Below are 139,294 nucleotides of genomic sequence, written 5' to 3' on the forward strand. Positions count from 1 at the left end.
TCGCCTCCAGGGCGGACGCTGCCGGCGCCTCAAACGCCCCAAAGCCACGGCGGGGAGCAGCCGCCTCCTGCCCGCGGCTCGCCCCGCTGATCCATCCCTCTAACCCGAGCAGTGCAGGGGATCGCCGCCGGCCTGGCATCTCCCACCCGTACAAAAAAAAAAAAACCCGCAGCCGCCCCAAGTGGCTTTGCAAGCGAATTAATCTGCTTTCCGTAAAGGCACTTCGCTATAATTCTGGGAACCAGCGGGCCGAGAGCCCGCCTAAAGGTTGCCACGGAGGGAAACCGCCGTGGGGGCTGAGCTTGCCCGCAGGGCATGTTTGTGACGGGGAAAAGTGGCTCCCGAGCAGCCGCAGCAGCAGGAGGAAAATGCCGAAATAGCAGCGCTGAGGGCGCTCAGCCACAGCCGTGCCCTCCCGAGGGGACCGCCCGCGACCCCCGGCTCCCGCGGGCTGCGCTGGGAATGTCCCCGCACTGACCCTCGGCTCCCCGTCCCTGCGGCAGCACAGTCGCTGCTCCTGCCCCTCCACAGCCTGCGGTGTCCCTTGGGCTGCGGGATCGCCGCAGCCGCCCCCGCGTGTGCGGGCGGCGGGGCGCGGGGGGCAGCGGGCACGGGCTCCGTCTGCTCCCGCCTTCTGCGATTCGCGCAGCCTCGAGCAGCACCAGCCTGGAGTTTCCAGCGCCTCGTCCGCAGCTTCAGCTTGTTTTCCTTCCTAATTATTTTTTTAAAGACTCGATGACTTCTCTGTGTGGGTTGTGCCTTTTTTTTTTTTTTTTTTCTCTGGGTGATTTTTTTCTGGTTGCTGGGGTTTTTTCCCTCTGGTTTTGTCTGCTCTGCGCTGCAATGGGGATTTTTTAGCTGTAGAACCCAAAACCGGGAACCGTGACTAATTTAGGGGTGTATTTCTTCGGTGCATTCATTTTAAGACAGTAAAACTTCAAAGATGGAGTGGAGGGGCTGTGAAGGGGAGAGGGAGGCGGGGGGAAGGCGGTGCTGCGGCTCTGGTGGAGTTTCGGACACCGACGGTCGGTGCGCGGGGCTGGGGGCGCGGGGGGTGGGCAGCAGCGGGGACGAGCAGATTGCCGTATGATTTAGAGCGATGATGAGGTTTATCATTCGAACGCTGATGAATTCAGGGAACATGAGAGCCGCAATTGACATTCCTAAAAACAATTAAATCGGTGGGGAGTACTGCAGGAAAATCGATACGGCCCAAGGTAATACGGTTTGACTATAAACAGATTCCTCCCGTAGTAATAAACCACGAAGTGAGTGCGAAGTACCGCGATTCCCTGGCTGAAAGGAGCTCTTCTCCCTTCAAAACACATCCCCCCTCGCCCTCGGCAATGCTCCCCGGCTCCCGCCGTGCGCCCCGGTGAGCCGGGGCGACGGTACCAAACACCTTTGTGAAATTCTCCAGCAGCAAAAGCTCATAACCCCGAGGGGAGGTCGGGGGAGGTATTTAAATAGCTTCCCGAATAAGCAGCGAGCGCCTTTGGTCTTGGACGAAAATAAACTGGGAGTTAAGCTTTAAATATCCAGGCTTGATTTAAGAGCACGATGCACTTGGCTGAGCGCGCCCTCGGGGTGGCCCCCCGGGAGGAGGCCAAGGAAAGGAAGGGGAAAGGGAACTGTGAGGGAAGGGAAGGAAAAGAGGAAGAATGAGGAATGGAAGGGAAAGGAGGCCTCGGGGCCCCGCTCGGGCTGTGCCGCCCCCGCTGCTCGCCGCTGAGCGCGGGGCCGACGTTTCCTGCGTCCCCTCGGTCGGGTTTAGGGGGGTGTGGGGGACCTCGCCGGCGCCACGGCCCCGCACCGCACGGAGGTTTCCAACAGAGGGCGAGGGAAGCTCGGCTGCGCTCCGAGTCCGCGCGGGGACCGGGATCGACACGGGGCCCCAGGGGACACCTCGGCCCCCCGGGACCCCCCCGGGCCACCGGCGGCTCCCACTGGAGAGAGGCTGCGGGGAAGAAAAGGGGAAAGCGGCGCCAGGCGAACCCCGGGGGCGTTTGCGGAGCTGGCTTTCATTTCGGCTTTGGCCGGCGAGCGGAGCGGCCGCCGAGCCCCGCCGTGCCCGCGGCTTGGCACGGGCGGGCAGCGCCGGTGCCAGCGCCGCCTTCCGCGGGCACAGAGCGGTCCGCAGAGCAGCGGCCGCACGCCGGGAGCCCCCGGCCCGGGAGGGAGCCGGGCCGAGGCCAAGCCCCGCAGGGGACGCCTGGCAGCGCCCGGGGCCGCGGGCGGGGGCGGAAAGCGCCCGCTTCCCGCGGGAGCGCCGGCTGCGAGGGAAACAGGATCCCGCCGCCGTGCGCTGCACGGGAGCCTGTTCCTGGCAGCCGCCGGCTTCCCGGTGCCTCCAAGGAAGAGGATACAAGTTGAATATTGTTTGTGCGGCCGGGACAAAATATCCAGGGCTGACGGGGATGGGGGGAGGGGGGAGGGATTGTGTTCGTCCGCCCATGATGAATAATCCGGGCCGGCCTCCCGGCTGTGGCGGCCAAATCGCTCTCGGATCTGCCAAGAGATCAGCCGCTACCTCTGCCCGCGCCTCGGGCGCCGTTGGCCTTTCCCCGGCTGGCTCTGGCAGCGCGCACATCGCAGCCGCCGAGCGCACGGCGCTGCCGCCGCCGGGGCCACCGGGGTCCGGGCCGCGGCCGCGGCATCAGCCCGGGACGGAGAACGGGGGGCGGGCGTGGAAAGCGCGGCAGCGCAGTCTGGGGAGGAGGGGGGGTTTCCCCGGCCCGGGGATGCCCGGCAGCAGGTGGAGGCTGCGCCCTGCTCCGCGCAGCCCGGGGCGGGGGCGCCGCGGGGAGCGGAGCCCGGGGCTGCGCCGTGCGGGACCTGCTGACCCTTCCTCCCCCCGCCCGCCCCGCCGTCTGGTGGGAACAAACACAAGCTGTTCCGGACCGGGGCCGCGCAGCTGGCCCGGCGGTGGCGGCGGAGCGCTGCCAAAGAGGCCGCAGGGAAGCTCCTCGGGTTTCCCGCAAGCGCACACGCGGGACCGCTCCCAGCGGCCGGGAGCGGCGGGGCCCCGCGGGCGTGTGCCCCGGGGGGCAGCCGGGGACGGCGGGCGGCTCCGCGCGTGTGGAAGTCTGAGGCGGAGAGTGGCTGCGAGACGATGTGCGTGGGGAGCGGGAGCGCGTGTGCCTGCGTGGGAAACCCTGCGCTGGTGCGATCGCGTGTGCGGGGCAGCGTGACAGCCCGGGGGGGAGAGCGGGAACGGGAGAGGCCCCCGGCGTATGTCCCAGCGGAGAGATGCAGCGAGTGTGCGAGAGCTGCAGTGCCCGTGCGAGAGGGCCAGCGAGTGTGCGTGGGGATAAACGCGCGTGTGACACGGAACGTGAGCGTGACACGGCACGATGGAGAAGCGGCACCGCGTGTGCCACACGGAGCGTGTGCGTGACACGGTGTACGACAGGCGGCGTGCCCGTGTGACTCAGCGTGCCACCGTGTGAGTGCACGCGTGGGCGAGAGCTGCCGAGCCGCTCGGGGGGCGGACGCGCTGCGGGGCCGAGGAAGCCGGGCAGAAATGCTCCTCTGCCGCGCTGGCGCCCTGCCCAAGCCCTGCCCGGGCGGCCCCCGGTGCCGGGAGCCACCGGCGGTCCCGTCGCTTCGCCGGCCGGAGCCGCGGGCCCCTCCGCCCCCGCGCAGCGCAGCGCGGCCCGCGCCCGCCGGAGGAGGGAGCTCCCGGGGCAAGAGCCGTGGCTGGGCGGGCAGCGGGCCATGGAGGAGGGACCCCACGCCCCTCCCCTCCCGCTCAGCGCCGAGGGCCCTTCTGCCCGTCCCCACCTTGTTTATGTGCGGCAGGAACTGGGATTTTCCATCTGCCTGCTCCGCCGGTCGTGACCTCCGCGCAGAGCTCGCAGGCACCGGCGCTCGGGAGCTGGCCCGGGCCGCTCATCCTCACACGGGCTCCCGGTGTGAAAAGGGGACGGTGGCAGCGGCGGGGGGAAGGGATGGAACTGGCGGTGGGAGGCCCTGGAGACCTGCCCTTCCCGGGGAGCCCTGCCAGTCCTGTCCTGCCTCTGCACGTCCAACCGCTTCGGCACAAGTCTGCGTTTTCCCGCCCGGCCCGATCCCTCCTGCCAGGGACAACACAGGCCCTTAGAGGGGTTTGGGGAGAGGGAATCCCCAGCTTACTCACACCACAGGGAGCAGGCAACCCCGCTGTGGCTGCTGAAGCGCTGACGAGAGCAAGGCCCTCAGCTCGGCGCGGAAATCTGCTCCCGCTCCGAGGATCCCAGAAACACGGGCAGCCGCCTGGGAAAGATGCTGCGCCTGTTCCCACTTGCTGTGGTGCGACTCTCGCCCGGAGGGGCTGGCGGGAGGGTGGGATGGGAACACCGCTCCTGCCTGCTCTGGCACGGAGGGACAGGGAACGCCGAGTAGCCGCGTAGCCCCGGCCGTGCCCGGGTCTGGGATCCGCTGGTCCTCGCCCGCTCCCCGCCGCTGGGCTCGCCCCGGAGGGACGGGGGATGCCGGAGGGCTCCGCATGGAGGCGGCAGGGAAGCAGCGCTGCGAGGGAGCAGTGGCTCTTCTCCTGCGCTATAGAGCAGAGGCTGGCTCTGTCTGAGCAGCCAGCAGTGATAAGAGCTGATTTACAGGTAGGGGTGAAACGTGCTCTGAAAATCTCGTGACACTTTCCTCCGGTGGATTCAAATAATATATAAAGACCGTGAGGTGGCGATCTCCCGGGTAGCTCCTAGGATGCGTGGCGTTGTTGTTAACACATGTTTCAATTTTGGATTGAGACTGTCAATTACCCGCTGAGCTGTGAGTCTTAGCCTCAGGCGGGCTGGGAAGAGGGGACGGGTGTGTTTATTAACCTCTCAAGCCTGGCGAAGATGCGCTTCCAGCCTCTCACTCGGCCTTTCTCGCACCTTCCCTCCGACCCTGCAGGTGCCGCCCGGGCTGCCCCGGCCGTACTTTGCCTGCTCCGGCCCTGCGGAGGCTCTCAGTCCTCACACGGGCACGGGCACAGCCCCGCGATGAGCCCCACAGCTGCGGGGGAGGAGGCGGTTCGCCCCTGCCGAGCCTGGTGGCTGTCTTGGCCGAAACGACCCCGGACGGAGCGGGGAAATGCACGGGCATCGTTTCCCCTTGTTTCCCAAACACATTCTCTTGCTCGGTCGGAAAAACAGGCCAGCTCTCCTCTATTGCGTTTAGGAAGAGACCCCCATCTCCCCGGGAGCATAAGCACACAGCTCCGAGAGCCCGCTCCAGAGGCTGAAGCGGAAGGGCTGACAATTAACATTTCCTCTGGTAGCAGAGATCTGCAGGCAGATCGCTCGGGAAGCGCATCGCCCCCTCCCGCGGCGTGCCCTCGCCGCATCGCGCGGTGCCTGCTAAGCGCTGCGCGCTCTTTGCACAGGAGATTTCCTTCTGCGAGAGCCCGCCCGCTGCCCCGCACCCTGCCCCGCACCGCCCCGGGCACGCTCGGCTAGAGCAGCCCGGGGAGCGCCCCAGCACCGCGGTTTGCCCTTTTTGTGCCTCCACCGTTCCCCTGCAACCACCTGAAAACAAGCCGCCCTAACTCAGCGCAGCCTCTGCCGCTCGCTTTCCCTTTCCCTTTCCCTTCTTCCTCCCCTCCCTGACCTCCCAAACTTGGCCGGTCGGGGCCGAGCCGGGCCCGGCGACCCCCGCACGGCCCGCCCGCCTCTCTGTGCTGCGAGCCGCGAGCGCGCCTCTCCGCACCAAGCCTCCGTGACGAGAAAGGCATCGTAGGCAGCCTATAAATAATTTCCATTATGTTCAGCTGACAGCGCGAGGCGATTAATTTTAATAGCTGTATATTTGCCTGTTTCTCCTAATGCTCTGTAATGAGATGAGAAGCCATCCAACCCCAGATGGCTCCAGCCGCCTCGTTATTTATTTATTTTGTGTGTGCGTGTGTGCAAAAGAGGGGCGAAGGGGAGGGGGGGCGGCGGTCCCTGCGGGACCGGCAGCCACCCCCGGAGCTGCCCCTGTCCCCGCCGCTCCCGGTATCGCCCCCGGGCCGTAGGAGCCATCATGACACTGCACATTCGGCCGCCGGGGCTCTGCCACTCGTGCGCGGGGCCGTGGCAGGCAGGACCGGGGGCCAGCACCGGCTGGGTGTTTCGGGAATATTTATTTATTCTCTCCGGTCGCGGGCGCGCCGGGGGCCGATCGGCGCGGGAGTAAATGCGGCGGATCGATGTCGTTCGGGGTGAGGGGCGGGCGAAGGGGACCACGGATCAAAGCCCATCCTATTAACCTAAATTTCGGCTCTGCGTGGCCTGCGGTCCGGGGGCCGGCGGGAGGGGAGCGCTTTGTGGGAGCCGGGAAAGCGAGCACGCCGCCCGCCGCCGGCAGCAGGCAGCGCCGTGGCGGCGGTGTGTGTGTGTGTGGCGGTGTGACAAAGCCTCGCCGCGCTGAGCAAGCTGTCCCTCAGCCCAGGCGGCGGGCGGGGGAAGGGAGGAGGGCGAAGGGAGGTTTCGACATGCAGGAACGGCGGAGCGAGTCCCAGATTTGGGGACTCCGAAGCGGGGGAGGGGGAGACGGGGGCATTCCCTGGTAGGACGGGGCTGCTTAACCAGGTGGAACAGTACCGAGGCGAGCACCTGTGTCTTTTTCTAAAAGGCGTGTACTGATAATTACGAGAGTTAATTGCATTGCTTTGAAGGTCATTTGAAGTTACGGGGCTGTGTTGGTTTCTTTTTTTTTTTTTTTTTTTTTTTCAGGCTAGCAGACAATGCCCGTGCACTGTTTTAAATGTAAATCAGAGGGTATCCGCATAAACCTGTATTGTAGGATCGAGGCGTAATGGATTCACTCCGGCTGTGCCTGAGCTCGCCACAATACAGCTGAGCAGCCGAGCTGCGAGCGCGCCGGGGTTTCTCTGCGGAAACGCAGTTGCCGAAGAACATGAAAAGCATTAAATCGTGACGGGAAGGGGGCGACGGGAAGGGGGCGGCGGGGGCGGGGGGGATGCATTTACGCTGGGTGGGGGGGAATCTCGGGACCGAAAGATGCGTAGCAGCGGCGCAGCCACCCGTCGCTAGCAGCCAGGAAGTTTCTCACCCCGGAGAGACACGGGGCTGGCGTGTCACGCACCGTGGCACCGCCGGGGAGGGCCCTGGCATCGCTCCTCCCGCGGGCGTGGAGAGGCATCGTCTCCCGTTCCCTGGCATGCCCCACCTGGGGCACGGCCCTTCCCAAAGGCGGCTCGCTCATGCGGAGGGCCGGGGGAGAAGGGCTGGTCCCCCCCGGGCCCGGAGGACCTTGTTCCCGCCGCCCCCTCCCCGGTGTGGGGCACGTTCCGGCCCGGCCCGATCCAGAGGAATGTGGCATAAGGGAGACTGGCCCTTAGCCCATCCCCACTGCCTGTGAGCCTTCATTAATCGCACCGCCCGGGGCCGCGGCGCACCGCCGAGCTGGCCTGCCGTGCGATTAGCCCGGCGCCCCGGGGTACGGCTCTTCCCGGCGGCGCTGCCAGCCAGCCCGGCCCCCGCTGCCCCCGCTCCGGCACCTGCGAGCAGCTCCGCCGGAGGCGAGGACGTGCGCAGGGGTCCGCAGAGAGCCTTTCTCCCCTCCCCTCTCCCCGCTAATAACAGCGCACCGCTCGCAAGACGGCCGCGCCGCGCGGAACAAACGCTCTTTGATTTGCACCGCGGGGCTGCGGGAGGGACGCGGGCGCCGTGCCCGCAACTGCGGGGGCGAGGGGGGCACGGAGCGGGCAGGGACCCCGCCGCAGCCCCGAGGGGAGGGCGTGTGCACACCCGCGGGGCCGCCTGTGAGGGAAGACGTTCCCAAGGGAAGACGTTCCCAAGGGACGACGTCCCTCTCCCCGAGGATGTGCCGGTGGTTCGCGGCTGCCTCCCGGAGGAGCGGAGGGGCCGCCAGGCGAGCGGCGGCCGCGGAAGGTGCGGTCTGTCCCTGCCCGCGATGCCGGGCCACCCTCATGCAGATCGCGCCGTGTCACCTCCCTGATGGCAACCACCACCCGCCTCTCCAGAAAAGTCGTCAGCCCGGTACCGCCGCTTCCCCCGTTGTCCACGGCAACCGGCGTATCTGATTGAACCTCGTTGTAGGCAGTGACACCCGCGTAATGGATCATCCTGTCAGTGCTTTTTTATCACAGGCATTTATTTTGGTCACGGCTGGTGATAACTTTGGTGTTTATCCCTGGTGTCGTTACGGGCCCTGCCGCGATCTCCCTTCCGCCCTCCCTGCCCGGCGGGCGGGCTGGGCTGCCCTGGGACGGCGGCTCCCCCCGCCCGCCCGGGAGCTGCTGCGAGGGGTGCCCCGATACCCCCCGCTACCGCCCCGGGCTCCCGTGGCCTCGGCTGGGGCCGGATCGATCTGTTTGGTTGGGTTTGGTTTGGTTAAGCGCCCTCCCCCGATCGGCCTGGCCTCTCCGGGGCCGGGTTATCTTGGGTCACGCTGGCGCGGAGCGCCGGGTGCGGTGAGAGGCTCCGGCGGAGCCCTGGTGCAGGAGGGAGCCGGGGGAAGAAAGTGCCGTTCGCAGTTCTCCATCAATCCAGACACTTCAAAAGTAAATAAAGCAGGGCAGGGAAGGGCCTCCAGGGAGGGGAGAGAAGAGGCCTCTGACAGGCGATTGTCCAGGGCGGGGCCAGGGCTATTTCCAGCCGGGAATAACAACACTTGGGCTGCGGTGGCTCCGACCCGCGTGTCCAGGAAAGACCGGATCGGGGTGTTTGTTTTGCTTTTAATTATTATTTTGACGGCGGGCTGACGCAGCGCAGGCAGACAATAACCCCGAGCTGTCCGAGAGGGGCACCGGGGAGCAGCGCCGCCCCAGCCGGGAGGGAACGCGCCCGGCGCGGGGCCAGGCTCGCTGCCTCCCGCGGAGGTCGGGGCCGGAGCCACGGGCCCGGGAGGAGCCCGCGGGGGCTGGGGCGGCCGGCGGAGGGCAGGGGGGCCGGTGGGAAGCAGGAGCGGGGCCCCCGGCGCGCTTGCGGGCGGGGGTGTGGGGGGAGGCCGCCGCTCTTATCTGGGTCACTGGGGTTAGAGGGAGCAGCTGATAGAAACAGAGGAGCTGAGCTCCCGCTGCTGCAGAGATAGAGCCGCGATATGGGCCAGGCAGGCACCGAGCTGGAGGAAGGGCGGGAGGGAGGGAAAGAGGGAGGAGGAGGCGGCGGCTCGTTCCGGCTCCCGAGCCGAGCCCAGGTGCGCTGTGGTTTCCCTGCGCTCAGCGCTGTGCTCGGCGGCCCCCCTTCCCTCGCTCCCCATCCCCCGTCCTCCTCCCCGTCTCCCTCCAACGTTTAACCCTTTCCCACCTCCGCGGGGCTGGAGGCTGAGGCGTGCGCTGGCCCGGCCGCGTCCCCTGCGGTTCCCCACTCCCTCCGTGGCAGAGACTGATCGCGGTGGGGGAGAAGCGGGGGGGCCCGGGGGGTTTGGCCTTGTGCTGCCGAGCACCGCCCTCGGGCAGCTCCCGGGACCCGGCTTTGTACACACACACATACACACACTCACGCACGCACACACCCAGCTGCGCTGAGCCGAGCCGAGCCGAGCCGGGCCAGCCCCCGCCTGCCGCTGCCGCTGCCCGTGCGGCCGATCTCGGTTACAGCCAGCCACCCAGCGGGGTTGGCTGCTGCAGCCGCCGCCTTCCTCCTCCTCCCCGGTCCCCGCCGCCCTTTTCCTTCCTGCTCGGGCTGAGCTGCCCCGGAGCTCCCCCGGCTCGCCGGCGGCGGCCAGTCCCCGCTGCCGGGCCGCTGCCGGCGGGGAGGCGGATGCGGAGCGACCGGGGAGGGGAAGGGCTCTCCGAGCGCCCCCATCTCGCGCCCAGCCCTTTAATCAATTTCACCCTATTAATTATTAATTTTACGCCAGTCAAGCTTGCCCAGGAGGAGCGGGGAGGGGGAGGGGAGGCTGATGTCAGTCGGAGGCGGCGGCGGGGCCGTGTGCCAGGCTCCGCGCTCAGCCCCGGCCCAGCAAGTTTCGGCTCCGCTGGCTCGGGCAGCTCCGTTCGCCGGGAACCGGGGGAGGCGGCGATTCCCATTCCGGTGAATGATGCGGTCCCCCCCTCGCACACACATCCACACACGCTCTCCCTCTCTCTTCTCCGCTCCCTCCCCTTCTCTCCCCGCCCGCCCCCCGTGTAGACACATCCATACAAGGGCCCATTGCATCGTAGCGATGATGGATCGTGCCTAGCGGGGGTGATTTGGTGTTGATCGCATATTATCACGGGCAGGTTGGACTGGTTGCTGATGGACGGCTTTCTAGCAAGCCGCTCCTTCCGACGCTCGGGGAAGCAGCTCGATCGAAAAAGCAGCTTGCTTTTAACTCCTTCTCTCACCAGCACGCGTAGGGCAAAGCTTAGCATCTGTCACAACAGCTCTCCGGATAGCACTTTTCCCTCCTCCCGCTCCATTTTCGCCGCCGGCTGCTTCTCCCGGCACCGGACGAGCACCGGGCGGCTCGGGGCGGCTGGCGAGGAGGGCTACCCCGGCTCTTCCGCGGGCGAGCCGCCCTGGCCGAGAGAGCTGAACCTGGGGGTCCCCACACCCACCCGGGGGGAGCCCCCGGCCCGCCGCCCGGGCTCGCTCCCCGCCTGGAGAGAGCTGCTCTGTCTCCCTCTCCTCCTTCTCGCCTGTTTTTTTTGTGTAAGTTCCTGCAGATACAAAGGCAGTTTCGTAATGCCTCCCGTCTGCGAGGAGCGGGGACCTTGGCTAACCTTTGGAAAAACTGATTGCAAGTGCCTGGTGGCGGCAGGAGAGGGGCAGCGCGGGGGTGACAAGCCCCGAGGTAGCCATGGATCCCCTGCCACGGGCCTGCTCGCCGCCTGCCTCCTCAGAAACGCTTCGTGCGATCGCTTATTCTCTGGCGAGAGAGGAGGGCGGTGGAGGGGAGGCTTAACCCTTTCGCTTCCCAGCCGCCCGCCCGCTCCGAGCCGCGCCGTGCCGTGCCGTGCCGGTCAGCCCGGGGCTCGGGGCATCCCCGCCAGGACCAGGTCGGGCAATGCCCCGGGATAAATTGCCTCTTCTCCCCGTGATGGTGCAGGACAGGGAGCCACGATTCGTATTTTTATTTGTTTATTATTTATTTGAATTTCATTTTAATTTAATTTATTTTTTTTAAACACAGGACTCGAAAGCGATGGTGCAGCGAGCTGCCTCCTTATCTCGCTCCTCGCTGCTAGTTTAACTCCTTCCGCCAGGCCCAGCGCAGGTTCCTCGGGCCGGGGATTGTTTTCTGTTTGGAAACTGGAGAAGGGGGGAGGCTATCGGCAGGAAAGCAATAGCTCGCTCTCTCTGGAGAGCTGCTCTCCAACAGGCAGCGCCTTGAAATCTATTTAAAGAGAGGGAAAGGCGGGGGGGGGGGGGGGGGAAGAACAAAGGGGGAGGAGGAGGAGGCCGAACCAGAGCCAGCCAGAGAGGGAGAAAGCGATGGATCAGCCGGTTTGCAGCGTACATCAAGCTATCACATCTGTATATGCTCCGATCGATGAAAAGGATGGATAATATTTGTCAGCTGCAGACCTTTTTCTTCTCACTTCCCAAAGAAAGGACGGGGGTTGGGGAAAGAGAAGTAATAGGGAGTTTCAAGGCCAGAGGCACTTCCTGGTACAGCCAAATAGAAAAAAAAAAAGGGCTAGGGATTATTATTAATTATTTTTATTATTCTTCAGCTGTCAAAAGGACGATCAGGGGACCGTGCAGCCCTCTCTGCCCTCTTCTTCAAGCTCTCACTCCTTTTCCCCCCGCCTTTTTTTCCCCTTTTTCTTTCTTTCTTTTTTTTTTTTTTTTAACTCTGGTTCCATGCAGGGCTCCAAAGATTTAACCCTTTGCTTGAGGCTTGAGGTGGGTGAGGCACAAAAGCAGACCGTAAAAGCCTTGGACTGAAAAAAGAAAAAAAAAAGACAACAAGAAAACGCACCCCAACGCAAGCTGAGGGAGAAGTCAGTAAAACGCACCGTTACACACACAGCGACGTGGTTTGGCTTTGGGGAAGACAAGGAGGGGGGGAAGCACGAGAGAGAGACGTAGCCTCGCTCTCCACCGCCCCCTCGGCTCTGCCAGCCCCTCGCCTGGTGCCTGCAGTTGCACTCTGAGTAAATAGTTCCCACACATGGTCCACATTTTGCACAGCAGCAGCGTGTTTCCTCTCGGTCTCTCATTGCTGCTCTCGGAGCAAAGGAAATAAAAGAGAGGGAGAGAGCTTTAGAGGAAGTTCAAAATGAGACGAGCTGAGAGAAGACTCTGTGTTACACACATCCTGAACGAAAGCGAAAGCCCAGCACTTCGGCCCTGTGAGCGCCAAGCTCTCACCTCCTTAGTGAAGTCACCAGCACACGCGTTGGCCACAGCACAGTTAATGCTGGCCACAGCACAGTTAATGCTGGCCACAGCACAGTTAATCGCTTGCACCCGGCCAGACGGGCGCTCACAATAGCCGGGCTGGCTGCGGAGCCCTCCGGAGGGGGCCGGCTGCCCGCTCACCTCCTGCTCGCTTGCCGGAGCGGCTGCGGGGTCGCAGCTGCACGCAGGGAGCACCCCGGGTGAGCCGCGCTCCTTCCTCGCCACCAGGGGATTCTTCTTCCCTGGAAATGGGGGTGCCCGGCAGCCAAGCCGTGTGTGCAGAAATGGCCATGTCCTACACTACTTTCCTAGGACATCAAGCATCCCTGGAGGTGGGACGGGTGGACGGGTTTGGGATGGGGATGCTTGGTGAGCTCTTAGGAAGGTCACCACCGTTCCCTGCACTGGTTCACCTCAGCCCTGCGAGCCGCTGCTCTCCCCTCGCCTGGGGAGCTGGAAGACAGGGTGCCAGAGCGGAGTGTGCTGCTGGGAAACCATTATCCGGCCTTCTCCTTTTCTCCTCCCTGCAGGCCCCGGCTCCGTCCCCGCCCGCCCCTGAGCCGGGATCAGCCAGATGCTCCTCCGGCCGCGGCTGAGTGGCAGCCGCTCCGTGGGTAGCGTTCGGGCTCGGCCACTCCGCGCTCCCGTGACCCCGCCGTGTCTCTCTGCCTCCATCGCAGCCTCCCCGAAGCCCGGTACCCCATCAGCTCTCGCTGTGTGATATTTAAAAGAAGGGTTGCATTCTCCCCAATAGAAGCCCACTCGTTTCCTTGTTGCCAGGAACAAAGCGTACATTCAGAGGGGTGGCTGTTGACGGCTCCCTCTGTATAGCACTGGAAAGCGGGTGGCCTTTGGTTACTGGCAAGGAAAATTCTAATCAGGGTGCTTGTAAGCGGGGCTTTATAGAAGCTTAGTTACAAAAGGCTTACACCAGAGTAATGCAATAACTATAATAACAGCCAGGGAGCCCTAAAGAGGGTGGAATGTGCTTGTGTCTGGATGATTTTCCCCGCTCGCACAGAGAGGGACTGTTTACCGCGAGTGCCATTAAGTATCGCTGGAAACTCACCAACCGCAGACTTATTTCAATATACTTTATTGTTGTATCTGCTCTAAAAGCAACTTGCTTTGGACGACTTCTAGATCGTCCTAGAGGAGAGGAGAGGCCGCCCTCGGGTATTGGAGGAGGCTCTGGGCGCAGGGGTAGTGTCAAGGGTGAGGGAGCTGCGGGTCGGGCTGGCCGGAGCGCGTTCCGGCGGGCAGAGCCGCCGCCGAACAAAGTGGCGAGGAGAACAGGCCCCCTGAGCCCTGCGGCACAAAGCTGCCGGGCTCCTGCCCCCGCAGGAGGTGGGTACGCAGCAGCGACTCCTCCGCGGGCCTCCTCGGCTGTCTCGGCCGATAAGGGCGTGGGGACCCCGAGGGACACGGGGGGAAGGAGGGGAGGAAGCCAGCATCGCCTCCCGCCACTCCGTCGGGCGCCCCGGGGCGCGCCCCGGCAGCGGTGACCCCGCTGTTCCGGCTCAGCCGCTCCGGCTTGGCGAGGCTAATGGGATCAGCCGCTGCCCTCCGCCACCGCTGCCGCGTGTTGATTTTTCCACCCTCTCCGCCCAGCCCCGATGCCCGCCGTCCCCTAGCCAGACCCAGCTACCGCTTGGCCGCCGGCGAGGGGCCGCGGCTGCGGAGGGCAGGAAATGGCTTGGCCGGGGAGCCGGGGCGGTCACCCCGCCCCGCCGCGGTCCCAGCGCACGGCGGCGGAGCGGGCTGCGCCGGGAGGCGCCCCGGGGACCGCGGTGCCCCCGGGAGGGACGCGGGAAGCGGGCAGAGCTCCACCACCACCCCCCCTCCATTGCCAGCCTCCCCCGGCACCCCCGAGCAGACTTTGCAGCGCTTTATTTTAGCGAAAAAACAGAGCGCGGCGAGCAAACTGCTGCTCCGCGCAGGGCAAGAGAAATGGGTTTTTAATAGGCAAGGTCGGCGTGCTTGGCAGCCGGCCACCGCGGCCGGGGAAATAAACAAACAGAGGAGCTGCAACTTCAGGTCGGAGCAGAAGTTGCGCTCCCGGCGGGACGAGCCCGCGGGGCGGGGGAGCGGCCCCGCACGGAGCGGCCGCCGAGAGCATCTCCGGCCCCCTGACCCCTCACCCCGCCCCGCGGCCCCGGGACAGCAGCGGGGCCGGGGCAAGCAACCCCCTGCGCTGCCAGGAGCGGTGCCGGCGGGCGGGCAGCGGGCGGAGGGCAGATGGCCACCCTTGTTTATCGCGTTCCGGCGCTGCCGCACGCCCGAGCGCTGCGGTGCGGCACGGCCGGCCCCGGGGAGGCAGGAAGGGAGAGGGGGAGGCAGCGGGAGCGGAGCCTTCCGATGGCGAAGCGTCTGCCGGAGGGTTTGCAGGCGTGCCCGGGGGTTCCGCTGCCTGCACCGGCGGGGCTCGGCCGTGTCGGCCCCGCTGGCCGCACCGCGGGGGCGCCGCGCTCCCGCTCTGGCGGCGCGTTCCGGGCTCGGTGCCGAGCGCTCTCGGCTGCCGCGCATCAGCCTCCCCGCTGCCTCCCGCCGCCGCCTCGCTGCTCCCGGCTCTGCAGGCGGCAGGGCAGAGCTGACCCCGCAGCTCCTCCAGGGGCACGGACCCCCGAGCGGCCTTCAGGTCTTCCCGCAGGAACGAGCCCGGGCAGGGACTGGGGAAGGAGGGGGCAGGGGTCCGCTGCTCCGATCGCTCTTCCCAAGCCTTTCTGCAGCTCGGCCGCTGCAGGCCCGCACGGGGGGAGAGGCCTTCCCCGCCTGAGCAGGGCTTGTGCAGCCCCTCTGCTCGCGGAGGGCTCGGAGGGGACATCACTTTTGCAGCCAGCTGCTAACAGGGCCAGAAAAGCCTCAACGCTCTCGGGGTGAGGAAGGGACTCCGCCTGCCCTCAGAAAGGAGCTGTGTCAGGAGAGCCGGGAGCGAAGTCCAAGCCTGGGGAAGCTGGACGAGGGCTCGAGAAGAGGCCGGCAACACTCGCCCCAGCGGTCACAGACCTTTCTTTCCCGGCTCGGCGGTGGCAGGAGACGACCTCTTGCCGCTGCCATGGCTCCCACCGCAGCACGGCCCGAGCTGGGGCCTCGGTACGCCGGGAGGAGGAACGGGAGCGAGCTGCGGCCTGGGCTCCGGGGGTGCTGCAAGGCCACCATCATCCCTCAGCCACATCACGGCAGAGGGGAGAACCCCCCCGGGGCCGGCACCCCACGCACTCCTGGCAGCTGGAGACAACGGGGGCTGCGGCCGCTGCCAGGGCGCTCCCGCTGCTCTCCGCCCGGGCAGCCGCCAGCTTTGGCAGAGCGCTCTGCAGGCGGCTCCCAAGGACTCCTGCAAGGGCTGAGAGGGGTCCCGGGGAACAGCTGAATAGTGCCATGGGCCGGGCTAAAGCGCGACAGATTCGAGCCAGGGTGGAGAGCGCGGACCGGCCAGGGTGAGGAAAGGGAGAGGTGCAAAGGCCCGGGGGATGGGGGAGACAGGCAAAGCCACCAGCCCGCAAAATGCTGAGCTGGCAGCATGCCGAGGAGCTGGGGAGCTCTGCAGTCCCGACAGCCAGAGGAAGGGAACATGAAGAAGCAGCGTGAACGGGGTAAAGACTGCTTCTTACAGACCCGGAGTGACCTATCGTTTAAAAAATCTGGCTTCCCCTTCTAGTGCCAGGGTGTACCTGCAGGGCAGTCTCTGCCTTTCTGTGTCTCGTCCCATTATTCCACTACAGTCGAATCCTTCTGTTGTGACCTACAGCAGCGCTCTGATTTATTTTTAATGCGTTCCGATTCCTGTTCTGTTGTCAAGAGATGCATTGAGATTCATTTTCCATCCCCTGTTTTTCATACTTCTGTTCTGCTGGAGGGACCCGCCAATAGAGTTTAATTCGATTTGATATGATTTAATGAACACCTTTATCTTTTGTTTTTAGCAGAAGGATAAATAATACAACTGCATTCAGCTTTTGCTAAATCAGACATGTTTCCCACCAAAATCCTATCTGGTGACACACACTCACTGTAACATTTCATTAACAACCTCCCTGATTTATTGATTTTTAATATTTGTATTAAATGTTGTGTAAAATTGAACTCAGGCGTTAGAAGAGATTGTGCACGTCACAAGACATGACTCCTACTTAATTGTTATTTTTTTTTCTCTCGGTCCTGGAACAACAGTTGGAAAGAGGCCAGCAGGAGGGGAAAAAAAAATTAAAAATAAATTATAAAGGGCAGTGCCCGGGAGAGTGTGGGGGAGCTGGAGAGAAAGTGCAGCCCTGAGGGAGGGAAGGAGGGAGGGCAGCAGGGCCTGGCTGACGCTCCACCGAGCCCCCCAGGCCCCTCGGGGGCCGCCCCCTCCCGCCCCAGCGCCCTGGGCCGGAGCGGCCACCCGGCCTCCCTCTGCCTCCCCTGCTCTCCCAGCTCGCTCGTTCCGTGTCGCCTCCCTCCCTCCCGCTCCATATGGTTTCTCCCCTCCTCCTCCTCTCGCCCCTCCATGCTGTCTCCGTGACGCTCCCCACTCCACGCTACTTCTCCATTTCCCGGGGGAGCGTTTCCCCGCAGAGCGGCCCGGCCCGGCCCGGCTCAGTGTCTGAGGGGCTCATGCAGCGTGGAGGGGCGAGCGGGAACAGCGGGGGATGGCTGGGGGTCAGGAGAGGGCCGTGAGGAGGGGTGGCAGCCAAAACTCCCGGCCAAGATGTTTCCCGGGTGTGCGGTAGAGCAGCTTGAAGAAGTTCATCTCCCCCACACTCCCCTTGTTCTTGTTTTCTTTTTCTCTCCTCCCCTTCTCCCCCCAACCCCCCCGGCCGCCACCAGGAATACGAGGCATTCAGAGATCAACATAATTCACCTGCATCAAAAAAAACCTCGCGAGCTATAAACTAGCGGCTGATCCTCCGCTTAGACTGGTGTTTAGCCGTTCATGCATCATGAGTGTCAAATAAATGCCTGATTGAGGCCCTCAGCGGAGGAATTAGCTTTCCTTGTGCTGGAAATGCATAATAGAGAAAGTGCTGAGGCATCCTCCCCGGAGTTAGCTCGGGCTCCGCTCCCTGCTCTCCTCGTTTCGGGAGTTTTTCCCTCCCTCATTCCGGGTCCGTCCCCCTCCCCACCCTCCAGCCGCCCTTATCAGCACGCCCAGCTGGCCAGGGGCGAGGGAAGCCCTCCGGTGCGTCCCGGACCGAGGGGGCCGGCTGAGGGCACAAGGAGCAGCCGAGCATCGCAGCCGTGCCCCGGGGCCCCGCTCTGCCCCGCGGGGAGCGCTGCCTCGCCCGCCCCAGGCCGGGGGGACCCCAGCGAGCTCCTTGTCGCTTGGCCGCCCTTCCGCGCCGGGGGCCTCATCCTGCCGCCGGGCACGACCCAGCCCCGACGTTTGGTGGCGAAGAGGGCGGGGAGGGAGGCTGGCGAAGCGCTCTGCTCCGCAGCTCGTCCCCCCGGCGGGGCTGGGCAGGCGGCCGAGGCACACAGGGGTTAAACCGCGCCGCGGCCGGGAGGAGCAGTTAAAGAGCACGGGCTCGCAGATGCTTTTCAGGCCTCGATGTCTACCGTTTTAAATTAAAAAAATGCACCCGGCCCGACCATGCACCAGTGACCTGCAATTTCCCCTTCTTTTCAAACTGAAATACGGCCAAACTATCTTCAAGTTAACTTAGGGGCTGGGGACGGGGGTGGGGGAGGTGGGGATGGTGGGGGGGGGGAGGAGGAAATCGCTCTGGGTTGAGATCTCTGTGTCAAGTTTCATCCCCTCCTGACATGTCTGGCTCCGTGCCAAAGTCCTGAAAATGGAAAATTGGGGAAGGGCGGGCTGCGAGGGGTGGGTGGAGGAGCGGGGGGGGTGGGGGAGCGGGCCGGAGCTCTCGGCGGAGCGGCAGTAGCGAGAGGCTCCGGCCGAGAGGGATGCATGAACGAGCCCGTGTGAGCGGAGCGGCATCTTCCGCCATCCGTTCCGCCGCCCAGGCGCGTGGAGAGCCGCGGCCGCTGCCATTGTTACCGGCGGGCGATGCGGGGACCGGAGCCGCCGCTCCGGCGAGAGATCGATAGCCCCTGACAGCGCCTCTTCGCAGCCACAGCTCGGCACACTGGATTCGGCGGACGGCCGCAGGTCTGTGTCGCTCCCTTTCGCGGGAGTTCCTTTAAATCACGGCTCCACTCCCCCCTCGCCTCTCCCGGGGGATGTTCCCGGCCGTCCCCCACACAGCAGCCCTGCTCGCTCCCCCTCCCGCCGCCGGCTGCGGCCCCGGCTCGGCCCGGCGCGGAGCTCCGCCGGGGGAGGGGGAAAACTCCCCGCTGAAATACTTTCGGCACGCTGCGACTTTGCCAGGAGGGGTCTTGGCGTCGGATCTTTTGTCTTGGGGACTTCGGCTTCGTGCCGCGGAGTGGCTGGCGGCTCTCCCGGGAAGAGACTCCGGGCAGAGCGCCGGGGAGTCCCGGGCTGCCGCCGCGGCCAGCCGTGCCTCGGTGCCCCGCTGCCAGCGCCCGGCCCGCACTTCTGCGGGCTCGCCCGCCCCCCGATCCCCTTTCCCGCCGCAGGAACCGAGCGGCTGGGGCTGGGACCTGCCCTCCGGAGCCCCGTTCCCCCTCCCCGCGATGCCCACGGGTGGTGACCGTGACAGTGTCCCCACGCGGGGGCTTGGGGGGGCGTGTGTCCCTCGCCAGCCGCGGTGCGCCCCTCCAGGGGCCATCCCGGGAAGAGGAGCAGGGGACAACTCCGGGAGCCCAGGCGCTACTTTCCAGCTGCTGCCCTCCCCTGCGGCCGGGAGCGTGCGTGCGGAGCCCCTGGCGCTCTGGGGCCGCCTTCCCCGGGGACACCGGGCAGTGCCACATCGTCCGCGGGCGCCTGCGAGCCCGCACTTTATTATTTTCCATCACCACTTTCCTCCCCCCGCCGCCCCAGGCAGAGACGAGCCGGTGTGCGTGTGTGCAGGACGAGGTTATCGCCAGCTCGAGTCATTATTTCCAGGCCGGCTGCGGCGGGAGAGTCTCTCCCAGGTGGAGCCGGTGCCCGGGGAGACAAAGGCCGGAGTCCGGGGTGCGAGCGACAAGTGCGGGCTCGGCCGGTGCCGGGGCGCTGCCGCCGCCCCGGGGAGCGCGGAGCAGGTCTTTCCGAGTTACATTTGTTGCATTTCCGAGTTGTATTTTCAGTTATACGGAATCTACTTTTAGGCGATTGTTTTTCCCTTTCCACTTGTTTGTCTCCTGCTAGCCTCGTAAACTGCCTCATGATTTATTACCTAGGCTAAGTGCTTAATTTGTGAATATGAAACAGATTAAAAGGAGATCGGCGTATTTTAGCAGTCAGGCCAGAGCAGAGCCCGGCAGCTGTTTCGAGTTTGTAGGCATCTCCAGCCCGGTCTGCAGTGATCAGGGGGGTATCCCCGGGCTCTCTCCGAGAGGCCCACCGCCCGTGCGAGCTGCTGGAGCGGAGACCGCCGCGGGATGGCCGCTCTGGGCTGCTTCGGGGGGGGACAAACATGCGACTGATGCCGTCCGTCAAAGGGAAAGCCGTGGCTCTGGGCTCCAGCAGCGGTCCTGCCGGCGGAGGGCCCAGCAGGCACGCAGGGGGTTAACGACGGCTCTGCCCTCTCCTTCAAAGGACTCACTCGAGATAGAGTAAATACGGTCGGGGCGGGGGGGATGTGTGTGTGTGTGTGCCGCTCGGGCCACATGATGCAAAAGTAAGACAAGCACACTCCGGAGAACAAAGGCTTCCTACCCCCTTCCTCCCCCTCCCCCCCCAAATCTGTCTTAATTCTGCAAGTAAACTTGAGCAGCTATAAAACAAAGGCGAACGATGAAAGTTATAGCCAAGGGACAATCAAAATAAATACCTTTGATGCAGTCCAAGCACGCACTTGGTATTTTCTGGAGCTCCCTGCTACCCCCAGGCAGCCAGGACATGGAAGGCTCTCCCTAGGACGGGGGTGACTCGCACGCCCGGGGTTTTGGCTCGGGCTGGTGCAGGCCACGTTCTTCAGCCCAGACAACTGCCCGGGGCCAGCAGCGGGACAGGGCTCCTCCGGGTGTCCCCCGGGCTAAGCCAGCAGGGGCGAGAGAGGTCCCGGTGAGACGTGGCCGGCGCCCCGAGGAGGATGTGCGGCACGGCGAGGGGCTGGGAGCGGTGTCTGAGCCGTGCTCCTGCCTCCCGGGAGCCGGCCAGGGAGGTTTGTCCCCCAGCTCGGTGATGGCCCCGGCCCCAGGTCACTCAAGTGACACCTCCCAGCCCTCGCCCCCCTGCTCCGAACTGCCTTGTGCTTGCAGAGCTGGCCAGCTGCCTTCATGCTGGTCACCAGCACCCTGGAGCGATTCCCATCCCACGGACCCCTGCCTTGTCCCTCTGCTCCCTTCCACCCCTGGCCTTTCCTTTCATGCATCAGGGATGGCAGAGGAAGCCAAGGGGCACAGCAGCAAGCCAGCTGCCTGTGCAGCCCCACAGGCAGAGGTACTGCTGCTGAGCCCACAAGCCAGAGAGAGACAAAAATCTATAACCTGCCCTGTACCTCTGAGCACCACTATAGGAGCAGGAGCAAGAGCACGGTGCTGCTCCTGCTGGGGCACAGCACAGAGCACTGCCTGGGAGCTAAATGATTCCTGTGCCCTTGCTGCTGTGGTCCTCCAGAGGTGGCTGGTGTTGGCACAGTGGAAGGTGCAGGAAATGGGGACGGACTCTGGGCAGACCAGGGGGAAGAGGTGTGGTGTGGCACATGCCTGGGCAGGCTGAGCCCTGGCCTGCCTGGGAGCAGGAGGGCAAAAGATGATGCATATGGCATTCAGAGAGATCCCTGTGTGTGTATGTGGAGATGTCAGAGTAACTTATCTGGGGAAAACTGAATATAAACTGTGGTTGGGAAGCAGTCCTGTGGGTACATGGGAATGATGGCCTGGGGATACCCTCTCCCATGGCAAGGAAGCACCTGAAAGAAGAGTGCAAGAATGAGACAACAGCACATACATGTGTGTGAATACAACTCTTTCAGGCTGGGCTTGAGACAAGGTTCTTCTTCTGTATTTGGGACAAAGTTTGTGGCAAACCAGCACTAAAACTCATTTCCCAGGGGCCTGATGGGGTTTGTGTGTAGTTGATTGGTCTCCCCTGCCTTGTGAGGGGAGATATTGCACAGGTATTACATACCACCACTTTGCTAGCCCTGAGCCTTGCTGTTCACTGTCTGAAGGCAGGACTGAAACTTCTGAGCAACCTGAAGAGCAGTAGGCACAAATGGCCCCAGGGTCTCTACACCTCCCTGTAGGTTCTGCATGGAGCTGCTCTCTGACTAGGTACATCCAGCATTTTAGAGGGGAGAGAAAACACAGGCCTGTGTCATGATGGTAACATACATCCCTTTTCAAGCAGTATGCTTGGATCGAGAAGCTGGAAAACCAGACAGCAGCAATGAAAAAGGAAAACAATCCTTTCCAACTTGTTGGCTTGGCCTTTGCAGTCATCCCTACCTCAGGGAGGGCTGTGGTCACAGTGTTAAGCCTTGGTTATGCAGCTGAAATTCACCATGCTTAAAGTCACCTGGTCCCTGGAGTGCTCCTGTGAAGCACTCCAAGGTCCCACAGAAAATGGTTTGTGTGCACTTGAAACTGTGTGGGTTTGCTCCCAACAGCACATTATGCCACTTTCTGCCTGATCCTGTCTGGCTTTCACTGAATGAATGCCTGGATGGATCTAAGCCCCAGCATCTCAGGCCAAGGTGGCTCTGACAAGTCTTCCCACCGCTGTCCCCTTGCAGCTCCAAAGGCATTTGAAAATCCCCTTGGAAGTGCTGTTACATGGTGATGGCTACGCCTCAGAGGCACAGCAGTGGAGAGCATTACTAAAGCAGAATGGGCAAACCCCAGTGGCTTGGAGCAGTTGGCTGGCACACCAAAAAATATGAAAGCTTCTTCAGTTTGGAACAGGTGTACCCCAGGCCCTCCCTCCAAGCTCAGCCCTTTGCTGCCTGTGTGAATCCTGCAAGGAGCAGGCTGCAGGCACCCAGTCCCCACCAGCCTGCAGGCCTTCTTGCAGCCAGGCTTACAGCTTTGGTGCTCTCCCAGTTACAGTTTGTCAAGTCTTGTCTCTCTTTTTCACTGTTTTGACATCTCACCACCTTCACAACACTTGTGAGAAGGGGAAAAACAATTTCAAAAGTCCTGTCACTAAAAGTTCTTAAAGATCACTACATGACCACCTAAATGATACCTTTATATTCTTAGAAACTCTGTTTATGCTGCCTGGTTTTTTTTGTTGTTGTTTTTTCTTCTTTAGGGTAGACTCTGCCTTGCATCATCTAATATACTGTTTCTATTATCAAAATATAACACAGTAAGGAGAGTTTTTGTACGAGGGTAAGGCTCAGGACACACAGAGATAAATAGGGGGATTGACAGATGCTAAATTTGAGTAGCATTTTATCTTTCCAGGTTCAGAAATGTTGTGTTATGTGCCAGGAACTTTAGGGTGCTGCACACTCTGTAGACACAGAAGACAGATTGCTCCTGCCTGCCCTAAAAATAGAAAGAAAAATGTAAAGTCTGTAGAGGCAGATGACCACGAGTGCTGTGCTGGTGGTACAGGGAGGCAGGTGAGCTCCTGGACTGAGTCATGGGCTCCTTTGCCATGTCTCACCAAGGCCACCACTCCCAAAGTCTGTGTCCTGTGGTTAGAAGGGAACAGTGCGTGTTTGTGTGTGTGTGCTCATGTGAATGTAATTGTGTTTCCACATAATGTGGATTATCTTTCTTTTGGCAGCAAATCTGTTCAGGGGGTTAGATAAAAAGATAAATCCTGCAGCCGTTGCCTCCCTGGGAAAGGGCATGTCTTCCATCACTTTCTCTGCTCCTTCTTCTGAGCGATCCCCAGACACACTTTTTCCTAGCTCAGCCTTTGATATCACCCTGACAGCCCCTGCTCACTCTCAGCACGACACTCCCACATCAGGAATGGGGGAAGATGCAGGGAATAAGGCACAGCAGGTGAGGTGTTGCTTGGATGAACGGGAAGAGAGAGCAACAAGGGTACAGGGTGCAGAAGGATCCCCCAGCAGCATTGCCCCATGTGGTGCTGATGTGAGCTTCCACAGCTTCCCAGGAAACTCTCCTGGCAGGGAGATCAGGTGTGCTGTGGGTGCAGGACACCTAATGATCTCCCTTCTTTGGAACCTGGGTAGAGCTGCTTGGCTCAGTGTGAAGACAGCCTTGTCAGGAAAGAGAGCTCCATTGATTTAAATGCAAAATTACCCTCCTGCAGTTCTAATTTCCCAGGCGAGGGCCATACGGGCTCTGAAAACATGAAAGTTGTTGATGTATTGGTTCAATTAATTTTTAAAATAAGTTTAAATGCCATTTGTTTCAAATTTGATAGGAAAGCACTGTAGATTTTTGCAAGCAAAGAGTGAGGTGAGCGTGGATGGGGTGTGCGTTTTGCATGGCCTTGAAAACAGGGCTTAAACGATGCATTCATTTAGTAGCAGACCTCTGCACGGGGATAAGTGAGGCCCGTGGTGAAAGAAAAAGACCTGAACATCTGTATTTGCTAAGTGGCACCGGCAGCAGTCAGCCAGCTCACAGAGAAGGGCAGACAAATGGGTGTGAGGCCCAGCTGAGACTGCTGGGTCCCTGGTGCTTTTAAAAGGAAATAATAGCTTGTGGGGGAACCCTTTCTGGTGGCCTTGGCTCCCGTGACCCCCCTCTGATGTATGATATTTAAACAAGAAAATGTCAACATTGGTTTTTACACAGACAGCCTCCTTCTGCTCTCCACGAAAACCACTGGCAAAGCCCTAAGAGAGTTGGAGGGGAGCAGACCCCAAAAGAGTCTCTCAGACCCAAATACTGTTGGGTGCAGCAAGAAGCAAGTGCAGGTTGTCATGAGTGGCTGGGTGACACGTGCTTGCAGGTAGATTAGAGAGAAGAGAAGCAATCCCATCCTGCAGTATGCAGTGCCTCAAAGCTGCAGCCCCGATGGTTTGAACGATTATTGCTTTTTAAAATTATAAACTGCATTTTTGTACAGCGAGCGAGGATAATGTGCTGCTTACTAGAATTAAGAGCAACTCGAGGGTGTTTTTGTTATAACAAAGGTGACTTCTCTGTGCTCCCTTTTTCGTAGCTGGGTCTAATGGAGAGGTTGATTTGAACCCGATGGCTATCTAGCAGTGGTTCTGGAAAGGAGTAATGCCCATTGTATCAGAGGATATCCATAAACTGGGCCATCAGATGTGTCTTCTGATATATGTGTCCTCTGAGGTAGGAAAGTGTAAGTCATAGGAAGAGAGGGCAAGTGTGTCTGACTCACAGTAAAACGAGGGCACGTGGAAAGTGTAAACGAGGGGAGGGCTGCTACTAGTAGGATTTGAAGGCTGTGCTATGTGTCATGGGAAAAATAATTTAAGCTCATGGATAATTTATGATTAAAGGGGCAGATGTGGTGCAACTGCATGGTGCAAATTGTGAGATGGGGCATAAGCATAAAAGAAACGTAACCCTTGTTCCTGAGCTGAGCCTGTCTTGGTGCTGGTTTATGCAGGCTGGGCTTGGACAGGTATTGCAGCAGCAGCCTCTAGGTTCAATAATGTAATGTGAACTTCATCACAGATCACCTCGGCACAAAAAGTGTAGTTACACTGGCTTTATGCTCTGCCACCACATTCCCAGAGGTAGTGGCAGAATAAGTGGCATGCAAGTGCCCTGAGCAGCTCTGTGCCAATGGAGACTCATTCCTCCATGGGGACCAGCTTTTCTGGGCAGGTCACAGCTGCTTTCCCACTGGGAGGTGACCAAGGTGCAGGACCACTAAGCTCACCCAGTCTCCAGCACGTGCCACAACCTCTGCTAAGGCACAGATCTCAGGAAGGACAGCCTGGCAAACCAAGGGAGCTGGAAGAAGCCAGTCTGATTGCCCTTGGTAGGAAAAGCACCTTTGCTCTGATGTGTGACCATGACCAACCTGAATCTCCAATCAGAGCCATGAAAAAATACCTATAATTTGGGAGGAAAATAAGTAAAGGAGTGTTGCTGTGGTGTGACTCCTGCTAGGAAGCACAGAGATAGAGTATGAAGCTGGGGCTCAGCCATGTCCTAGAATGTGCCTATCCTACATGATATTCTGCTTTTGAGGATACAAATAATATGAAAAGAGATTGCTGGGTCAGAATATTTCATCCTTGCTGTACAGAGCCCAGCACAAAGCAATCCCCACTACTGCTGAGGCTTTTGGGAGCCTGTCTCACCCAAATAATCCAGGGCATTTTGGCTCCAACTCAGGCCACCTCTTGTGCAGGAGTCTGGGCTTGCAGCACCCGATGCAACGTCACTCACAGTCTCACCATGCTCAGTGTCCATCTTTTGGAGCAGATGCCCATGAGAAGGTGGATGGGCTGAGGTGTGAGAGCAGACCCTTGACATGGTTGAAAAAGCCTTCAAGGAATGGCTCTGTGAGCTACCTGGGGAGGAGTGTCCCAAAACTGAGCCCCATCACTGGGACACTGAAAGGACTGAATTTTGAGTTCTCAGACTACCCTGAGTCTTGGAGCAACTTAATGAAGGCTTTGGTACCTCAAGAGAGGAATAGGGAAAAGAGGGAATGGTGTAGTGAAGCTCTGCCCTTGCTTCTGTACTGCTGTACATCCAGGGCCAGTGCCATTGTGAGAATATGCAGCAGTTGCTTCTTACAGACAAAAGAAAAAAATATGAAGCCCTACTGAAGGCCAGGGCTGATGGAGCACTGAAAAAGCCCCAGCCAGAAAAACTAAGCTAGCTCTGCACTTTGGTCAAGCTATGCTCAGCACTGTGATTTTGATGAACAACACTAGTCTGCATGAAGACAGGTGACTTTTTAAATGGGGTTTTAATAAAGTCAGTATTGCTGAAGCTATCTATAAAAGTAATCTGCATAGGGTTTTAAACAAGTAAACTTAATTATGCCATTAGTGCTTCCGACAGGAATGAGGCTGTTGCTGCAATGCTGTGTCCGGCTCTGTTGTGGTGTTTGCGTGTTAAAAGTGCATTGGCAAATTAATATGGGATCAGAAGAGAGCTGGGAGAGTGATTCAAGGTCTGGGAATCGCATCTTATTGCAAAAGACTAAAGAAATCCCATCTATTAATTTATCCAAGAGGAGGCTATGACTTGGTTTGATCATAGTCTTTAAGTGCCCTAAGTGTCTCTATGGGGAGATTTCTGATAGTCAAGATCTCTTTAATGTGGCAGACAAAGGCATAATGAGATCCTATGTTGGAAAATGAAGCTCTATGAATTCTGAGCAGAAATAGGTACTTTAAAAAAAAAAAAAAAAACAGTGAGGGGACATAACCACTGGAACAACTGTGGCAAGCAGTGGTTTTTCCTCTTACTTAAAAGTCTTCAGAGCAAGATTGGATGCCAAGCTAAAAGCTCAGGCAGAATTTATGGGTCTGATACAAGAACGTCTGGCTGAAATTCACTGGCCCATGATATGTGGCAGGTCAGACCAGCTGATCATAACAGTCCGTTCTTGGTTTAAAAAATCTATGAATTAGGTATTTCCAGTCCCCTGAGTCCTGATATTACTGGAGGTCTCAAAGGAATGCATTATAAGCTGTCATCATTTAATTGTAAGCAAGCGGGGGCATTGCCTTTTTCTTTTTTTTATTAATAAACTTATTTTCCAAGAGCTTGTTAGACACTGGAGTTAAGCAGCTGTTAACAAACATGACAACATTTTAGAAACAGTTCAAATAATTCTCCTTCTCCCGCTTGCTCAGCTTTGTTTTGCAGCAGCAGAATTTCATTCACACCACATCTACCAGTGCTTCTCTAGACGAAATAGCAAATTCCAGCCAAATGAAAAAGGCAACCTCCATACTTAGGGTGGGCTCCTTACACTGTGTCTGTTCCATGTGCATCTCTTAGCCTCACAGATACACTGCAGGTTTTCCCTCAGCACCGTGTGTGAGCAGAGCAGGGAAGAAGTCCATCTGTTTTCTGGGGCAGGCCCCTCAGACAGGGGGATTCAGGTAGGAATCCATTGTCTGCCTCGGGAGTGCCTGGCCTCCAGAGCTCCCGGTTTGTCTGAGTAAATGGCAGAGAATGAGAAGGAGGTAATAAGGAGAGACCTGGTATTCCTGAAATTATGCAAGCTATTAACCTCCTTGAGGTTTCATAAAATGGCCTCCAGCAAATGGTCAGAATGTTTTTCTTACAGAGGAGTAGTTTTCAAGACAGCATAAACTTTCTCAATATCCTTTCAAAGGGGAAGAAAAAAAAAAGAAAAATAGAGAAGAGAGAAAATAAGATAAGAGCAAATCCCAGCCGTGGCTCCTGGGAGTCTTGAAAACCATCCCCACGGCCGCGTAGACATTCTAAACCTCTGATACACCCTCGTTAGCCTCGGTTATCAGAACTGGAGCAAGAGGCGGCGAGGGGCGCAGCAGAAGATGGAGTTTAAAGTCGCTCGAGCACTGCTCTCCCGTCGAGGGGAGCCCTGAGCCGCCTCCCTCCGCCCTAAGCCCGCGGTGCAGGCAGTGAGTCACAGCGGCGGGGGAAAGGTGAACCCGGAGCCGAGCGGGGCACAGACCCATTAGTCGCACATAACTCGGGAAGACGCTCGGCCTCGCCATGACAACCGGCGGCCCGGGCTGCTCCCACGTCCCGCCGCCTCCCCCGGGAGCCCCTTTCCGTCCTCATTCCCGGCGCTTGGGGAATGCGGGGCTGGAGAGACGAGCCCGGTGCGGGTAACAAAAGGGAATGAAAGGAGCTCTGTAGCTCACTTTACACGTCCGAGAGGCATTTTCATGCCCCGTAATGAGAAGGGATCATTCCGAGGAAGTTCAGATCAAAGGGGAGAGCGTCCCGGGCATTTGCATAATTGCCGGATTTCGGAGCACGGGCTGCAACCTGGGCACCCCACCGGGGGCTGCTCCTCGCCCGCCCGGGAGCTCCGGGCAGAGGGGAGGCTGCAGACCGTGCTCCCGGGGGTCAGAAGAGAGGCCTGCCCCGGGAAGGAGACACGGAGGTGTCCGGGCCCCGAGCGGGGTGCTGGGGCATGGCTGCGGTGCCCGACGGCAGGGAGCCCTCGGGGGCTGCGGACCCTCCGGTGCGCGGCCAGGCGGTGCCCGGGTTCCCGGAGCTGGTGCCGCTGGGGATCGGCTCCTGCTCCCACCCGGCGACATCTGCGGCGCCGAGCCAGCACGCTGCCTCCCCGGTGGCTCCGGGCCCGGCGGCTCGCACCGCCACCAGCGAGCGGGGATAAAGGGATTAAACGGCACGCTCGTTCCTCCGGGCGGGGGAGGGAGGGCACTTGGCCGGCTCCAGCCTCCCGTTCCCCCCGAACGCCTCCCCGGCCCCGCGGCGCTGCCCGGGCAGCGGGGAGGCACCGGGAGCGCCCGCGGAGCTTCATTGTTCCCGGAGCCGACCGCGCTGCTCGGGGCCACGGGGCTGGCCGCCGCTGCTCCCGGGAAGGGGATGCCCGGGGACACCCTTTTCAGCCATTTTAAAACAGCAAGGCTGGCGTCTCGCCGCGGGTGCCCCGTTCCCCCCAGCTCTCCTGGGAGTCCGTTCTGCGCCCGGACGATCCTGAAGGAGATGCGGGGGTTCCCCGCATCCTGGAGTCAGCAGCACCCGCATATTCCCCGCACCTGCGGGCCCCGGGCGGAACTCCACCCTGCGGGGACACCGCGCTCTTCCTGAGCCCTGTCCTGGCGATGTGGCCACTCCTGGCCCCTGCTCCCGCCCCCGTGCAGCCAACTCCCGTTTCAGCCCCATCCCGGGATGCAGCCGGGCGCTTCCCCAGCTCCGGCTTGGGCTGCTGCCAGCCCCAGGACGGGCTGCAACCTCCCCACGGGAGTCGCGGCTTCTCCCGGCACGGCCGGGCCGGGGCGGGCTGGCCGGGCGCCAGGGAGGTGAGGTTAGCCCCGGAGCTGGCTGGCGGATGGCGTGTTATTGTGAGAAGCGAAAAGCGAGCGGGGAAAGCAAATAGGAGCATGGCACCGTATAGGCTCGCCACGTGACCGAAATGTGTTTGTCTCGCCCCGGAGAAGCCGGGCTGCCTGCGGAGGCCAGCCCTGTCTTCATGGCACAGGCACAACTCCCGTGGCCGGCTCTGGGCCCTGCGAGAGACCACTTCTGTTTGCTTTTGCTGTCGCTTCGGCTCTTATCATTTGCCTTGTCATTCATCATCAACCTCTCCCGGGCTCCCTCCCCCTTGCTCCCCCCCACCGCCTCCCCCAGGGTCAGTCGGGAAAAAAGCTGAGAATCCATCTGAGGAGTGAGACGCGGGAAGAAGGGTTGGATGGTGATGTGGCTGGGTGGAGGGTGTGTGTGTGTTTGTGTGTGTGTGTGTAAAAGCAGCTGCATGCAGAACAAAGGTGCTGGAGGGTGGCTTTTGGTGCTGGAGCAGAACCTCGTAAATGGGAGATTTCCGTTCACAAGACTCCGCTTGCACAGTTTCTGTCCTGCCCTTGAACTGACAAGTGTATATCTGCATTGCAACCAGAAAGTAAATCACACCGAGCCTGGCTCGGGGAGGGCGCGCACGACGCCTCAGTCTGTTGCTAAGTGCGAAAAAGTGGAAGATCCCAGCCTCCCAGCGCAGCCCCGACACAGTATTTACTTTGGGCGCCCAGCGAAACGCGCTCAGTGTTTATTACGGAGAGCGCCGGGGCAAGCTCGCATTTGCGTGATCAGGAGCAAGCGGAGGAGCGGCCGTGGCGCGGAATATCAAAGCGAGCCCGCCTTGGCAGGGCTCCCAGGCAGGGCTTTGCTGGCACCCGCGGGATTCCGCGGGGCAGGGCGAGCGCGGCCCGGGCGGCGGCGGCTGCCGCTCCCCGCTCGCCGCCGCCGGGGCACGGGGGGAGCCGGCGGCGCTTCGCGGGAGGCCACGAGCGAACGCAGTTCCTGCCCTAACGAGGCTCAGGGGCCGGGCTGGGCCGGGCTCTCCCCGGCTCGGCGCTTGCCGGCCCCAGCCGCGGCCAGCCGGCCGGTAATCTCATTAGTGCCGTGGCGTTCGGGGAGAAAAGCGCCCCGCGTCCCCGCCCGGCCTCGGGAGAGCAGACAAAGGTCTGCGAGCGAGGCCCTGCGGCCGTGGCACGCCGGCCGGCCCTGTTAATGTTCAATCCAGAGCGCTGCCTGTCCGTGCCGGGGGGCGCCGACCCCCGCCCGGCGCTGCCGGGCTGCCCGCGACGAGGCCGGGCCAACGCGGCACGCCTGGCCGCCTTGCACCGCCGGGGTATTTTCTCCCTGGAAGTTATGCTAAAATAACATTTGTGTGCACGTTAATGATTTATTTATGTGGCTAATAACGCTCACATTCTCGCTGATATTTGTCTAGGCGAAGGACCAGCTGCGAAATGCCCCGCAGCTGTAGCCAGAGCTAGAACAGAGTGCCTTGGAACCAGAAATCAATGCTCCTGAAATGAACAAGTGGACAACTTATTAGGCTCAGTCACTCCACGCGCCGTCCCCTGATAACGAATAGATGAAGTAGACGCCGGAGAAGGGACATGCCGGGGAAGGCTGCACATGCCTGCTCCTTCCCGGAGTGGCTGGGTAACACCGCGGGGCACAGCCAGCCGCACGGACATCCCCGGGCAGAGCAGGGGCCGTGACACGGCCCTCGCCGGCTGCCTAGGGTTAGACGGCGATAAATACAGCGAACGCCCGGGAGAACGGCTTCGGGGGTCACTGATAAAGGTGTCCGGTTTCCCTGCTGCTCCAGAGAGCACAACCGACAGGTTCAGCGAGATCACGTAGTCGTGGCTTCTCTGCCTGGAAACAGTCACGCTAATTTTGCATTTTTACCATCCACAGGGAGGAAAAATACCTGTCGTCCCGCAATGCAAATCCTTACGCAAATAGATCTGCGGGTGCACAGGGAGCTGCTGGCAGCCTGACCTGCCAGCCCCGAGTTTAGAGGTGCCGGCCAGCAGCGGCACGCCCCGAAAGCACATGGGATCTTGAAGACTCCCTCTTAGTCCCTCGGAACTTGCTGCTGCCTCAGAAAAGTCCGAGAAAGAGTCTGCGGTTAATCTCCGAGGCCTTCATACATCCCTGGCGAGCAGCGCCCCAGCGCTAAGTGCAATTAACATAACAGACACTAAAATAGGAGAGCGGCGCTGAATTTAATTTGCAGGCTTAGGGGGGAAAAAAAAAAAAAGAAAAAAAAAAGGAGAAAAAACTTAGCACTTAGAGCGGTCTGGTGATGAGCGCAGTAAGTGATGTGGAAGGCGGCAGGGTGGCCCTCCTGCCTCGGAGCGGGCCCGCGGCCAGTTCCGTGGACCCTCTCCGGGATCCGGGACCACCTTGGTGCTCGCAGGTTTCCAGACAGGTAAACTGCTGGGACGGAGCCTCCTGCCGCCGCATCGCTCCGGCGCGGCTCGCCCCGCGGCCAGCGCTCCCGCGGCCACCGGGTCAACCGCAGCGCGACCGGGTCGCCGGCACGGGCAGGCACCTCCCTGCTGCCCGCCCCGACAGCCACGCACCTCGATCCGCCTCGCTTTCCTGCCCCCGCTGCCCCTCGGGAGAGGGAGGACATGGATGGGGGGCAGGAGCGACGGGATAACCCCCTCCCCGCTTTTCCTTCCCCCCCTCCCCCCCGCCTCCTGCAAACTGCCGCTGAAGTTCACAAAAGAGCGAGACATAAAGAGATCGAGGTTTCCGAGAAAAGGGAGAGGCGAAAATAGCGAGGTAAAGAAAAAAGGAAAAAAAAAAAAAAATCGTCGTAACAGAGGGACCCACCGACCGGCTGGGAAGCTGGTGGTATCCGGCCGGGGGAGAGGGGGGGAAGGAAGGAGCAAAGAGGGCTTTAAAAAACTGGAAGGCAAAAGCTGTTGGGGAGGAAGTGTAAACCGAGAGGGAGGCTGGGGGAGGGGAGAGAGCGCCATCTTTTCATGTCACAGTCACAGAGACAGCGCTGGGCTCGGCCACAGTGTCTCGGTTTCTTTTTAACAGCGGAAAACGTGCGATTAGCAGGCAGACGGGCGGAGACTAGCAGCCCTGCGCGCACACACAGCCCGCAGCTCTGTCTCCGCGCCGTGTAATCCCAGCGCTCAGCCCTTCTGCACCCCCTCATTAAAAACCCGGAGATTTCCTCCTCCTCCGCTCTCCGAGGAAAACAACGCCTGCCACCGCCTGAACCCTGGCAGCGCCGCCCGCCCCGCACCGTCCGCCCGGAGGCCGCCCGGGGGCCCCGCGCCCCGCACGGCGAGCTGCGCGCTCCCCGGCACTCGGCCCCTGCTTCCTCTCGGGAGGCTGAATCTCGCCCCCCCATCGCAAAGGGCCGCCCCCGATGGGACGCGCAGCAGGAGCTGGGGGGGGTGTGGGGAAAGCTGGCTACAGTCCCCTCTACCCCCCGTTTCCCGTCCCCAGGGGCTGCTGCTCCCCCGCTGCCAGGGCGGCTGCTCGTTTCCCCCCCACGCCCTCCCTTTATCCATCCCGAGGGCGAGGGTGGGGTGCGCCGAGCCGGAGCTCCCCGCACTGGGGCCGGCGGCGGGGAGCAGCGCCGAGATCGCCCGGGAGCCGGCGATCCCGCGGTGGAGCCGGGCACGGCCGCCCACGGCCCCATGAACAGCGCTTTATTCCGCAGCGCTCAAACCCCTCATTGTGTTTGGCAGAATCACCTGCCTCCTCCGGAGCCGAGCGATTAATTTAATGCGATACAGAGTGCGCTCCCTCCCGGCCCCTCCTCAGCGGGGAGATCTCCGCTGGGCGCTCCGCGCCGCGGAGGAGGGGCACGGCACGGCACGGCACAGCACGGCGAAGCGGGCTGGCATCCTCCGAGCACCGGCTCTCCCGGCGGCGCCCGGGGAAACATTCCCCGCCCGGTAGCGGCGGAGCGTCAGCTCCAATCGGAGTCGCACACAAGCATCCGCCGCGCAGACCTGCTCGGTGCCCGGGGGGGCTGCGAGGCGGGCGGGGGCCGAGCCGAGCCGTGCCTGGCCAGGGGATTTGATGGGTCGTTGGCTGCGCCTGGGGAAAGGCGGGCGGGCGGGGGGGGCTTGGCTGCGCCTAGCGATGGGGGATTTGAGAGGAAAGGGGAGGGGGGCTGAGCTCGGTGGAGGGGGTGCTGACTGCCGCGACTGCTGGGGACGGCGGCTGTTATTATTGTTATTACTGTTATTGTTATTTTTAGGGGGCGGTGGTGGTGGGAGCGGGGGGGGTGGGGCGGTCCGCGCTCGGCGGGGGGCGACGTGGTAGGGGGGCCGCCGGCTGCGCCCGCGGAGGGGGCATGAGGTGAGGGCGGTGGGAGGGAGAAGCGTCTCCTCTGTTTCTAATAAAGGAAACGACTTTTATTGAACGATAAATGCAGGGGAACGAAAGTCGTGTGGGTGCGCCTGGTGGGGGCGATTGATTTGGCAGGGGAGGGGTGGCGGCTGCCCGTGCCGGCGCGGGCTGTTTGGGGCGGGAGGGGCCGGCTGGCCTCGGCTGCTCCTGCTCCAGAGGGATCTCGGGGAGGGGGCGTTGGCCGCCCCGCTGGAAGGGGACGAGGGCTGCCCCTGTTCCTGGGGGGGGAGTGCGGGATGCTCGCGGTGGGGGGTCCGGCGGGAAGGGGACGGGGGCCATGGGGTGGTGCCGCCTGCCTCCCTCGGGCAGGGGGGGCTGAGGGGGAGGTGTCGGCTGCGCCTTGCCAGTTGGGATTTGATAGGGGCGGTAGGAGACACGTCTCCTGTTTCTAATAAAGGAATCGGCTTTTATTGAAGGATAAATGCAGAGAACCAAAGTCGTGTGGGCTGCAGCCGCCGAGCTTCGTTAGCTGCCGATGTGACTGTGAAGATAAAACGCTCCACAATAACTCGAGCGCGAACAGCGCCGAGGATGGGGACGCGCATTCCCCGATGGCCTTGGCCTCCCGGCCCCCTCGGCCCCGGCCCGGCGGCGGAAGGTGCCCGGGGAGCCTCAGACCGTGTTAACGGCTCGGCCTTGGGACTTGGCCAAGTTTCTCTGACTTAGGGGAACTCTGGGGATGAGTAATCGCGCCAGGCTAGGGTTTGGGAGGGAGTTTTTTTTTTCGCTCGCTCGCTCTCTCGCTCTCTTCTTTTTTCCCCTTGTCATCAGCTGCTGACCCACTCACTTCGAGAGCGCGGCACCGACGGGTTTCTGAGAACGGCGGCAGGAGGAGATGGGAGGTGTGGCGAGCCTGGGGAAGCCCCCCCACCGTCTTGGCTCTCCGCCGAGCCCCCCCTGCTCCGCTCGGGCCCCGAGCACGCTGGGGCAGCGCGGGGTCGCTGCTATCACGTTTCCCGTGCGCTGCCCTCGATGTGTCTTTGCCGGGGGACAAGGGGACACACACACACACCCCCACTCCACACACACCTCGCTGCCTCGCGTGGAGGTTTCCCAGGGCAACGAGGACGCGGCGCTGCCGCTCCTTGCCCTCGGGAAGGGGTCGGGAAGCCTTTTCTACTCGACATCTCCATTTATCGCAAGTGGCGACGGCTCGAGGACGGGAGGGGGAAACTCCGGGCCCAGGGGGAGGCCCGCGGGGAGTGGGAAGCAGCGCGTAACCCCGGCCGTGGCAGGCGGAACAGCGCCCGCATCCTGCCCGCGGGGCCTTGCCCGGTGCCGCAGAGGGCAGGGGCACCGGGCACCGGGCAGCCTGCCCGCACACGGCCTCCGCCTGTGCCCGCCGGGCGCGGGGCGCGGGGGCGGCCCGGAGTCGGAACCGACTCGACGCCGAGCACGGCCCGCCCAGCCCACGGCGGAGCCCGCAGCTCGGCCGGGGAGTGTCGCCGTCGGGGGTGCTGCGGGGAAGCGAACGGGGCCAGGCTGCCCGGCTCTCTGGGCGGCGCGGGGCTTTCCCAGCGCGGGTCTGTGCCCGCTCTACGGGCAGCGAGGGGCCGGGTCCCCCGCCTGCCACGGGGACAGCCAGCGGGCACGGCCGGGGAGCGGCGGGGAGCCACTAATCTCGGCGCCTGCCAGGTTTCGGTCCTCTGATTACCTGCGTGATTTGGCTTCCGAGAGGCGCTCCGTGAAGCGGCTGCTGCCCTTGTTTGGGTACCGTGATGGCGTGGGGGGGGCGCGGGGGAACGACGATGTAGAGGGATGAAGTGAGGACGGGGTTTTAAATGGCACTCGTGAACGGAAAATACTTTTATTTTCCCTTGGATTTTTGAAGCTGTTTTCGAAATGAACATTTTCCGAGATAAGAGGTGACCGATCAGAATCGCTGGGGGGAGGTTGTAAGCAGACGTTTTGCCCCAGCTTACTGTTATCTTATCTTTCACACTTGCAGGGCGAAAAAGTGGCTTATCTTTATACCCACCCCCCTCTCGCCTTAATTGCTAAAAACACTGTGAAGTGTTAAGTACAGGACTAAAGAATCTCTCCGCGTGTCTGCCATGCGAGTGAAGGGGCGGGAGAGGGGAGGGTGTCCGATTTTAAAAATTAGGGGCTTTTCTCTGGAAAGGTACACACATGCACGCACCGAGAGCCCCTCCCTGCCTCCGCTCTGCTGCTGCTTTGATGTTGCAGGCTCTCATTTCATATGTATGCACCCCAACGAGCTACTCGCCGCTGCCGGGCTTCCAGCCGGGGCGCAAATCCCGCTCGGCAGCCCGGGGGCCGCGCCGCGGGGCGCGGGCGCGGAGGGCGGCGGAGGCCTCCGCTGTCACCTCTGGGGCGGAGTGAATAACCCCAGTGTTTATGAACCCGGGCTCGGAATTGGTATTCAGCGCCGAGCCACCGTCTCCTCGCTTTCTCTCCCCACCCCCTTCGAAACAAAACACAACACAAAAACAAAACCAGAAGGAGGACGGAGGTGATTCATCGACTGTATCCAATTATTAACATACAAGCTGTAGTCTGCACAAACACACCTTCAAACCATGGCGGTTCCCCCGGCCGCCGTATTATGTTTAAACTCGGGAGCACGGTGGCTTCTGTTCCTCCGCCAAGTCACCGCTCGCTACCGCTCCTCCCCGGGCCGCCGGGGGACGGTGACGGGCCGCAGCCCGCGCCTCCCGGGGCTCGGGGACCCCCACCGCGAAAAGGGCTGTAGCCTCCAGCTCCCGCGCATCGCCTTCAAAGGCGAAGGCTCAACCTCGTCCGCGTCGCTTTCCGCCGGGCCGGGGTTTTGTCTGGCTCCCGTTCCCGTTCGCCCCCCGAGCCCCGCACGCCGCCCTCCCGCCGAGCCCCACCGCTGCTCCCGCTGGGCCGGGGGGAGGCGAGCAGAGCCACAACCTCGCCGCCGCTATTTTTGCTCCTCTCCAGACTTGTGCGGCGCACGCCCCCTCCCCTGCAGGGCCTTGCCTAGCGGCTGCATCTCTCCGCTCCCAGGAGCGGCCGGGGCCGCCCGCCTTTCACCTCCGCCTGCCCCGGCGGCCCCAGCGCCGGCCCGGCCCGGCCCCGCGCCCGGGGCAGCGCCCGCAGCAGCCCGAGGGGACAGGGCGGGGGCGGGGGACACGCACACGGGCGCGCCGCAAGCAGACAAAATGGCCGTGGTATGCAAGTGGGAGAGGTGGAGGGGGCAGCTCGCAGCCAGCCTGCCCTCCCCTTGCAGCTGGGCTGCCGCCCGCCTTCCCCAGAGCGGGGCCGGGCCGCGCACCGAGCCCCGGTGGGCTCGGCGCTGCGAGCTCCGAGCTCGGCCCGGGCCCGGCGAGAGCTTCCCCCGGCCGCGGCGCGGCAGGCCGAGCTCCCCGGCTGGGGGCAGGCGATGGAGCACAGCGAGTGTTTGTCTGCCTGGCCCTGCCGGGCTGTCCCCTCCGGGGACCGGACGATCGCGGGCATCTCCGCTGTTCCGTGGAGCGGGGACGGGGCGCGGAGCGAAGCAAACGCAACCGGAGCGATTTGTCATTCGCCTTTGTAAGAAAGATAGCGGCACTTAGTCCGTGAACCGAGCGCGTTTCGGGCTCTTCTGGAAAGAAAATTAATGGATCTCCTGTCAACGGAGTAGCCCTGAACTACGAAGTAAAATTACAGTACTTCTGCTATGCAAAACCCTTTTGATTGCACGGGAGTTTGCATGGCGGTGTTACAATGTGCTGACGCCGTGTCAGGTCTGAAAGCGCTGCAGACCCTGTATAACGCCAATTGAGGCTTGTCTTGTTTTGTTATTCAGATTTCTACACTTCCATTAAAAACAGCCTTACAATAACCAATGATAAAGGTCTGATTTAAGACACACTCAACCAGGGCAATTCAGAGCTTAGGACAGTGATCTGTTATTTATAGGCTTTTCCTAGCACTCATCACCAGGCTGTCTGAGCACCTCGCTCGCATTAATTCATTTTACCTTCGCAGCGCCCATCTCCCCTCTGTCTCATTTCCCGTGCCCGCAGGACTGGCGTGCTCCGGTTGGTGTTTGGTGAGCAGGGCAGCGGGCCGTGGAAGGGCCAGGGCCCGGCCTCGCCACTCCTGCGCTTTAACCCTCAACTTTCTGAGGTGCGCGGGCCGGGGGCGCGGGGAAGCTTCCAATTAGAGGCGGCGCTGGAGGTAAATGAGAGCCGGCATAAAGCCATCCCACTTGGAAGCCTCCTGCGAGAAGCCTATTCTGCCATTAACAATGGATTTGTCTTTACGAGGAGGTTAAGTACTTAGCATTATCGGAGCAGCCGTTTCTGCGAGCGCATCCTCGCCCCGCTCCTCGGCGGCCGCAGCAGCAGCAGCGCCAGAGCGGAGCCCCCCTCCCCTCCCGGGGAGAGAGCAGTGTGCAGCGGCCTGACCCGGGGGTCAGCTCCCTCCGGGGCGTGTGGGAGGGGGGGAGGCCGCCCGGTAATCCGCAAGGCAAGAGCATGCTTTGAATTTTCCGGGGTTAGCTCGGCGGTGCCCGGCGGAGCCGCGCTGGGGAAGGCGGCGGGGCGCGCAGCCGGCCGGGGCAGGCCGCGGCAGGAGCGAACTGAAGCCCCAATGTCCTCGCCGGGAGCCGCCAGCCTCCCGCTGCAAAGCTCGGGGACCCAGGGAACAAAAAGGGCACAGAGGCGAACAAGCGTGGGTCTGTTCCTCCCCGCCACGAAGGAAGCTGCGTTCACAAAGAAAGTTTACGGTTAAAAATAAAAGCGGAGCGAGTTTACCCCGAGATAACTTTTAAGTCATTAGCGAAAAACGAAAAAAAAAAAAAACCCCAACCACCCGTGCCCCAAGCATCCAGCCCCACGCTGTAGGCACACAGTTGTGATCCGGACTTCGCAGCCAGGGGGAAGGGAAGGGGGCGACTTTTGTGATGCAAGTGCGGGCCGCCGGCACCGCAGATCCAGACCTGTGGGGAGAGACAAAGCCCAGATCAATGAAGCCGGGAAGCTGCGGCCACCTCGCCAGGAAACGGGCTAGTTCTGCTTTCATATAGAAAGAAGCAATTTTAATGAGGTTTTCCTAGGAAAAAAAAAAAATCCAACAGAGGCCTCCCCTCCAGCTGTGTGCCTGTAACTCACGTGTGTTCAATCTAATAACTTTTAATGTCTAGCCCTAAAACATCTTTATAAAAAATAGCTTTACAGCGTAATAGGCCAGGTGTCCTTCTGCTTGTTATGGGAGATTAAAAAAACGTGTGGGAGCCCTTTCAGATGCGTGGCCCGCCGCACCGGGATCAAACCCGGCTGCTGCTCGGGGCAGTGCTCCCCGCCGGCCAGCACGGCGGGACCGCTGCCCGTTCCCCATGCTCGGCGGCTTCCAGGGCTCCCCTGCGAGGAAGCCGAGCGGTGCGGCTGCCGTTTCGGGTTTCAGATGGTGGATATTTCACTTCTGCTTTGAGACGGGCGAGTTTTTTTTAAGAGACGCAGTGAAACTCCACAGCCCGTGATGGCAGTTTCATGAAATGCCAACCCTCTGGCCATGACCCGCTGCGTGTGTGTATGTGTGGCGTGTGTGTGCTTTTCTCTGAACTCTGTGTCCTTTCTGCGTGCATTGGGCGACCCCACTTATTTTTTCTTTTTTTTTTTCCCCTAGACGTAGTATATCTTCTCTATTAAACCCTTCTAGATTTGGGAAGGGGGAGCTTTAGTAGGGACAACTTCGGAGAACTCTCATTTTTCCGCCTTCAGAGATAAGCAGCGGCGCAGAGCATGCAGGCAGCCCCGGCCGTCCTGCTCCGCCGTTCAATTCCCATCGCCCTCGGTGAGGGAAGCATTTGCAGCTCATAGCGTCTCTTCAGCCTTTTCGCGCAGGGTCCTGAACGAAGCGATTAAAAATCCCCCCTGGGGCAAACTGTCCGCGTTAATCGCCTGGCGTTTGGCTGGCAGTCGCTCCCACACGGAGCGGCGGCGAGAAGGGCTCGGTGCGGCGCCGGCGGCGCTGAGGTGGCAGAACTCCCGCTTCCCGGGAAGGCGCCGGGAGGTGCGGGGGAGCGGAGGGGCCGGGAGCCCGCCTGGCCCTGAGGCCGGGGCCGCCCCGGGAGCTTCCACGCCGCGGGCTCTGCGGGACCAAACCTGGCAGTATCAGCGGGGATGGGCGTTATGAACGTGAAATTTACGAGTCGAGCTCGCCGAGCCAAAAGTTGCCTTGCCAAAGTAAATAGATGCAGCCGATAACTACCAGCCCGGAGATTAAAGGGCTCCACGATCCGGGCAGAAATCTTAAAGCAGCCCTAAGAAATGCCAGCGAGGGAAACGGCGCTTCAGTCGTGACCCCACCCCGGGTTGCCACACTGCTCACACCGGGTAAAAAGCGCGTTAAGGGCTGCCAAAGCCGGATCAGGCGAAAACGCGCTTTATAATAAGGTCCCCCTCGGCCCCCCCGCCCCCCGCAATGCAGACGTTGACAAACGAGTGGCTTTTTTCCCATCCCGATTCAGAGCTCGGAGAAGCGGACCGGGGGGAAGCGCGAAAATCAGCGCGGCCGAGCCGCGGACCACGCGAAGTTGGGGGCACGGGTGGGACCCAGAGAGGGGCCCCGGCGTCGGGGGGCGACACAGCGCCCTCGGGTTGCGAGAGGCTGCGGCCGAAAGGGTCCGCTCGCGGCGTGACCCCTGCGGGGGGTTACGACGGCTGCGAGCCCTCGGCAGGTCCTGGGGGAGCGGGGATGCCTTTGCGCGACGGGGGAAACCCGGAGCCGGCGGGCGTGACTGTGGGCGCGGGTTGCATCGCCGCGGGGTGTTCCAGGCGCCGCTGGGATCACGGGGGAAGCGGGGTGGGGGGCCCGGGGGCGAGCGGGGTGACGGGGGGTGGCAGCGCGGCGCGACCCGCCGCGGAGGCTCGCAGCGATGTCTGGCAGCGCCGCCGCCGCCGGGGTTTTGACAGCTTGGCGGAGCGGAGTGAACGGAGCTTTATGGTAATTGCGGTTCTCCACTGGCCTTCTGGGTAGCGAGAGAGGGGAGTATCGGCGGGGCGGGGGGGGCGGCTTTCCCCTCCTGCCTGCCGGGGAGCGCGGGAGCGCGGAGTCCCCCCCCGGGGCGCCGCAGCTTGGCAGCGACCTGTGCCAGCCGGGGGGAGCGAGCGGGGCGAGGGGCTGGCGGCGCGGCGAGGGGGGGCAAATCAATTAGTCAGGGCAAGGGGGGGAGCGGGCGAGCGGCCGGGCGAGCCCTGCCTGAGCAGGGAAACGCAGCCAGGGGAGGGGGAAACTTGCTGAGGGAAAAAGCGGTGGCGGCGCTGCTGCCGCTGCTGCTGCTGCTGCTGCTGGCGGCGGCTCCCTCGGTGCAGCGCCTGCCCGGGGGGAGGGGAAGGGAGGGGAGGCGACGGCTGGAGGAGGAGGAGGAGGAGGAGGAGGAGGGAGAGAGGGAGGGGGGATGCGAGGGGAGCGCAGCGTGCAGCAGACGGAGCCCGGTCTCCCAGCGGCAAGGTGAGGAAGAGCGGCTTTCCCGGCGGACTAAAGAGGGGAGGGGGGGGGAGAGGAAGAAAAAGAGAGAGAGAGAGAGGAGGAGAAGAGGAGGAGGAGGAGAATTAAATCCCCAGCCACACACACACAAAGCCGCGGCGGCCAGGGCACGGGAGACGGCGGCGCGGGCGAGATGTGGGGAGCGCCGCGCTCGCCAGCGCAGGAACTTCGCCCGGAGCAAGCCAGCAACATGGCGCTGCCAAACCAGAGCCGGCAGCCGGAATGAGCATCGCGGGCTGCCGCTCCCACTCCCGCTGCTGAGCCCAGTCGAGCCGAGGAGCAAAGCCCTTCCCGCGGGCACCTGCCCCGTCGGCGCAGAGGGCGGCCACGCTCCCGCTCCCCGCAGCTCCCTGGTCTTTCCCCTTCCCCGACCCGCCCGCGCTGGGGCAAGCCGCGACACACGCACCCACGGAGAGGGGGAGTCGGATCGTGAAACTTTTCTCGCCTCTTCTAACCACCCCCGACGGGGCTGCCCTTCAGGGAGAGCAGCAGGGCCAGCCGACGGTGTGGGGACCCGCGTCTCGGACCGCGCACGCCGCAGCCCCGCGGCGCGGCAGGAAGGTCAGTGTTGCGCTCCGCGAACAGCTCCCGTGCGGAAGCGCCGCCGCCGAGTCCCGCGGTGACGGCGCGGCTGCGGGGCTCCCCTCGGCCGGCCGCGGGGAAGGCAGAGCGGCGGCGTGGCGGAAAGTTACGGCGCGGGGCAGCGGGGCTCGGGCGGGAGTGGCGGGCGGGCGGCGGCGGGGGCAGGAGGGTCTAGCGGAGCGCCTCCGGGGCTGCGGTGTCGGAGGGGAAGTTTGGAGGCAGTTGCTTGTGAAGATGCCTGTTCGGGGCAGCGGAGGCGGGGGGAAGCACCCGATCGCGTTGTCGGCTCCGGTGCGCCCGTGTGGGGAGTGGTGGCGGTGTTCCCGTCGTCTCGCACTTTGTGACTGGGAAGGCGCCGGAGCAGCGGCGTTACGGGGGCTCCCGTGGGACGGGGCGAGCGAGGAGCGGCGCTGCCGGCTCGCGGAGCGGGGAGAGCTCCCGCGCCGGGCGGGCCGGGCTCCGCGCTCCCCGCCCGGAGCAACGCGCGGTCCGGCGGCCGCGGGCAGGTGAGCGGCGGGGAGAGCCCGCTGCCGGCTGCCTTGCTCCCGCCGGGAGAGCCCGCTGCCGGCTGCCTTGCCCCCGCCGGGAGAGCCCGCTGCCGGCTGCCTTGCCCCCGCCGGGAGAGCCCGCTGCCGGCTGCCTTGCCCCCGCCGGGAGAGCCCGAGGCGCTGCTCCCCCCTGTCCCTCCGCCCCGGCGGGGCGGGCGCCGCGGCGCACGTGGGACGGGGCGGCCCGGGGCTTTCCCGTGCGCGGAGCTGTGCTGGCGTGAGGTCCGGCGTGACACGGAAGTTTAGTCAGCCCGAAAATGTAGTTTGGAGTTGGGAGAGCGAGCCGGAGGGAGGCTCGGGGCTTGCCATCAATGGGGCAGCCGGAGGGGGACGGCCAGGCGGGGAGGCAGCGGAGGCTGCTTTGTGAAGGCAGGGCCAAGTGGGGCGGCTCTGCGCAGCATATGAGGCATGCATTTGATGTTCGCGGAGCGAGTCCGGGGGCGAGGGCTGCGCAGCGTTCACGTTCCTCTTTCTTTCTCGATGTGTGTATGTTGGGTGGTTTGTTTGTTGGTTTTTTGTTGTTGGGTGTTTTTTTTTTCTTTCCCCTTCCTCCCTCCCTCCCTCTCATTTCCGCGATGTCTGTCGGATCCCGGGTTTGGCGATCGCAGAGGGGACGAGGGGAAGGCGAAGAGCACCTCCCCCATTTACCCCAACAAGAAAAAAAAAGCCCCGACCATAGCGAGCGGTGTAAAACTGACAAAGTGTGGGGACTGACTTTAATGGTATCGCCTCGGAGCTCCTCGCAGCATTAATTCCCACTAATGAATCTTTTCCAGAAACTCCGTTCATTGCTTTCATCTGCTCTTTAGAGCCCGCAGCTTTTGTATTCGTGTTTGCATTAAAAGGGGGGGGGCAGGGGGGAGCCCAGTCCGCACCACGTAGCCAAGCCCGGATTTTCCAAAGGTTTCTATTAACTTTTTTTTTTTTCCCCCGCCCCCTCCCCGTGGCCCTACCGCGGGGGGCGGCCGGGAAGAGCAATGCCCCGCCAGAGCCACTTGGGAACAAAGCTGGGGGCGAGAGCGGGCGGGCGGCGCGGGGTCCGGTGCCCCGGGCACGCCGCAGCCCCGCCGGTGACTCCGCCGCTCCCGGGTCACCGCCGCCCGCGCTGCTCCCGCAGCTCCGTGCGCGCCGCTGCCCGCCCGGACCGGCGTTCCGCTTCCTCCTCGCCGACTTTCCCGAGGTGCTGAGGCTTGCCTGTCTGTCTGGAGCCCGGTGCTGTCGCCCTTGCGACACACCGATTCATTTCCTTTCGGTTCTGCTGTTGGAGCCGCTGGGTGTTTTTTTTTTTCTTTTTTTTTTCCCCCTTCCCGAGAGGTAGCCAGCGCAGCGCTCACCCTAATTGCTTTTAGGAGGATTAGGAGCAAATTCCTCCTCCCCCAGCGCCCCCCCCGCCGCCTCTTCCCTCCCCGCCCCCCCCGCCGGGTTGCCTTCGCACGCCGGGGTTGCAGTTTATCCCTGGTGCAGTTCTTTGAATTGCTGTCACAAATAGGTGACTCAGAGTTAATTAGGAAGTATGCACCGGATCAATGGGCTGCACAGCTCATTAGTTATTCCCCAGCCTTTTGCAGCGTTGGACCTCCGGCTCCTCGCCCCATATACCTCTTTAATACGCAACCTGGAGGGCTGGCAGGGCCCGGGGAGTACTCCGGGTGAGGGGGGCCGGGTGCGAAGGGGCGTGATGAATACGGACATTGAAGCTTCCAGGATGGGAGGTTGCATGTGGACGAGTGACCGGGACCCCTACAGCTCCCCCCGGTCATTCCTGCCCCCGCTATCAAACCTGCCGTCCCTCACGGGCGTGGTGGGCCCTCGCCCGCCCCGAGATCGGAGGGACGAGCCCGGAATGTTACCAAAAACAAACAGACACACACACACAAAAAAAAAAGAAAAAAAAAAGTGTGTGTGTTTATTGGAGCGTACGTTGCGAGAGCAGACAAAATCTCATTTGTCAGGCATGAAGGTGGGCTGTGTGGAAGGCTATAAATATACCGGGGAGGATTGTATCGCGGTCACTTTTCTGTTCTTCGCCATTTCTAAGGTGAGTGGCGGAGGCTGAGGGACCGGGCAGGGGCTTCTCCTGGTATTGTTTGTCCGTCTGTGATAGATCGGTCTAGACAGCCGCTCAGGCTCCCTGCGAGCTCAGGAACCGGAGCCTGAAAGGGAGAGTGGGGGAGACGGAAAAGGTCACCGCGATATTTTTTCTTTTTTTTTTCCCTCCCTCTTTTCTTCCTTCCTTTTTTTTTTTGTGTTGGTGGTGATGGTTGTTAACCCTTCACGCCGGAGCGGATCGGGGCTGGCTATCCCGGCCTGGAAAGATGCGGCAGCGATCGCAGGGATGATGTCGGAGAGGGGGGGGACGGGGTAGCGCGCCTCCGGCCCCGGCACTGCCCCGTCCATCTAATGGCTTTACACGAGATGTTTCCCACAACAGGAAAAGAGTTCACGAGGCGAGTGCCAGATGATTTCGTTCCCAGGAGTTTCCTCTCTGGAAACTCCGAGGAGCTCTTGGAGCCGGAGTCAGGGCAGCCACAGGGCCGGGGCTGCCGGGGTGTCCCCGGGGCTCTCCGCCCCTCCTAGCCCTGCCCTGCCCCCCTCTTCCCGCGGGCCGCGGTGGAAATCCCGAGATGGAGGGGAGCGAGTTTCCGTGGCCGCCTTCGGGTTCCGTCAACTTCTCCCCCAGCAGCTCGGCGCCCTTGGCCCCGCGGGGCCGCATCTGTGCTCGCAGCGTGGGGCAGCGCTGGGCTCGTGTCTGGGCAGCAGGAGCCGGGTGTTCGGGAGTGCCTCGGGGTGCTCGGGAGCCCACGGGAGCCAACACACCCCGTGGAACGCCAGGGCAGGCGGAGAGCGGGGTCTGCCTTGCAGCTCGGGTGGGTCGGGGGTTGTTTGCAGCTCCTCCGAGCGTGTGTGCTTCCTTTTGTTGCTTGAGACGTCCTCGGTGGATGAGATGCGATCCTGGCGTGCAAGCCTGGGCGGTACAGATTAAAAGCAGTTAAGGCTTTAGAGCGATAGATAAAAAGCTGGTTTTGTTGGATTCGCCTGCAGCGCAGACCATTCCCATCCCTCTTTGTCTGAGCCCTGGTTCCGGGCGCTACAGCCTTATTGGAAATGCTCCCGAGCAGTCCACGCAGCCAGGGCAGCAGGCAGCTCAGCGCTTATTTACACGTCACATCTAAATACATCTCTAATTAGATAGAAGCAGCGCCGGAAATGGCAGATTTGTTGCATATCTAATACAGACCAGTGCAAACAGACTCAGCAGGGTTTCCCTCTCTTCTCCCCCCACAAAAAACCCCCGCACCACCAAGACCAAGCCAGTAATCTGAGAGCGAGCAGAAATGACTTCTCCCATTTGGGTGCGTTATGAACCACATTGGCGAATGTCTCTAATATTTAAAGCAATACTTGGGATGTGTGAGCTGAATGCCCAAATATGGACTGGGTCTTGAAACAATACTGGTGCCTTGGCTTTATTCCTGTGCTGGTGGACAATCCAGGCTCCGTGTCACACGCTGTATTTGCCTTTACCAGAATGTGCCAAGAGCTGTAGCTTCTCGGGCAGTTCAAAATTGTCATTCCTCTTCCCTCCTCTTCCTTCACCCCGTGGTAATACACTTTTTTGAAGACTGATGAGGAAGCCAAGGTCCCCTAACAGTGACTGAGCTGCAGGGGTGCCTGTACAAAGCAAACTTTCTGGATCTGTGCAGCTGTGAGAGTGCACAAAGTTGTTGACATGTTTTCATGTCTCCGTTTGTGGAGAAAACGGACCCAGGTCACCACGGCCCAAAATAATGAGTGCTGCACATACCAGAGTAGTTTTGGCAATGTGTGGCTGTCGTTTACAAGGTCTCTCAACTTTGACCGATGAGTGGCCCCTGCAAAGACAGGCAGAAGGCCTGCTGCAGTTCAGGCCGTAGCTAAGCAGCCACGTTGCCCTCAGATTAAATATGGCTTGGAGTAATTCAGTGCTTAGTGTGGAGGACAAGTGATCTCCAATTTCTGCGTGCCTCGACAGAGGTCTGTGCTCTTGCTGGGACCCTGCAGCGTAGTTGGGATGCACAGGTGATGTGCGATGCGCTGTCTTTCCCCCGAACGCCGCAATACATCACATTTTAGTGTGGGCTTAAAGCAGCATGAAGCCAAGTTTAATACTTCCTCCTTAGGCTGGTGTTGCTTTAGGAATAATTGATGGCTAGAGCGGGCCTGCTCCCCTCTTTCTGGGCTTTGCAGTGGCACGGAGAGCCGGGCTTAGCCCTGTGAGATGCTCGAGCAGCGCTGGCTGCAGGGCTGTGCGAGCCGGAGGGAGCGCCGAGGCCCGGGCTGCAGGCAGGGGGAGTTCCCCTGGCTGTGAGCAGATCCCGTTAATCCTCTGGCCTTTCAGGGAACCGGCTTACAGCAGTCGCTGCTCCCGAGCGACCTTTCCCTCCGAGCTGACCTGCTGAGGTCCCCGGGCTGCGGCGGCAGGGCGGTCTCTGCCAGGAGAGCGCATCCTTCTCCGCGTTTCTGCGGGGCAGGATGCCAGCGCTCCGGCAGAATGAGGTGGGGACGGAAAGGAGGAGGCCAAGAACTCCTTGCAAATGTGGCTTTAGGAAAGTTCTGCTGCTTTCCAGCAGGGAATTCATTTTTCCTTGTTTGCTGGACAGCAGTTCTTGGCTAAGGGGAGATTTTTTTCCCCTCCTCTCTTCCGCTGCTGGAAAAGTTAGCGAGTGAGAGCATCCCTCTGTACCTGCCTGCCTGTTTTCCAGAATTGTTGTCTGCATTATTTGAGACTCTTCCTTCACTCTTTGCACCCCAAAACTACCTCATGAGCTGATAGATTCGGTGCCATGTGATTAAACATGCAAGGAAGTCCTCTTGGAGAAGATCCTGACAGCATGAAATATAATTTGTGATCTGAAAGACAGTTTCCAGTATAATCTCATTATGCACCACAGACTCCCGGTGTTATTTTGTAGAAGGCGGACAATGATCAATTTACATTGACCTAGGGCTGGGTGAGCTTTTAGATGGTAATTGCCATATTGATTTGCATGCAAAAAGACGACCTGCTAAAATTAAAGACCGGAAGCTAAATTAAACTAAATTTATTGTCTAGGTGCAAACTAAAAGACTTGTTAAAGTCTAGGATAGACTTGGAAAGCTATGAAATTGAGAGAAACATGATTCTCACCCTGATAACTCTGTAAAATGAATCTACATGATGGGACAAGGGGCTGCAAAGCGCCCATTGTGAGTGGAGGCACACAAGCCGGGGCTGTTCCGTGTAAGCCGTGGCTCCCTAAACACAATCAGAGAATAAAATATCTCCTCTGTCCAATGAAAATCTCGGTCTGAATGTTGGGATTGTCGTGCTAAGGAAAACAAAGCTTTATTTGGATAAGACAATTAAAGTGGAAAGCGCAGAATCCACCAGCCACACTGGGAACAGCTCGTATAAAGAGCTGTGTGTGTTCAGAGGAGCACAGGGGAAAGGGGAGGCTCGGGGCTGTGCTCAGTGGCCGAGCAGATCAGGAAAGCCTGTTGTTGTGCTTCCTCTGCCTGCTCCTTGGCCAGGAGGGCTGAGAGTGCTCCCAGCCTTGGTGCTCTCCTTTCCGTGGCTCCTGCTGCCCTTGGAGTCATCTCCCACATCCAGGAGCTGCAGTGGCTTGGCTCCTTCCCCGTGCACCTCTAGATAGCCCACGGTGGGTTGCAGTCTGCCAGCTCATTCTTACTCACAGCGTGGTTTGCTTTTCGTTTTCAGCTGGAGCAGCTCTTGGTCTTACCCTGGTACCTCACCTGGGGGCCATGTATGCCTTTCAGTATTTGCGTATTACAAAACATTTGGGCCTGTATGTTCAGTTATAAAAGTGAGAATTCCACATTCTATTGGAGTAGCTGGCGCTTGGCACAGTTGATAGCAGAGGGAAGTACACTTGTACTTGCACAGAGAGCAGACTGCACGCTTGGGGCAGCCTGATGGGTGTCCTTGTCCCTGTGGGAGCAGGTGCCTGTCCCTCACCCACCGCTGTGTTTCCCCTGTGTTCCCCTGGGGTGGGGTGGCATTGCGTCTGGGAGTCTCCTGGAGGGCTGAGAGAGCTTTGTGGGGCTGCTTTAGTCATGGTTTGAGTATGGCATTTGTGTATGGTGACAGCTAGGGACAGAGAAGTGAAATCAAAGCTGGAGGGGCGTATTCTCAGCTCTCCTTGAAATTCACAGAGAACTTGTTAATGGCACAAGAAGGGATGGGCTGGGCTCCTCTTTCTAAGTGCAAATTCCCTCCCTGAGCCAAACTTTCTCCATGTGAAAGCTCCTGGCTATGGAGAGATCCTACAGGGATCTCTGATCCTCGGGCAATCCCCTTTGCTCCCACGCCCTGGTGCGCTGGGTTGTGCTTTAAGCTTCTCCGACTTGCCCGCAGCAGTAGGAGGCTGAGCTGGGTGTTGAGGAAAGCCCTTCCCACAGGCTGCAGTCCCCTAGGCTCACCTTGCTCTGGCCTGGCCGTGCTCCTCCGTGCAGTGTTTTCCTTTCCTCCCGTTCCAGTAGTCAAGCACAAAGTGGATTAGCAAAGCCCCGTGCAGAATTAAGCAGCCCGGTGTGGAGTTATGTGGAGCTCCAAGGACTGGCCTGCCTTCCCCTGCAGAGCTCCTGTGCTGTGCCATGCCGTGCCGTGCCAGGGCAGCCCAGGAGCAGTGTGGGCAGGGGTGGATGCCTCGATGGGTCTCCAGGCCTCGCTGGGCGAGGAGAGGAATACCTCTGGCTAAAGTTGGGAGCAGCAGGGGAAGCTGGAGCAGTACTTTGGCAAGCAGGAAGTGATCTCCCAGGGTAAACGTTTTAATGGAAGTGTAACCTGGCATTGCACAAAACGCCGTCCCAGGGCGGGCGCTGCCAGCTGGGAGGATGCAGGGCTGGAGGAGATGCGTGGGAGGCTGTGCCCTGCGGTGCCAGGGACGCCCACAGCGAGCCCTGCGTGCGGAGCTGGAGGCGGCTGTGGCAGGGCCTGCCCCGAGCAGGTGGCTGAAGGTTGTCTTATTTTAGCTACAGAAGTATCTCTCTAGATCCATTACTGCGAGATCTCGTTTGCAATAAACTATATTGGCTCCCCTCTTTATACAAATTGCTGGTATGAAAGAAAACCCAGCCTATATGCATGGAGGCAGGCATGAGCTAGTGAGATCAGGTTTCCTACTGAGCTCCCAGAGGAGAAGTCAGCATTTGATTGAAGCTACACTTGGTTCTTGGTTCCCAGGGGACAGCAGCCCTGAAACACGAGAGCCCTCCCTCCTTTTTTCCCCCCTTCTCTCTCTTCTTCCTCTAAAAGCCTTTGTGCTGAAAGAGCCTCAGTAGGCACGAATCGCCTGTCTCTCACAAGACTGTGTTGCAGCCTTTGCTGACATTGTTCTGTTAGCAGTGGTTTTTACCAGGCCAGCAGATTTCTAGCTCTACGTATAGGCAATGAATAGTCGATGATACTGACCTGTGAATGTGTACTGGTGTCTTTGGGTGGTGAATCTGATTCGGAAGTCGATTGGAGACTTACCACATCAGTGTGAAGCACCATACCTGCCGGGGTAGTACTGCCCTTTGGCAGGGTTTAGGCCAAGATGGAAACGTGCTTCCAATAAAGCCAGCTATTTTTCCTTACTGGTGCCGTCTCCCAAGCTGCATATAGATACATAGAAAGTGTTATTTGGCCTCGTAAAGAGTTTGTGCAGGACACAAATTTCAGAGAAAGTTGCTGTCTTGGTTTTCCCTTAAGAGATGTGCAATTTGGGTAATGCCAGGACTCAGAATGGCAAGGAAAGGTTTCCTCGAACAGATTTATTTTCCCCATGCTTCTTTAAAGTAAATTCCATGTCTCCTCCAACTTTGCTGCTGATGTAAAAATAAGTAAGGGCAGGGAAGGAGCTATGAGGATTTACACTCAAATTACAGCTGTGCCCAGCAAAAGGCCCTCTGAGAGAGTGCAGCGCACTCCTTTGCTTCCAGGTGGTTGTATCGTGAACGAAGCTGGACTCGTGCTTTAGGTTCTTGGCATTTTTCTTTTCTCCTTATTTGTGTGTTTCCTCCTTACGGTGGAAACGAGAAGGTGGAAGCGCGTCGCTGCCGCCCGGCTGAGCGGAGGGGCCGGTGCCGCCGCGGGTTGCGGGGTCACCGCCCCGGGCAGGGGTGGCGGAGGGGCCCCTCGGCGGGAGGTTCGCTGCCACAGCAGCTCGGACGCTGCCGTGCGAGGCGGCCGGGCAGGGAGCGGGGGAAGCCCGGCTTTCCCGGGGAAGGGCTGCTCGGAGGCGCGCCGCGCCGCGGGGGCGAGCTCGCCGTGTGCCGCGGGGCGCTGCGCAGCTGCAGGCGCGGCTTTCCCCGCCACAGCGGGGTTCCCCCTCGCCTTTCCCAAAAGCCAGACCGAGAGCGGAGCTCAACTTGTGATTGTGCGGGCGTTTCGTCGGGCGTGAGTGCTGACTGGAAACCCCTCGGCGCTGCTGGGGGAGAGCCCCGCGGCGCTTGGCACCCACCGACATCGGGTGGCGGAGCAGCACCCGCAGCCCCGGCCCGCAGAGCCCCCGGGCAGCGCGGCTCCGCCCGGCCGACCTCCGGGAACAAGCACGTTTCTGGCCCCGGGGCGGGGGGAGGTGGGTAGAGGGTGTTCCTTGTTTCGAGTAAACCAGCTGCAGTGGTTGATGGTAAAGCAATGAAGGCAGACACAATGCTGCTGTTGTTGGTTTGATCTCTAACTGGGGATTGTTAGTCTGGATTTAACTCTGTGGCAAGGGGGGCGGGGGTTTGGGGAGGGGGGGGGAAGACGAAGGCTGTTTACAGCCAGTGCAAATAATGTGACAGCTGTTGGAGCGCGAAAAGCCCGCGCCTCGCTGGCACTCGCACACAAAAGCTCTCGCTGCGGCCGGAGTGGCCCCGGGGCCGCCCCGCCGCTCCCGGAGGCACCGCCCGCCGCTGCGGGGCCCGGCGGGGCGCCCCGGGGCCCGGCGGCATCCCGGGCGGCGGCGGGGCGCCCAGCCGCGCTGCCCTGCCGCCCGCAGCAAACGCCGCTGGCCGGGGAGAAGCGTTCCGCCCCCTCCCCCCGGCCCCTCTTTCCGCCTCCGCTTCATTTACAAGCGCACGGAGGCAGCCGGGGGAGCGGCCGGCTCCGTGCCCGGCCCCGGCGCTGGGAAATCCCTCCTGGCGGCAGGTTCGCGCCGGCCCCGGTGGCTTCGCGGGAGCGGTGTCCCGGTGTCTCCCTCGGCAGGAGAGGGCAGCGCGGCTGCGAGCCTCGGCCGGCCCGGGGCACGGCACGGCGCGGCGGCTGGCAGCAGTTTCCTTCACAAACACGTGTTGGCAGCGAAAGTTGCCGCTTGAGATGGCAGCGGACGACCCCTGATAACCTGGATGTGCAGGGATCCCTGGAGTAGGTCTTCAGTGAAAAACTCCTCGTGCATAAATCTCCCGAGTGGCTATTTTCTGCTCAAAGCCTCTGCATCTAAGGCCCTCGGTTTGTCTTCTGAGAGTAGGATGTCTGTTCTTGAAGTTTGCTCCAGTACCCAGAGTGATCTCCTGGCCCTTTCAGAAGAGCCTCTGGAAAGTCGAGGAAACTTGGAGAACTGGGTCCCAGCCTATATTTGTACTTGACATAATTTCGCTACCTACGAGAACCGCTGTGTTTTATATAGTAAGTGACCTCCACGTACTATTGTCTTTTTGACACGGCGTCTCTGGGGTGGAAAGCAGGTAAGAAGGGGAGATGCTCATTTCATCCCTCACCCCCCTTTTAGTCGTTTTGGTCGATGGGTTGTCTTTATCTATTTCTCTCCAGTCAATCTATTATGTTTTTTTTTTTTCTGTTTTGGCCTTGACTGTCCCCTTGGTCCTTTATGGATTACACTGTGCTATTAGTGGCAAAAGTACACCAGTAGTCATTCAACAATTTTAGCATCAATTCCTATAAACTGGTGTTTTATGTGACATGTGCCATTTTTCTGCAAGAATACTGCTTGCGAAACTAGTTTCGCCTTGGAGCAAAGGCGGAAAGATAAACAAGCCTGCATAGCCAAAACACTTGCATAGCCAAAACACTGGCAATTGCTGCCTCCTTCCAAATCTTTTAAAGTCACGGAGCAATATTTTAAGGATTATGCTGCTGCCTCTGAGGAGGGAATGTCGGCGGCGTTAAAAAAAAAAAAGAAGCTAATGCAAATTAGAGAAAAATAATTTTCTTTCAGCGATATGCAATGTATTAGTCACTTGTTATCATGCTTAGAGGCAGACCTCATTTGCGCGTCTGCCAACTCGTTCACATCTGCTCAGAGCTGTTCAGGGCATTTTAACCTTGGCGGTGTCGTGTCGTAGTCCCACGGATCAAGAACGAGTAATTAAAGCTCTAAGCAGCAGCAAAAAATTCATAGCCGCCCATCTGCATCGCAGTTGATTCGCTGCTTTGTTCGGTGCGGAGCGCCGGGATGGGAAGGGAAGGCAGGGCCTGCACGCTGCCTCCTCTGCACCGGGGCACCGCCGCTGCCGGCAACTTTATGTCCTTTTTATTTCCTTTTTCTTCTTTTTTTTTTCTTTCTTTGTAATTTTTTGTATTTTCCACGTGGTTTAGTTTCCTTTTTTTTTTTTTTCCCCCCCGGTGCCTTCCTCACACCGAGTCGGGTGGTGTTTGGCACTGGCTGTGCCCACCCTGGACTGGCCTTTCCTCTGAAGGTGTGGAAAGGTGCTGGATGTGAGGTCGGGACACGTTTTGGAGGCGTTTAGTCGAGGTGCTCGTCATGCAGCTTTCGTAACCGAGGGCTCGCCAGCGCTTTCCAGAAGTGCTCGGGAAAGCGTTTCCCATTAAGGAGGAGCGTTAGCGCCATAAACCCGACATAAACTTTGGGGCGAGGCTAATTTTTATGCATTGTTTAGCAGAAACCAGGCTGTTTATTTGTTTGTTGGTGGGAGGAGGAGGGAATTAAAAAAAAAAAAAAGGAAAACCCCCCAACTTCCCAAGCACTTTTTCTTGCATGTAGCCGCCGAAGGTCCCCGGCCCTGGCGTGGCTGTGCAGACAAAGCCCTGCGGGAAGCGAGAGGCTTCCATGCTGGCCGCGCTAGGTAAGACAGAGACGGAGGCACCTAAGTTTAATGTTCGCCTGTTGTGCGCGGCCATTTGCTGCGCGAGGCGCGGAGCCGCTCCCCCCGGAGCGGGGCCTGGGGGAGCGCAGGGAGCCGCTCCCCATCCATCAGCCCCGCGAAGCTGTTGCTCCGCAAACGAGGGAACCACAGGCCCTGTCAGCCGCAGTTATGCAAAATGAAGTCGTCCGTGATCAATATCTCCCAGCGTCCCCGACGGATGTGTGGGGGGGCCGCCCCCGCCCAGCGTGCCGCGGCGGCTCCGCGCCGGGGAGCGCTGCGTGCCGGGCTGGCCGGAGGGAAACCAAGGGCGTATGGCCCATTAATCACTCCCCGCCCCGGGGGTGCGGCGGGGGCCGGGGGAAGGAAACGGGGGCCGTGCTCCGGTATTTCTGCAAGGATAACGTTGCGGAAGTGAGCGCAGGCCTTCGCCCAACTCTCGCAGGAGCGCTGGGACTTTTGTATTCAGTGTTGGGGGGGGTTCCCCCCACCCTGCCTCCTAAGTTTCCCGAGCTGTTGGGGGCAGGGGAGTGCTCGCCGGAGCCCGGCTCGTAGCGAGCCCGTGGCGCTGCGCTCTCCCAGCCTCCCGCGGACGAACAATGGGGGACGAGCGGGGGGAAGGGGCTGGCTCGGTGGTATTTTTCCTTTTTTCCCCTTCCTCCCCCCCCCCCTTTTCTTTTTCCTTTTCTATCCCCCTCCTGGAAAGCAAAAGCCATAGGGAATAAAGGCAACAATGAAGGGTTCCCGGGATGCCGATTACGCGGCGGGTTAATGGGCTGGTGGGGCGCAGGCCTGCGCTTTTCCTTCCCTGCGCCGGGAATGCGGCCTTAAATTACCTGAAATGCACAATTCTGCCTGGCTCGCGGTGCGTGGGTGTGTGTGTGCGTGTGTGTGTGTGTGTGTCCCTCTCTCCCACTGCTGCCGCTGCTCCGCCTGCGCAGCCCGGGCTCGGCTGCTGCCTGTTGTCTCTGGCAGCGGCAGCGGAAACCTCGCTGCCGTGCGCGCGCGCGGTGTGTGTCTGTGTGTGTGTGTCTGTGTGTCTGTCTGTGTGTGTGTCTGTCTGTGTGTGTGTGTCTAAAATGGCGCGGCCGGCCTGGGTCGGGAGATGCCGCGGCGGGTGGGCGAAGGGAGGAAGGGAGCCCGGGCTGTCTCCGTGGGCCCCCGTCTGCGCGGGGGGCCCGGGGTTCCTGCGGCTGAGCCGGTTTGTGGCTCCCTCCTCCGCCACCGCCTCCTCCAGTAGCCTCGTTTCCCGGAGCGGCGGCAGGAATCCCCCGGCTCCCCCGGAGTGTGCCTGGGGGACTGAGGCATCGCCCGCGCCGGGGGAGGGACGGGGGGCCCCGGTGGCGGCGGTGCGGGGCTGCCCGTGCGGCGGACGGGGTCGGTGTTTCCCGCGAATCTCCGGGAAATCCTTCGTGCGGTGATGCCTCAAAGTTGGGTACCAGCCGCCCCACCTCCCCCCGCTGTGTGTGTGTGTGTGGGGGAGCCTTTGCAGCTTCTCTGTCGCACCCCCGCGGTGTGGTTCAACCGGGGGGACGATGTGAGTGCCCCCGGCATACGAATGTCCCGTAACCTCCAGGTGTGGGCACCGCGGTGTGCCGAGGCAGCCTGGGCCGCCCGAGGCAGCCTTGGCCTAAAGGAGCCTGTGTGTGCCTAGGTGTCCGGGTCTTCCCCCGGGGCTCCAGGGGAAGGCAGCCAGGGTTATTTGAAGGATCGCCAGCCATTTTAACTTTCCCTCACTGGCCTCCTCCCCCTCCCCCCTCCCCAGTTCCTAGGCTTATCATTAATTGAAAACTTTTTTTTTTTCCTCCCCCCTTTTGGCCGCCGCCGGCAGCTGAGAGCGATGCAATGATTCGCCTCGCAGCATATGGGAAAGGGGAACGCGGCGCTGCCGCTGCGCTCTGTGCAGGGTCCGAGGCGTGACAGGCGGCGGGGGGGACGCGGGGCCGCCGCTGCCTCGGGCGCCCCGGAGCCCCGCCGCCCTGGGGGTGTCCCCGTGGGGCCGGAGCAGGGAGGATGCCCCGCTGGCGCTCGGCAGCCCCGGGTGCCCCCGGTCGGCTCCGCCGCGCCGTGTTTACACGGCAGAAAGTCCCGGTCGCTGCTCGACACGTGACGGTGTGGGAGCCGCGGGAGGGGGGGACACGGGGGACACGGGAGCGATGGGGGGTGGCTGCGGCAAGAGCCTTAAAATAGTCGCCGACCCCCTCGTGGTGCCTGCCCGGTGCCTAAACCGAGATGCACTACTGTCGTGCGTGGCTCTATATGTATTTTAAATCGGTTTAGCGATCTCGCTGGCGCATTGTGCTTAGCTTTATGGTTAAATGAAATGCCACACGTCCCGGGTAAAGGTCAAACTTCTTCTCTAATCCGCGGATCCGTGCGGCGGCTACTTAGTCTGCAGCTTCCTCCTCTGGTTTACAAAACGTGTCACTAGCGGTGATGTCGTGTGGAGATTGCATAAAAAACCCCCACAGTATATTTTATTTTTTCATACATATATATATAAAAAGCGCAGCCAAGCCTATTCTTTTAACACTTGTCTAATATTAGATCGCTGGCTGCTGCCAGAGCTTTATACGGCGCATTGTAAACGGTGCAGCAATACGGCGTCTCTGAAGTCTCCTTTCTAGCCGTGGCACAGGTCGTTGTTCCTATAAGTCGTAAATATATAAGTCGGAGGTACAAGATAAACGAGGTACCTAAACACATTCATAAACATCAGCCCGCATTTAAGCTTATAAATACCGTGCGAGCGCTGCCCTTTAAATCAAGCTCCAGATGAACGGGGCTGAGGGCTAATCGAAGTAGATCGCTACGAGCCCCCGATTGCTTTTCACTTCTTAGGGATTTTCACAAATCTAGAAATGATCCTTCCAGTGGCCTGGAACTGGGAGGAAAGGGGGCCCGGGGGGGTGGGGGGGCGATGTGGGGGAGGGATCAGAGGCCGGTAATTTATTGCATCGCTTTTAATATCCGAAAGGCTGGCTTGTTTGCCGAAGCTCCCGGCGCTCCGTCAGTGCCATCGGCTCTCGCAGAGTTTTTTTTTTTTTTTAAACCCCGCGTAGCCCTCCCCGCTGGCTGCCGCTGCGCTGCCGCTGCTGCCGGCTCCGTGGCTTGTGCAGTGGAAACTGGCAGGCTGCCAGGCGGAGCTCGGAGGTGGAAAAGAGTAAAGGCGCCAAAAGGGAACTCGTGCGCCGCTGCAGTTCTCCTCCCGGCCCGCTTCCTGGCTCGCTGCAGCCGCCGGCCCCGCCGGGCTTCCTCCGGGCGCCCCCCACGCCCCTCGCCGAGGCTTTCCCTCGCAAACCCGCCGGCAGGCACCCCGGGGCCATGGGGGTGGAGAGGGAGGGGGGAGAGCAGGCTGCCCCGTCCCGGGTGGCGCTGCCATCGCCTCCTCTTTCCCCCGGAGGCACGGAGAAGTGGAGTCTTCCTCTTCCTCCTTCTCCCCCTCCCCGCGGGCATCGGGTTTTTCTCGTTTCCACGCCAGCAGCGTGTTAACAAAACTTTGCTGCTGCTGGCGTCAATGGCTGCCAAAAGTCTGTTGACGTTGCGAGGGAGACCCAAACGTTTCCCTTTTTAATCAGCTGCCCGAGCAGTGCGGTGTGTGCCTGTGCCTGCCTCTGCGGCGCGGGGCCGGCGGGGCGCGGGCAGCGCGGGAGGTGGGTGGGTGGGTGTTCCCGGCACGGCACGGCACGGCTCGGCTCGGCTCGGCTCGGCACGCCGGGGCCCCGCTGGGCAGCACGCCGGGAGGCAGGTTAGTGCTTGCAGGCGCTTTTCACAACTGGTTTCACACGGCGGCATCGCTGCGGAACCGCGTGTGCGTTGCGCGTCTCACTCTCTTCCACCCACCCCGCGCCTCCCTCCCTCCCTCCCTCCCTCCCTCCCTCCCTCCCTCCTCCGTGCATCACCGTCTATATTTAGCCGCAAATGGCTTTATCGGCCAGACACCTCCCGGAGGAAATGCCGTGCGCGCTCCGGCTGCCGAGCCCCGCTCCGCGCCCCGCCGCGCAGCGCAGCGGGGGCGGCCGGGGGGGCTGCGGCGCCCTGGGGCGCGCTGGCGGTGGCCCGGTGGGTGACAGGAGGAGGGAGGGAGGGAGGGAGAGACGTGTCCTCGGTTTCCTCCGTGCGCTGGGGCGCTCAGCCCGCCGTCGGGGTTGCATAACGGGAGCGGCTGCGCCCACCCCCGCGGAAGCCGGGTGTATAAATAGGTGCGGTGCCCCCCACGCCCCCTCCGCTGTCCCCCCCGTCCGCGCAGCGCAGAGCGCTTGTGGCGCTGCCGGCGTTTGGCCGAGCCTCTGTGAGCCGGTATCCCCGACCGGCAGCTGCTCGTGGGGAGGGAGAGGAGTGGGGGGAGGGAGAGGGTGTGCGAAGAGTTAAAAGTCTGCTGCTTGTTGCAATGAAATTATGGCTGGCAGTGGCGCCGCTGCTCGTTCAGCAGACCTCCACTTTTAAACAGTTCACAAGAAGTTCATCAGGGCGGCGATGATTATAGCTGCACACACGCGCGCACCCAGCGGCGAGGGGTGGCTTCGGGGAAGGGGCTGGCAGCCCTCGGGGGCGAGGGCTCTGACCTGCCTGGTGGCCCTGGGACATCCCACCACATCCCTGCGGCCGGGCGGGTTTTGCCCTTGCTCGGGTGGTGGTGGCTGTGGGACATGGGGCCTCCAGATTACCCGCTGTTGGCTGGGGAAGCTCTCACTCCCCCCATGCAACTTCAGCGTTTCGCTATCTGCACGTGTCAGGGGATTGATGGGCTCTGGTTCAGGCACCTCGCCTTATCTTAATGATACATTTCCAGCGCAGGCAGCCCCTCTGAGGAGCCGTGGCCCCAAAGGGAAGCTGGGCACAGAGAGCGGGACTGTGCCGTCGAGGCTGAGCCGGTGTCTGTCCCTTACGGATGAGGCGGCGCACGGGGTGGCTGCTAACCTTACGTAAAACCCTAAATCACTCTCTCCATGCTGCTGCTGCCTCTATTGAAAACATTACGAGCGGCGCATCTGGAAACCAGTAAATCTGTCCAGAAAACGTCTTTCCAGTGAAATAACTCCTTTTGAATGATAGCGCGGTAACTAACCTCCGTGGATTTTTGTTTCCTCGCGGCGATTTGTGCGGACTTCATTAGGAAAAGCTAACCGTTGTGGAGAAAGGAGGGTCAACGCGCTGTTTCATTAATATACATTTGTTCCAGACGTGGAGTTTTGCACAAAAGGCCTCTCTGAGGGGAGAAAAAAGTGTTGGGGAACAAGGCTTTCCTGCCGTTTCAGTTCTTAAACCTCTCTGAACGTGTGTGAAGTATTGTGTTAAAGGCCCAATCTGGGCTTCTTCCCTATTAAATGCCAAAGTGATCATTTGCATATTTTGTAGCCTGACAAAGGAAATGAGTTTGCTGGGGAAGCATGGATGCTTTGGGAGACGTTAGGCATTAAACTCCCAGTGGTCAATCGCCCGTTACTGGCTTGTGTGTGTGTAAAAGGAGTATCATGCCTCCCGCTTAAAGGCTTCTATTTTTGTGAGAGAGGAAGAGCTGAGGGATATCCTGTGCATTAAAGGCTCCCCCTACTTATTAACCCAGCATTTAGCAGCAGGATGCAGGCTGAAGCTCAGTCAAAAGAAACGACTCAACCTCCGAAGAGCAATTAAAATCTTGCACTGGAATAAATCATGCGCCGCGATAATCCTGTTAATAAAACGCAGCTTGTCCTGACACTTCGCTCATGCAGCAAACTAGAATTTAATGCCAGCGGAGGTGGCATTAGGCAAGGTAGAGGGGAGGAAAAGCCTTTCCCTCTCTGCCACTGGACGTGAAAACGTGGTTACCTTTCACCTGCCTCTCTGGCTGCACACGGCGCCGATCCTCTTGGACTGCTAATACTTCTCCAGTGAGCCCGCTAATGATTTCTTTCCCTGGAGTGAGCAGGCATCATTGAATTACTGAAAGCACTCGCAGCAGCAGCAGCAGCAGCAGCAGCAGTAGCAGCAGCAGCACAGCAGCTCCAATGCAGAAGTCACCAGGGCTCCTCGCTTAATCAAATCAAGGGGTGGGGAGCTCGCCAACCCACTTACTATTTTTAACCCCTTTCTCCAAGTTAGTCGTGTGCAGACGCTAAAAGGGAGGGTTTTATTTAGATGCCTTCTGTAGCAGCGTCTCTTCAGTTTTAAGTCCTCGTGTAAAAGCCTTATCAGCAATCAGCGTAGCTAATACACGCGGTATGTGGTTGTTCTTGCCATGCTCTCCTGCTCCCGTGTGTTCATAATGCTTTTGTGAGTGCCTGTGGGCTGTTTGAATGTCCCCCCACGCTCACGGGGTCTCCCTCCTTGGTTCAGTCTATGTGAGATGAAGATTTGGGGACTGGTGTGGACTTGGCTGAGTCATTTCTTGTGGAAATGAAATGCTGTGGAGAAACTTTTATTTGTCGATAGTCTGGAATGATTCTTAATTTTCTGGATGTGCGCTGGGGAAAAGATCCATCTCCTCTGACCTATAAATGCCCTCAATTTGCTCCTTTATTGCCGGGTATCTCCCTTAGCGGTTAACGTAGGCAGCTCACTCCCCGCACCAATCCTGCATTCATTATTAATTACCCGGAGGGAGGCTGGCTGCTCCGCTGTGATGTTTGCACTTCCTCCTAGACAAATCTCCTCAACTTTTTTTTTTCTTTTTTTTCCTTCTTCTTTTCTTTTTCTTAATAGAATATAAAACCGTGAAGAAAGGCGTTGATTTTTAAGAAGACGTCATGCTTTCTGCAACTCCCCTGTATGGCAACGTTCATAGCTGGATGAGCAATGAAAGGGTCCGCATGTGTGGAATTAATGAAGACAGGTAAATATTTAAGCTTCTGGCAAGTTAAACCACACTGTAATTCTGCAGAGCGAGGTCTCGGAGTTTGCTCGCTTCCCTAATACTGGAGCAGAAAGCTGCCACCTTGAATTGAGATCAGCCCAGCTTGGAGGGAGGGCAAAGGGAGAGAGCCAAGACGTGCCTGAGAGCAGTAGAGCAGATGCTGATTTACTATGGAACAGGCAACCTGGGTCAGTGAAGTGGGGACGCACCCAAAGCAACCTTTGAATGTTCTTTTACAATTAATTTATTATTTTGCATTCGTGAAGGGGAATTAAACCAAATAGCGCATGTTTTCTTGGGGTGATTCTCTGCAGCAGAGGCGCTTGTGCCTGCAATTTGGTGTTCCCTGCCTTTGGACCAACAGCTTGTTATGTGAAATAGGATCAGTAGTGTCTGTCTCCCACAAGTGAATTTCTCCTCCTCCCCACCTTTTTTTCCTGCTGAATATAATTCAATTGATTATCAAAATTACAGTGTTTGATGGGATGACATAGGGACTGGCAGGTGTCCCCTTCCCTTAAATCCCAGCTCTTTAAGAAGCAAAATGATGCTGGACAGAAGCTGCAGATGCGCCTCCAGTTCTCTGTGCCAGATTTGTGTGGTTTTAGTGCTTTTCTCTCTTCTCATTCTCTGTTCTCACAGTTGTGTGAAAAGCCTCCAAAAAGCTGGTGGAAGTTTTTGCTCTTTACAGGGAATACTATTTGCAAACATCAGCTGAAGGAAAACAGCCAAGCATCTCACTTTGCTTTCTCACCCTCCCTCCCCACTTCCTCCCAGTTGTTCAGGAATAATAACTGTATGTGCTACTAGCAGGGACGGTGAATCTTTTAAAAACAAATGGGTTAAAATCACATTTCTGCTTTATGGTGATGATATGCCTTTAAGCACTTCGATTGAAAGGAGTTCTTTTGGGTAATGCTGAAACTTTCCTTCTGCTGCATGTCAGTGATTTTTATCCCTGGGATTTGAAATTTGGCACTAAGGTATATTCTTTATTGGTGATTTCTGTGATAACAAGTCCCAGAGCTGCAACACTGGTATGGCACAGATGTGCAGCTCCCTCTTAAGCATGGAAGAGCTGATGTTCATATGATATTAGTGTGTGTGTTTTAATTTTATCTTCAGCAGTGTTTATGGATGGTATATGAGCAGCGTATGTTTAAAATGGGGTATTCTCCCCCTGGAAAAAGGAAAGGGCAAGGAGCAAAAGAGAAGACCTTGACAAAAACTGCTTGATTTGGAAGAGGTTGCTCTGAGATGTACTTGGTGTGTTCTTGTTGTCAAAATCCTTTATGCTTATTTTCAAATGGTCCTTGCTTTTCAAAGTAGTCAGCATGTATGTGTACAAAGAAGGATAAATATATTATCTCATGGGACTTCTCTAGGGGAATCAAAATATGGAGGTGATATGATACTGCACTGATCCGAGTTGCACAGGATGTTTTCAGATAGTAAGCTTCTGTTTTTCAATAGGAAAATTCCCGTTAATGATGGTGATGCACCGAAAAGCAGACTGGAGTTGAGGGAGGAAAATCACCTGAATCACAGTGTGGTAAGAAGTTACAAGCTTCGTGCTGCAGATGAATTTGTGCCTGTCCTCCCCACTGTGACTCCTGCCCCTGGCTGTTATTACATGATCCATTTGGAGAAATAATTAAAACACCTTCCTGTTGCAGCCCTAGTGGGCTTGGGCACATTCAGGTTGTTTGTGTGGAACAGTGAAGTTTGGGCTCTGTTTATTTATCTTGTTAATATCTTGATTCTTTGTGATATGTGTTGTTGTATGACAGATTCTTAGTTTTGCTGTTACGAGTAATGCAGAATACCAGCATGTGTGACAAAAATAGCTCGTGTAATCATTAAGAGCACCAACGTTCCGGCAAAGTTGGTGGGGTTTTCTTTCCTTAGAGTCCACAGGGGGAGCAGCAGTGGGAAGGAAATTTGATGGCAGACCTTTCTTCATGCTGCATCCTCAGATTCCTTGCCCCATGAATCATGTGGCTGTGATGAGCAGAGCTGCGGTGGAGGGAGAGGTCCTGGAGGAGGATGAGGATGAGGAGGAGAGGCATTCAATCCTTCTCTTTCTGGTCTCCATGCCACAGCCCATGTCCTCTTGCTCTGGGAGGGCTGGGACTGAAAAGCCAGTTGCACAGGAGCAGTGTCTCAGCATTGTCTCTGGGCCACTCCTGGCTACTTGAGTCCTCACACCTTTGTTCCTGGCTGTGTTTGAATTTTGGGTTTGGAGAGATTGGTGTTGATGTTTGTGGTGTTATACGTATTACTCTCTAGGTTCCCGTTCTCCCATTTTCCAGTGTAATCACCCTCTGTACGTTTTCACAACAAACAGCATGTTTGCATTGTTACTGTTTCTCGTCCAAAATGCTGATCTATCTGTAGCTTGAATGGTAGTTGTGTTAGTGAGATGTGAGAGTAACATGCTTCTTGTTCTGTAAAGGTGGATGCAACTACAGCACATCGCATCGACAGTCTTGCAGCCCTGAGTATGGACAGGTCTGGGCTCATGCGAGAAGGACTCAGAGTGCCCAGTAGCATTGTCTATTCCAGTTTGTGTGGACTTGGCTCGGAAAAATCGCGGGATGCTACGGGTTCGATAGCCAGCCTGGGATTTACTCCTGAAAGAAATCCAGAGATACAGTTCAAGTCTAATCCCCCCGAAGCAGTGGAAAGCGCAGCTGTCTCTGGAAAAGCCCCGAACGGCTTCAGCGCTATATACAAAACACCACCTGGAATACAAAAAAACTCTGTCCCAACAGGGGAGACACTGGGTTTGGACCGAGCTGCAGGTGACAGGCAGAGTCCCCTCGGTGTCAATGGTGCTAGTTACCTAAGGCTCCCCTGGGTAAACCCCTACATGGAGGGTGCAACGCCCACCATATACCCTTTCCTTGACTCACCAAATAAGTATTCGTTGAACATGTACAAGGCATTGCTACCTCAGCAGTCCACCTACAGCTTACCGCAGCACCTGGCTTACTCTCCCGTATGTACGAACGGTGAACGTTTTTTATACCTGCCTCCCTCCCACTACGTTGCCCCTCACATCCCTTCGTCGCTGGCGTCGCCCATGAGGCTCTCGACTGCTTCAGCTTCTCCAGCAATCCCACCTTTGGTGCACTGTCCGGATAAGAGCTTGTCGTGGAAGATGGGTGTGAGCCCGGGCACCCCGGTCGACACGCACGCCTACCCTCACATCCAGAGCAGCAAGCAGCCCCGGGTCCCCACCGCCAAGCCAGCCCCTGCCAACTTGCCAGGAGATCCTGCTCTCCTGCTGCCACACTCGCCCCGGCCATCTCCCCGCCTCCCCCTGCCTGCCCAGGTTGGGGATGCCTATGCTGATTTCCACAAACATTTCCCCAGGATCACCACCTCTCCCTCTTCTGCTGTTACGCTCCCAAAGCCCTACGTGAACATCGGCAGTGAATTTCCACCTGCTCGCCTCTCCAATGGGAAGCTTCCCAAAGGCAGTGATGCTGGGGAGGCACCCCTGCCATCTGCCCCCCATGCACGGAAAGCTGGCCATGACCGGAAGGACAGCAGGTCTCCCCCACTCCTGGAAAAGCAGACCCCAACCAAAGATGTCACCGACAAACCACTGGACTTGTCAGCGAAAGTGGTTGATGCGGAAACCGCTGGCAAGTCGGACCATGGTAAGAAAATTATGCCAACAGTGCTGGTGCATGGAAGGGCAGGAGGGGGGACACACTTGCCAGGCGGTGACATCGTTCAGAAAGAAACCATTTCTCCCGGGAACAGCTGCCCCATCTACAGACCCGAAATCATCAGCACGGCGCCGTCCTCCTGGATCGTTCCTGGTCCCAGCCCCAGTGAGGAGGCTGGGAAGAATGTCCAACTGAAAAACAAGGCACTGGACTGGGTTATGCCACAGCCGCGGAGTTCCTCCTGCCCCAGGATGGGTGGCACGGAAGCAGTGGTTGGCAGCGTGTCAGGGACAGTTTCAGCAGGGGGACGGCCAGCGTCAGCATCACCCGCTCCCAATGCCAACGCGGATTGCGCCAAGACGGCCCGGAGCTCTGCGGAGAGCACCGCCTCAGTCATACAGCACGTGGGGCAGCCCGTCGCCACCCCTGCGAAACACAGCAGTAAGGTGGCCAAGTCCTGCGGTCAGGAAGCCAACTTCAAGGCGGCCGAGACTGCCCTGGCCTCCAGCCCCATCTTCCTGCCGCCCAACGAGGCGTTTCGCTCCCCGCCTCTGCCCTACCCCAGGAGCTACCTCCCGTATCCAGTGCCGGAGGGGATCGCCATCAGCCCTCTCACCCTCCATGGGAAGGGACATGTCTACCCTCACCCTGTCTTGCTGCCCAACGGCAGCCTCTACCCCACCCACCTGGCTCCCAAACCCGGCCTCCCTTACAGCCTGCCAGCCGGGAGGGGGGAGTTCATGACCTACCAGGATGCGCTGGGGGTGGGGATGGTGCACCCCATGCTGTTGCAGCATTCAGCTCTGGAGATCAGTAAGGAGGAGAAGACAGAGCGGAGGTCACGGTCTCACGAGAGGGTCCGCTATGAGGACCCGGCTCTGCGGGGCCGACTGCCGGAGCTCCTGGAGAGCGGTGGGAAGATGCATTTTGAAATGCCCAGTGACAAGGGCGTGAAATTGCACCAGAACTCTGGCCATAGTAAAAACTCTGCAAAAAGCGACAAACACCTTTTCCCGGATCTTCTGCGAGACGAGCAAGAAGCTAAAAGTGAAGCAAATGTAACGAAAGCCAGCTTTGCTACAGAGAGCAGTAATCAGACTAATGACCCTACAAAGCACAAGGTAGAGCAGGCGTCTCAGCACAGAGATTTTATTGTAATGAGAGAGGAGTTTGGAAGAAATAATGATGTTCACGAAACCTATAATTTCAAGCAAGCCCAGAGTTCATCAGTGTTCGGCTTAAGGAAAGAAGATTTATCTGTGAGCCAGCCTAAAGAGAGAGTGGCGGTCCAGCCATCTCCTGTTTTCTTGGAAAGCGCGCACGAGAGCGATGCTCCGGCTCTGGCTTTTGGCAAGGTGCAGGAGGACGCGAAGCCATTCTGCATGGGGACCGCGCCGCCGAGCATCGATGCCAGCCAGACCTATACCAAAGACGGGGCCGACGACGCGGAGTCTGCTGATGGCAAAACACTGAAACCCAAGCCGTCCAAATTGGCCAAGAGGATCGCAAACTCTGCCGGTTATGTAGGTGACCGATTCAAGTGTGTGACGACCGAGCTCTACGCCGACTCCAGCCAGCTCAGCCGCGAGCAGCGGGCGCTGCAGGTGAGTCCAACAACCGCCGCGCTTCGTGTCGTTATTTCTCTGTTGCAAGTCACAGTTGAGTTTTTAAAGTTGAAAGAAGAGACACAGGTGGGGAGACCAGAAAATTTTTTTTTGTTGGGGCGTACTCGCCATAAATGGTTTTAAATAGCAAAGTAAGTTTATTAATGAGAGCGAGGCGATGTAAAGAATAGTATGTGTGGCTTGTAGGAATGTATGGGCTAGCCAGCTTTAAAGGGCTTTTACTAAGATCTGATACAAATGTTGTTAATGCATGTTAATGCAATGTTTGTGCAGTTTCGAGGGGAGTCGGACAGGCATGCATGTTACCCTGGCGCTGGCTGTAATTTCTGAGCTGGCCTGCAGTGCCAGCCAGCACAGCCTACCCAGAAGTTTTGATTAGTATGCCAAACGTGCCGTTGGATGCTGAGGAGTTGCAGTCATGCATTAGTGGGTCTCAGGCAACGTTGGTTCCAAGTGAGCGCCTAGCGAAGAGTAGGAGTGGTATTGAGGTTGATGCTAAGGGATGATAGACAGATATTGTGTAGGAATATTCTTAGGGTGTTTTACTTTTAATGAAGGGATGAGTTAAGCCAAATTGTTTTGCATTGTTAAGAAAAGAATTGGTTTATGCTTATAAAAATGGATGAAATTATCTAAATGATCCATTGAGTGCCCATTTTAATTACATAGATGGAAGGATTACAAGAGGACAGTATTTTATGTCTACCTGCTGCTTACTGTGAGGTCAGTTCTTCAAATTTTTATTACTAGACTCTTACATAAACCTTTGAGTTAAATTTCATTTCCAAATACACAAAGGGAAGTTTGTGGGCCATGGTCGTCTTTTATTCATTGTACGGTTTTGTGTTGTTGTTTTTTTTTTTTTTCTTTATAATTCTATTTTATTTTGTTTCTTTTTGTTTTTGTCTCTTTTTACCTCCAAAATGGAATGTTTTTGTTATATATATAATATACATTTATATATAATCTTTTATATATATATATACTTATATATGAAAGAATTGTGTGGCTATTTGCTTATAAGATGCTAGAACACTGTTTTAAAAGTCAGGTGTGTTAAAATCCTACCCTTAGCTGTTTATCTGGTTTTGAATCAATTTTTTTTTGGAAATGCTTTCATATAAGGTAAGGTAAATGAAGTAGTTTTTATTGCAAGACTTTTTTTTTTATATCAATTCTCTTTCTAGCGTGCAATGATGCGCTTCTCAGAGTTGGAGATGAAAGAGAGAGAAGGCCAAACAGCTACCAAAGACTCAGAGGTCTGCAGATTCAGCCAGGCAGATTGGGAAAACTTGAAAGGAAACAGTGAAAAGAAGCCAAAGTCTGTTGCTCTGGAAGATGCCATTGCTGACCAAAATGACAATGACAGATGTAAGCGAATTTAGATGGCTTTCTGAAGCGTGTATGTATCTCTTTGCCATGGCAGCTTGCAGCAAAGCAAGCAAAGCTCCGTGTTCTCGCTGTGTTGCTGGTGAAAGTCACTGACCTCATCCTCTGCAGGTGCTGAGTTGCCGTGGCTGGTACCCTCTGTGCTTGTTTTGGGGCTTGCAAGTTCCTTGTTGCCATTGCACCTGCTTTTCAGGAGATAGTTACTGTCTGTCACTGCCTTAGAGAGATCCTCCTTTTAACTGATGGGGTGCTACCTCAGCCAGTGAAAGCAAAGGTCCAAGGTTCTATTTTAAATACAGAAAGGATGTGGGGGAAGACAGAAAAGCAAGAAGGAGTTCAGCTTCCTGGGGTTGCAGCAGCACTGAGATACGCCAATATTGCAGACTTCAGAGCAAGGATGGAGGACAGAAGAGTGAAAGGAAGTGGGGAGGGATGTGATCTGCCAGGCTTATCCATAAAAGCTGGCAGTAACAACTCCAGATGACAAGAAGTTACTTTTCCTGTGACTTCTGCTGCGGTGGCTGGGAGGTTTGTGAGGCACAGGTTCTTGCAGGCAGAGTCTGTGAAACTCCCTGTGGGGCTGTCTGTTCCCTCTAGGCTGTTACAGGGTGTCAGAGGGCTATGGAAATGCAGCGTCCTAAAAGCAAGATAAAAATTTAAAAATGGTATTAGGGGATTTTTTACTATATGCAAGAAAGATGACTTCTTTTTTGTTTGCACTCTTGGTAAGCATATGGCTTCTGTCATATGCTTCCACCTTTTTTTTGTTTGTTTTGTTTTACCTAGGTATTTAAAGAATGGATCAGTTCCTTCTGTTGCTACTTTGTTTTGAACAACTCAGAAAAAAAGATTATGCTGAAAGCATTGCAAAACAAGGGGAATTGTACTGCAGACTGCACTGTGTGTATGTGTGGCTGTGTAACTCAGTGGTTAAGTGTGCTCTTTGGTAGGTGGAGATTCATGAGTAGGGCTAGTAGAAAATTTCATTCAGACAATTTAATAACTTTGAATGATTGTTCTGGTCTTTGGTTAATGCTTTTGGCAGACAGCATGCTGATCAATTGTACTTGCTCAGTTACTCACCTAAATTCAAGTTACTGTGGCACTGCTATCACTGAAATGACAGCCTCAACAAAAATTGGCAGGGCAAAATTGCAAGGGAAAGTTTTAATTGTGGAAGTGGAGAGGGTAGCAGGGTGGGGAGAGGCAGGCTGAGCCTCTGGAAGCTGGGCAGCCTTTTCCTTCTCCAGGCTGTATCGAGGTGGCTGCGGGGAGGAAGGCACAGCTGCCTTTGCAGTCCCTGTGCTAAAGCTGAGAGCTGGGCAGGCTGCTGCCCTGGCTGTCCCCTTTGCAGCCTTCCCTGCTCCTCAGGGATGCCCTGGTGATGGCCTCTATTAAATTCCACCCTGGGTGTGCAGGGGAGCCAGAAGAGCAGCAGCAGTCCTGCTGGCTGGTTCTGGCTGCAGAGAGTTCAGCAGAGGGGGGATGATGGGCTCTGGAGTTGAGAGGGGGCACAGGGGATTAACAGGGAGGGAAGGCAGGCTTGCTCAGGGACATGGGGCTGCTTGTGGGGGGTGTGGAGACGATGAGTGTAGAGCATAATTGTATGCTGAAACCCCTCTTCCCATCCTTGCAAAAGGCTGATGATATGGTTTGTCTGTAAATTCACCATTTAGCGAGATCTCTGGCACTTGAATCTGCTGGCTAAAATTTGTTTGAGACTGTTAAATAACTGTTGGAAGCAGGGAAAGTGTGTTCAGTCTTATGTTAGTTCATTCCTTTCCTCTGCTAATTAGCTCTGACTTAACAGGCTATTTCAGACTTTGGCCAAATGTCTAAACTCCTAAAAGCACGGATCTGTTCTGCTGAGGGAGCTCCTTTTTTTTGTACGCCCGCCTGGGCAGCAGCAAATACTTACCAGTACAGATTCAGGTCTCAGTAAAAGTTTTTTATCGTGGTGGTTCACCTCCTGCCCCTCGGGATAGCAGCTGATAAATCAGGAAACCGAGTTTCACACCTCTTGAATGCCTCTACTGTGGTGGCTCAGCTCTCTGCTGGGGCTTGAGCCACCAGCAGCCTTAATGCATCTCTCACTGAGCGACGGGCAAAGGGGTGATGAGCTCTGCCTTCTCTCCCCCTTCGCTGGGAGCCAGGGCTGCTGATCTTTCGCCTTCCTTTGCCTCCAGTTTCTGACCACGCTGTTGGTGTGTTTGGCTTTAAAGCTCCTGAACGGGAATGAGCTGATGGTTTGCAGCCTCTTGTGTTTCCTTTCTGCCTCCTGCGAGCGATGTTGCTGCTGGAAAAGTTGTTTCCCCGTGTTTCATGTTTGTCTGGCGCTAGCTTGGAAATGAAACAGCCCTGCCTTTACCTGTGTGAGGAGGGAGTTTGGGAGTGAAACCGGCAGGCTGTTCTGCCTGCACTGCCAGCACTTCACCTGCCTGATGTCGGCGGGGAAGGAGGAAACTGCATCCAAAACTGTGATTGTGGCACGGAGCCAGCTCCCAGGGCTCCCCTGCTGCCGCCTCGGCCGCGCTTGGCACGGAGCACCAGCGCCGATCGGGCCCTGGCAGCTGCCTGCCCCCTTGGCTCCTCTAAACCTGCCAGTGCAACAAAAGGCTAAATAACACCGGCAGGTGATGCTTACAGAGGCATTTGGTGGGATGGAAACTGCTTTTTTTTTCAGCTTGTCCTAGGACTTGCTGTTTTTCCTAGCTGCATTGCACATGTATAGACTCCTTTGGAAGCACACAATATCCGGTTCCTTAAACTTTTCCTCTGACTTGGCAGTGCGTGATTTTCTGTACTGGGAGTCTCTTAAGTTTGAGCATCGAACCTCCTGGAGAAGGGTGGAAGAGATGGGCTTTTGTTTTGTTTAGCTTTTTGTTTTGCCCTTTTTTTTTTTTTTAAGGCCCAATTTAAGGCAGGTAGCCGTGTTAGCTAATTAATGAGCAATTAAAGCCGATCAGTAAATTAGAAGTGCTTCAGTTCTCCCATCTCATCTAGGTTTTGCTGGGCATCTGAGACCGGGCATCTGAGAGCAGCCGCAAAGCTGCTTTGTTGCCAAGGTGACTTGTAAATGTTGCTGAGGCAATGCTGCTCCAGTGCATTTTCATAGCACAAACATGATAAATTATGGGATGCATATGTCATGAGTCATAGGATTGTTCAGAGATCAAGTGATTTAAGCTATTGGCACACACGCATCAATATGGGCATGTGATGATCGCATGTCGGTTCATAACAAAGCTCTTCCAGAGGTTCTGAAAATCACACCCGAGTGTGAAAGACTGAATGAATTCTACAAACTGAATTTCTTGACTGGGGAGCATGACTTCACCTGTTTATTTAATTTTTTAGGATGGAAGACACTGCTTGTTTAAGCCTTAGCTGGGCAAAATTACCCTAATATATTAGAAGCCTGATCTTAAGGCATGAGGTCATAAGGAAGAAGTTAAGGCAGTTGATATGTGTGAAGGTAAATGTGCAAAACACATTGCACAACTGATCTTAGCGTTGTAGTGAGGTGCCAGTGTCCCTTTGCATGGTGATGTCCTGCTTTTCTTTTTTCTTGCTGGGCTGTGTGTACACTGGGACAAATGAAAGATGGGGGCAGTAAACATGTCCTTTGCCCTGGTCAGTTATTACCTTCCTGCCACAGGACACAGTGGAAGAAAAAAAAAAGTCTGTGCACTGAAAGTGGTGGTTGCTTGTTTGTGCAGTGTGGTAGGCTTGGGCTGAATGAAAAAATGAGGAAAGCTCACAAGAAGAAGAGGTACTTGGAGGGGAAAAATGAAATCAGCTGGGTTTCCTCTGCCCCATGGGATACTCAGCTGAATTCTGAGGATATCTTAGGGAATTTCTTACTGTTGTTGGGATCTCCTTGCTTAATACTGGGTTTTAGCTTTTGGATAGTCATTACTGTTCTTGGATGAATAAAAGGTGCGTTGCATATAAGTGAGCGCAATGAGAGGTTGCTCCAGGGAAGAGGAAAGGCTGTTTTTAGATGCCATGTTATTTGAACAAAGGAATCTACAGCTTAAACACTAAGATGTGTTTCCTTGTTTGCATCGAATGGGAGGGTCTGGTCTTGTTGACAGCAGTTGACAGCAACAGGAAGATGAAAAAACGAAAGAAAGTTTTTTGGGTAGCGTGTTTGTGCGTGTCTGTAACTGTTCCTTGTGAGATTGTAACCCATGCACTAAGAAGATACTGCTTCAGACAGAAACCAGCTGTGAAGAAGCATCTTCTTAATTCCTCCTTTTTTCTAGATTGGTGGGACAGTGAGAAATGGTTTGAATTGTTGGTGCTGGTTGTCACAGCTGGTGTGAGACTGGCAAATACTGGAGGCTTGAGGAAGGAACACGTTTAAGAGTTTAATCTCCTTACTCATAGAGGTGTGTTGCTATGAGAACTCAGCATTTATCCTGTGTTTCTGGCTACCTCGCCACTGTTTGAATAATGATGAAATGAGAACTCCCAAGTATTTTGTTGTTGTTTTCTTCCTCAGGCAGAGAAAAGGATGTTGTAGATACATGGCACGGGAGGGGGGTGGTGGGAACAAAAGCAAATAAATTCTCCTCATCCTTGTTGGGCACGCACATTATGCTTATGTTGCTGTGCTTCTTGTTGACATTTGTATCTTAATTTGGGGAGACATTGCGTCTGATCCCGGTTGCTTGCAAAACAGTTTGAGGACGGAGCGGAATCCGGTGGTAAAATATTAATAGAGCCTGCTCTCCGTGAGGCAGCCGCAGCTGTGCCAGGGGGAAAGAACCTCTGGGCTTGCGACGTGTCCGTGCAGGCTGCGAGGAGAGCCTGGCAGCCCGTGTCCCCAGCAGCCAGTGACCTTTGTTCCTTGGCGCTGAAAATCCGGCTGCGGGAGCGCCGGAGCGCGCAGGCGAGGACACGTCCCGCGGCTCCGGGCTGCGCTCCCGCCTCGGTGCAGGCTGATTACACAACCGGGATTAGCGGGCGGAGATGCCGCTTCCCTAATGGTCTTAGTGCAGCCAGCGGGACGGATCGGGACGGATCGCAGCGCCGCGCGTGCAGCGGGCGGTCCTTGAGAGGGATAGAGGGATTTCTGCCTCGGAGCTGCGGAGATGGAGCTCTGCTCCCCGAGGGTCCCTCTGGGATGTCACCGGAGATGGAGCTCTGCTTCCCCGAGGGTCCCTCTGGGATGTCACTGGAGATGGAGCTCTGCTCCCCCGAGGGTCCCTCTGGGATGTCACTGGAGATGGAGCTCTGCTCCCCCAAGGGTCCCTCTGGGATGTCACCGGAGATGGAGCTCTGCTCCCCTGAGGGTCCCTCTGGGATGTCGCCGGAGATGGAGCTCTGCTCCCCGAGGGTCCCTCTGGGATGTCACTGGAGATGGAGCTCTGCTCCCCGAGGGTCCCTCTGGGATGTCACCGGAGATGGAGCTCTGCTCCCCCCAGGGTCCCTCTGGGATGTCACCGGAGATGGAGCTCTGCTCCCCGAGGGTCCCTGTGGGATGTCACTGGAGATGGAGCTCTGCTCCCCCGAGGGTCCCTCTGGGATGTCACTGGAGATGGAGCTCTGCTCCCCCGAGGGTCCCTCTGGGATGTCACCGGAGATGGAGCTCTGCTCCCCGAGGGTCCCTGTGGGATGTCACTGGAGATGGAGCTCTGCTCTCCCGAGGGTCCCTCTGGGATGTCACTGGAGATGGAGCTCTGCTCCCCCGAGGGTCCCCCTGGGATGTCACCGGAGATGGAGCTCTGCTTCCCCGAGGGTCCCTCTGGGATGTCACTGGAGATGGAGCTCTGCTCCCCGAGGGTCCCTCTGGGATGTCACTGGAGATGGAGCTCTGCTCCCCCGAGGGTCCCTCTGGGATGTCACTGGAGATGGAGCTCTGCTCCCCAAGGGTCCCTCTGGGATGTCACCGGAGATGGAGCTCTGCTCCCCTGAGGGTCCCTCTGGGATGTCGCCGGAGATGGAGCTCTGCTCCCCGAGGGTCCCTCTGGGATGTCACCGGAGATGGAGCTCTGCTCCCCCCAGGGTCCCTCTGGGATGTCACCGGAGATGGAGCTCTGCTCCCCGAGGGTCCCCCTGGGATGTCACCGGAGATGGAGCTCTGCTCCCCCGAGGGTCCCTGTGGGATGTCACTGGAGATGGAGCTCTGCTCCCCGAGGGTCCCTCTGGGATGTCACTGGAGATGGAGCTCTGCTCCCCGAGGGTCCCTCTGGGATGTCACTGGAGATGGAGCTCTGCTCCCCCGAGGGTCCCTCTGGGATGTCACTGGAGATGGAGCTCTGCTCCCCTGAGGGTCCCTCTGGGATGTCGCCGGAGATGGAGCTCTGCTCCCCGAGGGTCCCTGTGGGATGTCACTGGAGATGGAGCTCTGCTCCCCGAGGGTCCCTCTGGGATGTCACCGGAGATGGAGCTCTGCTCCCCCCAGGGTCCCTCTGGGATGTCACCGGAGATGGAGCTCTGCTCCCCGAGGGTCCCCCTGGGATGTCACCGGAGATGGAGCTCTGCTCCCCCGAGGGTCCCTCTGGGATGTCACTGGAGATGGAGCTCTGCTCCCCCGAGGGTCCCTCTGGGATGTCACCGGAGATGGAGCTCTGCTCCCCGAGGGTCCCTGTGGGATGTCACTGGAGATGGAGCTCTGCTCCCCCGAGGGTCCCTCTGGGATGTCACCGGGCAGCAGAGTGTCACAGAGCTGCTGGCAGCCAGGGCTTTTTGGATGAACCACAATAGGTGTGTGCTGTTGTTCCCAGCCCCGGAGGAAGGCTGGCAGTGACAAGCTGTTAGCGAGGTCTCTCCCCTCTTTATTTTTCAGCGCTCGACATCCCCGTGCCAAGTCCTCTTGCAGATAGAGAGGGAATTAATCTGCAGCAGGTTGCTTTCGGTGGTGGCAGGCTGGAATTAGCTTGCTGTTTCCTGCAAGCCGTAAAGATTAAGACCATCACCCCCCTGCCCCCCCCTACAGCCTGCTACTTCCTTTGACCCTGCAGGAGCTTCTCTGGGAATTGGTCAGGATGTGCCTGCCTTTTCTCAGGCCAGACAGTGTTAGGAGCAGGATAGCTATCCCAGTGTAGTGACTCTCAGCAGGAACCATGGCGGGTAGCTGCTGGTGCTGCTGGAGATGAGAAGGCTCTGAGGCAGCAGGGGCTGAGGGTGCCCTTACCTGATCTCTTCAGGGAAACTGACCACAGAAGTATAATGTTTCCTTATGAAAGGAGAAAAATAGCAGATTGCATTAAAAATGTAAAATGAAATCCGATAGACGCATTTATTTCTATTGTGATACTTAAAACGTGGCTGGGCCAGCTGCTTTTGAGCTGTGTGAAACAGGACTGCTGGTGCTTTTGGTGTGGTTATGGGGTACAGCTGTGGGGCGGTGTCCTCGTGCCAGATGTGCGAGCGCAGGGTGCTGCCAGATTCATTCTGATCCGGGGGGACTCTGCGATGCAGAGGCACGGCCGTAGTAAGCTGAGATACCTGTTCTCTGGAACATCTCAGCGCTGTTGGCTGGAAGAAGTGTGACAAAGTGCATTTTAAAGTCTTGGAAGGAGCATGTGTTGGCCAGACGGCCTTGTGGAGAGAGAGGAGCATCGCTGAGCAGCGGAACAGCCCGCGCCTCCCGCTCGCCTGCAGAAAATCAGCTTTTGTTTTGATTTTTCTTGGCCGATATCTTGTGCTGTTTTACAAGCAGCCCTGCAGGCAGCTTCCCAAGCAGTGTAAAAATTATGCTGGGGTGTCTTCTGGTGCCGACAAACATTTCCAGAGCCCTTGGTGCTACTTGGAGCCATTTCCAGATTGTGGTGAGGAGAAAACTCATCAGGGAAATTTCCTCTTGCCATTCCCCCAGCCTTCCTTTGCTGACAACAGGTATTTCGAGGATGGTCTTGAAACCAGGAGGGGTTGGCAGAGCTGTAGGAAGGGGAGGTCAAGATAAAGTGGGATAGAGTTGGCCTGCCTCCAGATGCTGCCAATGGTGGGTCTTGGAGGGCACAGGAAGGGAGAAGGGATTGCAGGGGCGCAGTGTCAGCCCTGATAAGGGGAAGAGAAGTTGAAGGCCAGGCTGGACAAGGGCAACCTGTAAAAATCTGGGTAAAAGGGAGAGAGGATCCACAGGAGGGAAGGGCAGCAGAGCTGTCTGGAGTCCAGGTAGGAAAGTAACAAATGTGTTTGCAGGAAGGGAAGTGGGAGAAGGAGGAAGGGCGAGAAGGAGGAAGAGGAAAAGGGACAGTGAGCCATGGGGAAGCAGGATGGAATATAGAGTGTGCCAAACAGTGGCAGAGGTGTGGAGTGTTGGTCAGACAGAGGGCTAAAACATGTGAGAACCCCAACTTGTTTGTGGGAATTGTAAATAGGAGCTGATTATCTGTGTTGAAGTCTGTACTGCATCTCTGCCTAACCTTGCCTTTGCTGGTTTGGTTAAACCCAAGAAAATAGCGTTATTCAAGATGGTGATTAAGTGTAATTTTAAATCAAGCATCCATTTAAAATTGCATAGGCTGTCTCTGAATTTGGGCAAACAGTATTGGAGGGAAGCTGGAGTTAGTGTGGGCGAGGCAACCTGGGTGTTTTTGTGGCTAATTTGTCAGACTAGTTTCTAGTAAGCTTTTCAGAGCTCACCCTCTTGCTATTGCTGGAAATACTCCTTGAAAAAAGTGAGGTCTGTTTTAAAAGGAGGTGACAGAGATCATGTGAGGTACAGTGACTGGTTGGTTCCTTGAAGTGAGGAAGCCTTTTTATAACCTTGGATTCAAGTAGTGCTTTTTTGCAAAATATCACAGCTATTCTTAGTGGTATTTCTGTGTCCGTGTGTGCGTGTTCTGTATCCCATTTATATCTCCAGAAGAAGGCATGAATGCTTTTAAGTCAGACTCTGCAATTTGATGGGAGAAGTTAGTGAAAGATTAGGAATTAAGGGAGGACTAATACTTGGCTGTCATCAGAAGGTATTTTTGAACTGGATTGTTACTTGCCACAGTTTAGGGGGGTGAGGTTGCTTTCTGAAAAGGGTTTGTGAAGATGATCTGTAAAGATGTTTCTTTATTTAAAAAAGCATATTGTGATGTTTCTATGGATACAAGTGTAGTGAATATTGTGCTTGTTAAATTAATGTAAAAACAACACAGAGTAATGTGCATTTGGGAGTTTTGTGCTTAGCTGTTGAGAAAACTGCTGCCTTGGGCTGGGCAGAGGAGACTTGTTCCCAAGTACAATTTTGTGTTTATTTGCATGCCTCATGAGCCGTAATTCGTGATGGAGATGACATTGAAGAGATCAGAGAGCAAAGCCTTCTCACAATGAATTGTATGGTATTTATTAGGTCTTGTGGTGTTTGTTTTTTATTTTTAGGTAACTTTTCTAGTACAGAAAACAACCGAGGTCACTTTCTTGAAACTCCAGAGGAAAAAGATCTCTCAAATGAGAAATGTTATTTAGAGAGACATTCTGTATATGAAAAGGCAGAAGACCAGCCAACAGAAGATTTTGGCCAACATTCATGTCCACGTCTGGACAGGAAACGTAAACACTCTGGTGAGAGAGTGCAAAATGATGGCAGCCAAAATGAAAGCTTTGTGGATGAGCTGCAGGATGAAGTTATATCAAAAGCAAAAAAGAAAAAGAACTCCAAAGGTAAGCCAGCATTTTGCTTTGGTTTCTCTCAAGGAATGTCTTGTGAAAGGAACGTCCCTTTGGCTTAATGTGTTTCCATTTTTGAACTTGCTAGTTACTAATGTGAGCACTGTCATTTCACTTTAAATTATATATATGTATATATATGTATGTATATATATGTGTATATATATATGTATATATAAAAAAACTTGGTATGTAAGGATAAAGCACTAGTCATTGGCCACTGTAGCCACAGCAGTGCAAGTTACTGTAGTGCATGTAACCCGTAATGAGCGAAGCTTTAAAATGCATAGTGTGGTGGTAAAGCTGAGACTATATGCCCCGAAAGTGAAATGTAGCTTTTGTTTTAAGTTGAGGGGGCTTTTTGATTAATTTTTAGTTATTTTTCCATTAGATGACTGGCCTGAGAGGGAAATGACAAACAATTCCTCTAACCACTTAGAAGAGCCCAATTGTAATGAGGTGACCAACCTGAAGGTGTGCATTGAATTAACAGGGCTCCATCCCAAAAAGCAGCGTCACCTGCAGCATCTTAGGGAACTATGGGAGCAGCAGGTGTCACCAGAGAGATCCCCGTCCGGCAAGTTGGGCCGGCAAAGCAGGAAAGATTTAGCTGAGGCTGTTCAGCCAGAGGCCACTGCAAAGGTCAAAGACTTCACAGAAGAAAGGCACACCAAGAAAAGGTCAGAGGCCAAAAGCAATAGAAGTTGGTCTGAAGAGTCCCTCAAAACAAGTGACAATGAACAAGGTATGCAGAGACTACTAGGGAAACCAGCTGGCTTTAGCATTTACAGTGACGCATGCTGCCACCGATGCGAAGGAACTGTCGAGAGTTCTTTTTCTTCTTTCTTTTTTTTTTTAACTCTATATATATTTCTGTAGATGTCCATTTTTATAAGGACTGACACCTCCTCTTTAAGAATTGCACTTTAGCTGATATTTGTCAGACAAGAAAACGTGTTTGTGTATGTGTGTGTAACTATGTGTTTGTGTGTGTGTGTGCGTGTGTGTTTTGGCTTAAAATATTTTCATAGATGATGTGAAGATGAAGTTTATCTCTAGAGGAGAGCTGGGGAGGGCATAAAATGCAGGCATGCTTTTGGGTGAGAGAGGGAGCAAATGGGCTGCTAGTTGGTGTGAGGGTGTTTAACCACACCTAGGGTTTGAAGGGCTGTGAGCTTCTAAAAGAGCATCAGCACAGCTGTAGCAGCTCTGGATCTCGGGAACCCAACGCCTCCAGCACCCTCAGCACTGCTGGCTTCCCCTGCCTTTCGCAGGCCATATGCTCAAGAGCAGAGCTCATCCTCCTCCTGGCAAGGCTGCTTTGCTGGTTTGTCCTGAGCACATCCTGCAAACCCCTTGCACCCCACTTCCCAGCCCCCTGGCAGAGGTCTTCCAGCAGCTCTCTCCTAAGGGGTTGCCTCCTCAAAGCATATCAGATATCCTTGACTTGTTTTTGGCTTCTTCTTTACCTCTCCACTTCCTCCTTTCCCCATCCTCCCTCCCGTTTCTGTCGATTCCCTGTCCTGGGGGAAAGCCTGTGGATGCAATCTGCCAAATTTTCATTGGAATGGACGGGTCACTCTCCTGTCCTCACTGTCCTCAGCCCCTGGGCACATTTTCTGCTCTGGTGCTTTTCTCCTTCCCTGCAACATTTTGCTGCTGGAGAACTGATGGGGAATGGAATCCCACAGTGCACAGGGCACATAGTTCAGCTGAGATCCCCTTGAAAGAGAGAAGCATGAGGAAAGTGCATCCTCTTGTCCCACACCATGGAAAGGACTGAGTCCAGGTCATCCTGTGCCAGTGAAGATTTTCCTTGGTAGTGTCTGAAACAGTCACAGGCAGAAATATCAGCTTCCCTTTGGTCCTAAAGCTCCTCATCTGTCCTTCTCCTTGGTAGGATTATCTGAGGGCAGAAACCCCCAAACTGATGCTTACTGATGGGGAAGGATCCATCCAAAAGGATTTTAGCTGTAGGAGAACAAAACTTAGTTTGACAAATCAAGGACAAAAAGGAGCTTTGACTCTTACTTCCTTGCTTTATGTGCTGCCTTGGTGAGCATGGTATTGGCTCAAACACCCCTGTACACCTTAGTACTTCCAGAGAGAGATGCCTTGTAGAGTTCAAATGAGGGTCACTAACAAGAAGCTGTATTGTGTAAGGATGCTCTCACTTTCCCCTGGAATCCCTCCTGTGGCAGTGACAAGCTCATGGCCTTGGGAAAGAAAAAGAGGTGGCTCCCAATTTGTGCACCATTCCCAAAGGCATTCAGATTCAGTTGCCCTATGGCTATGAAAAAACTGTTGGGTTTGGAAGCTGCTATAAAACCATAAACTTGATTAAATTGTGCCTTGCTGTTCATTGTACAAAAACACTGGATATCATTCAGATAATTTTGCTGGTGCTTCTCCAGCCCTGTTGAAGTGTAAACTTTTGAATCTCCTCAGTTGATTGGGATGGGGACATTTTTCCCCATTGTGTGACAGAGCATCCTCTGCATGACAGTCTCATGGGGACAGAAACTTGCAGCTTGTCTGTCTTGCTCAGGACTAGTCCTCAAACTTTCCTTAAACAAGCAGAGACTGTCAGTATGAGAATGCACATTGTCACTTGCAACTTTTTTTTTAGTTTGGGGCTGGGAGCAGCTGTTCTCTGTGCTCAAGCACTGCCTGCAGTTGTGGCAGTCTCTGCTGCTGGGCAGCTGGTTGTGTCCCAAGGATCTGGCTGTAACAGGACATGAGGGTTGCCTCTGTGCCTCTGAAGCCACAGTCTGACATTAGCAGGATAATCTGCCACTCCTGCCTGAAAATCTCTGGGAATGTGGAGATTTCTGACTTCTTGTTGCTTCAGTTGTGTTCATGCAGAGCAGTGTGGGCAGCAGGTTGAGGGGGTGATTCTGTCTCTGCTCTGCTCCTCTGAGACCCTGCCTGCAGTGCTGTGTCCAGTTGTTGGGCCCCCAGCATGGGAAACATGCTGGAGCAAGTCCAGAGGAGGCTGCAAAGATAATCAGGGGGCTGGGTCACCTCTGCTGTAAAGGCAGGCTGAGGGGTTGGGGTTGTTCAGGCTAGAGAAGAGAAAGCTCTGGGGAGACTTATAGCACCTTCCAGTACCTGAGAGAGCTGGAGAGAGAGTTTTGACAAGGACATAAAGTGATAGGACAAGTGGTAATGAATTTAAGATGGGATAGGCTTAGATTAGGTTTTTAGGAAGAAATTATTGACTGTGAGAGTGGTGAGGCACTGGAACAGGCTGCACAGAGAAATTGTGGCTGCCACATTTATGGAAGTGTTTAGGGCCAGGGTGGATGGGACTCTGAGCTACCTGGTCTGGTGGAATGAGTCCCTGCCAATGGCAGAAGGGTTAGAACTGGATGATCTTTAAGGGATGATCTCCCTTCCACAGCCCTAAACCATTCCCCAATTCTGTGATCCTGTTGCAAAGGGACATTGCCGTGCTGGGTCTCTGGGGTGCAGCAGGTCCGTGTGACCTTGGGGACACGGCTGCCTCAGGGCATCACTGCTCAGCCAGCCCCATGGCCAAGGCAGCAGCCACGGCCTCTGCTGGGGTCCCAGCTGAGCAATAACCCTGCACTGCTGGAGCATCTCCTGATGCTCCCCTGGGCAGCCGCAGCCGCTCACCCGGGGCGAGGAGAAAGCCGGAACAGTGCGGAAACAAAAGCCCCGAGGAGAGGAGCCAGGAGGATCTCACCCACCGGGAAGCATGTGCCAGCCCCTGGGAGCTGCCTTGGCTGCAGGCAGCACGGCAGCCATGGGCTTGGCAGGCAGGAGGAGGCAGCTGCTGGGGGGAGCTGAACAAGCGAGCATTCAGGTGACGCGGCAGCAGCTGCTTTTCCGCGCGGACCTCTCAGCAGCCGCTCCTGCGGGAAGGGAGACAGGTCCTGCTCTGAGTCAGGCTTGCCACAACCCACATCAGTCAGAGGCCTGAGCTTTTTGGGGTTTTTGGTTTGGGTTTTCTTTTTTCTTTTTTTTTTTTTTTTTTCCATGGATATTTAGGTACATTCCTGCTCACTCTTGTTTTTCTTCTCTCTTCACGTGGTCAGAAAGATGGGGTGGGATTCCGGGATCAGTCGCTTGCTGCTTTTCTGCCCCTGTTGTCTTGCGTTTCCCAAGCTCATGCTTGGCTTTCCCTGTGTAGTGCTGGCATTTTGCAGTGTTATTGATCCTGATGCTCCCGGGTGCACAGCGTAGCTGCTCTCCATCTCTCAGCTCCGGTGCACATTTAGCCTGGTGCCTGCTGTCACCACTGTGGAGGGGCAAAGTGAAGCACAGAGTTGATGTGGAGTTTGCAGGCAGGAGCACACATTTTTTGTGGTGATTAAACTTCTGCTTTCAATGCCTCGGCATGTCTGCATGGGAAAGCCTGCAGTTCTTTGAGATAAGCTTCCTGTGTTTTTTTTTTTTTTTTTCTCCATCCTTTCAGTATTTCTGTTCTTCTCCAGACCTGTGAGTTTTTCATTCTATTGTATTTTTTCAGCATGCAGCTGTTTGTTCCATTTGCACTCACCAGAGCTTCTCGCTGTTGTTTTCCATCCTTTCCATCTTTTTTTTTCTTTAGTAAGTGATTAAGTAGGTAATGATGGTACTTCTGTATTGGAATTGGGCTTTTCACACGCTACTCAATTAGGTTAGTTGGGAACATGAGAATTAAACACTCCTTACTTTGTGCTGTCTACAGAGTTGGAAAGACAGCCTTGCATCCACAGGCTCAGCCTACGACTAGGTGCCTTCCTTCAGTATTGCAAAGCCTGAAAAACTTACATGATTTTTGCTGAACAATCTGCACATCATGTGTCCCATAAATTCCCTGACATCTGCTTGGCAAGCCGTGGTATGTGTCTTTTTCTAGAAAGTGGCTCAAAAGAACTGAGGGATTTCTGTTTTCATCCTTAATCTAGAAAGCCTTCTGTGAGTTGCTTTCACAGATCTATTTAAAGGAAGACTAAAGTGTGAACTGCCCACCAAGAGGATTCTAGATTTTATTTTCTTTTTTACCAACTGGTTCTGGACCGAATCTCTTTTAAGTAAGGGAGTTTCTCCTCTGAGCACCTGCTTATTTGGTCCTGCCATCTCTTCTATTCTGAAAGTAGCATCACTTCAGAGACTTCTCAGAGCAAGGGAGCCTCTTTCAAGTTCTCAAAGTTTTTTCCACACCTTCCCTTGGTGGTGTGGTATTGTTTGGCTGAAGTGTCCCTTCCTTTCTAGCAGCCTTTAATTTTTCTGCAGAGGAGTTGGTTCTGAGGTCACCTCAATTCTCTTCCCAAGGGAAATTCAGACTATAAAAAGTCAACTTTCCTGTCCTTGTTTTGTTGTAAGCCTGCTTGCACTCGGAAAAAAACCCCAAAACTAACCATGCTTTTTGCATGTGGCCCAGATTGTGGGATCCAGCTTGTTGGAGCTAACCCCCAGAGAAAACCCAGCCCTGCTGTATCCTGCCACAGGCAGCAGAGCACTGGCCTCACTGTCCCAGTGTCCCAGAAAAACTCACTTCTGAGTGGAGTTCTTGGGGGAAAAAAACCATCTGCTTGCTTTTCCTGCAAAATCCCTGTGCTTTCCGATAGAGAGCTTGCACAGAGCTTCTGAAGGGACAGCTCCTTGAGTAGTCTTTCTTCTCTTGGCTTGTTTTTGAAGTTAAAATGCTGCCGAGGAGGTGTTCCCCGTCTTAGGGCTGTCTTGGGACTAAGCTCAACATTCCCACCTCTCCCAAAACATCACTTCCATGATGCAAAACCAGGACACTGTCCCGTTAAAATCTGATCTGTGCTCCCACCTTTCTTCCTGTCCCCTCTTCCCTCGCCATCCCTGCGTCTGCCCTTGCACCCCACTGAGACAAGCCGGGCTGGGCCCAGGCTGCTGGAGGAGTTGGTTCCCTTCAGATCAGGCAGTCCTAGGTAAGGAGGAGAGTTTTTCCCTGCAGCTGCTCCACTCTGCCCGTGGTGGCCGGGCTGTGGCACTGCCAGGCTGGCCTGGCATGCATCCCCACGGCACCTGCGTGGGGCATTTCATTCAGGGGTTTTTATTAGAGCCCGATAACCGCTAGTGTAGCGTCAACGGGCGAGATGCTATTTACAGTTTGGATGTGGAGCGCTTAAAATATTAACGATTTGGAAATGTAATTGTGAATCTCTTAAGCAGTCGAGGAGCTTGTGTTAAGTGCTAGCGATGCATTTTCCTTTTAACGCACCATGCGATGTGTAATGCCTTTCCTTCCCATTTAGGCTTGCCCGTATTCCCGGTGTCTCCGCACATGAAGAGCCTTTCATCCACCAATGCAAACAGCAAAAGGCAGGCTCAGCCAAGCTGTACTCCAGCCTCGAGGTTGGCTGCCAAACAGCAGAAAATTAAAGAAAGCCGGAAGACAGATGGGCTGTACACAGACGAAGAGGAGGATTTCCAACATGCATCTCTGATGCCGAAATACAGCGAGTGTGAGAAGCCATCAGGGAAACGTCAGTGTAAAACAAAACACTTGGCACTGCAGGAGAGGAGAAGGAGGTCATCTCTGACAGGGGATGACACCACAGATATCGAAAATGCTGAAGATAAGGTATCTTTATTTAGACTTAATTGTCCACCGGCCTCTGAGAAGGCAGAGCCAGCGTGCTTAAAACTAACGCACTGTCGTGCATGCAGGGTAGCGGGGATTGCGTTCGGATTTGTCTGTGGATGCTTTGCACATTTTGTGTTTGCTTTTCTTAACCTTAGTTGAAGGCACTGTTGCAGGGGTGAAGCACTTTAAGTTTAAAAGCTGTAGCGGGTCTTCCTTTAAAAATTAAATACGAGTAGAAAAGTGCAATTCCTTGCTGACAAAATCACAGTACTGTGCAAACAAAGATTAAACCCCCCCCCACCACGGTTTTGACAGGTAACGGTAACGAGGAAAGTCAGGAAGCGGCCGGAGCCGAGTTCAGACTGCGACTCCTCCTCGCCGGCCAAGGCGCTGGAGCAGAAGCCGTACGAGCGGCTGCCGCCGGCGCCCGCGCTGCTCCCGCTGCCGCAGCCCGCGCCGCTGCCCCTGGCCTGCCCCACCCCGGAGAGCACCCCGAGCCGCCCCATGCCGCCCGAGGCGCGGCGCCTGATCGTCAACAAGAACGCGGGGGAGACGCTGCTGCAGCGGGCGGCACGCCTGGGCTATGAGGTAAGGCTCCCGCGGGATGGTGTTTTCTTTCTGATTTCAGAAGTTCAAATCCTCTTCCCGGTTCTGTAGGTGGAGATTTTGTGAGCTAGCAGCTTGCGGTTGGGTCGCTGGAAGTTGTAGCCCCCATTTCCCTGCAGATTTCCCTTTCCTGGTGTGGGGGGTTTGGGGGCAGGTTGCTGTGGGAATGACTCCCCACCGCTGCTGGGTCAGCTGGCAGGGATGCAGGGTGAGCAGCATCCTGTGGGAATGAGCAAGGGTAAAGTTTTATTGGTAACCCTCGCTTCCCTTTAGATATAAACCATCTGCAAACAGAACAAATTTTTTTTTTCTTTTTTCCTCTTAAGTAATCTTTATGGTGATCTTTAATGAGCTGTGTGTTTTCTGCTTTTGTTGTTTGTGAAGAGCGTGTAGTTTAGGAGAAGGGTTTTATTTTTGTACTTCTCTCCAAGGAGTATCTGGTATGTGACACAGGATGTAGCGCTTAGAGTGTCCTCTTGCATGATCAGACACATCATAGGAGCACTCTGCATGCTTTATACTCGGCGTCTGGAGCTGCTTGGTGTAGCTGGAACAATGTTGTCTAATGAAAGGGGCCCCCTGTTGCTACAAAAATCAGAAACCGATGAATCCCTTAGCTGGGCCGTTTTGAAGCGCGCTTTTATTGGGGAAGTATGGGCATGTAGGTATGAGCGTCGTTGCTGCTCGGTTTCAGATCTGGTGCAGAGGTGTTTCATTGCAGAGGCTGCCTGCTGCCCTTGGCTGTGCTGCTGAGAGGGCTGCTTGGACCCTGCAGCTGGGCTTGAGCCCCACGTGGGAAGGTGGCATCAGCCCAGGTCCGGGCGGGGCCTGCCCAGCCTTGGGGATTTGCTGAAACCTTGAAATGTCCTTTGTATAGCTGGAGAGAGCTTTGTGTGGAGCAAGGCCGTGTCCAGCTCTGGAAGGCAGGGTTTCTTGGAAAGGTTTTGTTTACCTTAGACAAAGACGACTTCTAACCCAGGGCACTTCAGCTCTAGCTCAGGGCAGAGCTGGTTGTTACAACATTGCTATTGTATTCTCCGTAATTTAAATGGTTTCAATTTCTGTGGGTCCAAAATCAAAATGTGCTGTAGCATGTGCTCCAAGCTATTGGTGTGTATTTTCTTCCTGCATGGGGTCTGTCAGGGTGAGCATGCTAGAACACTTGGCTTTCTGTGCCCAGCACCTCTCCTGAGCACAGCTCCATGAGAGCAGCTCCCAAACTTAGTGATGGGCTGATGTCCTGCTCAAGCAGGGGCCCAGGGCTCTCCATTTGCTTTGGTAGCAGGAGCTCTCTGCTATCAAATTGGCTGGTTGCAGAAAGCTGGGGATACCCAGGCTCACCAAGGTATCATTGTGAGTAACATTGTGTGCCACCACGCCTTCCCATTATCAGCTGGTTGGGGATTTTCGTTTTCTGACTTGAATTCACCCAAAAGTTCAAGTGAACACCGTGTTTTTAATAGGCTTAAATATTCAGCTCGTTTGGTTTGATGGTTCAGGTGGTGTTGCATGTTGGTTCTGTTGCTGGTGGAATGCAGGGCAGGGGAAGAGCCCAGGCCATGCACCCAAACTGCTGCCAGAATCTGATGTTGTCTGTGTTTTTTGAGGCTCAGTGGTGGGTGGCTGTGCCACCCTGTCGGGGCTGTGTTTGGCCCATGATGAGCTGTGATAGTTGGATCATCCATAGAAGCTCCATAGCTGAGAGGTTTTTCTTGATAGTGGTGAGACTACTGCAGTCAGTAGAAAGTTGAATTGAGCTTCCTCAGTCTGCACAAAGAATGAGAATGGGCAAGAAGTAAGAAATTCCTCTATGTTAAAAAAAAAAAAAAAGGAAAAAAAATGCGGATGAGTCAAGGTAACATGCTGGTCTGTGACCTGTGGCAAGTACACAGGTCAGTTTTCTGCCACCCCTGTTATGTTAGCAAGGCAGCAACCTCTGGTGGGCACATGGGGGTTCCCTGGCTGCTGCCGTGGCATCCCTTTGCCAGCTGGGTGGCAGGGAGGCAGCAGTTTGCATCATCAGGGCCACAGCTTGCCGAGGGAGCGAGTGCTGATTCAGGAGTCGAGCTGGAAGCGGCTGGCACCGCAGGGCACCGGGAGCCCTGGCGGGAATGCTGTGTTGCCCTGAGACCGGATGAGCTCGTGCCTGCCCTTGGCAGCCTGCCTGCCTTTGCAGCAGGGATGCCCCGAGGCTGTGCAGGGATCCCACTCCAAGCCCTTCAGCAGGCAGAGGTGCTGGCAGGCTGTGTGGATCCTGCTGGACCCGTGGGGAGCCCGAATGCTGCGAGGCCACGAGCGCCGTGCTGCTGTCAGTGCCGCGGTGCGGATGTGCCCCGGGTCACCGCGCAGGCAGGACACGATTCTGTGCGCAGAGCTGACCCGAGTGTGAAATGTCGAAGGAGAAGTGTGGCTCGTGTCTGGTCAGATAAATTGCAGGGCTGCAGCCAGCGAGGCTACTTAAAGACAGAGCAGCAAATGGTCTTCAGCCCTGGAAATCCCTGATAAAGCTGCTGGGAAGCTTTGCCTTTCCCTTCCCAGGCTTCTGCGGCAGCAGGATGTTACCAGCTCATCCCAATGTATGGCTGCTCTCGAATCCCTTCTGTTTTCCCCATTTGAAACAAATGACTTGAGATAATGGTAGTCTTAAAACTGTAATTTACTTTTTGTGAAGAGGGAATTACAAGGGAGATAGAGTCTTTTTGGGAAAAAAATTACAAAAGGCTTGTGTAATGAATTTGATGTGAGAGGAAACACTGGCTGTCTTTCTGCCTCGTGTTGCTTTTTGGTGTGTGTCTGGATTTGCTGGTTTTGGCTGGGGTAGGGTTAATTTTCTTCTCAGTGGCTGAGATTTTGGATTTGTGCTGAACACAGTGATGATAATATAGGCATGTTTTTGTTACTGCTGAGCAGGGTTTACACAGAGCCAAGGCCTTTTCTGCTTTCCCTGCTGCCACACTGGTGAACAGACTGGTGTGCATGGGAGGCTGGCAGGAGACACAGCCAGGACTGGTGACCCAAACTCACCAAAGGGATGTTCCAGACCCTGTGACATCATGGATCAGAGTATAAAGTTGGGGGAGAAGGGGGGGATGTTTGGCGTGATGTTGTTTGTCTCCCCAAGTCACCAATAAGTGGGATGGGGAGACAAACAGGGGATTCACTGCTGTCCTGGAGATGGCTGAACACACCTGCCCAGCCATGGGAAGCAGTGAATGAATTCCTTGTTTTGCTTTGCTTGTGTGCATGGCTTTTGCTTTCCCTATTAAACTGTCTTTATCCCAGTCCATGAGTTTTCCACCTTTGACCTTTGTGCTTCTCTGATTCTCACCCTGGCCCTGCTGGTGGGGGAGTGAGTGTGAGTTGGCTGCCTGGGGCTTGGCTGCTGGCTGGGATGAAACCATGACAGTGGACTTGGAAAGTTCCCTTTCAGTTTGTTATTAATCCTTCCTGGGAAGGTGGTGAAATTAGCAAAGTGTGTGGTGTGTGATAGGGCATTTAAACAGATGTGAAAACAGGGTTTATCCAGGCATGGGGAGTTCCCAGTGTCACTGCCACAGGAGCGGGAGCTCCAGAGCCCCATCCTGCCCTGCACAGCTCCTGCATCCTGCTCAGGAATGGACACCACTGCAGGGGTTTGGTGTGATGCTGGGGGGAAGTGTTAAGGCTCAGCATATAATGCCTGACCCAAGGGCTGTGTTTGGAGGCTGGGTGTGGGGGAATAGTGCTTCTTGGGGCCTGGGGAATGCTGAGCTCTTCCCTGGAGGAGGAGTACTTAAGAAGGGCAGCTCATTGCATATGGGGATGGACCATGCATATGTGCATACTTTGACAGTGCTGTTTGCAGTTTGGCTAAGAAACTGCAAAAAGCAGAGGTGGAGGTGTCTGGTTATGTTCTAGTTTGACTCTTTGGATTAACTGTGAGTGATTTTCAGAATGCTGATTTAAATAGAGCACCTGAACAGACATTAAATTGCCTTGTGGCACTCTCACAGCCTCCCCCAAACCTTAGCGAGAAATGCTTGTGAAACCAAAAGTGTGTTTGTGGCACCACATGTTCCTGTATTTGGCAATGGTGGCTAAATTTTTGTAAATTGAATAAATCATGTTAAAAAAAGTTAATGAGGCATTTAATTAATTAACAATGTCGAGTTTTATGGTCTTTATGGTTACATTTTGTGGTTAATGACATTCTTCTTATAGCCTCTTAACACAGAATTGCCCAACAAAATTAGCTTTTTTGTCCAGTAGTAGGTATTCCACCCTAGCATGAGTGTTTCCTTTTTACAAAAATAGATGAAACATCTTTTATTTTGAGTTGCAAAGTCTATTTTAAATGGTAACTACATGCTAAAAGTGGTGCTGAATACAGCAGCTGCTTTTGCTACCTATATCCATCTGCTAATTTGCCTGGCAGGGTGGTCTGCTTTGAGGGAAAATTCATACCTCCAGAGTATAATTTTGCACAGCCCTTTCTTATGGGCTTGAGCATGTGCAGGGTAAGGAGCATCCGTTCTGGACTGAATTTTGGCCTTTGGGCTGATTAGCAGGAGCGTTCAGAGCCCCTCTTTGGTGAGAGCTGGGGCTGTGGGGGTCCTGGGTTAAACTGGTGGGTGCATCCCCGTGGCATTGCAGGGGATGCTCTGGAGCCTGGGACAGGCAGCTCATTAGCTCTCAGCTCTAGCCTTGCTTGGTGAGGGCCTGCTAAAAGAGCAGCTTCATGCTGTATCCTGGATACCAGCCCTTGAGTCAGGTGTACCCAGAGCACAGATTATTGCGGGCTTTCCGGTTTATTTTGAAACGGGAAGAATAAATGCGCTGTGCCCGACGTTGTTTTATTCTCTTGGTTTGGCAAAACAAGCACTCGCCCCCTCCGTGCCATATCTGGCTTTGCAAGGATGTCACTCAAATGCAGAATTAATGGTTTACCACTAATCTGGGAACGTGGGGGCTATTTTATGCATTGAGCATCTCTTAGAAATGTGTTTTGTTTTGTTTTGCCTTCTTTTGCATCTGGCACAAGTGGAGGAAGAGACTCGTACCATCCTAAATTTTCGGTTGAGTGATGGAGCAGTCATTGTTCCAAGGCTGCACGGCAGCGCAGAGCTGAGCCTGGCCCAGGCTCTGAGCGTGCTGTATTTGACTGCAAGATGAATTGTGTTAAATTCATATGGCTTCCTGCGGCGCCGGGCTCGTTACTGGAACCTGGCGCCTGCCTTTACCTCTGCATGCAGAAAACTGGGGTGGGTGAAAATGGGATTTCCCCAATCTCGATAGAGCCAGGCTGGTTTTTGTTTGCTGATAGCAGACCATCCTTTGTGTGTCTTAAATGTGTTTTGTTTCGGGTCATGCACTTTTTCTTTTAAAATCGCACTGACGTTGGCTGTGCTGCTGTTGCACTCACAGAATTTTCTGTTTAAAAAATGCAGATGTAAGAGTAACAACCTTCCCACTAGCTTTATGTGTAGAAGTTCTCAGGAGTGGAACACTGAGTTTTGTCTGTGAAGTTTTTGTATTCTCCCTCTGTGACAGCTCCTGATGTTGGGGGTTACAGGGTCCTGCAAGGCATGGAGCTCTCAGTGTCACTTTGCCCAAATTAGTCTGCTCAGGGAAATCTCTTCTGTGTCTCCTGAACAGACAGGACTGTCAACAGCTCCCCCTTTTATTTTCCTTTTGACTGACCCATCTCATGGAGGGTAACTTAGTGTATCATAGGGATTTTGTCTTTAGCCCCTTTCCCCCCTCTTTTCCTCCAAGTGGAGAAATCTGCGCGTTTACCCAGCAAGAAATAACTCGATGCTCATCTGTTTTCCTTCCTGTTTCCAGGAGGTGGTTCTGTATTGTTTGGAGAACAAGGCGTGTGATGTGAACCATCGTGACAACGCGGGTTACTGTGCCCTGCACGAGGCCTGTGCCCGGGGCTGGCTGAGCATCGTGCGGCACCTCCTGGAGTACGGCGCGGACGTGAACTGCAGCGCCCAGGATGGAACCAGGTGAGGCCCGGCACCGCCTCTCTGCCTCCCTTCCCTCCGTGCATGTTAGCAATGCTTCCATCCAGTCCCTATAAGCATAGGTACTCTCCCAGAGTTAACACAATGCTTGCTTATTTCAAATACTATACCCGCTTGTAAACCTTAAAACACAATGCACAGAGCTCCGTTATTAAACTTAGAACTTCCTAATATCTTGCTAGATATACTTTTCTGCAGCTTAAAGAGTTATTCTATACAAAAGTTAATGCACAAGCCATTGTTCTATTTATCCTTACTTTTCTACTTTTTACATAATTTTTCTGCTGACTTATTGTATAACTACTGCTCAACTCTAATCACAGTTCTGCTATCTCTAAGACCTACCTTTTGCAGCTTTCCCAAAAACCTCTGATTCTATAAATTCCCACAAGGTCCAGCACCCCCTCATCTCTGCCTCCCTTCCCTCTTGTGCCTGTCCTTTATGCTCCCCTTGTCCTGCCTCCCACCCTGAACACCCAAAGCGGGTCACACAGCCTTGCTGCTGGTCCTTGGCAGGGGCGTGCAGGGCTCTGTGACCTCCTCTGCTCTCTGGTTAATAAAGGAGTGGGGACACGCTTCTGTTGTGACTCGAGTTCGGGGTAATTCCTTTTTGATTCTGGGAATTTTAATACGTTGTGCTTTGGTTGGTATTGTTAGTCAGTGGAATTGCCAGCTGCAGGGCAGGAAGGAGTGATGCTTGAGCTGCAGCCCTGCTCATGTGCCCTCCAGGTCCTTTGAGTTGTGCCAAAAGAGCGGAGCTAGCCGTGTTAGCAGGGTTACTTTGGAGAGCACTTCAGGCTTTTGTGGCGCCCGGGTGTGCGAGTCCTGTACATGCTGTATAAAAATGTTGTTTGCTGAACTGTTAAACTATCTGCTCGTTTGATATTTTGGATTTACGTTTTCTTTTTTTTTCTTTTTTTAATCCCGAATTAGCCTTTTTTTAGTTCCCTTCGCAGAATAGTAGGGGTGCTTAGTTCCTGTGCTGGCAGAATAGATAGTGAGCTTTTCTTTTTAGCTTTGTGGAGAAAAAAATGCGGCTCTGGACCTTTTTTTCAGCTTCTTGTGTATCTCCTAAAGCACCTCTTTGACCACCTCTGCGAGGCTGACCTTGGGGTAACTTGTCCTGAGCATATGCAGAGCTGTTATTCAGTCTGTGCATTTTGGGGACAGGTCTTTGTATTCTGCGAATCTCCTGCAGCTTGTTATCTTAAATGGTTTATCGCCTTCCCTATCACCATCCAAATAGCCAGGGAGGTAAAATTAGCGTAACTAAGAGCCTGCTTCTTTTGTTTTTAAGCTCTTTATTTATTAACTTGGGAAGGGAGGAGTCAGGAAAACAAAAAGAGGTCTGGTTGGGATGGTCCATTAAAAGTTCATGATGGTGCATTGTTCCCGGCCCATCACCAGCCCATCACAGCCCAAAGGAAAGCTTTTTGGAGAAACATTAAAACCCCGACTGGATTGTCAGATTCCTCCTCTGTCGCCCACGTCTTTGTAAAGAGTTCTGAGCTCTCCAGGCTGACAAACAGCCTCGCATTTTCTGCTGCCTTCAGCTTTAATATGTGACCTGTGCAACAGCGGTGAGTTACCGTAAAAAGAATCCTAAATTATTTTTGTCTCACTCGCTGGAATAACCTATATAGAAAATTATCCCTGGGAAGCGTCTGAGCAGTCTTAATCACCCGCCAGTTCAGAGTCCACCTTTGATTTCTAGTCACAGACGGAGCTGATTTTCAAGAAAGAAACTTGGCCAGTGTACCCTGAAAAGTTGTTCTTGGGAAAATGGATTTTAGAAATGAACATAATGATGATCTGATCATAGATGGTAATGTCAGAACTCAGCGTGCTGTTGCCTCTCTTTTCTGAGTGCAGACTTACTTTTCATTTGGAAAGCTGCCCAACAGACAGCAAGAATCCAAAACACAACTAATACACAGAGGAAAGATGGTCTGAGTTGGGCAGGACAGAGAGCAGAAGTTTGTGTAAGGAACTTTGGATCCGTGTGATGCACTGCCTTTTGGCAGGATCAGACTCCTCTGTCTCTGTAGAGTAAGTCAGGACATTTGTAAGACAGGTTCCATTTCTCTCTTGAAGGTTTTTCTCCTTTAACTTTTAGGAGGAAAGATGACTTCCTCAGCTATGTTGCTTTTAAAATTAAAATCCAGAAGATGTTCAACCCTTAGAAATACAGTAAAGTCTTAAAAATAACAACAAAGTCCCCCAATACAAAACCTAAAAAGCGCACCATCAGAGACTTGACCTTCTCCCCAGCTTTTAATGACTCTGAATTGGCTTTTTATTTGCCACTCACTTATCCAGAGGTACTTTTGGTGGTGCTGTGGAAGCTCTCCAGGCTGCAGATGGTGGCAGTGGATGTGTGTGGTTCTGTTGATGGAAAGCAGCACAGAGCAGTGATGTAACTGCGGTGCAGCTGTGCGAGCACAGCTGTGCTGCTGGGGCAGCCTGGGGGGTCACCTGCAGCTCTGGCTCTGCTCCTTGCTGCCTCTGCCATCGCCTTCTTGGAGGACTCTCTGAAAAGTTGTGGCTGGTGAGGATATTTTATGGCTTTGGTGTGTACAGGCTGTCGGTGTGAAGGGTGCAGAAAGTTCCGTGGGGTCTGTGCATCTCTCAGATGCTGCTCTGATCATCGTGCTGGCTCTGCGTGTGTGTGTTTTGGGATGAGGCAGGCGTTCAGCCTCTGCTTCCTGAGGGTACCAAAAATCTCGGTGAAGCCAGAAACAAACCTGGCACAGGGGCAGGGAGGAGACAGTGTTTGGGGGGGTAGGAGTGGTGCACTCCTTCCCTTCACCCCAGCTCGGCACGGGATGTCCCTCTCTGCCCTATTCACAGCACATCTGGCCAGGCTAAATGTGGTAGGTCTTGGATGTTTTTCCCCTTAAACTCTGTGCTGATAGACCACATGCAGTGCCTGCAGACCCTGAATACACAAGCACTCTGCTGCTCAATTAGTGCCTAATCAAAGATTATTGTAGAACCCGGAGATCTTTAAGACCTGTCTCCGAGGTGCTGCAGTCACTAAGGGCTCTTAATCGTCTTACCTATAAATAATAATAGACCGTGCTTAAGAGGTGAGAGCTTCCCTTCCCCGGCAGGACCCCAGTCAGTGCAGCAGCTCGACCAGGGGTGTTGGAGCTGACATTAGCAAAGCTGTTTGCCGCCTGCATTTGGCCTTATCTCGCTGTTCTTCTCCTCTTACCTCTGCAGCATGCCCCAGCTGAACCCTTGCCATTATCGAAACAAAACCACATGCCAAAAACACAGACATCCCCTGCCTGTTAAGCGAGGGCTCCGCGTTGCTCCAGAGTTGGCTGGCTGGGTTCTCTCCCCGCAGCCAGTTTTGCTGTATCCTTCCCGCTGGCAGCTGATGAGCTCAGCCTTTTTTTATTTTTTTTTCCCTGCGAGGACCATGCCAAGATGGCTCTCTTCCTGTGTCCTTTCAGCTGGTCTTGGCAGAGCCTTACCTTCCAGCAGCTAATTGCGTTCAAGAAGAGGCAGCCCTGCCTTGCTGCCCTCCTGCACCTCTCCTGTGCCTCTTCCGTGGGGCAGCCTTGAGCAACAGAGTGGGAGGAAACACAAACAAAACGCCAAAATATGGCATTGCTGGGCGAGTTGCAAGACCTCTCACTGCACTGAGGAGAGTTCTGGTGGTGCCTGAAAGGCTGAGAGCAAACCCTGGCTGGTCTAAATAGTTTATAATTTTGGTGGTGGAATGATAAACCCCCAGTGAAATGTTTTCCTAACTCTAGTGGAAGTAAAAATAGTAGGAAGAACTCGGCAGTACACAAGAGAGGGTTGAGATGTGTGTCTTTTGTAGGATATTGCAGCTCTCGAATGTCCCCAGCTCCTTCTGGGGCCTTTTGAAGGGTTTGTTTTAGAAACGAGCTGTGCTATGTTAACTGTACCATTAGGGATAGAGAGTGTTTATTTCCACGATGCTCAGGGTGGAAGGGATTGTATGGCAAAGCAGCCCAGGAGAGGACTCCCAGGGATCTTCTTTTATTTTCACATCTGAAAAAGTTGCCCATTGCAGTAGTTTCTTTTGCATCCTACAAAGAGGATGGTTAAACTCTGCCAAGACTGAAGAATACTCCCTCCTCTGCTGGCCCTGCTGGGAGAAGCAAACAAATAGCTGTGCCTTTGCATGGTCTCGCTGGTGAGCTTGCCAAGAAGCTGTTCTAGCCAGTAAAAGAGTCTGTCGGTGCTCTGTTTTGGCCTTTTCTCCCTTAACTTATCTATGGGGAATCTCCTTCCCCGCCCGCCCCCCCATCCCCAACCAGTGTTTTCTTTGTTTCCTTCTATTTATTGTTCTTCCTTCTTCCGCACTGCCTTACTACGCCTTTCCTTCCCCGTGCCTCTATAAATTCCCCTCTCATGCCCAGGCAGCCTCCCTGTGTACTCTTAGATGACGAATCTGGTTCTGCCTGCCCCTCTACCTGCCCTGCTGCCTCTGTCTGCAGCACCACGTTGGGCTTGGCGACGTGTAAAAAGGCAGAAGGATGTTCCATCACAGGCTTACAGCCCATGTGCTGCAATTTTTCCATCCTGGGGAATGCCCAGGCACCCTTTAATAAACTCGTCTGAGTGTCGTTAAATCAATTGAAACACTGGGCGGTGATTTAGATGCTGTTTTTAATAAGTGAAGGGATCATCTTGAATTCATTACTGCTTCAAAAGCCACTTAGGTAAGTCAGTTTTTAAGAAAACCCACAAACCAATAATCCCACAATACTCCTCAAACCCCCTCCCAAAACCAGAAAATCGTAATTCTGAAATAAAATTTAAAAAGAGTTAAAATCAAAGACTCCAGTGAAGCGAGGGAGTGGGGGAAGAAAGAACATTGCCAGCACTTGGCAGCAGCCGTAGCTCTGATCTGCTCCTGGTGCCTGTTGCCAGACTTTCAGCCAGGGATGCTTCATGCCCAGTGGGGGACAGGAGGGTTTGCAGCAAGGCTGACCTTTCCTGCTGTGGATGCTCAGAGTGCCATGACCCAGCAGCTCGGGCCTCAGATGCTTGCTGACAGCAAGAAACACTTGATACTTCTGCAGCCTCCGTGTCGGCTCCTCTGTTATTTGTTGCCTCCTGCTTGGTGTCACCTGGGATGTGACACTGTGATGTAGCGCTGACCAGATCCTGGATGTGATGCTTCCCTGTGGGGAAGCACTGAGTCAGTAGGTGGAGGTGGGAGGGTGAGACTTGCAGGGGAATCCTGGGAATGTTGGCTCCTCCAACACTGTCTGTCTCTAAGGCATCAGTTTCAGTGTAATTTTAGAGGCATTCCCTCAGAAGCTGATAAGGGATATCCTGATGCTTTGCCAGTGATCCTCATGGACCTCTCTGGTCTTAAAATGTGAAGGTGGCTTTCCAAAGAGCTGTATGCTGGGATTTGAAGGTGTCTGCATGTTGTGCTCTCTGCTGCCAAGGGTCTGAGGATTGGCACAAGCTGGACTGAGGACTGTGCTCAGCAGCTCGAGGACCACCTGCTTCTTCACTCTGTTGGTGGCATGGGGTGTATGGGAGGCAGGCAGCGTGGGATAAGCACTCTTTCCATAGGGAGCACACCACCAAGTGCACCTCCTCAAGTCAGTATATCGTGCACATGTCAAAACTGATATGACATGGAGCTTTCCAGCAAGATGGATGCAAGCAAGAACCCTTCACATGGAGCAGATGTTAGTCAGCCTGCTGGAAAGTACTTGGAGTAAATACATCTGGAACATCTTTTTGAGACTTCCAGAGTTACCCTTCTCCCCCTCCTGCCAGCAGTGCTGTGTGATAGATGGGAAAACAGTGCTGTGCCATCCTCTTCTGACTGATTTGATCCTCCCCTCCTCTGTCCTGAGCTTTCCTGTGTACCAGGTCATGCCAAAGCAGTGGTGGCTTTGAGGGGACATTGCCCTGAGAGGCAGGAGTGGTGGGATGTGACCTCTTGGCAAGAGGGAGTTGAAGCCCTGGTTGTCAGCCGAGCACTGCTTGGCAGATCTGGAGACAGAGAGGTTCACCTGGCTGTGCTTCCAAATGACTTCCCCTGGTAGCATCACTGTGAAAGCTTTCCAGGAAGGCAGTGTGTGATCCTGGTGAAAGTCCTTCCTTGCCTTTTCATACAAGCTCCCTTGACAGCCTTGTTGGGGGGCAGCAGTGTTGACAGCCCAGAGGAGGAGCATTGTGCTGAGTTGGGCTGCCACGATCACTGCCCACACATTGGACTCTGCTTTTAGTTCCCTGCTCTTGCTGTCTAAGGAAAAGATGGGATTTTAGCACATCTTCATTAGTCTGAAGGGTAATATGTTCTACTTCCAGACAACTCTCCGTTACGTATAATCAATTTTAAAGGCAGAAGTTAATGCGATTTATAATTAGCGATAAGGAATTCTGAACCTGGAATTGCAGGCCTGTGTATTAATGAATAATCCTTCTGAAGGCTCACAAAATCTATGTCGAGCTTGTATAGATTGCTCACGCCGCATAAAATGCTTTAATTTCTGGGTGGACTACACTTAAAATAACATGTTTTTCTATTCTCTGATTAGAAGGGTTGAATTGTGCTGCAGATATATTTACAAGTACTGTTTAAAGAGGATGTTCTGCACGGAAGTTTAATTCCTAGCAAATTTTCATAACTTATTTCTGTGTACATAATTTAGCAGCTTCGGGTAACTCCTTTCCCTGCTTGCCCAGAGGCAGGCTGAATGAGCCTTGCTCCTCAACACGCTGTTACATGGCAGAAATTTGGAACGGTAGAGTGACTTGCAGCAAAATGATGTTTGTGAGGCTTCACACAAACTGCTGCTTTCTGTTGCAGCAGTGTAATTATTTTACTGTCCCTCAAAAATATGTACAGCAAGGAGTAGACGTAACAGAAATATGTGCCCTGAGCAGTCTGACTGAAGACAAGAGGGGAGGGGGATGATGTGCAAGTAAAACCGACAATAAGATGATTGGCAGCTGTATTAATAGTGTTACTTTCTATAAATAGCTTTGATCTACAGTCAGAAGTTTCTTGTCAAAAATATTTGCATAATACTGTTGAGTCAAAATGTAACGTCTCGGTTTTGATTTTATTTCACACCAGACCAATCCACGACGCGGTCGAAAACGACCACTTGGAAATTGTCCGCCTGTTGCTGTCCTATGGTGCTGATCCAACACTTGCAACCTACTCTGGGAGGACCATCGTGAAAATGACCCACAGTGAGCTCATGGAGACCTTCCTCACAGGTTTGTGCCCATGCTGCATGGGGCTTTCTGGTCCTGGCAGATGGGGTTGTTCCCTGTCCCCCAAAGTCCCTCCTGCCTGGCAGGGGTGGCTTCATGCCAAAGAGCTGTGGGCTGGGCTGGGCTGCAGCAGCTCCCTCTTTGCCTGCAAAAACCCAGAGGTTGCAGGTGGGAAGCACAGCCATGCTTGGGGGCTCCTTCTAATTGAAACTCTTAATAAGTCATAAGGATTGTTCCAGTGTCAGATTCGATAGGTGGGTAGGAGGTCAGCCGGCTGTTTCGGCGCCTTCAGTTTTCTGCTTGAAATGAAAATAAGAAACTTGCCAATTCAAATAGCTGTTTGTTAAACATACTTGTGTTTTCCCATGGTCTTGCTTTTTATCCTAGACTATTTTTGGTTTTGCCAGTTCTGCCTTATTTTATATCTGAAATACTGTAAAAATACATTAAAGGCTTTAAGCATATCCATGTTGTAACATGGTTTTAGGGTTCCTTTTCCTCTTAGTTTTGGATGAAGACACTTGCATTCCGTAATAACTTACCTCTGAGCATGTTTGCAGTGCTCATAGTCCATGAGTTTAAGTACTCATCTGTACTTTACCTGTTTAAATGGTGCAGTATAGAAGGCACACAGGTGTTTCAGGACTCCAGTAAAGTCCAGTATCTTTGACTTCCTAGCATCCTGAATCCCAGTATCTTTTCAGCAATTCGACTTGTAAATCTCCCAAATTATATCTGTAGAAAACAACTACATCTTCTGAACATACCTGTGTGGAAAAACCTTTTTCATCTATTTATTTGGGGCCACAGTTTCACCCTCAAGTTGGTGTCTGGAATAATTGTGAAGGCCAAAAAATGTGGTGCACCCTATCTTCACAAAAATAAGATACTGCTGTCAGTATCTGAAGCTTAATCTTGGGTCTGTCCCTGTTATACCTTAGGTGATTATTTGATGTGGTGGGTCATTATTTGATGTGGGGGAATGGTGTACATATGCTGTTGTTTGTAGCACGTGTGCCAGGAGTGTGGTGTGGTATTTTTTGATGGAAGGTGCTGAGGCTCTGTGACGCGCGGTCTCCTGACTTGCCAGCTTTTTGTTCTCATCAGTATGTTTTTGTTGTTGTTTTTTCCTCTCCAGAGTATTTAACTGACCTGCAAGGTCGAAGTGTTGATGACCCTGGTTTGTACTGGGATTTCTATGGCAGCTCTGTGTGCGGTGAGCAAATGTTGCCCTTTATTTCTTTGTATGCAGAGACTTTAAAAACATGGGGCACGTGGGGGTGGGGGCTGTTTTGTTCTTGTGGTGGAGGAAGCTGGGAAGGAAGCAAACTGATTTTGTTTACAGATCACGTTATTGGGGGAAAAAAAGCAAGACCTGCAACAGACTTTTCATTGCTGACTTAGCACCTTTATTCAATTTTATTTAGATCCAAAAGATGAATCTGGATTTGATGTCTTGGCAAATCCTCCCGGCCCAGGTGATGAAGATGAAGATGGCTTCAGTGATGTGTTTGAATTTGAATTTTTGGACGAGCCTCCCTTGCCGTGTTATAACATCCAAGTGTGTCTCTCTCAGGGGTAAGAACAAATACAGGTTTTGGGATAAAAACAGCTGTGATGATCTGCTTGGGATGGTGGCAGTTTGTGTCAGCAGGGAAAAGTGTTTGTATTTATGTCACATAAATGAGAGATCAATGCTGTAACTGCTGGTGGTTTTTTGGAAATAAACTAATAGGAGGTGAGAGGGGAAACAGTTGGTTTGTCAGCCTTTTTACTGCCATATTCCAGAGCAGGACAAGTGATGTTTGAACACAAAGTCCTTTCCTCATCCCAGACAGGCATCTTGTTTATAACTTCCCAAAATAGAAGTGCTTCTAGCACTTAAATTTGGGTATGATGTTTGTACGGTGTTAATTTTATTCCATGGGTTTTTCTGTTCTGCTGCTGAGTGGACATGCTTTTGTGAATGACAAAATGACACCATTACTGCTTTTCTAGATTTTGTGGCAAAACTTGTTTAGAGCTCTGAATTGGAACAAACAAATAAGTATCTTAGGGAAAATCCTATGGTACTTAATAATAAGCAAAGACCTGGGAAGTTTATTATCTATTATATTCAAGATATAAATTAGATTTGTTAGCAACTGTTGTTTACCATTTGCACCAATTTTGATGACAGCTAGTTTTAAATACTGATCATGCAGGAGTGTGGGTTTTACTATGTTTTTGTTACATGGGCGATGGATCTAGCTTAATTCCCTGAAGTGGACAAATACAAAGATTGAATTTTAAAACCATGTTGTTTATCTGACAAAAAACCAACTTACTGTTGACTTGTATTTAGTATTGGCATCTCTAGAAGTCAAGAGTGCTAAATTTTGTAGCAGTAACTATAAGCCATCTCCTTATTTGTGAAATGAAAGTTGGATTCAGGTGGGCTAACCTTTAGGTGTCTAAGTTGGGGTGGCTGCTGGCCCACATGGGCACTGAGGAGCCCAGGTTTTGTAGGTCCCAGTGCCCCTGCATCCTGGATCTTCCCTTCCCAAAGCTGCAGGTAGCTGTACTCTGAATTAATAAATACACACCTGCTCATGTGTTATTTCTGATCCCTGGGCAACAGCCTTGCTTTCAGAGGGATTGTGAGCATGGGATTGGGAAGGGTTTGCGGGGAAGAGTCAGGAATCCTGTGAGTTACTGTCAGTTATTGGAGCCTCTTTCTCCTTGGCTTCCACAGACCACGGAACTGGCTTCTGCTCTCGGACGTGGTGAAGAGGCTAAAAATGTCATCTCGCATCTTCCGCTGCAACTTCCCCAACCTGGAGGTGGTCACCATCACGGAGGCAGAGTTTTACAAACAGACTTCCCTCAGCCAGTTGTTCTCTTGTGCTACGGACCTTGAGGCTTTTAACCCGGAGAGCAAAGAGCTCTTGGACTTGGTGGAGTTCACAAGCGAGCTCAAGACTCTGCTCGGCTCCGAGCTTCACTGGCTGCATCCGCACGAGGACCCTCCCTTCGACATCCTCTGGTGAACCATCAGGCCATTTAATGTACAGAGCTCTACACAGCTACTTCTTTATGTATATGTGTTCAAATGAAATTGTTTCTGTAAAGAAAGGACACTATTAAATATGAAAATATCTTTCCTTTATATAAGAGATCTGAATTCCAGTTGGATGGATTTTGGAAGAAATTTTTTTTTAACTTCAATCAGTTTTTACAAAAATTGTTATATAATGTTTCTTTAAATGCACACAGGCTTTGGGATAAGTTTGTTATTACTCTGAACACATTTTTTTTTTAAAGAACACACCCACACACATTGACTTTGTTTCATGCAAAGCACTGATTACACAGAACATACTTTTTCTAGGTGATGTGATCAAAGTCGTGTGGCTTGTTTGGGAGATAGAATTTGGTAAGGCACTTGGTGATATTATTTTCGGTTTTTTTGTTTACAGAATTACCTGCTTTGGCCAGGTAAGCACTATTGAATATAATTCAATAGTTTGTAATATAAATTAAACCATATCCATACGCATCAACTAATTGTAAGAACTTTTATATCCTAATTTAAAAGCTGTGAAATTTAGTTTTCACACATCAAACCGGATTGTTTATATATGTTTAAACATTTTATGCTCTTTATTTAAAGAAGACTTTGAACTATTTTTTCTGTACCTTGTAAAATATTGAAAAACTAACATATGTTGAAGTTGCTTGAAACTGTACATAAACTAAATTTTCTGAATTGTGTGTTTATGTTTGAGATCTGTGTTTTAACTTTGTAAGTAAATCTTCTGCCTTTGTATTTATATTTTACAAAAATTTTCTTAAAGGCAATAAAACTGTTGAGAAATGAAGAGGCTAAAGGGACTCCCATTAACTCTGTGCCTGGTTGTGACATGAGCTTTGTCTCTTTAATGTTCATGAAAGGAGGGTGTAGTTTCCAAAGTGGGACAGGGCTGGTAGAGGTGCAGGCAAGCAGCTGATGAAATCTGGGGTACACTCTGTAGTGGCTTTCTAAAATTCCATGTTGCAAGAAATCATCAGGTGGGTGCTTTTGGTGGGACAAGGTTTTAAAAGTGGTGTTCACAATACTTTCTGCACCATCTTCTAAAGAATTGTGAATAGGTTCCATCATTTTCCCTCCTTTGACATCCTTTTAATTTCAATTGGCTGAATTCTCTTTTCAGTGGAGTCTGCAGAGTGGAAGTTAATAGTACCAGGGGAAATGCTTTGGTTTTAATGTGGAGCATTAAACCTATGAGCACATTTTGGGAAGATTTAAAGGGACAGTGATCAGAATGTCACTTCTGTGCAGCTCTGGAACTTCTGTCTAAGAGGCTGGGCTCCCTGGGCTTGGGCAGGCCTTCTCTGCCTTCCCCTTGTGGAAGGAAATTCTAGCTGTGAACTCCAACTCCTGAGTTTTAATTAGGGGCTGTTATTAAGAGTAGTATGTTTTATGACAGCCAATTGTCACTGAGGTTTTTAAACTGCTCTGCTTTTCTGATGGGGGCCAACATCCCACCCAAAGGGTTTTGAGCAGAGCACCTGGTCTGGGAAAAACATCTGGGAAGAAGTTTCTGCATTGTCCTGAAGGCTGAGGGTAAAGGAGAGCTGTGCCTCATTTCTGAAGGTGCCCTGGAGGACTCAGAGCTGCTGCATCTCATGGTGTGCTGCCTGTGAGTCTTTTGCCAAACATTTGTACTGTGTGGCTTTACAGTGGGGCTGTTCCTGTGGCTTAGGTGGTTTTGTAGCTGAGCCAAGAGGTGAGAGAAGGGTCCAAAAGCTGTCTGCTGCTGGATGCTGAAGTCTTATTTATGCACAGGACAGGGAATTTTTAGTCCTAACACGTCTGCCGACCTCCTTTTTCCAGAATTGGGGTAAGGAGGATGATGGTCCCTCCTGCACAGCTTTTATGTGCATGCTGGATTTCCTTTCCAAACAGTCCCCAGCTTTGCAAGGAACTGAAACACAAATACCCTACTCTCCAGTGCCATCTGCACCCCCTGGTTTTCCCAGAAAGAAGAGGGCCAGAAAATGAAAGGCAAGGAACACTAAGAGCAGTTTGTTACAGACACCTTTATCTGATCAGCGGTGTAATGCTTAGATGGCTTGAGCTGGGTATAAATCAGCTTGGTGCCACTTCCTGGGCATTTCTCATTTCTCCCCGAGCCCCTCGGGCAAACAAAAGATTGTCACAGCTTCCTCTTTTGGCCAGCTCCTCTTCAAGGAATCCTGAACATGTGCTCCCCAAAGAATCCCGAGCTTGTACTCCCCAAAAATTCTCGAGCTTGTGCTCCCAAGCATCTCTGCTCAGTCAGCTTTCCCTGCCTGCACTGGTACAGTTGGGTCTTCTCCATGCTGGCTCCTGTGCTCAAATACAGTGACAGCCTCATGCCTCTGTAATGGAGTGTGCGTGCCTGCCCAAGGGGCCTGTGCCCTAAAAATAGAGCCATGGCAGGGGACACCTGATCCCAGCGCTGTCCCCTGATGTAACACCACCCTTTTCTACTCTGGGGTGTGCTTTTTTAAAGGGATGTTGCTGTGTGAGGGTGCTTGAGGGAGCACAGAGGGTTCAGCGAAGCAGGAGGGGGCAAGAGCCTGGCTTGGCTGCCCCTGTGCTGGGTGCTTTAGGAGAGGTTGTCACAGGAGAGGCTGGATGCAGGTGGAATTTTGTGGGAGGCAAGCCCAGGGAGAGTTATCTTGGGAGAGGAGAGATGGCAGTGTGCCAGCAGGGCGTGAATTTGTGACAACGTGGGCAAGGGAAACACTGGCCAGCACTGGGACTGTCTGGATCCTGCAGGGGCTGGGCGAGCTCCAGCCAGCGGGGGCTGTGTTCAGCAGCTCAGTTTCTGATCTCACACTGTTCTTTAAAGTGCTTTCCTGTGCATCCTGCTTGGGCCAAACATGCTTGCTTCACACTGCTGGCTTTGCTCCAGGTTAATAAAAAAATAAGGAAGTGGAAACGCAGCCTTTGGGGATGGTAAAACCCTGCTGATCCTGTTACTTGCCTTCTGCAAGGTGAAAGCGTAGTGTTGATGCTGTTGGGGACAAAGCCAAGGTGTTTCCTTGAATTTCCCCTGCTTACCACTTGGATTTGCCTGGCTGGGAGTCTGTGCTGCCCTGTGGAGGTGTTGGACAACCACTGGTGCAGTAGGGAAAAACCCTATTTCCAGCCAGAGCAGGCAGATGAGCTTGGCTTCAAAGAGGTTCCTTTGTCAAACTTTACTTGTTGCTGGCTGGGAAATCCCAGGGAATACCCAGTTCCAGGCTGGCTGCCTGACAGGGAGAATAAGGGGGAGCTACAGCACAGGCAGTGCTGGGAGGGCTCCCCTAAGATAAGTGATGCTGCTGAGGACCAAAATATTGAACCCCTCCTTCACCTTCGTGCCTTTACCCAGGTGTTCTGCAGAGTGGGGTCAGCCCTGGCAGTTTCCTGTTTGGGTCACTTCTCCCTCCAGCCACTCTTCTAATTTCTTCTGCTTTTCTGTGGTGGCTGAGCTGGAGCCTTGTGCCAGAGACACTGAGGCAGAGTGGCAAGCAGGGGTCAGAGGAAGGGTAGATGTGGTGCTTGGGCACATGGCTCAGTGGTAGACTTGCCAGTGCTGGGCTAACGTTTGGTCCTGATGATCTTGGAGGTCTTTCCCAACCTTAATGATTCTATGGTTTTAGTTAGCAGGAGCAGAATAGAAATTATTTCAAAAGCTACTCCCAGGAGCCAAGCTCACTCCATGAATCAAAAGAGTTTGAAGCTGACTCCTCCCTTCATTTCTGTGCTAAATAATGAAACTATAGACGAGACCCATCATTTGAGCATTAATGTATCAGGGAGTGGTAAGTGCAGGCAGCTGCCATTCCCAGGCTCTGTGGGATGCTGGTAAACATTCAGCATTGTCAGTTTGCACAGGGAAAAGGCACACATTATTGCTTTAAATTTGCACAGATCCAAGGTAACTGGAAAAATAGTATTTTATCTGTTAAATTTTTTTTGCAGAACATATTTTCATTTCAGTATGAGGCCAGTGGTGGTAGGAGAGGTCTTGGCACCACCACACAAGGGAGAAGAGTGGAATGCCATAATTGTAAAGACAGGTCTTTTCTCAGTGTGCTCATTCACCATTGCATTTCTGCTAGAAGGAGGAGCAGAAGAAGCTGACAGGAACCCAAGGTTTACTTGGAGTGGTGTCAGGGGCAAAAATCTCCAAAGAGATCTGAAGAAGATGAAGTTTTAAGTATCCCATCATGATGTCTACCTGCATCAGCCTTGCTAGCTCTGCATTTCACCCGTTAGTGTGGTTTGCATGAGCTCCCCTGATGGCACAGGGCAGTGTGATGGATCCTTGGGAGCAGCACTGCCTCCTGCCCATGGCTTCTTTCTGGTTTGCCAGTCCTGAAGAAAACCCCGTCCACGCCATGTGCACATTTTCCTCCAGCAGACTGACGTGACTGTAGCTGGTTGCTCTCTTGAGCCAGGTAGGAACCACAAATCTGTCACTAAATAGATTTTCCTTTTGTTGTCACATTAATTTGCAACTCATTAATAGTGACAGCAGTGAGGTACTGCATGGATGCAGATTTGCATATTCATGGTTAACTTATTATTAAACAAATAAGATTTCCCTAGCTTAGGGAAAGTACCAGAGTAATGCCACATTGTGCATTATAACAGCCTGAATGTTTTATTTTCTTTTTAATATGTTAATAGATGCAAGGGACGCTCTTTTTTCAAGTAAATATGCATCTATGAAATAACGTGTAATTTAAAATATCACAATTGTTTAAACAGTAATCTACTAACAAACCTGCCAATAATTGAGCACAAATACCTATTTAATGTACAAATCAATTAATCAATTCTAAATGCTGGCTTTGTTGCCTGATGACCGTAAGACAGGCAGTACCAGCAAGGCACAACCAAGCACTCTGCTGGCGAGGTGACCCAGAGGTGGAGGGCTGATCCCATGTTTTATGGCTCGTTACAGCCAAATTGCTTGGTTTTCACAGCCGCTTTTGTTTCTGCTCCCCAGAGGAGTGGTGGGAGAGAAAGTGAAGACTGAGCTTGCTCTGGTGCCCACTGCCACCCTCCCGTCCTGCTGGGCATGGCCGAGGAAAACGTGGCCATCTCAGCTCTGCAGGGACCTCCCTGCTGCCCCTTTTCTCTGCCAGCAGGCAGCCACCACCTGGATGTACCACCCAGACACCAGCTTTGGCTCAGCCCTGGCGAGGAGGAGAGCAGAGCTCTGCCCCCAGCATGGCAGGAGGGCAGTGGGCAGCAAACTCCCCTGGCACCGTGGGTTTCTTCTCCTGGTGGTGAAAAGCCCTTGGAATTCAACAGGCACTCGAAACCTGCAGGTGAGAGGAATGGAGATGTGGAATGTGGAGTTGTCCTGCAGGAAGGTGTTTTAATTCATTTGCTGGTAGCAGAGAAGGTCCTTTGCCCTCAAGGTAGCACAGCTTTTTTCTACTATCTAGCTTTTTTCAAGACTATCCAGTATGCACAGCAACCCTCTCTTCAGATCCCTACTACCACATCCATTTTTTCATTCCTTTCTGGCTCTTTTAAAAATTTGTAAGGTAGTGGGCATAACTACACGTGAGGAAACCAGGTGGTTATTGCAGTTCCCCTCAGTCCTGAAGTGAGGTTTTTTCCTGACCTGACTTCCCAGAGTCCTGTGACGGTGTTGCCTGACCACAAAATGTGGTTCTTACCCCATCCTGCTGTTTCCTTGTGAGTCACAAGCCACCCCCTTTGAACCACTGGCCTGTGCTCCCAGTCTCCCCAGGCTCTGGAGCTCCTGTTTCTGGCTAATTGCAAAGGGTGCACGGCCCTGAAGAGACACAGATAAAACCAAGGACGCTGAAATGCAACCATAAATTACCCCAAAGACTGCATCCCTGCAGGTGCAGAGCAGGGTGAGGCTGTTTTTAAAACCTGTGTACAGCAAGCTCAGAGTGCCCTTCTCCAACAGGGGATAATTTCATTTTCTGATGTGGGATCTGCTTTTATCTCCATCTTCTGGCTGGGGTCTATCCTTGGCACAATGAGGAGTGCCAGTGGGCCTGCAGCCCGATTTCCACTGCTCTGTGGCTGCAGGCTTTTCCACACACTGAGCATGTAGAGGTCAGGCAACACATGTGGCAGATGCTCATGATGTCAGAGACAGTGTTTAGTATTTGTAGCTGTCGAAATTTCAAGGAAAAGGCTACCTAATGAAAACCCTTTTCAAATATGCCACGAAACTCCTGTTTAAGCAAAGCTTGTGTGAAGGCAAGTCCTGACAGGCCTCCTGAAATGAAAAGGGCAGATTATTTAACAGCTGATCAACACTAATAACCCTTGGCAAATACAGTATGCAAATCCAGAGCTGGAGCCAACATGTGCCAAAGGGACTCTCCTGTGACAGCCTGGCCTGGCTGCTCTCAAACTGCTGCTGGTAACCACAGAGCCCAGCACTGGGAGTGGGGAGACCTGGCTGCCACTGCCACGTGTCCTGTCCGTGGTCTGTGGGTGCTGATTGAGGAGAACTTCCTCCAGCACCACAGGAATTTCGAGGGCATTTGGTGTCTGACCACTCGGTGGGGCTGGGCTTGGGCTCCCTTGCTGAACTGCTGGAACTGATGGCATAAAGCACTGAGGGAAACAAGTAGTTTGAAGCTGGGTACCTTGTGTCCCCACTTCATGACATTTTTGGGTAAATATCACTTTTAAGCATCTTTGTGACCTGCCAGTCTACACAAATATAGTTCTTTCTGAATTGGGCCAGCCCATGGGCAGTCAAGCAAAGGATGGAGCTGGGTTTCCAGAGTGAGTTCATCCTTCTGTTCCCTAGTTCCATGCCATGAGGGTGGCTTTGTATCTGCCTGGCTGCCCTGCACAACCCAGCTTCCCAGCCCAGGGACCCTCTCTGTGCTACCCAATGGCTGCTGTGAGCATCTGGGGATTTGAGTCCCCTCCCTGAAGGCCAGCTCAGCACGTGGCAGTGCTCGGGAATGTCCCCACAGGGGCTGGATGCACTCACTCAGCCAGCAGCCACTCAGGGTGGGATGGCACAGGGTGGGAGACAGCCCATCCCCTGCAAGGGAGGGAGGCAGTGCTGCCTGGGTCTGGGAGCAGGGCAAGGGGTCAGGGACAGCCAGGGAAGTGCTGCCCTTTTGGTGGCAGTGTGGCTTTACCTTGGCTCAGAAAGTTGGGTGAGCCTGTGCCTCCAAAACCTGGATACTGTGCCCATCCACCAGCTGGTGTTTCCAACGCAGCCCTGAACAACCAGTGCCCAAACCTGCCTGGTCCCCAAGGGGTTACCTCTGCTGAAATGGCTGCCATGCCCAAAGAGATGGAGTGCCTTTGAGTACTGCTGTTTTCAAAGGCTCAGGAGTGAGCTTGATTAGCAAAATCAACAAAGAGATGCAAATAGGCTGCAGCAAAAAGGTGCTTTGTGAGGCTGGGAGTCGGGGCCTGCCTGGTGGGAAGCAGCAGCTCCGTGTGCTGGGAAGCACTGGAGAAGGGAGGGAGGGTGTGTTATTGCCCAGAAAGCAGCGGCTCTGACCGGCACACGGCTCTGTGAACACAAAGCAGCGTCTCTTCTTCAAGGTTGTTTAAGAGTAAACAAGAGCTGCCGGGAGGGAAGGAGCCCACGGCCGCCCCGGCGCTCCCAGGCTGCCTTGTGAGCACAGCAGATGGGGCACAGGCCGTGCAGGCTGGGGCAGCCCACAAAACCCTTGCCCAGGCTTATTTCTGCAGCTGCAGATCACCTCAAAAACACAGCCCACGTCTGGCTTGCCAGGGCTTCAAACACCCCGCCAAGTTTCCAACAACCTTAAAGCCTTTCCTGCTCGGTGTTTGCTTTCCCGTCACCCGCGGGAGCGCTCGGTGCTCCGCGGGCCCTCAGCTTTGCTCTGGAGGCAGAACAAGGTGAGTCAGCCCCGGCCCTCAGCAGCCAGCCCTGGAGGATGAGGATGTGGAGGATTAGCAGAGCAGGTCTGCTCAGCAGCTGCTGCTGAATCACAGCAGGACAGCCCCAAGGACCGTCCCTCTTCTGCTGCCAGGGGCTCCCAAGTGCACAGGAATGCAGTGTCCCAGGCTGTTTGTGAAGGCGTGAGGCAGTTTTTAAAACACACAACAGAGACTTCTGCGGGGCTTGGTCCTTTATAAAGTAAATTTATTTGACAGGTTTATTTCTTTATCAGGTATTTGTCTAACCCCGTGACACTGAGAGACCTGATTTCCCGGTACAAATGTTAAAATGTAAACTCCCAGAGACGTGGCCTGTCACAACCAGCATCCAGAACACCCTCGCCCTGGTTTCTTGTTGAGTGTCCTGGGGGGACAGCAGGAGACCCAGGAGATGCTGGATAATCTGTGCTGTGATCACAGCAGGAGAAGAGCCCCAGTGGGAGGACAGGAGAAAGACTTCTGGCCAGTCCTGGCTGAGTGGCTGGTGGATTCAGGGGTTAAAAAAAGGCCTTTTGCAAGCGGTGCCTCCATCCAACAGGATGGAGAGATTAGAAACACCTAAAGCGCCTGAAGGTTTGCAGCACCACTGACTGATCAAATAAAAATATGTGAATCATAAATCAATGTAATTTAAAGCAGACTTATTTAGAAATTGAGACTGGGCACTAAGGGACTTATTCAAATCGCTCTGGCTTGCCATCAGCCACCCCCTGCAACTCTCTGTGCTCTCTTGGGTGGGTGAGCTGGGGGTGCAGATGTGCTGCCTCCCGTTTAATCCAGCCTGGGCGGGGAGCTGGGGCAGGGCGGCTGGGGAGGTGCCAGGGTGGAGGAAGGACTCAGCTGCCTGCTCAGCCCGGCTGCCTGGCCCTGCTGGGCACCAGGAGGGCAGACGGCAGGAGCAGGCTGTGCGTGTGGCTGCAGGGTGACAGCGGCTCCCAGCACAGCCCAGCGTGCCAGGGACCGTAGGCAGCCCCAGCAGAGACAGAGCCTGGGAGCCTTCCCAGCCCGCTTGGCTTACAGACAGCTTTGGCCATCACTGGGGCTCCTGCCATCGTCTGCCACCGCCCCTCCTCAGCGGGCAGCAGGGAGGAGAGCATCTGAGGAGGGACATGCTGTGTGTCAGTGTGTCTGTGTGTCTGTGTGCCTGTGTTTGTGTGTGTATCTGTGTGTGTGCGTCTGGGTGTGTGTATGTGAATGTGTGTGTGTGTGTCAGTGTGTCTGTGTGTCTCTGTGTCTGTGTGTCTCTGTGTCTGTGTGTGTGTGCAGGGGGTGCTGGCTGCTCGTTCCCAGCCCCAGCTGTGCAGGAGATCCTGTTACCTGGCCCAGAGCAGGAGCCAGGAGGGGGAAGGTTGGCTCTTGGCTCCCTCTTCCCATCAGCCTTGCAGTCACCCTGCAAACACATTAGTTTTCCTAAAAAGGCACCGGAGAGCTTGAGCAGCAATACCACCGTGGCATTTATTAATTTTTTAGCATATCTCTCCCCCCACCTCCACTGTGATTTGCATACCTGTTAATCCTCTCCCTGCTGCAATAATTCTGTGAAGGATGGGGAAATGATATCTGAGCAATAACTCCTTGACTCTGGAGCTGTGGAACCCTGTGTGCCACCCTGATCAGAGCAGAGACTTCCAGTGAGTGCAAGCAGGAGGTTTCACCTCCTAAGAGATGCATCTCACCTACAAGACCCAAGGAAAGACACCCATCCTGATTATGTGGGAACCAGCTGTGCCATTCCCAGATGGCTCTGCCCCCAGGAAAGCCCCTGCCCTTGGCAATATTTTGCCTTCAAAAAAAATCACTCTTCCCTCCCAGCAGTGTCCCCCCTGCAGCAAAGTTGGTTCCTGTGGGAGAGGGGAGGAAAGCCCTGCACCCTGGAGGTTTCATCACTTCTTGCAGCCCTGCCTGGGGAGCTGGGAGCACCACCAGCTTCCTGCACATGCTGGGATTGATCATCCCACGGCAGGACTGTGCTGCAAGGCAAGCACTGGCCCCAGCACTTTGGATGGCTTCTGGTCAGCTCTGTGACTGTTTTAACCAGCAAGAAGCTGCAGATCCTAGAAGCTGCATTCATCACTTTTCTTACTGCTGTCTTTATCCTCCTCCCCCCAAATTTTTATTTCATTTGGATTTGTGGGTGCCTAAGTCCTTTTGCAGTAAAAATCCTAAAGATGAGTAAGTTCAGGTCCAGGTAACAAATTCCTCCAGAAATCCCTGGAAAAGTTGAGCCAGTTTTTCTTGTCATCCCACTTCCTCTGTGTCCAGGAGGGGACGGGGCAAGTAGGCAGAAGGAGAGCAGGGTGATGAGTAGGTGGTGGAGAGCTCTAGGGATCTCACTGCCCTTTTTTGGAGCCAGCAGTGTGGGTGGACAACAGAGGGAAACACAGGAGAAGAGCAGGAAACTAAGTTTGAGGAGGACACTTTTATCACATGATGCTAAGTCCCCAAACAGCAAGCACCTCTTGGTGAGGGAGTGATTAAACCCCCAGTTTACTGCAGCTTTGTTAAAACTGTGCTACGCTGTGGCTCTGCTGGAAAAATAAATAATTCTTAAGGTCTGAAGGATGGATCTTTGAGGGCTCTGGCATCCCCGATGATGGATGTGCCCCGATGATTACAGCTGCAGCAGTGAGGGAGGTGAGAGCAGGGGTGATGCTCAGCATCACCTCTGAACTCAGACCACGAGGAGCTGCCCCTGCTGCTTTTGGCAAGCACAGGCAGGGAGGGTCAGAGGAACAGAACAGCAAAGCCAGGGTGTGAGGAAAGGCTGCACCACTGTCCTCTAGGGCCAGCAGGGAGTGTCCCTTGGCTCTCTAGGGACAGAGGCTCGTGCCACAGGCACGGGGCTGGGAGGGTGGGCAGGGCACACCTGCAGCAGCAGATGAACACAGGCAGGCTTGGTGTCCGTGCTCACGCCATGCACAGTGACTGAGGCAGGGGTTCTTCAGGCACCCAGCCCTGCTGGCAATGTTTGCTCCATCAGGCACTGGCAGTGAGGCCTGGGAGGTTCCTCTTTCTGGGCTATATTAAGGCACACACAAGGGCTGGAGAGAGGGGTGAGAGGACAGCGAGGAGTTGTGAAAGAGCAGCACGCCGGAGCCTGTGAGTAACTGAGGCCTTTTGGCAGCGTTTCAGAAAATGGGGTGGTCCAGTTAGGGAGTTCAGGAAATTGTCTGAGTTAGATTAAACATTTTCTAAAACCTTCTGGGTTGCTTGAGAGCTGACTTGAAAGTTGGCAAAGCTAAATAAAACAAAAGTTAACACATTCCCCTCAAATTATACTGTTACAGGTCTAGTATAAAATCGGACTATTTTTCATTAGTTTCAACATCTCCTTCCAACTGAAGGCAGGAGTATCTGCACAGTAAAATTCTGGGATGCTTGCACAGCCATGCAGAGGGACACATGTGACATATAAGAGCTTTAGAACATGTTCTAAAATCCATAAACCACAAAACTTTCAGGCAGAAACTCGGATTGCTCTCTAGTTGAAGCCTGGGTGTAAAAGAGTCTCCGTGGGTCTGAGGCTCACTGGACTCTTCCTTCAGCACCAAACCCCTGGAGTGCCCAGGAGCAGAGAGCTTGCTCTGGACATGCTGCTTGTTCTCCAGGAGCTGCACTTTGTCCCTCAGGAGACAAGACTGCCACAGTTTGAGCAAGAGAAGCATCACCTCTCGCATCAGCCCTGCACAACTGCAACAATGGAGGCAACAGAGGGGTTTCTCTCTGGAGAGGATGGGAAATGCACGATGTCTGAGCAGAACAAGAGCTCCTCTGCCCTCCTGCCCTCTGACAAGACTGAGTTCAAGCCAGGTGTCTCCCCTTCCCTTCGGAGAGCAAGTGGAGTGGGAGCTGCCTGAAGCAAAGGATTCCCACTGCTCGTGCAGGCTGTGGCAGCCAGGAGAGGCAGAGCACACCCAGAGCCTGCACCCATCCATCTCCCTGCTGGAGACAGAACCCCTGATCCAAACCCTCACCAGCTTGGGAATCTACTCGCTCCTGTCTCTTGGGAGAAGTTTCTGCCTGTGGAATCGGAAGCGGTATCAGGCACGGAGCAGATGTTGGCGGCTTCCTCGCTCCATGGAAATAAGGAAGTAGGAAGCCCATTTAGACAAACAGTTCCACATAAATCTTAGCCTGATGTTTCTTGCCTGTACGATCTCTGCAAAGGGTAAATTGAACTCTGCTTCATTGATGAAGCCCAGTGCTATTAGTTATACCTGTCTTCACTGCAGAGCTGCTTTGGGTGAGAAAAGAAAAGCAGTATGGCCCCAGGAGAGAGAAAGAAATCAGAACATAAATGCAGGTATCAAAGCAGAAAAATGCAGAGAGTGGTATTAGCCCAGGGTATGTTGGAGAAGAAAACAAACTCTTATCACAGCAAGAGCAGAGGAAGCCATCCCACTGAAGGGAGGAGACAAGGAGGACAGTCGGCATCCTGTGGAGAGCAAATCTAAGGTCTGGGGGAGGGAGAACGCAGCCCCAAAGGCATGGCACTGGGAGGGGATGCTGCTCTTAAAGACACAGCTTCCCTGCACGCCTCTGCTGAGAGCAGAGGCCAAAGGAGCAGCCCCCAGGCAGCGGGGAGGCTCAGGGCAGGGCTGTGAGCTGTGCCCAAACTGTGGGGCTTACGGGCTCCTTGCCATCCACAAAGTCCCAGGAGGAAGTTAGAGCCTAAATTCCACCCACCAGATTCCACCCACCTGGAACCTGGTCAGATGAAAATGAATTATTAAAAGAAGTGAAGATTTATTGCCTTTAAAAATTTATTTACAGGACAAGGAGAACAACTTTCTGTAGGAGCAATATTGGGAGGTAGCAGCAAGAAATGGAGTTTTGCCTTTGAAGGTGGCCATCTCCAGTGGTAGGTGGCTGGTCTCTGACCAGGGGGTCAGAAAGGGGTCAAAAGCACCCCAGGTCCCACCCAGTGCCCAGTCCTTGTTGGCAGATGTTGAACATCCCAAGGACAATGCAGGGGGACCCAACAGACCTTCCCTTTCAGGGTACAAACCTCATGAGTGATGGCACCTTGGCCAAACTCTGCAAGAGCCACACAAGCCTGTTTGCTCTACTTTTGGGAGGAGCAGTCACCAATCTGCCTTCAGGCACTGCATTTCCAAGATATCTCTTTTTTTATAGCTAGGAATTGAGAGGTGATTCCTGCTCTGACCTCTAGCAGAGGAGGAGTGACGCTGTGGGGATGAGAAAAGGAGCAATGATCCAGGGGAGGATTCCCAGCAGTGAGTCAGAGGGGAAAGAGACTGAGGTAGAACTCGTAAAAATAGTTCGGGAACAGGGACAAGTCCTGAAAGAAAAGAGGCTTTGTGTACAGAGGATAAAATAAAATCAGAAAATCAGAAAGGGTTGGAGCAGCACCACAGAGATGGAGATGAAACTGAAGACCAGGAAGAAAAGGCAGGAAGAGAACACAACGGAGGTTCCTGTCAATCCTTGTGGTCAAATTTTAAAGCCATTGTAACATTTTGTAACATTGTAACACAAAATTTAAGATTTTTAACACCAGAGCTTATTGGAGGACTTGCTATTTCTAGTCATCTGCCAGTGTTGTCTGCACTGAAGCCACATTCCCTGGTGACTTCAGCTTCCAATTGTGTTCTTTATGTCCAAAGGGTGGTACCTGGGGCAGAACAGCTAAAGGAAGACCCTGTTTGTCCACTTCTGATTTTAGTCACACCCTGGGAAGTATTTTCTGGTGAGTTAATACCTCATGTTGCAGTTGGTAGGGAGTAAAAATTCCTCCTGGTGCTCCTAACACTGAAATACTACTTGACAGCAGCTGCTCTGCCAGTTTGGATTCCATCCCTCAGTGCCCAAACCTATGAAAATGCATGTAGCCATTTGTCCTGTCACTTCCCTTCTTCTCCAGGGTTTCTGTCACACAAGCAAATCACAATTACAGTGAAAGGGACTAAACCCAGCATGCTCTTGGACTTCCCACAGGTCCAACCCTGCTCCTGCCCTCCTGTCCTTCTCTGGCCTTCCACTTCTGTGGGCCTTGGTCTGCCTACCTCATGGATTTCCTTTTGAACTTTTATTTTTCCTGCCTGTGGTTGAACATCCTTTCATGCACGTAACATTTGATTTGTGTATGTAGCAGTGACGTTGGCCACACCAGTGTTCTCTATGCAATAGAAGCAATCTGCCCACACTGATTTACTTTTTAGAGCTCCTTACATTTGCTGACTGAGATGTGATCCCTTGCTCATTTCTATTGGAACACACAAAGAACACTGCAGCTCAGAGCTGTGGCCCAGTCCTGAGGAAAGCATCTTGGAGCTCTGACAGAAGTGCAAGGGAAGTCCCCCTCTGATCCCTGGGCTGTGGTTTACAAACCAGATGGTAAATTTTATGTATGCATGGCCTTTTCTAACCACACTAAGACACTTATTTGCAGAAGACCTGGCCTGATGATAGAGGCTCCTTATTTGTGAACAAACAAACCTGGCAAGATAAAAACAAAGTTCTGCTTTAAAGTGTGTTTCACTGGAAAAAACACGAAACAATACCAAACCCAACTCCAGCCATTATATTCAAAAGAGAAGCAAACTCTCCCCCAAGCCCCATATCTTGGAAATCCCATTATCTCAGCCACAAAGACTATCAGGGCCCCAGCTCTGTGTCAGAGCTGTCCTCTCAGAGCCAGGTCACAGTGTCTGCATCAGGGTGTTTTGTGGGTGGGGGAACACCACTGCTCTGTACTGGCAAAAACTTCTGCGTGGAATACAGATGAAGCAGCAGAGCTGGCTGGATAAAACTACAGAAAGAGCCCTGCCAAAGAGAACAGCAGCCCCCAAGCTGCCTGTGCCTGGTGAGCTTGATGTGAGCGTGCCTGCAGGAGGCAGATCACAGTGACACTGACACTGGCGTGGCTGTGGGGCAGACACACTGGTGCACAGCCACCTCCCTTACCAGAGCTCTCAGGTGCTGTATTGTTCCTTGCCATGGTGTGTACAAATGCTTATTTGTAAGGGAAGATAAAATAACAAACTCTGTGGTGACTCCTGCACACGTGATGTGAGAAGAGAAAATGGGATTTTGCTGCATTAAAGGAAAATAGGGCAAGATGCTAACTCATCAATATTTTTATTATGCTAGTTAACCTACCTCAAACAGGTACACAACAAGGCCAAGCAATTGTGGAGTGTGTTTGAGCTGGGAAAGAAAATGGAAAAAAAAAAGAAAAAAGTTCTCTAAAGGAAAGTTCAGATACATTTCAAAGTGCTATAGCTCTAAAAACACCAAAGGAGTTTTATCAAACTTCCCAGCAAAACTTTTCTCTGAGAGGAAATAGGGCAAGTCAGATTTCAAAGGGAGACATGTGAGATGATGGCTGAAAAAACCTCCAGCCCTGAGCCTCCTGAATGTGCATTTGTCCTGAGCTGTATGAAGCATGGCGACTGTCAGGCTGTAATTAAGATGAGAATATTCACTAAGCTCATTGACTAAAGTTCTGGAATAATCTTGGCTGTAGTTGAGACCTCAGATTCACCCAAAGCAGCTAAGTTATCACAAAGCACTGATTCACCAACCCTTAAAAAGAGTGCAGCCTTAAAAAAAATAAATTATTATTTAATTTCTCTTCTAATTAACAGCAGGTAGTGAATAGGAAAGTGTTTATCCTCCCCCCACCTCAGCTCATACCCTGCTGTGTTATGACAGATGGAATGTTAATTAACGTGACCTGGCATAGAATATTTAATTCAAGACAGAGTATCATGGAAACATCTGACTGCCTCAGGGCTGGTCACCTCCAGGTACACCCTGGAAAGCCCTCCTGTGCACTGTCCCACAGGCACCCATGGCTTTCAGCAGAGCTGATCCAAAAAAGGTGAAAGGCTGTGCTGACACCAGGTTTCTGAGGGCTCTGGGGGGCTGAAGCCACACGCTGAGAAGAAGAGGCTCCTCAGGAAGGTTTGTGAAACCACCTCAAGACAATCCATCCCTGGGTGACCTTTCCATTCAGCAGCCAGGCACCTCTGCAGTGGGAGTGCTGTGTCCCTGCTCCATCACCTGTGTGCCTGCCCCTCTCCCTCCGTGCCAGCACAGCTCTGCTCCTCCTGCACCTGGAGTTTCACTAACCCTGCTCACTCCCTGGTGTGCCTGCCCAGGACACCCAGAGTGCACACCCAGTGTACCCAGCATACCTAGAGTGCCCAGTACACCCAGAGTGCCCATCCTGTACATCCAGAGTGCCCAGTACACCCAGCCTGCCCAGTACACCCAGTGTGCCCATCCAGTACATCCAGAGTGCCCAGTACACCCAGCCTGCCCAGTACACCCAGTGTGCCCACCCAGTACCGCCATTGTGCCCAGCCACAGCCAGCCTGGAGGCAGAGGTCAGCTCCAGCTGGCCCCAGCAGCTGCCAGGGGCCGTGACCCAGCAGTGCCCTGCCCATGCAGAGCTCCCTCCAGACAGCTCCAGGCTGTCCCCCAGCACACGCCTGAGCTCTGCTCCCGCAGGAGCTGCAGGGAGTATTTAAAGAGAAACCACATGGAGCATGACTCTACAAATCCTCAGACTAAAGCTAATGCAGCCACGTGGTTGCAGAGTAAAGCAACAAACAAACAAACAAACAGTCAGTGCAGGCTTTTTAAAGGTCTGTGTTGCTATAGAAGGACTTGAGAGGGGATGTGACAGAAAACCTGACGTGAAGAACAGCACCTGACTCCACTATTCTCAGTCAGGCGGCCCCAGCCCAGTGAAGGCAAGGAGCAGGCAAGGGCTGAATTACAGGTAATCCTGTTATTTTTGTAGTACTTGATGTGAGGTTATAAACATGAGTAAAAGAAGAAACTTGTTGCCTAGGCCTGATTTGGGCACCAGGACAGCAGCTGCTTGGAGTCTGAGGGGTGCTGAGCCACTGTGCCCTCAATATGCTGAGCTCAGTGCACACAGCACCCAGGAAGTTGCACAGTTTTTACACCAGTGTCAAAATGTGAGCACCTCGAAGTGAGATGTTGAGTCTGAGCAACTCAGCTGTGATTTTTAAATTGAGGGTATTCCTTTAAAACAGTGCTGTTTCTTTGCAAATACAGGAAGATCCTGACATGGTGAAGAATCCTTGCCAAGCTGCCCCCAGCCCTGTAAGTAAAAGATTGAACTTTCTGTTATCTTTGAAAATACTAATTTAACAGATGAGTTACCAGATGCTATCTCTTAAGAGATTTGGGACAGTGATTTCTAATAACTTTAACAAATATAAGCAGTATCATGCACGCACGCACACACAAACACGTCCTGAAATGTAGAAATCAAAAAGCTTCTCTAGCTGCAAAAAACTACATGCTGTTATTGCTAGGAGCAGCCTTCCTGACCACGGATATCTAAAAGACAGAGTGGTCTTTGGGTACTATTTAGTTCCAAAGGGGCTATAAAAGGCAGATGGTCTCATTAGAAACAATTTATGCATATATATTTCTAGGAGTTGTACACTGCCAGAATAGGTTTAGCTCTTTCACCATACCGAGGAAAATATCACCACTTGCAAATGTTTCCAGTTTGCAAAATAATGACCTATCCAAAGTAGCTAAGCAACTAATTACTCAAATACTAGAAGGTTATATGCCAATATTATCACATTGTTGGTCTCCTGGGCAAACAACTTCACATTCCTCAAACTGCCATACAGTGTCATTAGATTGTGCAGGAAAGTCCTTTCTGAACAGTACAGCAAGAGCAGCCCCAATGCCCCTGTGCTTATGCCATCATTTCAACTATTATTTCCAATCTCCAAGTCAAATCACTTATTAATTAGAGAGGCAACTCTAGCAAACCCAATTACCCGCAGGCAGTTCCTTCCCAGATGTGAAGCCCTTCTTGGAGATGGACCATGATGACAGTTGCTGGGGAATGCTTGTGATTTTTCTCTCCAACATCTCAACTTTTACACTTCACTCTGGCAATACTTCTCGTGGCCCCTGCCTGTGACGTGTCTGCTGGATGCATTCCTCCCCCAAGCTCCAAATCCTGGAGAATTCAGCCCATACAGCCTCAGGATGTGTAGACACAGCCATGTGCAGGCATGTGTGCTTTCAAGGCTGTACTCAATGTCTTTGAATGTTTCTTGGGGGTAGAGCAAGCAGAGCACAAAGAAAGCAGTGATGAATTGTGCAGAGAAGTGGGGTTGGCTCAGGAAATTGCAAAAGACGGCAGTTTGAAGACTTGGTTTCTGGATTCACTTAAAACAAATAAATACTTTTGATTATGAATTCTTCACCAAAAAGGCAGAGAAGATTTGCTTTGGAAGGGGAGGGGAGACAGTGCATGTAAACAAATGTTGGAAGACTGGACGTGGTGTCAATCTGTGGTGTGTCTCATGCTGCATGTAGGGTGGCAAATATTGTGTCCGTCCTTCGGAATAGCTGAGGAAATAATAAATACTTGGGAGTGTGTGAAGGAAGTTGCATATGGGATATGAGGAAGGAGGATGTACCTGTTTTCTTAGATCACCTTCTCCTGATATTGTATCTTCAAGATGGCTGAATTCCAGTTCAGACACTCCCTCAGGAGACAGTCACTGGCACTAATTATGCCCATACAAGCCAGAAGTGTGCTTGAGACATGAAACTATAGAAAAATCTGTGTCAGCACGAGCAGTTGCAAATTATGGTCTAGTTTCCTGAAAATAGCCTTGCCTTTGCCAGGCACTTGTGTGGAACCCATCCCTGCAAACAGCCTCAGTTTGTAGTGTATGTCTGCACCACCCCAAAACTGTAACAAAATATTTTGCCATCTCTTTCTCTTCCACAGTCATTCCCAGCCACCTCCTGCTTACCTTGCTGCTGTGGGCCAGCAGATGCCCTTGTAAAGAAGCTGGAATTACCTGGCTGAGGCCATGTGCCTCCTTTCTTCTCACCTTGCCCTGAGAAAGAGGGTGATGCTATTTTGCAGTCTGTGAACTCAAGCACAGAGGCTAGTGGCCATATTCGAGGATATTCACGCATCAGTGTCACATGGAAAACCTGCAGCAAGCAGATACTCAAATCCATATCTCCTAAATCCAAGGTTAGTAGAATAATCATTTCCTTTCAGCCATCTGTCCAACAGCAAAGTGTTGCTGAATTTGTATTGGATTTCTCCAGGAGGAATTAACCACTGACATACTTTTACCTTACAGGTGATACAAAGCCACAAAAAACAAGGGAGGAAAAAAAAGAAGAGAGTAATTACATCATAAATATGTATAGCTTAAACCCTTGGCTTAACCTGAGCTCTTCAGGACTGATCCTCAGTTTGCTCCAAGTTTCAATTGCCAATAGAAAATAAAACCTATGTGCACCATTGAAAATAAGTAACTAACTTAGAAAAAAGTTACTTTTGCCAAACAATACAGGAAAATAAAAGGATATAAGTTGGATCTTGACCTCCTATGTGTTAGTGAATCAGCCTAGAGATGCTGTGAGCAGTTCCCAGTGGTACAGGTGCAGCACCCGGTGTGTCTGCATGGAGTGGTTGCTGCTCCCACCCGTGTGAGGCAATCCCCATAGCAACCTGCTGCCACAGCGATACGGAGCCTCCAAAGGTCAGCCGGGAAAACAACAACAGTGTTTCACAAAATCCCTAAAACAAATACTATTTCATTTCAGTGACGTGGAAATTAAACACACTCTAAATTCTGCCAGACCGAGCACGTTCAGGCCTCCTTTCAAAGCGTGGCAGGGAAAGCTCCCCAGCCTTCCTGTGCTACGGAGAAATCCACCTGACAGACACAGCCCACAAGTGAAATTTCTGATAAAAAAAGAACTGGGCAGATCATAAGTGAGTTCTTCTTGCTGCGGGTCTGTCTTATACTTAATGAAATAAAAGAATCATGCAGAAGACCTTTACCTGCAGTTCTGCAAGGCAGATACTGCTTATTCACAGGAAGGCCAGCAAAAATGCAACTTGCAACCACACCAATCCTTCCTCACACTGAGCACATGAAGGGAGACACAAAATTCTTATTTAAAATTGGGAAACTATCGAAGTAGCATTTATGCCAACTATAAACCAGTGCCATTTCCAGAAAGTTCATACCTCTTTCAGCAATTGTGCCAAGGGGGCTTTTAGCTATTAATGGACCATCAGTGACTGCAGCTCAGATATCTGAATGACTGGGAGGGGCAGGTGTGGGCACACACAGGTGGGGAACACAAACTTTCAACCTTTCACTCACAGAAGAAACCTCTCCTGGCATCTTTGACCTATGATCAACCATTTGTATTCTCACAGAACTGCTCTCCTCTTCAAAACTGTTCTCTGGTGCTGTGGCTGGTTGGGGTGGGGAAAGCCAGGAATGAAGAGCTGTGGGAAGACCAGCACAGCATCTCTTGGTGTTTCCTACCCAGGTAGCAAACCAGATGTAAGCACCTAAGAGGAGAGTTTCTGAAAGCCAGTGTGTTTAGTTCTGGGCAAGTAAATGTTCTGGAGGGAGAGATCATGGCTCCTGATGCCCTGGAGATGGGGAGATTCACACACCCATTTTACACTGGAGGGTTATCTCCAGAAAGGTGTCCTTTCCTTATTCTTTCTGTGCCTCTCAGATCTGTCTTTGTTAAATCAGCATTACTGACTTAGGACATGAGATAAACCCAGAGGCAGGGGCAGCAAAATCAGGTTAGGACAATGCAAAATTAGGACTCATAAAAAAAAAAAAAAAGAAAAAAAAAGAAGAAAAAAGGAAATCTTCATTCCTTTGAGCTTGAACAAAAACTATTGCAGGGAAAGATTCTTTATCTTTTCTTCAGCCTTTTTATTCTACCTGGGCATGCATGGGTTGTGAAAGCTCCAAACCCAGAATTTGAGCATGGCCCTGATTAGAATATTATAGCAGGATGCTGTAGCCCAAGCTGCTCTTCTTTTCTTCTCCTCCACCCCCAGGCCCCTGAGTACTCTGGGACTGAGGAATTTCTGCACGGTGCCTGGGGATGAAAACCCCATTTATATTGGAGGAACTGACTTTTATCAGAGGGCTGCACAGTTCCTCACTGTGGCCTGGTATCACAAGACACATATCCCTCTTTGTCCCCCCCTTCACTTCAACTCTGTGCCCTTTACTGCCATTCCCAAAGTCAGAGAAGAGAATTTTGGCCCAAGTCTTTACAGAAGATAAAGTCTAAATGTCAGGTGTCTCCCTAGGCAAGCAGCAAACATTCCTTTCACCACAGAGCACTAGAGGATGAAAAATTAAATCCAAAAGAAAGCATGAACCATCCATATATCACTCCCTAGGCTTCGCAGTACTAACCTCTTACCAGTGCAACAAACATCCTGTGCTCAACCTGAGAAACAGTCAAAACACTAAAACATTTAAAAGGCAATAAACCAGGTAGAGGAAAACAACCTTGACCACAGCAGGTTACTTTTAAGGAAGTGACCCCACGTTTGTGACAATGGAAAGGGCATAAAATGGGGTGAAATCTCACCAAAGGCACTACCATGGCCAGAGACTGTGATAGAGGCCAGGGGAAACCAAGGCAGAGCTGATTATGCCACCAGTATGACAGAGAGAAAAAAACCTGTTGTTTGGGGTTTCCCCCACTAGTATCCAAAGTGCAGAAAGGCAAAAAGCAGCCTTCCATGCACTTTGGATTCTAGGAAAATTTCCATGCAGTGTTAAACACGAGAAGAAATTATGAAAGTAAAATAATGGGGTATATACAGCAAGAGGAGAAAACAGAACAGCTCTGCACATTGCCATAATCTCTACTGTTTACAGGTTGTTGTGACTTCTTACTTAGGATATATTCTGTTTGGTAAAAGGGTCAGCCTGTGATCTATTTTCATATGATATCAGAAGCATTTTCAATGTCACGAAAATAGAAACAAATATTACATTTAAAAAAAAATAATTTGTTAAATACAAGTGGACAGATGAATAAGCTGAATAAAGCCCTCAGCAGTCCCAGTCTCCATTCCCAGCAGACTTCATCTATCTCTAATGATGAACTGAGGGATCTGTTTCTTGGTTTGGCAACCACAATGTAACTTGCCCTGCCAGCAGACCACTGTTGACTTGGATAACACGAAAATCCATATGGAATGTGTAGATGTGTTTGTGTTGCTCGAGTTGCACAGAGAGTTTGGGAAGCTGCTCCTGTGGAAGTGTAGGGGGTGTATTTGGGATACTTGCAGAAGAATGCTCTGTCTGTAAAGTGCACAGGTACTGAACGAGGTGGGGAGTGCTCGGGAGAGATGCAGCACAGCCTGGAGCCAGGACTGGTGTGTGTGCACGTGCAGAGCCAGACTGGTGGAGAGACATTTGTGATTCTGGGCATTTGCTCCTGCCATGGGGTTTGTCCATTACAGCAGTGTTGGAGAAGTGCCTGGAAGATAAATGTCAGTGGGGCACAGACAAGTGGTGAGTGCAGGTGAAGACCTTGTGACATTGTGGGTAACAGAGCTGGCGTCTCACTGAGGGGGATGCAGCTGCAAATGTGGGAACAGCTTTTCCTAAAAGGAGCACACTGGCTTGTGGCAGGCCCTTAAGGTCTCCTTCCACTAATGGTCTGATCACAGCTCCTTGCTGCCTCTCCACTCAGTCTCCTGCCTGTACAAGATCAATGATTTGTGCCTCTGTAGCTCTGGATGTGCAGGTGTGAGCACGCTCCAGGTGTCTGTGGCTGCATTTGGGAGGGAAGGGGTCTGTCTGTGAAGGGTGTGGAGTGACTCTGGTATGCACAGGAGGCCAAAAGAGAGGGAGCAGAGGGAGCCCTGTGCGTGGAGTGAGGGGCTGTCTCTGGCAGTGTAGCTGAAGGGTATGTCTTGTCTGTATTCTGGTGAGGCTTGCAGAGGCTGGCCCTCATGTAAAGGGTTGTCTGAGCCCTGTGTGAAAGCAAAGAGGGCAGATGGGAGACTGCAGAGGGGCTGTGGTTGAGGGGAAAATTGTGTTTGGCTGCCGGTCCATATGGCCAGGGGGGTTGTGCCAGGCTCTGTGTGTGGGTGTCAGCAGCAGGGCAGGCACTGGGGAAGTGCTGGCTCTGGAGGTGATGCTGGGGGCTGGCCGGAGAGGGGCTGTGCAGAGCTAGGGGCTGTGGGGAACAGAAGGGTGTGGGGGACTCTGTGAGCCTCAGGGGAGCAGCACTGCCAGGCTGAGTAGTGCCGCAGGCAGGGCACTGCGGGCAGGGTGGTGTGGGCTGGGTGTGGGCTGGGTGTGGGCAGCCTGGCAGGGTGGGCAAGGTGGGCAATGGGGCAGAGTGGGCAGCCTGGGCAGGGTGGGCAGTGGAGCAGGGCGGCAGTGTGGGCAGCCAGGCAGGGTGCAGGCAGTGGCAGGGTGGCACAAGCGGGCCAGGCAGGGTGTGGGCTCCCTGGCAGGGTGCAGACAGTGGCAGGGTGGCACAGGCAGGCCAGGCAGGGTGCAGGCAGTGGCAGGGTGGCATAGGCAGGCCAGGCAGGGTGCAGGCAGTGGCAGGGTGGCACAGGCAGGCCAGGCAGGGTGGCACAGGCAGGCCAGGCAGGGTGTGGGCTCCCTGGCAGGGTGCAGACAGTGGCAGGGTGGCACAGACAGGCCAGGCAGGGTGCAGGCAGTGGCAGCATAGCACAGGCAGGCCAGGCAGGGTGTGGGCTCCCTGGCAGGGTGCAGGCAGGTCCCACGGCCATGCCCAGGCAGCAGAGGTGGCAGCAGGACACCGGGCACCCAGCCTGCTCCTGCCCTGGCCCTGCAGCCAGCCGGAGCTGCGTGGGCTGGGTTGGGCTGCCTGCAGGGACACTGCCCTGCCCGGGAGCTGTCCTGTGGCTCAGCCCTGTTTGGAGAGGCGCCCTGCCAAGGAGGGGTGGCCGTGCCGTGTGCCACGCATCACTGTAATACTTGGCAGTGCTCTAATTGCCACCTCTGGAGGCTGTGCCCCATCTCTGGCAGGAGTGTAGGAGACTTGGCAAGGCAAGGCGAGCACTCGCTGCCATGCAGCTTAGCAATACAGCCCTCACCTCTTTCCTGTTGTGTGCATTAATCCTGCTAGGCATTCCCATCAAGAGCTGCTCCCCTCGCATAAAGGGGAACTGGGAGCTCCAAAAGATTCAATGATCTCTTCAAACTATTGGGCAGAACTGAGAATGGAACCTAAATCTTTGAGGGCCTCCTGCTGTGCTTTAACCACTAAAGGAATCCATCATTTCCTGGTATGCTTGGTTTAAAATTATGTCCTTGCGAGGTTGTACAGATGTTGCTGGGGGTCACATTAGGCCTCTAGATCAGTCTCTGATGGAGAAGATGTAGAGAAAGGACAGGATGCAACCTGGATCTCCAAGTCTCTATGTGTTTGCAGGAGCATGGAGTGGAATCCTATAAATGCTTCAAATGCTGGGCTCACTTCCTCTAGGAGTAAACGGAGGCACAGGAAGCCCAGTTTGGCTTTAAATCATATCTGTAAATCTGTCCAGAAATTGAAGCAAAACCTACTGAGGCTGATGCTCAGTGGATGTCACAGGCCCACCTCCCTCCCCAGATAGTTAATCTCAGGAAAGAGCCGGAGTCCCATTATTTGCCACACATGAACATCCCCTGCTGCTACACACTGTCCCTCACCATCCACAAGACCTCTGGAAGGTTCCACTTGGAAGGTGGTGTCAGTAGAAAGACACTTTGACTGGTTGTTACCTCTGCTGACTTTTCCTCTTTAGGTGGATACCAACTCACCATGAACAAAATTGTATGTTCTTGTCCACCAAAAGGAAGAGAAAGGCATGAAAAAAACTAGAGAAAAATGAATGCCTATATAATAAAACAAATAGAAAAAGGGACTTGGTGGACTTTTTATTCCTGTAGGAATAAAAAGTTAGCTCCATGAGGGTGCCAGACAGATGATTTAGATCAGCACTGCCATTGTCTAAAATAGTTGAAGGGTCTGTAAGGTGCCCAGTGGGGCAATCATTGTGAGCTGCTGGAGACATGAGTAGCAAGAGAATAGATGGGGACTTTCATAAAGATTTCTTCTGCTGGTGTTGTGGACAGCCTCCATTTGGCTTAGCGAAGGATAGGGAGGAGATCTTGCAATTTTTTACACTTGGGGTATGAATATTGCTCCTCTCTCCTTGGTTTTGTGGCTTTTCTTGAACAGCAGTGCAGTAAAGCATTCCCCTGAGGAACGCTGACTTTCCCTAGAAGTTTGTTCAGCTCTGGTGGAAAAGGATGATCTTCTCCTTTGCATAAGCTGCCTTTCCAGCCATCTGTGAACCTCATTCCAGTTTCCATCAGGGCATGCAGGGCCTTGTGCTGCTGGAGTTTGGCTTTCTCAAAGCAGCAGCTCTGGCAGAGCAGTGGCCCTGCGGCCACGATAAACTGCAGCCCAGCCAGGAGGAACAAACTGAGCCCCAAGCCTTGCCTTGCTGCTCTGCTCTCCTTGACCCCACATAATGAGTCACATTTCCCACTGCCCCTGCCTACATGGAGAATGTGAGACCAGGGCTGGCTTGGAAGGGCCCTTGGTCTGACCTGCTCCGAGAGCCATTTGTGTTCTTACAGACAATGCTAAAGCAGTGGTAGCAAGTCTGTAAAGGCTCCTTCTACGCTTGACATTTTTGACTTGTAGTTCCCAAGGCAGGGAAAGTGATTATAGCCTTTGTCTTGCCATTTCCATCCATTCTGGTAGAATTATTTCTAGTGTCATGGTACTGGAGGCCTATGGAGACCCTCCTGCTCAGATGGCGTTTGTGACTTCTTTCAGACAACAGCCAGACAAGAGAATGGAAAGACAAGAGGTCAAAACATAATTTGGTGTGTTAAGTTTTGTGGAAAAGTGGGAAGACCAGCTCCAAACCCTATGCTGTTTGCAGTCTCTTTTAGTTTTGACTTCAAGGCCTGTTTGAAATCCTCCTGCAAAAGATGTATCTTTCAAGGAACTCAGTATCTTGAACAAGCTGAAAAAAGATGGTATTCCCCATTCCATATTCCACACTTCATCAGTAAAACCTGTGGGCACAGGACAGTAATCAGAGAGGTTTTTCTTTGGGGTAGAGCATGCACAAAGCATGCAAGACCAGAAAGCTTTCTTAATGTTGAATTTGAAGTCTGCCTCTGTGGCAAATTAAAAGAGAACTGCCACCAAAAGAAAAGCGGATAAAGAAGCCCACATTTGTCTAGTGTGTTGGTCTTTACAACTCAAGAGTTCAACACTAATGAGTTATGGGTTGGCCCATGAAAACATAATGTGTAAATTAGGAATTTAATGATGTGTAAGATTAAAAGCTGTGCGGGGTTGCATTTATTTAAGGCTGCCATCTTGTGTTCAAAGAGGAATTACTTTATCAGACAATGTCCCTTTCACTAGGCTTAAATTGATTCCGTTACGCGTGTTATGGAGGGTACTCAAGTGCCCGAGACTGCCAGCTGACAATATTTCCCACTAAATGCCCTTTCTGTAGCTCAGTTTGCAACTTCATAATAGCAAACATACTGTGCAGGCCATAATGACTTCATCCTAATTTCCAGAAATAAATAAGTGTAGATTTCCCTCCCTACATCCCTACCCATATATTTAGCTGCAGGAAACCTGGGATTAAAGACAAGAGAGGTAAAAATGGAAATCCTGCTTGTCTATTTGGCTGGCTGCTCTGATGCTTCACTGCCAAGGCTTCTACACCCACCCAAAACCTCTTTCCTTTAAAAAAAAAAAAAAAAAATCCTCAAATCCCAAACCCAAACCATACTAAACAATGAGGGGAACCTCTACACGTCCATTTGCATTGCAATGTGTGTAGTTAATTTCTAGATACTTGCATGGCAGTATTTTGCAAACCAGGATTCCGAGTTTTCAAGTCATACCCTGCCAATGCTGGTAACCAACAAGGGGCTCTTTTAGGAGCTTGACACTGAGCCAATCATGCATGTTAGAGCTCCCTGGGATGGCAAAAGGAGTCGTGGTGGGAAAGGCTCAGTCTGTTTTGTACACTCTGATCTGCACAATTTTAAATTGCATGACTCCTTCCTGATGCGGCAAAGAAAGAGAAAGGTGATTGAGTGTTCTGCAGAGCCTTGATGGAAAAGAAGTCTGGTCTGATTCAGCTCACGTGTGTACCAAATTTTTATGGTAAGGCCCAAATCAGCTGAGGCAATTCAGGCTTCTCGTTAGGTAAACTGAGAGGCCCATGTTCCCCACTTAGCTACTTCCTGAGCTTGTGGGCAAGTTCCACCCACCATCCATTGGTTAGAGCAATCTTTCAACAGATGGAAAACCTGTTTTCAAAGCCTCACCCTGCCTAATTTGGGCAGATCTCTGTGTTTCTCTTAGCAAAGTGACTTGACCATCAAGCTCAAGGCTGTGTAGACTGACACTAGAGCTAAGATGATTGCTAATTCTGTGGCATCTCCCTGAGCTAAGGCTGAGCAAGGTGTCAGTCACTGCTCCGGGGAAAAGTGAAGTGAAACAGCAGCATCAGGAGATGTTGCACCCACAGAGATTCAAGCATGGGTCAATGGATTTAAGATAAGCCCCCCCCCCACCACCAATGGGTGTCCTGAACCCATGGATATTGAGGAAAATATGACAGATGGTTAATGGCAAGCCAGTGGAGTAGTGAATCTGTAGAGAGGATAAGCTTCTGCTGCAAGTCTGAAGTTGGGAAGTTGATGCCCTACAAGATATGTGGCTTAAGTCTTACCCCTTTCATTAGCATTCCCTCTTGAGATAAACGAGGCTTTATATTTAACATTTGAGCTACTGTGAATGCACAATACTGTGTTTTTAAAGTTGGGCTCAGATAGGACAAGTTTGTATCTATCTTTGTTTTCAGCTGATCAGATACGGATGATCCCAGCCTGAAACTATCCCTATGTTTGTGTGTCATGTTTGTGAGCAATTTACTCCTCACTGCTCATTTACAAGAAAAAATTTTTAAGCTTTTTTAGTAGCTGAATGGTATAGATTTTCATACATTGTCTTCTTTAACTGGAGTAGAGACCATCCCTATCTGTTTACACCGTGTTTATCATAGAGCTGCTCGGAGTCCCGGGGGCAAGTTCAACAGAAATATTAGCAAGAAAGATATCTGTAAACATGGACATAGTTCATATTTCTGTTTTCAGCCTTGTTTCCTAGGGACACAAAAGTTACACAAACACACTGTTTATCTGCTAGTCCCCAACTATGAGCTTTTGAACTCCACTGGTCAGCACGGAATCAAATCTGCCAGAGGGTCAGGGCAGTGGCAGCACTTGGGGAAGAAAGACACCAGTCAGTGCTTCCACCAAAGAAAAGCTGGAGAGGAGATGCTACACATGTTGACTGGCATCTAACGACTCCCCCATCCAAATCTACATATTTTTGGTTGAGTCACAGCATGTGCTGTCTCTTGCCAAGCTGAAAGGCTGGAAATGTGATGTAAGGGCACATGGAAGGATGGTAGAAAGAGGGCAGGGGGAGGGCACTGCAGAGATGAAAAGGAGACTGGGTTTGGGTGTTTAAGGAGGAGTGTTTAAGACTGGGTTTGGGTGTTTAAGGTCTCTTCTTTAAATGGAAGAGACCTGAAGCTAGAACAGCCTGGAGACTACGGGTTAGGGAAGGATTTGGGACGTTACTGTGGAAATTTCTTGGTGAGAGAAAGTTTCAAGTGTCATAGACAGGATGTTTTGAGGTCTACAACTGAAATTTGCAAGGTTTTATTGGTTCTGCATAAGAGCAAACCACATGTGACTGACGTACTTAGCTTGTAGTTTTAAGTGTTGGGAGAATTTTTCTGAAAGGCTTGCTTTCCCGTCTGTAATCTAGCAACTGTTTTATAGAAGTTCTTATGAGGGAGAGAGAGTTGCTCCAGAAAGCTCACAGTAATATTTGTTTATTACCTGCACTATGGGAGTCTGAGCCTCCAATGCAGCAGGCGCCATGCAAATACGCTACTGTTACAGTAAATGCAGGAACTCTGCTGGAGGAGGTAACTTTTTCCCTTGAGTGCTTTATACAAAACAAGGATTTGGTGGTAAAGCAAACACATTTAAATGATGCCCACAGGGAAAAACTCGATTTTGGCCAAAAGAAGCTGGCTCCAGTACCTGCTATATACAAAAACCAGAGTCAACCAAAACATTCTTCTGGGCTTTCTTCTGCCAGCTTTTGAGGCACCCAGAGGAAATTCGATGTGTACTGAAAACCAGGTTACTACAGAGGTTATTCACTTGCAAGAATAGCCTGAAAGCCTGTTCTGAAGCTGAACGCCAAAATGCCTTGGCAGTTCAGTCATCGATTGGCAATCCTCCTCAGCCAATGCATGTGCCTGCTGCTCTGCTGCCTATTTTTAACAGGATGCAACTATTTATCATGTTTCTGGCTGAGATTTTTATAGTTGAGGCTCCTGCCATCCATCAACTCCAGACGATTTATGTGGGATAAGGGTTTCTCCCAGGATCGCTTCGAGCGCTCCAGACCAACAAACTGGCACATGGCTTTGCCATCGGACCTGGGGACAACTTGAACCTTGCAGTGCAGTCCAAAGCCTCCATCTGGTGCAGCCACCGGTGTGTGTCACACAGCCCCTCTGCTGCTCCTGGTGCCTCCCGGCAGGAATGCCTTACCTGCTGCCTGGGCTCATCAGCATCACAGCTCCGCCAGTGGGCAGGGCTAGGAGCAGGCCCACGTTTCCTTTGTGCCTCCAGCCCTTTGATGCTGCATCTCTAACATTGTATTTTAATTTTTAAAAAGGTTTGGGTCAGAGGTGAGAGAAACAGAAACATCCTGGTTGCTGTTTCTAATGTAAGACAGTGCCAGGGGATGTGGTGAAATCCAGCTCCAGCTTCCTGTCCCTCACTGAGAGCTTTCCATCCACTTCAGTGGGGCTACGATTTTCATCTCCTTTGCTTTTAAAACTTTGCTGTGAATTTAACAGGCTTTAAAATCCATGGGATGTGCAAGGGTTGGGGTATTCTGTTTCTTTTTTTGTTCCAATTTCTTTTCAACACATATAATATTGCTACTGTTAGAAACATAGGGAAGAAGCAAAATCAAATAATGTTGTCTCTGCCACGGCAGACTGAAATAAAGCTTTTAGCAAGCATGAGCAAGAGAACCTTATCTCTTATGCATTATAAGACCAGATTCCAATGCCTTTACATATGTTCTTTAGGCCACAAAATAACCTGCCCTGCTTATGGCACAAAACATACAGAGCACATGAAAATAGGAAATTCTGGTTTATATCCACCAGCAAAAATAAAAATGTATATTTATTTTCAATAGGACTCCCTCCCAAATGGTATGATGATGGAAAATACCATGAATTTCTCAGTTGCTTTAACAAGTCAGGTACAAACCCCTTTTATTTTACTTCATTACTCTTGCAGACTCTCACCACAACACTCCAAATACAACAGAAACTTCTGCTGGTGTTCTTCACTATGGCAAACTCATCCCTGCCCCTGCCGTGCTGTCTACACATAATTTTCATGTATGGATATTAATTTATATGTTCAGTAGAATACAAATGCTCCCCTGCCTCTATAAGTTATAGAAGCAATCATCCAAGGAAGCATCAGAAACTCTAAAGTCAATTCTGGTGTCATAATTTCATACTTTAACCTGAGATGCCAAATCATGGGGCTTTATAGATGAGAAGCGGGTGTGTGAAAGCACTCCCTCCTCAGAACTGCAGACTTTATTTCTCGATAAAGCATATTTATGCTGGGAAATAATAAGTGGCTAACATGGCAGCGAAGAGGGGGGATCTGTGTCCCTGGGATAGCTCTGGGAGCTTGCCCTGGCTCTGGGGACAGGGAGCACTTGGAGTTCTCTTGGGCAGGGGCTGCTCCTTCTTGCTCTGCATCCTGTGCACGTAGCACAGCGAGACTCCCAGGATCAGCCACGGTCTCTGATACAGATGCATTAATAAATAAACAACAGCAACAGCAGTAATAACATTGAGTAACCCTCTTAGCCTACCCTATAATGTTATGAGCAAGCTCAGGAGGGAGGGTTCATCTGAGCCTTCTCAGCCACATAAATCAGCCAGCCTGGCAGAAGGTTTCTGATGCATGCAAAACCCCCGTCCATTAAGTCCTTTGGGTTCCTGATTTTGCAGCAGCTGTCCCTTAGCTAAACCTGAGCATTTCTTTGGCTGCTTCATCCTCTCTTCTCAGCTAATTTTACACTGCACACTTTTGCACCTTGACTTATGATACCTTTCAGCATTTTCCTCCCTAAGGTAACACAAAAATCCTCTAGAAAGGAAGTCATAGAGCAGTAAATACTATCTGGGATAACATTTCAGTAAGAAGAGCTCTTTTATGGACCACCTAAAACTATGCCTAATGTGACCATGGTCAACCCTTTCCCATATTTGATTTGTGCATCTGGGAATGCAATTTTTTTTGTAGTGGTGAGAAGGAAATATCTTCTGGGATTTTTGTGTTTCATTCTTTCCCTTTTCCTCCACACTGAGCTCCTGAAGATGATCAGCTCATCATGCTTTGTCTCCATGTATTTCCGGAGTTACTCCAGCCACTGGCCACAGCTGGGGAATCCTGAGAGTTGTCAGCATCTCATCTTGCTCCTGGTATAGATTACACCTTACCCAAGGCACATCTGAGTCCTGCCACTCGAGGGTGCTTGGGGCTGACTCAGATTTCCAAACTCAGACCATGATCCTTTTAAAACTCTGCTCTGTCTGGAAACCATGCACCCAGAGCTCCCAGCACCCACAGCTTTTGACTATTACAGGATCTGCTCCAGTGCTCCTGAGTACCAAGTCATTTTGGATGACAACATATTACTCCTCTTACAGAACCTGCTTTAATTACCCAGTGTGTGTGTGTGGAGAAAGCACGGGATGGGACAGAAACAGAATCTTTCATGTAAAGCAAATTCCCAAGCAACCAGCTAATAGGAGAACATTGAGGATGTTAAGTAGATTAGACACATCAATAGAATCTACATAAGCGATGCCAAATTTAGTAACAGCAAAGGGGAAAACATTTTTATTTTAAGTCAGACTCTGCTAGAATAGAGCCGTGGCACCAGGTCTATTCAGGGTTATGTACTGTGTTTCTTTGTAGCACACAAAAGATTTAAGTGCTGAGGAAGAGTTAACTAAAGTAAATGGGGTTGAAATTTCTGCAAAAAGAATGATGTACTGTACCTATGCATTTTATAGCACGAGGTAAGTAGTTTAATGTCTCAGCCAATATCAAACACTTCATTTGCAAATCTTACTGTGCTGGGCTCCCTGGTGATTTGTGTAATAAAATGGGATGGTTAAAGGGCATGTCCTTGCATTGACTATTCCTTCCAAATTTGAAGGGCCCAGCTGTTATGTAAATATTTACTATAATTAACTGCTGGAGTTCACTAGTTCCTAGTTTGCAAGAGTTGTCTGAAGTTGCTGTTACCCATGGGCCAGGAGATGCTGTCTGTAAATAGTCACTTTTACCTTACCATGTCACAGTGTGGCAGAAGGGGAGATTTGACTTGTCCTGCTTGTCACACTTGACCACAGTCATAACCACCCTCTTTTAGTATCCACTCGCTGTCAGTACCTCACTGTAGGCACTCTAATTGGTTTGTGGATTATCCACAAGAAGTAGGAACTGCCTTTGTGCATAACAGCCTGAGCTGGACTCTGTCCCTGTGCTGTGGGGACACAGCTGTCTGCTCCCAGACCAAAAGGGACATAGGCCCCTTGTGTCCCCAGAGTGCTCAGTCTGTACTGCTGATCCCTGCCAACCCAAGATGGTTTTGTAGGGGTGTCTCTGCATTGTGTTCCTAAACCCACAGACTGGTGCTGGAGGACAGAGGCGCTGCACAAAGCCCGCTCAAACCCAGATAGGATAAACAGCTTAATTTCAGTACAGGCACAGCTGCACCCAGGATGTTTTCTGGAGAGTCACTTGGGTACCTCTGCATCATGCTCTGCAGAGCTCTGCTGCACTTCACCTCGCTGAGGGACTGTGCTATATCGAGCCAGAGTGCCAGCCTGGGCTGGGCTGGTGTGGTGGCCTGGAGCCCAGAGCGCAGCTCGCAGACACCTGGGAGCTCCTGCTAACCCAGGTCTGGCAGAAGTAGCCCCAAGCCAGAGCTAATGAGCTCTACTGGATCTGACCAATTCTTTGAGGACCATCTGAGCTGTCTTCATGTCATGCAGACTAACATATTCGGAGGATTCTCATTACTTATATTTCTTCATTGCCTGGGGTGCTCCAGCCCCTCTGACTACACTGCTCTGTAAAGAAAAGAAAGAAATCAATCTTGAGCTTACAGGTGGAAACAGGAGAGGCAGGGAAGGCCAAAGGGTAGCAGATGTTGCATGTGGTGCCACGCTTTTCTTTGCGCTGCATGCCAAAACATTCCGGCTGTGCTTTTTATTCCCCCATTCTCCCTTAAAATCTCGTTTGACGCATTTGGCTGCTCCGCCGCGCTGGTATATATGTGTGGGCTTCTGGAGCTGTCTTGGAATCTATGCCCGGGAGGAGGAAGGAGTCTTTAAAAATTAATACTGCGAGGCAGCTTTAGTGGCGACGTTGGCAGCGCAGGCAGAATCGCTAGCAGGGAGAGCCCGGATCTGCGGCGGGGAGCAGGACCCGTGGCTCTGTGCCAGCAGAGGTGACATGCTCTCGCGCCCGCCGAGGGGAAAACTGCCTGCAAGCAGTGCTGCTGCTTGATCCTTCTGTGAAGCTGAGAGGGTGAAGGCTCTGAAAATAACCACTGAAATGTCCCTTGCCTGCCCACCATGATAGAGGCCGTCTCTCTGTCTCATCTGCTGTGAGATCAAACACTCAACAGCGTTTCCTGGTGTGCAGCACTCCTTGGTGTGTGCCACAGCGCCTGGGAACACGGGCTGGCGTGGACTGAATGGCCTTTTTCCTATGGTAGCATCATCTGGCTTTGGGAGTCTGAAGGATTTAAACCTTGGCCCTCTCTCTACCTTGTGTTCAAACCTTCCCTCTGTGTCTGGACACCGAGCCCAGAGCAGCGGGTTGGCCCTGCAGCTGCAGCAATGTCCGTGCTGTGCTAATGCTTTGGCCAGCCCTGTTTATTTTTTTTCCAGCTGCAGGTGCCCTTTGGCTTTGAGGATGGGGTCAATGTTGTGAGCAGGGCTGTCTGGGAAGGCAGGAGGAACGTGACCACTGCTTTTTCCATTTCCTATTTTTTTCTTTTTGTTTTTTAATCTCAGGCTTTATTAAAGCTTCTAGCATTTCATCTCAAATACATCTAGAACACCTTTAGCAGTCCTGGCATGCAGCTAAAGCACAGGGACATTGAATTGTCTGTCTAAAGGATTTTGGCTGCTGTGACCCCTGCATGTCTGATGACTAGGCTGCGGAGGGAGACGCGGTTTTATGACATTAAATATTAACAGCTGGATATTAATAATGAAGGCTGACAGCTCCTTTCCCAGCTCCTGAGGTTGTTTCTCCCCCAGCTGCAAGTCCAGCAGGATTTGTGTTTTTTCACTGCTTGAGCATTATGGTCAGGGCCCCCTGATCTCGAGGGGTCAGGGGAGGTAGGAAAATAACACGGAGGTGTCAGTGCTGTAACAGGAGTGGTCACTGCCTGGCTGGCCTGGCACTGCAGGCTCTGGCTGCCTCTGGTTAGCCTTGTCACTCCACGCTGATTGGAAGGCAATTTACTGGTAAAGGCAGAGAAAACGTAGGAGGTTAATAATAAAACAGGGGAGGGGGAAAGTGGCACTGGGAGACCTAACAGCAGATCCTTCCTGCCTTGCTTGAAGCCAGAGGAGAACAAGCTATTCCAACAAGTTTGTGCTTTATTGCTGTCTGGCCTGTGCAAATAATGCAGTCAAAATTTTCATACTGAGCCCTCCAAAATTACATTTTTCTCTCTTCCTTCTTCCTTTCCATTTCTTGTCGTCAGCTGTAGCTTCTCCCCAGCCTAGGACAGCTGAAAGGCTGCTTCAGTCTGCAGCTGTATCAGCCTCATTCCTAAGATAATTTACAGGAGATCTTAATGCACAGGGCAGACGATTCCTTCCCACCAGCAGCATCACCACAGCTGAGGAAAGCCATGTCTGTGGCTCAGATCAGGTGGCTGGAGGATAGAGGAACACAAGTCCTTCCTTGAACTCGTGACCCTCAGGCCCTGCCCTGCAATGTGCTAAATGTTGCTGAAAAGTCACCTCAGAGGAATCTGAACAGGGCTCTATTTGAATAAAGAAATATGGCACAGAGCACACAATGGTTGCTAATAAATCACAGGTTGGTTTTATTTCGCTACTGCAACTCTGCCTTATTTTTTTCCGTATTGGACTTTTCTCCAAATTACATTTTCCCAGTTGTGCACTTTTGTTCTTTTTACTATGTGACAAATGGAGGTTCTGTTTATTATTTATTCTTTGGCTTTAATGTTGTGCAAGCTAGATCAATTCAGTTTTTGATAAATAAGTCTGCTTTTTGCAGAAATTACCTAGTTGGATCAGTACTCTTTTGTTCTTTCTCTGCAAAGGCTGACCTCTAACCCTGTCTACTCTACAGTGAAAGTCCATTTATCCAGACCACTTTTAAATTCTGTCTTGGTCAAATCTAGACCACGTCCTCTACTCTGACCCCTCTATCAAATACCAGCCTAGCACCCTTTTATGGAAATAATTCCTAATGTTCCCCATGCCCATAGTTAAAGAGAGTGAACTGATTCTTTGGATTGACTCAGTTTTATTCTGAGGAAAAATAGCTTACAGAATATTACTAAAAATTCATTCAGGGAGAGCAGGACAGAAGGTTTGGGCTGCCTGAGGTACACCTGGGCCATGGTGTGAGGTGCTGGGAATGAAGACAGACCTTAGAAAAAGTTAAGGATGCTTTCAGGTTCTTAACTCTTCTGTGTGCTAAGGTCTGCCTTCAGTCTGGTATTTTCTCATATCTGAACACAGTTGTGTTTGCTGTGTTTTTTGATAGAACATCAGACATGGATTTTGGGTCAGTCAGAAAGCAAAAGACATTTTGGTAGTTTACCTGTTGTCTGTATTTGAATTACTGTGCTTATAGTACTGCTGAGTCCAACCAGGATAAAATCAGAAGTCCAGTTTCTCCCTGGGTCATGAGATAAAAAACCTTGGTGAGGAAGATGGTGTCCCTCTATATTTCTGAACATTAAGGTTCACAAAATCAGGCATCTATGACAGAGACAAGAAGACACAAAGAAATGTATCTGGAAAAGAGCTCAAGGTGTCATTCTTGTATACCCAAATCTTGGAACACAGGCTTTAAAGAGTACTGGGTATCACAAGGTCCTCAGTAAAATGATGAGACAGCAAGACAGGGGTGAAAATTGATCCAGATTTGCTCTTGCTTGCACCTAAAGCCAAGATCTGTTCAGCCACAGTGATGTCTTGGTGGTGATCATGTTTAAACACAGTTATGTGCTGTAGTGAGATTATCCTATGCACTTCTTTCTTCTATATTTTCCATCCATGTTCCTGTACCCTACTTGGAAGAGGTACAGCCTGTCATGAAATAAGCACTGACCTCACCAGCTCCCTCCGAAAGGAAGGCCTTGGCTGTGGCCTGGCAGGGATGAGTATACTGGGGAGGAAGAGCTTTTGGAGTTCTGACTGCAGATTGTGCCTCCCCACTTAGCTCGAGGGATTCTCTCCCCACCCACCTCTTTCCTTAAACAGCAAGAGGCTGTGTTCCTCGCTGGCACGAGCAGTCTAGAGCCTGTTCCCTGCAGGCAGAAGTGGCAGAAGAAGCAGGATGGGGAGCGTGGGTGAGGATGATACCCAGCCCTGGTGAGATTTCTGTTGGAGAACCCAGCCACAATAGCAGAAACCCTGTGAGAGAAAGGGTGATGGGGTCTTAGGGGGCTCATGGCCTCCCTGGTGGAGGACAGGAGGAAGGGGACAAATTGTCTGATCCTTCCCTACCTAGGACAGCAGTGATTTTCTGGGAAAACCCTGAGACTGTGCTGCTCTAGGTCAAGAAGATTGGCAGGGAGGCCAGGTGCTGGAGCAAAATCAGTTTTAAAATTAAATGGAGACAGAATGTTTCTGTAAGGGAAGCACCCTGGGTCGAAGCTGTGTGAAGCCAGGGAAACCCAAGGGCTGGCAAATGAGAGGGTGACAGAAGATTCTTGCAATCCCGTTTCCCTGCAAGCTGCCTCTGCACTGGTTCAAGAGGAGCAATGGCAGCCCCAGGAACTGTTTTAGAGGGTGTTGCCCTATGAATCCCTGCAGGGAAGGGGTCGTCTCCTTCCTGCCAGCCCGAGCCATTTCACTTGCCTTTGTGCAAATGTTTTGATGCCCAGGGGCTGAAAGAGCGCAGGCACCATGTTCTAAAGGCAAAGGGATAGAGGGATCATGCATCAGGAGATGGCTGTTCTGGATTCCTGTTCCCGTGGCTGGAGGTTAGGGATGAGAGGCAAGGGGAAGCTAGACGTGTTTAATTGCCTGTAACTAATCAGGCATGTACACTCATCCTTCCCCTCCTTGTTCCTCTGAAAAAAGTGCCCCCTCAGACTCTCCTGATTCCTGTGGAGCCAGCGGTGAGGCAGCTTATTCTGACATGGACAGTGAAGTGCAGAGCATCCCTGGCCTTGTGCTCAGTCCCTGCACTCAGGCTGGATCATTAGGACTGGCACCATCAGGACAGTCATCCTTTCTGTGCCCTCTCAGCAAAATGAAGAGCAGCTTTGACAAACCCCAGGAATTGTTAGAAGAAGGGCCTAGGTCTATTTATCAAAAAATCAGGTAGTACTGCTGTGGCATAGTGCTTTCCTGAGACCCTGAGGTGGGAAAAGGATGTAGGATGAAGGGATGTTTGCTCATAGCAGGGGCTTAAAATGATGTGCAGTGAGTTCCTTCGTACATGATATTGGTTTTGAGCATCTTGGCACCTGGATTTTCAGTGGAAATAATTAACTTTGACAAACTAGAAATTTTAAATCAAGTTGGACAGAGGTAATTTTGGATAAAATGGGAGCTGTTCTTCACAGGGAAAATGTTGACTGCACAATTCCCAGTCCTTGTAGTGACAGTGAGCAAAAGGCAATTAATAAAAGTTCTGGGGAAAATCTTGTGGCTTATTCACTTATTTGCTTATTAAAAAAAAATTATTCACTGGGAACTTATTTTGAAAAATTATTATTCACTGGGAACTTATTTTAAAAAGTTATTTACTTATTAAAAAAAATTTTATTCACTTGATTAAAAGAAAAAATCAGTTTCCCAGTAGAAGGGATGCACCTCCTCAGCTTGCACACCTTCCTCAGGAGCCTTCCACCACTGCTGCTGCCTGGCAGCTCCTAGCAGGAGAGGGAAACTGCTTGGAATGAGGCAGTGGGCAAATCTCTGTGCATGCTCTCCAGCTTTGAGCTGGCTGCTTTTCTGAGTCACCATGCTGGGGAGGCTGAACCCCTGGGCTTAGAGCAGTGATCACCATCCCCAATTTAGGGTGAGACTCTGGCTTAGAGAGAGACACGAAAAGCAAACACACAGTGCTGCCCTAGGGAGGCTGGCTGGCTGGCAGCATTAGCTGTGAGGTGGCTATATTAGCATTTTAATCAAATAACTAGATATCCTAGAATTATATGTTTGAATCTCTGTAGGCTAAACATAGCTTCAGAGGCAAATAATTTCCATGTAATTTTAGGGTGGAGAATGTCCTTTGGGTAACAGCTGCCTGCTCTGCATGGGCATTAAAAATCCTGTGGCACTTTATTGAAAGCAGAGGTTTGTCTCACAGGCCTTGCTTCAAACATCCCTCAGCGTGCTGGCTGTCTGCCCAGCTGCAGTCCTGACACCCAGGAGGGTGTGCAGCTCACGGGGAGATACTGCAGCTCCTGTGCCCTGCACTGATTGTGGGGCCAGGGGAGTCCCCAAGTAAACACAGGACAGCTTGCCCAGGTGGATTGCCCTGCATGGATTGTGGGGCCAGGGGAGCCCCCATATAAACACAGAGCAGCTTGCCCAGGTGGATTGCCCTGCATGGATTGTGGGGCCAGGGGAACCCCCATATAAACACAGGACAGCTTGCCCAGGTGGATTGCCCTGCAGGGATTGTGGGGTGCCAGGGGAGCCCCCATATAAACACAGAGCAGCTTGCCCAGGTGGATTGCTTGCATGGATTGTGGGGTGACACTGGAGCCCCCATATAAACACAGGACAGCTTGCCCAGGTGGATTGCCCTGCATGGATTGTGGGGCCAGGGAACCCCCATATAAACACAGAGCAGCTTGCCCAGGTGGATTTCCCTGCAGGGATTGTGGGGTGCCAGGGGAGCCCCCATATAAACACAGCACAGCTTGCCCAGGTCACAGCAGGAATGACCTCACTGGCACTGGGCTGAGCATGTTTGCTGCTGTGGGTGCCCAAGCCCTGGGAAGAGGGAGATCTTTGAGGACAGGGAAGCAGATTGCCCAGTCACAGGCTGGCCCGATCCCTGCCCTGACAGCAATATCCACTGGCTGGTTCTAGTGACCTGGGGCAGTCCACAGCTCCCTGCAGTGGACATGCATCCACAGCCCCAGGCTCAGTGTGAAAGATTTCCAGGCTGTGCTAGAACTGACCACACAGATTTCTCTTCTTTCCTGTTTTTTCATAACGTCAGAGATTAAAAAAAGTTCTAATGATAAACCATCTGGAATAGGTTTCTTTTCAAAAGAAAAGAATGAAATAGATGTGAGTTGGCAGGAGCTTTCAGAGAGATTTCCCCCACCCCCCTCTGTTTATATATTATGCAGAGAACTCTACAG

At 53.5% G+C, this 139,294-nt stretch overlaps 1 protein-coding gene and 4 long non-coding RNA genes across 20 annotated transcripts; 3 read left to right on the forward strand and 2 right to left on the reverse strand.

Annotated features, from left to right (window-relative positions):
• Positions 1-18,129: 18,129 nt before the first annotated feature.
• On the forward strand, positions 18,130-100,586 carry BCOR (BCL6 corepressor). Of its 13 annotated transcripts, XM_064407322.1 has the most exons (16): positions 40,913-40,934; positions 41,451-41,531; positions 59,852-59,981; positions 61,476-61,554; positions 62,458-65,286; positions 65,977-66,030; positions 66,495-66,678; positions 76,024-76,305; positions 76,703-77,056; positions 82,548-82,876; positions 83,195-83,467; positions 89,309-89,475; positions 96,584-96,729; positions 97,865-97,942; positions 98,154-98,304; positions 99,461-100,586. In XM_064407322.1, the coding sequence occupies exons 3-16, from the start codon at positions 59,896-59,898 to the stop codon at positions 99,753-99,755; spliced, it is 5,307 nt and encodes a 1,768-aa protein (XP_064263392.1). In that variant the 5' UTR covers positions 40,913-40,934; positions 41,451-41,531; positions 59,852-59,895; the 3' UTR covers positions 99,756-100,586. The 13 variants fall into 13 exon arrangements, with proteins under 13 accessions (XP_064263393.1, XP_064263396.1, XP_064263392.1 ...); XM_064407323.1 differs by lacking the exons at positions 40,913-40,934; positions 41,451-41,531 and adding an exon at positions 18,130-18,372; XM_064407326.1 differs by lacking the exon at positions 41,451-41,531 and having other exon boundaries at positions 40,896-40,934.
• LOC135293318 (uncharacterized) lies at positions 98,366-107,638 on the reverse strand. Of its 3 annotated transcripts, none has more exons than XR_010355406.1 (2): positions 107,543-107,638; positions 98,366-99,829 (listed from the first exon to the last, which is right to left on the reverse strand). It is a non-coding gene; the product is annotated as an uncharacterized LOC135293318 (long non-coding RNA). The 3 variants fall into 3 exon arrangements; XR_010355405.1 differs by lacking the exon at positions 107,543-107,638 and adding an exon at positions 107,274-107,501; XR_010355404.1 differs by lacking the exon at positions 107,543-107,638 and adding an exon at positions 107,030-107,248.
• On the forward strand, positions 106,849-108,300 carry LOC135293317 (uncharacterized). Of its 2 annotated transcripts, none has more exons than XR_010355403.1 (2): positions 106,849-107,155; positions 107,914-108,300. It is a non-coding gene; the product is annotated as an uncharacterized LOC135293317 (long non-coding RNA). The 2 variants fall into 2 exon arrangements; XR_010355402.1 differs by lacking the exon at positions 106,849-107,155 and adding an exon at positions 107,178-107,638.
• An 8,395-nt stretch (positions 108,301-116,695) lies between these two features.
• Positions 116,696-119,101, forward strand: LOC135295186 (uncharacterized). The gene is made up of 3 exons (XR_010357208.1): positions 116,696-116,782; positions 118,449-118,703; positions 118,816-119,101. It is a non-coding gene; the product is annotated as an uncharacterized LOC135295186 (long non-coding RNA).
• On the reverse strand, positions 116,696-119,148 carry LOC135295185 (uncharacterized). The gene is made up of 3 exons (XR_010357207.1): positions 119,063-119,148; positions 118,555-118,660; positions 116,696-118,265 (listed from the first exon to the last, which is right to left on the reverse strand). It is a non-coding gene; the product is annotated as an uncharacterized LOC135295185 (long non-coding RNA).
• Positions 119,149-139,294: the final 20,146 nt, after the last annotated feature.

The sequence above is a fragment of the Passer domesticus genome, chromosome 2 (assembly GCF_036417665.1).
Source record: "Passer domesticus isolate bPasDom1 chromosome 2, bPasDom1.hap1, whole genome shotgun sequence".
In the NCBI taxonomy this organism is placed as follows: Eukaryota; Metazoa; Chordata; class Aves; order Passeriformes; family Passeridae; genus Passer; species Passer domesticus.

Bases quoted from the DNA above. Each gene is read 5' to 3' on its own strand.
- BCOR (XM_064407323.1), top strand. From the start codon at position 59,896: ATGCTTTCTGCAACTCCCCTGTATGGCAACGTTCATAGCTGGATGAGC. The intron at 59,982-61,475 runs GTAAATATTTAA...GTTTTTCAATAG, and splicing joins TGTGGAATTAATGAAGACAG to GAAAATTCCCGTTAATGATG. The intron at 65,287-65,976 runs GTGAGTCCAACA...TTAATTACATAG, and splicing joins GCGAGCAGCGGGCGCTGCAG to ATGGAAGGATTACAAGAGGA.